The sequence below is a fragment of the Pseudopipra pipra genome, chromosome 5, assembly GCF_036250125.1.
Source record: "Pseudopipra pipra isolate bDixPip1 chromosome 5, bDixPip1.hap1, whole genome shotgun sequence".
Classification (NCBI taxonomy): domain Eukaryota; kingdom Metazoa; phylum Chordata; class Aves; order Passeriformes; family Pipridae; genus Pseudopipra; species Pseudopipra pipra.
Window position 1 is genome coordinate 3,370,048 of NC_087553.1, and position 135,981 is coordinate 3,506,028.

At 42.4% G+C, this 135,981-nt stretch overlaps 2 long non-coding RNA genes across 3 annotated transcripts; both read right to left on the bottom strand.

Annotated features, from left to right (window-relative positions):
• Positions 1–29,225: 29,225 nt before the first annotated feature.
• LOC135413980 (uncharacterized) lies at positions 29,226–120,581 on the bottom strand. Of its 2 annotated transcripts, none has more exons than XR_010430524.1 (3): positions 120,395–120,581; positions 38,802–38,996; positions 29,226–35,653 (listed from the first exon to the last, which is right to left on the bottom strand). It is a non-coding gene; the product is annotated as an uncharacterized LOC135413980 (long non-coding RNA). The 2 variants fall into 2 exon arrangements; XR_010430525.1 differs by having other exon boundaries at positions 120,482–120,577.
• Positions 99,359–99,904, bottom strand: LOC135415261 (uncharacterized). Its single transcript, XR_010431030.1, has 2 exons — positions 99,724–99,904; positions 99,359–99,442 (listed from the first exon to the last, which is right to left on the bottom strand). It is a non-coding gene; the product is annotated as an uncharacterized LOC135415261 (long non-coding RNA).
• Positions 120,582–135,981: the final 15,400 nt, after the last annotated feature.

Here is a 135,981-nt window from a genome sequence, read left to right on the forward strand (position 1 = left end):
TTCAGTCAGTAAAGAAAGGCTGGAGCAGTTCTGGCCGTGTCCTCACCCTCTCACTGAAAGGCTGATGTTTCTTCAAGGAGCAGAGGTCCAGTTTGGTATTTTGATACCATCTTTGGGATGAGCTGATGATCAAGCAAAAGGCAAAGACACTGAGTTGTGCAATATTAAAAGAAAGATAAATTATGAGAAACGAATCTCTGTTTTTCTTTTTTCTTTTTTTTTTGGTAACAAAACCGGAATATTTAATTTCCTCTTTGCCTCTAATTGCTAAGTGATGCTTAGGAAAAGCTTCCCTCAAAGCATTAAATCTATCTCTATGAAATGCAGCACAGCTGGCAATCTGAGTATTTCTTACTGACATGTAGATTTATTATCTCATTGGAATTACCTTGGGTAACAAAAAAACAATAAATCATGCCATCAGTACTGTAATTGTCATCCTGCAACTTCAGTGCTGCGAGTGGATTCTGACTATATCAAGGCTCTCTTTCAGTTATGAAATGAAAATGATAACAACATCTAATCCCCTTTTTCTCCCCTCATTTTCAGATATCAGCAAGAAGGACTAGGCAAGACTCCCCATTCTGGCAAAGGTAGGGAGAACCAGAGAGAGGGAACATGCCCAGTGAACCCATCTTTCACCCAGAAAACTTCCCTCATCTCTTCCATCAAAGTCTTCCCAGCAAACTGAATCCTTTCCACCGACTGTTTCTGAGACTTTACCTTTGAGATTCCCTTCAGCATTTTGTGTTGCCTATTGTATGAGACTCACTCCACCAGGAGATCGATCTCTAACCACATGTGCTGGGGCAGCCTAAATTTTTTTGGAGGGAAATGCATCCCTCAGCTCATCTTAGCTCTGAAATGACTGGAGCACACATCAGCTTCGCTTGGATGAGTGTCTGGGTCAGGCAGCATCACTGCAATGCAGATTAGCCTCACCAGCTCTCTGGAAGTGTTGTTTACAGTGCTACTTTTTTTCCATATGAGTTTTTTAATTACAAACCCAGGGTGTTAAAAATTCTGTAGTGCCCCCTCCCTGCGTATTTCATCACGGCACAGCATCACTCTTCCAGAGTCATTTGTAACCCATTCCCAGGGAAGCACTGCTGGGACAGTGGTACTGGTTCACCCGCCTGAGTTAAACCACCAGTTTATTAACACGGGAGTATTAACACAGGGATAACCAAGATGTGAAACTCCACAGCACAAGAGGCCTAAAGAGAAAGCTGCAGCTGGAGTGCAGCTTAACGGAGTGTGACTGAGGATGAACCAAACTAGGAAACATTAAACAATGACATTTGGGGTTTTGGTAGCAGAGAAACAGCACAAGGGGCAATAAGCTCCCTAAGCCAGGAACTAGAAAGGCTGGGCTTTGTTTTTCTGGGCTGGAGCCTTTGCTAGATCAAACACTGGGAGCGGCAGCCGAACTGGCAGCCGTGGGGTGAACAGACTGTGTTGAAGCCGCTTTTCACTGATGTGTCAACAAGCCAGTCTGTTCCCGAGCTCAGACCCGTTGTTGCTTTTGCTGTTGCTAGGCATCCTTAAAAGGGGCTTTAGGGGAGCCTCTAAGAGGGGCCCTGACGCTGTTGAAATTCCATGGGATCAAATGACTATGTTCCTTTTGGAAGCTACTCTCTAAACTGTGATCCACAAGCACTCAGCAGGGAAAAAAGCTGTAGGGGAAGCCTCCAGGAGAGCATCTCTTGGGCAAAGTCTTCTCTCCTGTGACACCCTGAACTCTGGGAAATCCCATCTTGTCACTAAGCTGCTTTGAGTAGTTCACCCTGGGGCACCAGCCCTGTAGGATCTCCCTTTTATTTTTGTGCCATTTTACTGTGTCATGTCACAGCAAGGGACATCTATCTAGACTCCAAAAATTCATAGTGGAGTACTTAGGAAGTTCTCCTGAGAGAGAGGAGGCTCTGAGTTCAAACATACCATATCCAAATCAAGGCATTGATTTTGGTCACACTTTTCTTCTTAGAGGGTTGGATTTGCTTCCAGGCAATGGTGTGGAGGGGACAAAAGGTCTGTCAACAAGTCCTGCTGTCTAACATGGTTCGTTGCTCACTGACACACATATGGGAATAGGAGGGGAGGACTTGAGGCTGGTGGGGAGCTCATGCTCCAAGGGTGGAAGAGCAGAGTCCCACTGCAACCCCATATCGTGTGTACAAACATGCCCAAATTTGTTTGAAGTAGATCATTAACTAAAGACACCACTGGGAGGACACACAGACAAGTGTGAGCACACACACACTCAGGGGGAGGTCACATCAATCCCTTTTCCCTGGAAGACCAGGTCATTAATGCCCCATCCCTGGAAGTATCCAAGGCCAGGTTGGATGGGGCTCTGAGCAACCTGGTCTAAGGAAAGGTGTCCCTCCCCATGGCAGGGAGTTGGAATGAGATGGGCTTTAAGGCCCAACCCAAACCATTCTGTGACTTCAAACAACTTCTTTTTCCCTTCAGACAACTGTTTGTGGCAGGAGGACACACACTCCTTTTGGACAGCAGACAGGTTGGGGTCTTTCATTGATTTCTAATACCTGGGGTGAAATCCATCGTAATTCATCAATACTTTGAAGATGATTAGCATTGCACATTTGGAAAAGGAACATCCACCCCTCCTAATCTTGGGTCAGACAAGTCCTGCTGGAATAAGCTGCAGCTGCTCCCTCCCAAGCCCTTCATTACAGTGCTGCACCAAAGCCCAGTGTTTTGATTTGGTTCAGTAGGCAGGAACAAAACATTTGAACTGAAGAATGTCCAAGCATTTTGTTTAGGTCAAATGAAACACCTTGACCTTTTCAAACACTCTGCTCCCAGAGCAGCTGAATTAATGAAGCCTGGTTTCTAATGACTTTTTCCCCTTCATTCTGCTTCCCCATTGCTCTGCCCTGGCATCATTTGGGTTCTCTGATGGCTAATAAATGGGAAGGAGGGAAGGACATATCAACCTTTGCTTCAAAAGGAGCACTAACATCATCTCTCATACCTGACTGCCAAATTTCAGAAAATCTATAGGACCTCATCCCTGAGGACACTATCTGATGATAACCTGGGATGGAAGAAACAGGTACATGTATTCCAGAGCTATTAAGGTTAGGAAAATGGGTGTATATGCACACAGACCAGTAGCTACATATCACAAGAATAAAAAAAATCCAATTCTTTTTTTTTGTTTGTTTCTCCCAAATCCCCAAATGGATAGTCACTCTTCAGCTTATTCTGTGCCAGTCATGGCCCTCAGAACACGTACACACATCTTCCCACAAACCTCCTCCAGGTGTCTGTGCACTGCTTGGAGAACAGTTGCAGATTTTCCTGCATGGGAAAGCTAAGCCTACTATAACACAAGGCAGGAAAATAAAAGGTTCTTTTTACATATGGAGTCCTCATTGTGAAATACAAGGAAATAACAACCCTTAGTCCAGGGGACACAGGCATATTGTCTATCACAAGGCCTCACCTGCCACTGTCACGTTTGGGGACATGATCAGTCCCAACCAGAGAGTGGGATGTAAAATGGGATGTGGGCTGCTCCATTCCAACAGCTGAAATAGAACCAAATCCTCCTCTCAAGCTACAGGGTTATATTTTCATATTGTGTGCTCATGGACAAACAAAGGGCTGTGTTTTCCTGTCCTCAATGCAAAGATCTCTAGTCTCCTGAGGCTTAACTGTGGCTCTCCTCTGCAAAGCCTGAGTTAGGCTAAGAGATTGTGGCAGACTGGACACCTTGTGGTTCCCATGACAGAGGCAGGATGAGATAATCCCGCAAAGGACATGCCGGAAGAATACACTGATCCATATGCTGTGGAGCTTGGAGAGAGGGAGCCTGTGACCAATAGCTCAGAAGACTGATGGAAGGATGTCTGTGATTCTGTGTCAGCTCTGTAATGTATGAAAAAATGACCCTTCAATAATTCACCAGAAAACAATCTTTAAAACCGGATCAAAGCATACACTGGTTTCTTTGTCTACCAAATAAGTGAAAGCAGGATCTTATATGGGGACAAGTCATATCACTGTTAACCTGGAGAATAATATCACAATCCATTCCTCCTTTTGAAGTGGACACAGCCCCAGCTAAGTGACATTGAGTCACAACAGAGCCAACAAACCTACCCCCAGCTCTGAACAATATGCTTGTACCATCTAATATCTCTGCATGCTGTGCTATTTGTCACATCCTGCCACCTGAGAAGGTCCATATCTGTGATAAAATCCTGTAGGCTGCCTAGGCTGACAGGTTGTGGTGGCTTTTGGCTGGAGTCTGTAACTCTAACTCTCTTCTGCATGTCACCATAGACTAAAATCAAGCCTGTTCCCTGTAGTGCCTGTTCTCTGGACCAGATGAACCTAAGCTAGTTCCCATCTGGAAGCCACCTTGCCAAGTGAGCACAGTACCGTGTCCTAACTAACGTGCTCACTTATCACAGCAGAGCTGGATTATATCCATCCTGCTGGGAGCACAGAGGGATTTGTGTTTGCCTGCACTTAAAAAAAAAACAAACAACAAAACAAAACAAAAAACCCAACCTAGACATGCTCCTAGGTGCCAGCTGTGTGGACTGTTCCCTTAGAAGGATGACCAGGCAGAGATTTGAGAGGTTCCTGATAATTTGCCAGCACAGTTACTCCACAGGGCAACAGAGTTTGCAAACATCCTCCCCCACAATCTTACAGGAATTGCTGAGTTCTTCATATTAAGTTCTTCAGAGGAAAGTCTTTGTCCTTGTCTTGAAGTTAAATAATTATGTGGTCCATTTTCTGTCGTTCAGGGGACCTTGCAGAATTCCTTATTGTGACACTGCAGTGTCCTTATTGTGCTGCCGCAGAGTCAGGACAGCAAGAGAGGTTCAAGGAAGGGAGGAGATGAAATTTCCTGGTGTCACTCACCCAGCTTTGCTTCTTGAAACAGGATGTGGAGACATCACCTAAAATGGTGTCTGACAAGAGTTACTGTTCTACCCATGAAAAATGTTCTAGGCATTGAAAAGGTGAAGGCATTTTTTACCTCTCTGAGACAAATAAGTTAACTAATGCACTTTTTTAAGGAATGTGTGTGATTCCACACAATGTGCCTGTAAATGCAAAGGCATCCCCTGTGCACACCGAGCGACCAGCACTCCCAGGACTTCCCTGGATCCACACTAGGAAACAGGACAGTAGGAAAATGTGCCACAGTTCATATTACACCGACATGTGTAGGACTTTTTCTAATTAGAAAGCTCAAAGCCTGGCAGCATCTGCTGAAAACCTCAAAGAAAGAAAAAGCATGTGTGTATTCATCCTTGTAAATATTCCCAAGACCACTATTTTTGGTCATGGCCACACAGCTGAGGCTGACCATATAAAAGCTGGCTGCTTTTGGGCTACATTGGCAGGAAAAGAGTTTCCTTCCCAAACGTCTGGCTTTCATCTGGGTGGATACACTTGGCCAGGCTGTTTATTTTATGAACTCCACCTGCACATATGTACCTATGTCTCTGTCTGTGTGGGCTGAGTGTTTGCTGTACATTAAAGAATTTAAAAATTAATTTAATTACCTCCTGCTTCCAGCTACAGCGGTACAAGTGCGCAGCGATTCCAATAACTTCAGTGAAATTACTTGTGGGTTTATACAGGTGTTAGTGAGAGCACAGCTGAGCCCAGAGCATAGAGAATATTCACAGAGACTGGCAACCTGATTCTAGTAACCAGCAAAACCCCTGCTTGTGCAGCGGATGTCATCCACAAGTGCTGCGTTAAAATATACATTACAAAATCCAAAATACAGATAAATTTGTTGTGTTCTTCATGCTGGATAGAACAAGAGGATGTTCAGATTTCCACCCCACTCTGCTATCACTTAGAGTTGAAGGCTCAGTGCCTGCACTATGTGTTGTGATTAAACAGAGAGGTGGACCACAGTCTCTCCTGGAAGGGGTAGGTAATGACAGCAGCAGTACTGGGGATGACACATCCCATCCAATAACCACTGAAGTTTGTTTTCCACATAAATCTCTGCAGTTCCCAATCAGAAAGGCAAAAGATGAGCCTGCGTTAATGAAAAGGACCAGGGAGCTCTTTAGTTTACCAACTAGCAAATGGCTCCAGCAGGGAGAAAAGCACAAGCTATATGGCTTGCTTTATATAATACATAAATTATGTTATTATGTTATGATGTTATGCTATGCTACATTAAATTTTATTATCTATTTTATTTTTTTATTATATACAAGTACACATACAGATACGTACATAGATATATGTCTGTGAACAAATGAGTAGTCAGCAAGATTCACCAAGCCATTCCCTCCTGCATTAAATCAACAAGCTATGTCAGTGTAAAACACACTATTTGTGCCAGGGAGATCAGGTCATGAAGCAGGTATTATATTTGAAAATCTGCTCTTTGCTCCTCTAGACCTTCTAATCAGAAGAGGTCAGATGGTTCTTCCTCTGCCTTTTCCAGGCACAGTCCTTCCAGCAGGTGCTTGTGGCTTCTTGCTTTACTCTAAGAGATGGAAGCAGTTGCCTTTAATGTGGTATGAGCAGGGAACAAAATAAGGTGATACAGACCTGGGTTTGGAGGCTGGGGATGAGTTTCAGAAGTTCCAGTGATATTTTCTGCTCTCAGAGTCTACTTGGAGAGGGTAAAGGGCTCCTTGAGTTCAGTCAGGAGTAGCTCAGAGACAGATGGGGCGAGATTGGGTTGGCAAGTCTACACAGGCCCCTTTGCCTTGGGTGAGTCCCTGTGCCTCCAAACAAAGGATGTCCTGTAATTCAGCCTGCAGGGGGCTGGAAGTAGGCTTGGAAGAGTACAAGGAAGAAGCTAAGGGAGCTGGCTGGGGCCTTTCTGGGATTTACCAAACTGCTTCCCCCAGAGGGAACAGCTATTAACAAAGGTTCTGGGAAGGAAAAATGTTTAACTGATTGGAAAAGGGGAACAGAGCATGGCAAAGAGTAAGAGTGAGAATACACATAGTAATGGAATCAAAACTGTTGGACTTGGGCAAGTTAGAAGCCTGAGAAAGCTGGGGATCCTACCATTATGGATATCTCTGAAATAAACACTGGCATAAGTGCCAAGAGCATGTGAACCCCATGCCCTGCTCTAGAAGATTAGATGGAGTAATACCAGGGTTGTCCAGAAAGGAAAAACTGGTAGGAACTCAGGAGAAAAAATTGTATCTAGCATGGCATTACAACAACACAACCAAAATATTTTATGTCATACTCCTACAGTGACTGCCTGATATGAGTTTTTCCTCAGGTAAAGGACTAATTAGCTGTGAGGGTGGTGACACAGACCTTCCTGTGCCTATTCTAAAACTCAAAAAATCTAAGATACCACTACCCAAATACAATTTTAAAAGGGATGCACAGCAAAACAGAAACTAAGGTAAACAGTGAGTGATTTGATCAGATAACTCTCCCACCTGTTCCTCCTCCAGGCACATCTCTGGGTGACCTGACTTCACTTTCCAGGAAGAAGTAATTCTCCTGAACCTCCTTCAGGCTTTCTTTCTTGGCAAGAACACCTTGTGCCTCCTAATCATGGAATCATCTGAAATCAAAGGGAAAATGATTTTGAAGCCATCATCACACCATCTAACCTAACATAGGCTTTGGATATGAAAACCAAAAATTTCATTCATATTTTGATCACTGTGCCAAAGAAACTTCAAATGTGTTATAAGTTTGGCTACCTATAATATTGATTTTATAAGCCAAACAGGATGGTGTCCCTGTGAATTGCAATCTGTCAAACATGGCCTGACATTCATTAAATCTTAAAATTCAGCCATTTGCCATTGGTTTCTCCGGCCAGTGTGTGTCTGTATTTGTCATTTAAGTAATAGCAAAATCCTTTGTAATCAATAGTCACTGTAGTTAAACAGTACAAAGAGGATAAATAGAGACAGCATTTTGGATCTAACTTGATTGCATAGAGTTGGAATTTCATATGTGCACACACACGAAAAGAAGCTCCTTAAATAACCAAATAGTGGTGTGCACTTTAAAGACAAAACAGAAAAGCAGCAACCCCAAATCCCACCAATACAACGGTGTCAATCTAAAAATACACCACAGAGCTTTGCTGTGGACAGGATTCTGGAAACCACAACTACCATTACACCCCAGAGCATCATTTGACATGCAGGAACAACTTGCTCACTGAGTGTTTTGACCTTCATCAGTCTGCAAGCAGAAGGCAATATCCCTGTAATCTGCAAGTGAATTCAGCTACTTATTAGCTCAAGTATGAGAGGTCAGAGCCCCGTTGCTGAGCATCACACTTCCAGTGCCATAATTTTTCTTTTACCGTGACAAAAACATCCAGAATTTGATTACAGTGGCATCCCAGATGATTTGTGCAATCAGTAACATAAACTATGGTTTCAAAGATTAAGAGATGCCATATAAATTATGTACACTCAGTACACGGCGGTTGGAACATTTGCAGAAAACAAATCTTAAATCAGAACTTGTTTGTGTAGCCCCTGGAGATCTCGTCCTTCTCCAGAATAAATGACTAGATCTGAAGACATCTATGTGGTTTGATTGCTGCCAAGTCAGTACATGTGAGAACTGAGCTTGTGACTACCACAGCACACTAGATTTGGGAGCACGAGCTTTGCAATATAAATATTTTGAAAAAAAGAACAACCATCTCAATGCTAAAATAGTGTAACTTTCGTCTGGGTTGAGGAAATTTTGCAACATAAAATCTGACAATGCCATGTTACATTTATAAACAGAACTAGTCCAGGCTAAAAGACACATCCCAAACACTAAACAAATCCTTCTTCACATATAAACAGGGACAATAAATGTAAGGAGTCACGATTTCCGCTTCGAGGAAAGATGATCCAGCCAGCTAATGTAAAGAAAGCGTTGCCTTTGCTCGAATTGGCACAGTGCCACTCATGACCTCATTTAAATTAAAAAAGTATTGTGCGTACATTTCCGAGCATCGGAGATAAACCAAACGAAGCAGTGGCTTGTAGAAGAGCCAACCTGAGCACACAGCTCCAGTTTTTCCTTCCCCAGAGTTTTCCCTGATGCTCCTTCTGCAGACTAATGACAGCACGTCTGGGAAGGCCCAGCCGGACGCTGCTGCTTCCCAGCCAAGCTCCCGTCCCTGCGGGAGGAGCGGCTCGGGGCCGGAGCTGGCTCAGACAAGCCAGGCCTGTTGACAGCTGTCTCTGCTGCAGGGATCTGGAGGAGTTTCCAGCCTGTCTGCCAGGCTTCTCCTCTCACGTGCTTGCTCATTTGTGCCTGACCAGTGAGGCACGTTTCCGTCTGGGTTGAGAAGTGCTGTGCAGAGGAAGTGAGGGAATTTCATTGGGAGAGCGTGTCCTGCTCCGTCTGTGTGGCTGCCGCACGTTTTGTGGGAACAATGGCAGAAGTGGAAACGTGGGTGCCCCACCAACCACCGCCAGCAGACCTTGAGGGGTGGGAGGAAACTCTCAGTTCAGGGAAATTGGTATTCCTGTCACCTGGTCACAGAGGAGAACCAGAACACGGAGGTGACTCCAAACTGGTGTCACAGCGAATTCCAGTTCAGCCCGTGTCTACATCACTGAGCCAAAGCTGCAGCCCCTTGAGCCACTCCAGTCACACACAACACCCAGAAAAATACTGAAGGCACCAAAGCAACCATTCCTACTCAGAGGGGAAAGTGACCTTTGGCTGCTGCATCACGCCAGTGCCACCACCCTGCAAGGACTGTCCCCAGGCAGCAGGGCAGGCGTGTCACCAACAGCAGGGAAGACTTAAGCCCACCTATCCTTCCCATCCTCCTTCAGATCTAGACTGGAGACTCCGCAGAAATATTCATGGGTCAAGGAAGTTTTCCTGTTAATAAAAGGTGCCCTCAAAATCAAACCAGAAGCTTTTGATTTCTTCATTCTACATTGCAAACTAACAAAGGGGACAATAATAATTAACCCTGCACTCCCAGTGTTAATTACAAAGGCATAGGTCTGATAGTAAAAAGTTAATTTGTGGTGAACTTTAATTAACCTCAAAGCCTAGTCTTACTCTACTTTAAGACTTATTGCTAGACAAGAAAAATTTCTGATATTTGTATTTGAAAAGCAAATGTAATCTAAGGATAGATGAGTTGTAAGATAAAAGGGTCATCAGTTTGATCCTAAAATATTTTGCTTCGACAGACAGTTATCTCACTTTTACTTAGTATCTTTGAGTTATTTTTTACTGATTTTGCTAATACTTTATCACATATAGGACAGCTCTTGAGAGTGTCACACATGATGAGACTATCACATATATATGTATATTCAAATCCTATGTGTATGACTTCACCTAGAGGGGCAGCTCGGGTTAATCAAATGCTGATTGAGTGTTCAGTTTGGCTGAATGCTCCAGACAGATCTACATTCATCACTTCCAGGGTGAAGATTCATCTCATTCTCACTAGTTGTTTCCTAATCAGCTGACTGCTCAATTCACTTGATTGCTCCCTCTGACCACACTATGCCTGGCTGCTTCCCTTGCCTTCCTAATCACACTAATTGACCTCATAGTCAAAAATATTCCAGGTTTCAGTGCTCACTCTGCTCATGGGTAATTGCACCCTAATGGATAATTTTGACTGAGCATTCAATGTGTATTTCCAGTATAGGCACTGAAAACACTGTCTCAGGAGACACTTGAATTAGAGCATTAGTGGAAATAATCTGCATGCAGGCACCACTTGTGGTTACATGATCCCACACTAGCTAGGACACAGACGTGGCAGTTAATTTAGGGTCCGTCCAAGAGTTTGGGCAGACAGTGGAGTTTGATCCATAATCACAGTAGTTCAAATAAAACCTTATCAGTCCAGTTCTGTGCTGTCCCATGCCAAACCAGCATCCATCCACAGAAACCTGTTGGTCTCTTGAATCACCTCTCCCAGTTACCAAAATTAGGTTGTGTTAGAACTCCACCATGTTCCTGTGCTCTTCACTTGCTGTCTAAAATGAGAGTTATTAGGAGCCAGTGAGATCTGGATTAGGCTATAATTTAAAAGCAGGGTGTTGGTGCTGTCATTAAACATTAAAATAATACTCTGTGTACAATTTGCACAAACAGTGGAGAGCAAGTTGAATAGTGTTCAGAAACTTATCTTTGTCAAGAAAACTGTGTATTGTCAGAAGATGGGAATTAAGTTGGAAAAGTGCATTCTAGTCAACAGTTTGTTTCCATTAGGTGCTGCTAGAGCAAATTAAACACCATACAAAACCCCGAGATTATTAAAGGTTTGCTTGCTACCAAGAAATTAGTTTCTTAAGACTAACCATCTCTGACAAATCAAGGAAATTCAGCATGTAGAAACAGCAAGCAAATACTGAAAAAGTGTATTGTCCTCAATATTTAGAAATTTATCTATGTTTTTGTTATAGATCTATTTTTAGAGGCATAGAGTTTCTCAGATACTATTTTATTCCAGATGACTCTCCAGAGCTATGAAGTACCTCAGACTGTGTGCTTTGAAAGCATGGACACTCAGAATCTGAAAAGCAGTATTTCTGCAGAGCTTTACCAAGACAGTGCCTTGTACTGTCCTGCACCTGGTACAAACCCAGAGGCTCCATAAGATGTAAAGAGGGTTCTGTACTCCCTGACAAATGGGACTCCAAATTCACAGCAAGGATCCTTTTTTTCCATAGCTTTTCCATGAAATGTGATGGTAATTTTGCAGGGGCTTGAGTTACATTTAAAAAATTATGCTTTTTGTCAATTCTTGTATTAGGGCAGAGACAGAGCTTGGTGGGGCTACCAGTCTGATTCACAGAATCATTTAGGATGGAAAAGTCCTCCAACACCATCGAGTCCACCCTGTGCCCGATCCCCACCTTGTCGTCCAGCCCAGAGCACTGAGCCATGTCCAGCCCAGAGCCGTGTCCAGGCATTCCTTGGACATCTCCAGGCATGGGAACAAGTCCATCACCTCCATGGGCAGCCCTTTCCAGTGTCTGAAAACCTTTTCAGTGAAGAAATTCTTCCTGACATCCAACCTGACCCTCCCCTGGCTTAGTCTGAGGGCATTTTCTCTTGTCCCATCACTTGTTGCCTGGGAGAAGAGGCCAATCCTTTTGGGAAACATCTGCAGGGGGCCTTCATTCTGACTCACCTGTTTGACTTTATAGCAGTGAGCTTTCAGTGACACTCCCTGACATCCAGCAATCAAAGTTCAGATAAAAAACGAACTTACTTCTAAAAATTAGTAATATTTTGGTGCAGAATATTTCTTCTTTTCTTGGTTTTCATAGTCATTAAATTAATATCAGTAACAATAATAGATCTTCACACAATTTGAAGGGACAGTAGAGGGCATATGTGGTCTTGCTACCAAGAAATACTTATTTGATAGAACAAGTTTTCAGAAGTATAAGTTTCAGCATCCTCTGTGATAGCAAGTATTGGGAGAAAAGAGCTATTCTCATCTGATAATTATGACCTGGTAATAATAACACCTGTCAAGGTGCTATTAGAAACTGCACAGACAAACCAGCTTTATGAATTCGACAGGAGATCAAAACCAATATATTAATTTGAATTCTCATCATTATGAGATAATTTAAAACCCAGCTAACAACCCTCAGTGACACCTCATCTCAGCTAACACATGTCCCATGCTCAGGCAGGGCTTTGCCTCAGGACCCAGCTGGAGGAGAAGGATGAGAGCCCCAGCACCCACTGGTGATGAGCCCTGTTTATGGCTGCTGAAGCCTTAGGCTCCTGGGGCAGAATTTTGGTCAAGAATCATGGATGTTTAAAGCTTGCCAGTGGTGCTGGAATCTTCTGAGAGCCTGTAGCATCCCAGTATTTTGGGCATGCCTTGTCCCATTTCCAGATTGCCATCATTTAGACCTGTGAAATGCTTCCAACTCAGATGCTTTACTAAGTTGAGGACTTAAAGCACAAAGGAGAGCAGGCTTGAGTGGGAAAAGGTATTTAGGACTGAAATAATACCTTAACGTACCAATTTTGGGTTTTTTTCTACCAATTCTAACGGCTTTCCTCATCAGGAAACTGCTGCAGGAGTGTCTTCAGGATCCAGTGTATGAATGGAAGTAGTGGCAGCTTCGAGAGCAGGTTTGTCATGCAGTCCCTGTTTTTATCCAGCTCTCTGGGTAAATGTGGATGTGGACCTGGATGTGCAGGTCCTGTTGAGCACCACGTTGCTATGGCTACTCCTGTAGCACTACCTGAGCCCTCTGTGAGCCAAAGACAGCCCAGGAGACATCTGTGAGAACTGCAGCCAGCACAATTAATGCAAGGCAGACCCGCTCTGAGTCACGATCAACTGCAAACGCACTCTGGGAAGGTGATGAACTGGGACATGCAGTCCTGTAAGCACCTCTTGGGAGAAAAAAAGCTGCAAGATTTGATTCACTTTCAATTTCAGGCAGTACAAAGTGCCAACTCTGGGCTGAATGCAGCGTGCCATGCCGGGGGAGACAGCAATGATGTACCAGGAGGATCATTAACAACACTTGTCAGCTGCACACCTGCATAAGCATTCTCTACTACTAACTGTCTTTTTTTAACTTCTGTGTTTTAGAGTTCCTTACTATCACCATGCACTGCCCAACACATTTTGCTATTAGCTGTTTGTGGTGGGGAAAAAAAGGTGGTTTTCCCCCTGGAGTTAAAAATGGTAACCCCCGAGAGGGTGGTGTCTCTCTTGATGTTGACCCAATCAGTGCTCCTGCAAAATTTAAACATATCACAACAGACCAGAAAAGAAAGAGGATGAGGTTGTTGGAGGAGAAGTGGCCATGTTCTGAAGTCACGAGGAGAAGGGGCAGGACCCCGTTGGGGGCTAGGCCCCCCCCGGCCCCCATCAAGGGGGCTACAAGAACTTGGAACAGTGTTAAACTGGGCTGAGTTCTGTAGCTGAGAGCTGGAGGAGTTTCTCCACTGTGGGCAGCAGCAGGAGATACTGAAAAGTGGCAGCAGAAACAGTGGCAGAGAGCCAGAAAGAGATAAGGAGAAGCAGCAAAGGCAGCATGCAGCAATGCAGAGAGATATCCTGCAAGGAGAGAGAGACAGAGCAGGACTAAGCTCTACACAGAGTTTTGGGGTAAGAACTGAACCAGGCCTCCCCAAAACCCTTTTGAGACCCCTCCTAAGTGGAGGGGGTGGACTCCTACTGGATGGAAGTCCTAAAATGCAGCATGCAGCAGAGAGAGAGGAGCTAAGAAGCTCAGAGACGTCCTGAAGCTGGACCAGGACGGCCAGAAGGAATGCGGGGGAAGTGGCCTGTCCCCCCACTGCTGCTGCCGAGCTGGCAGCTTGAGACAGAGCACAGGAGCTCTGATAGAATGGTTGAGGCAGAGGCTTTCAACTGAAAGCTGCCCGAGTCATTCTGACTTAGGGGTAAACCCCCTGAGGAAAGGGACCGTCACGAAGACCCCTGCGCTTTGTGATGTGACGTGGGGACGCGAGCCTTTGTCCCGGCTAAGTTCCAGTCCACGAGAGAGAGAAACCTTCTCTTGGAGTCAAAGGGCCAAGAGGGGTGAAAGGAGACCCCCTTGTGTGTAATGGGAAGAGATCCAGCTACAATAATCCAGCTACAGCTGCGGCATGGAAGAAGAGAAGCACTGCTGCCCTAGGCGTGGATAGGATCTTTTCGTTCTTCCCTTCTGAACTTTTATTGGAGGGAGAAGAGATTTGATCCAATGTAAATACTGATTTATCATAGGAGAGATAGTTAAGATTATGTATATGATGTATTATAATATTTATTTGTGTAGTGATTGTAATATAATTCCCTTTCCCTCCATATTGAGTCTTGTGTTTTGTCTGGAAAACCCCTCTCACACTGGGGTGAGTTGTGGGAGGGGGGGCTTGAACTCGGGAATTGGATTTTGGGGGTCTCAAACCACCACACTATTCCACAGGCATTCAAAAATTAAAGCAATAGTTATAGAGCTGAAACTTATAATTCTGGAATTCAGATTGAAAACACTGTTTTTGGGATGCGAAAGTGCCAATTTCGATACTGGCATGACTTCGGTGGACAAACACACATATAGAATCATAGAATGGTCTGTGTCGGAAAGGATCTTAAAGACCATCTCTTTCCAACCCCTTGCCATGGGCAGGGACACCTTTCACTATCCCATGTTGCTCAGAGCCCCATCCAACCTGGCCTGGAACACTTCCAGGGATGGGGCAGCCACAGCTTCCCTGGGTAACCTGTGCCAGGGCCTCCCCACCCTCACAGGGAAGAATTTCTTCAAAATATCCAATCTAAACCTACCCTTTTTCAATTTGAAATAATAAAAAGCCAACGCATTCAAACCATACTCATATCTGAGTAGGAGCAAGAGTAAAACTACTCCAAGATATTTGGTTTTCTGACTACGTATTCCAGAGCACAAAGCTAATGCTTCAAACTCAGCAGGCCAGTAGTTTAAACTACATATTACACTTCCCTGTAAATTTGAGAGATTTGAACAGACCTTGACAGTCAGTGCAGGAGATTTCCATCCTGGAAAATCAGGCTGCAAAAACTTGCTGCTCTTTGACTCTTTCCCTTCATGGTTGTGTCACTACAGCAGCTCCCTGCTTTTTGGGGCCAGAAAGGATAGAACAGGTCACAAACAAAACACATGAGAAGACAAAATTTCTTGTGTGCTGCAGGAGGTTATTTATCCTCTTCAGCAATCAGCAAAGTGCCTCTCCAGCTTTGTTTCTTTCCCAGGGTACCAGCTGGATCCCACCTCTCCAAGGAATGCTGTTAATCTGACCATACATTTCCATGTGCCCATCATTTAACAGCCAGTAAAGAAAAAAAAAAAAAGTTCAAAAGTATTTATTAAAATTACTTGTACATTTTATAAAATATCTGTTATCAATTAATTGCTAATAAGTAGTTCAAAGCTGACTCAGAACTGAATTAATAATTTAATACTCCTAACTTATTCAATTAGTTTGGCCTCTTTGCCTTTTTCTGGAATGACTTCTCAAGAGTTATCCCTCTTCTTGTGTCCAGACAAGGGTCTTCAAGACTGTCTTTCAAATTGCTTAAAATATTTCCATCTCTTGAAATGTTATTACTTCACAAGATTGATCTTATACAATTTATCGCAAATATTTCATACTGAAAATTCAAGTACTGCTGAGAATTATGATGAGAGAAATCTATGTGGTTCTTTTTCCTGCTCCCTCATTGATGGTCATTCTTTTCATTCTAAGGAATGTTTTAAAAAACCCCTCTCAAACTCTGCATTTTCGAGGGACAGACAGCAGGGAGGGCAGAGGGAGCAGTTTATTATACTGACTATTGGAATTTGGGAATGTATCAGCTTTTCCTCTCTGGCACAAAGAATTGACTGAGGCAGCATCACATCAAAAAACAGGGTACTGTGAGATTACTGCATTTGCAAAAAGATACACACAGCATTTTAGATACCATGGTGATTTGTTTTCCCCTTCCCACTGCAGGAAAATAATGGCACAATCAAAAATACACTGAAATCACTGAAAGCCTTTGAGTCTTTCAGTTGAATTCAGAGGGCTATTTATGCCTTCTGAGAAGCCAATACATAGAATTGCTTGGTAAACATTGACATTTTAAGGACAGATACTGTATAAATGTTGAGCGCCCTGTGTGCACCCAGCTTTACATCCAAGAATTAAAAATGTTTTTCTTTCTTTAGCTGGTCCTCAGTAATGCACAAGTAGAGAGAGAATGAGTTGGAAAATTAAGAGAAAGAAGGGGAAAAGCAACCAGAATGGTGACCTTTATGTAATGCACCCAAAGGACACCATGACAGAAGATTCACAGCCTTTCAGATGAGGAACCTGTGACCTATGTGGCTACAACCCAGGCTGAAGCATCACTGTTCACAAATAAAGCTGTAAGCTACAGACACAACACTTGCTTCCAAATGAGAAGAAAAATACAGGTAAATAGCAGCCATCATTCCTGGTTCTTGACGCCTGCCTTGTATTAATTTCTCCCCAGTATAGAGGTGGTTTTCTAGAGGTTTAGGTTTTGTATAATATCAGTAGCTTGGGAAGATACTGTGTTTGATGCTCTCTCTAATAATTATTTCTATGCAATTTGAATTAACTGTTTGCTCATTAAATATTTCTAGACATGAGCTTGAGCCACGGCCTTTGGAGGTAGTTTTCCACACGTTGCATCCAAGGTTTTAATGCCACTAGCCAGGATAGAGGACTGAAAATCAAATCGTACAGTGACTGAAGGACAACTAGGAAAATAACTTCATCTTTAAGAACATGTGTTCGCCCATTTGAAACTAAAACTAATGACAGCAGTGCCTTCCTTTGTGATGCAATTTGTTAACTCGAGTTTGGAACCTGGAAATCATGAAGTGCTGTTCCTAGATCCACTGTGAGAGTGCCCCTGTCTGGCATTTTGGGTTTGGTCCATTTGGAATTGTTTCATTTTCAGAGATTTACTCACTTACAGTAAATATTCAGCTGTTCAGGCGATCAGGGTGCTGACCAACGCAGTCGCATTTACTGACACAAAAATTATAAACTTCACAGCATATAGATAACTTACACTAGTTAAAAAATAAATATGCAATTCACAAGCAATGGCACAAAGCATAAAGGATATTATCTGCCTTGCCTGAGTGTATTTTAGCTGTAATAAGGAGTAATAGAAAAAACAAAGAAAAAGAGTAATTGTTCAAAAATCTGGTAGGCTGGCACTTACCACTCTAGCTGCTTACTAGAGCAGGAAAGAATTCCCTTCAGCCTTGCAGGGAGCAGGAGTTACTGGTTAGCTGCATTGCAGCTCTAGTCCTCAAGTACTGCACAGTCCCTGAAAGTCAGCACAAAAAACACAGACCAGGAAAGAAACTGGACTCAGAGCCAGTCAGATTTACCTGGGCACGTGGGGAGAAATAAAACACCTTTTTAGAGCTGTGACAACTCCTTTCATTTGTCCTTCTACCTGACATGAAAACATAACAAAGCAGCACTCATGAGGATCTGAGCAGGTCTTGCTCACTGTTTGGAGTTCTCCCAGCAGCACTGCTTCCCCCTGAAGGACCAGTCAAGCCCAGAACCACTAAGAGAACATGACTGGATTATGCTATAGAATGATTTATGTTTATACACGTATGGTAGGCGGGTATATTCACATTAAAATCTGTTTGAATAATAAAATGTGCCTGTGATCGGTTGTAAAACATAGAGCTGATTGCAGCAACTCCAAAATGAAACTTTTCAGCACTTTAAAATTAACTGAAGTCCCACTGCAGCAAAGTGGCTAATTATTTCTACGTCATTAAGCAGGGGTTTTATCAGCATGTAGAGACCTGAGTTCCCCAGTAACCACAGACTGATTTCAGTGCAAGTTGGGCACTGCAATCTCTCTGATGTACCAGAGAACCTGAAGCTGTTTACAATCTGCACAGACAGCACACTGAGAAAGGGAGGAGACTGCGAGCGTCATTATATCTTAATTCATTAATAAAAGCCTTTAACAACCCCCTGGAAGGCAAAGTGGAGCTTGGGTTTGTAAGTGTCTGTCTGGAACACTCTGCAGTACCTGCAAGGCAGAAAGGGAATTATACTTAATAGGTTAAGAAGCAAAAAGGGGCTCAGAGGTGAGGCAAGACTTTAACTCCAGAGGAAAGCAGTGGCAAATCAGTGGTGAAAGTGGTCTGGAGGTGTGATACAAAGAGCCCTGGACCACTGGGCACACTGGGGCTGGGACAGCTTTGACTAATGCCGTGGCAATGCCATCTCTCTGATGGACAGGAACTAGTCTTGGCAGGAGGGCTTAAACAACAGAAACTGTGGAAATGCTGCCATGGTTGGATCTTTTTGTGGGGGGGGAGAAAAGACAAAGCAGTTGTCTCTTTATTCCCTGGTGCATGAAGAGTTAAAAAAATAAAAAGAAGGGAGATGAACTTATTGGAAACTCTAGTGGTTTGGATTCTGTTCAAGGCTTGGATCAACCCATCCCAACTTGAAAAAATAGGACAATAGTGTCCACTTGGCTCAGCTGCAGACTCTATGGATTTTTTATTACCAATGGCTGGAGTTCAAGATGAGTGAATTGTAAATAAGGAGAAATGAAACACAATAAAATTGTCTCCAGAGACCTACCTAGAAAACATCTGGAGTTTTGGCACTAACATATAGAAATCTATACCAGTGGGAACACAACATATATACTGTGAAGTGCAGTAAGAAATAGCACAGATAAATGAGAAGTTAAGGCCTCATATATATCACAATAAGATATTTCAGCTCCTTTTGGTTGTATGAGTTTCCAATACTCTGAAGTTCTGCCAAATATTTCATTGTTACCTTATTAGATGTTCTTGGTTTACTACCTTTTGCTTTGTAAAGCGCTGATTTAGTGTCACTCAATTTAACTTTTGAAAATATAACCAGATGTCGTGTTCATTTTGCATATGAGAGAACCATATCAGAAACATGTGTTTTTATGCAGAGATCCTAAGATTTCTTTCTCTTGCTAAAACAGCCTTGCTTCTGAAATGAGTTCCCCTTTTATCTCGGACATCAGATGCCACATTGGCACACAATGATATTTTGGTCTTTGTAAGCTTCTCTTAATGCTTGTATTTAGCCAAGAGATCCTTAATTTGGGGTTCATCTCCTGGATTCCCACAGAGCTTTTCTCTTTGACAATAGTGACATCATTGTTTGTATTCTAGACTGACCTGGACCGTTCCATTTAATGGGAGGCGGCGGCAGGGAAAGCTCTTGAAGGAAGGGGCCCTCACAGAGCTGGAGGTAACCAAGCGTGATGGTGTGTTCCAAGATCTACCCACATTGTTTAGGTAAAAGAGTTTAAACGCTGTCAGCACAATGACCTCAGGAGCAAAGGTGAAGGAACCTCCCAAAATTCAGTCTGGGTGGTGTTCAGCTCAGCAGGGACACGCGTCTCCTCCCAGTCAGTGTTTAACTGGCTCAATTCTCTTGTTGCCAGGGGGGGTGCAACATCATCCTGTTTGAATTTAAGAGTGGAAAACGAGCCACTCGGCACCCAACACAGAGAAAGCGTAAATAAAATTATCTCCACACTACTGCAACTTCAGAAATCTGTTCCTTCCCGATGTATTTTTCAAAGACTAACACACATCTGTGATTAGCAGCTCTTCTGGAACGGGGGTAAGTTTGTAGAGTTACTCTAAGTTGAAAGTTGCTTTTGTTTGTGGTTGTGATCTTTCCTTGGCCAGCTGGGGGATTATTTAGATGGTTTGCAGCCCTGCAGTTTTGTTGCTTTCCAAAATAATAATTCTGTGTTTGGCTAAACCTGCAAATTTTCTTTTTAAATAATTCGGCCAAGGACAACTAAGCCTCAATAGCACCTATTGTGTCAACACCACAGGCACAGATGAGCCTTCCTGTGGATGTTTACAGTCACCAGAACCAAGCCTGGGTACACAAAAACACCAAGGTGGTGGACAGAGTCTCACCCTGCCTGATGGTAGCACTGAGGCATCTTCATATTCCTCTCTTATTCTGGAACAGTCTGTTTCTACTACAGTCAGAAACAACACTTCAGCCCAGCTCTCCAGAAGATCCTCCCCAGGCTGAGGAGGAACCCAGCACCCTTTATGCCCAGTGTCCAAACGCTGACTGTTTACTCAGCACAGGTGCAATAATTTCTGGGAAACATGCCATGACTGAGAACCTAAATGCTCCTCCAAAATCTGGTTTTAATGACTACAAACCCAAAATTCTATCTGAATCAATAGCCCAGATCTTCCCAGGTACAGGACTTGGAAATTTGGCTCGACATTCATACCAATCCTCTGCTGGCCAGACCCTGCCCTCACAAAGGTAAACTCAGCCTAATCTCACACATTGTTGAGCAAATCTAGAGGAGCTTCTCTGTGTCACTGTGCAGCCCCGGAGCTCTCTGTAGCTTTAATTTTCTCACACAAAGTTCATCACAATTTTCCTCTTCCACCATAACACTTCTAACAGCACAGGACAAGGGGAATGGTTTCAAACTAAAAAAGAGTGGGTTTGGATCATATACATGGAAAATATTCTTCCCTGTGAGGGTGGTGAGGTGCTGGCCCATGTTGCCCACAGAAGTTGTGGATGCTTCATCCCTGGAAGTGTTCAAGGCCAGGTTGGATGGGGCCCTAGAGAGGGACAAATATCTGGCTGAAAAGGTCTGGCTCAAAGTTCTGGCTGAACCTGAACAGACATACAGGTTCACTATTACCTGCAATTCTGAAGGCACAAAGTAGGACTAAAATTGTGGGGGCCAGGTGCAGTATTTGTGACATTAGTCATCTTACTCTCTTAGCAGGCACAGTGGCAGGTTAAAACAATTTCTGCCCCATCAAGGCCTAACAAGCTTGGTAAGACCACACACCTTTGCCACCGCTCTGTCCCAGTTGTCTTCTTCAGCCAAATGCAGAGACAGAAACCTGAACCTCACGTTCAGCCAGTTAAAACAATCTTAGACTCTTTTATTCTGTAATTACTGGACAAAGCCATCACTTTCTTCCCATTTTCCGACCACCAATTAACCAGGGACTCTCACATGCATCATAACAAAACCCCCTTGCTCCTACTGATCATGCAAAAATGAGAATATAGACAATGTAATCATGTTACAAATGGTGTTCAATTAATAGTTAGCTAAAAATTATTCAAATGGTGATTCACAGGCTGAATAACAAATGGGAAATGGACCAATTAAGCAAATGGACAGGCTAATGGCTGCAATGTAACAAAGTGAGCCCAATGACAATTGGGTAAATTAACAGAAAGCTCCTAGGTGGGCTGACACATAGGGAGTAGGGGAAATAGGGAGGTATGGATAATTGACATTCTGCAATCAGAATACAGCTCTGTCATGAGACAAAAGAAGGACTTTAAGCAAGCAGAGCCTATGGAAATCAGCCTTTAACACATTTCACAGGGCTCTATAGTAATAATTCAATCATACTGCTGACCATGGCATCAAGTAGATACTTGCTATAAACATATGCAGGATGTTTTTGCTATGAAAAAAGACACATACAAAATCTGAATTAGAATAAAAGCTGGCTAGAGGAACTGACTGGAATTAAGACAGTTTAAAAAACTATTTAGACTCTGTGTGAAGGGGTCATTTTGCTTTAAAATGAGCAACACAGGCTAGCAGGGAATTAGCTGCATCACTGAAACAACTTTTGTTGTAGTCTCAGCAGCCCTGTAATACATGCTTAGTGCAAAAATACATGAAAGACATTGCGTCCATGAGTTAATTGCCAAATTACTGACAATAATTTAATTGCCAGTACACTCTAACATGTCAGCCTAAGTCAGTCTTGGAAAGGTACATACAGAATTTCCACAGGCTACCATTTCTTATGTCTTCCCATTAAGAACCTCATTTTGGTGTTTGATCCCAGCCAGATTTTCTCTGTCACCTCTTAAGGAAACAATCTGAGGTTTCACCCGCAGGCCAAAGTTACAAGCATCTGGAAGTGATTGAATGACAATATTCATTCTGCCTGAAAAACACCTTTGCTAAGTGAAGCCTTGATCTGCAATAGAAACATATAAGTATAAAGGGAAAACAACAGGGCCTGTGCCATCACCCCTTTTTCCCTGGAGGTTAGAAATCCCCATTTCTCTGTCCTTTGGTTTTTCAAGTTTTTTGTCTCCACTGGAACTGCAGCTACTTTAACACAATCATGCACCTAAACTCCCCCCCTTTCAAAAGCATTACATGAAATAATAACTCCAAATACATCTTTTTTTACAGCAGTAAGGTGCCCTGAGCTGCTGGGGCACTATTGCAAGGAACTATAATGTTCCTCTTGTTCAGAGAGAGGCAGGGGAGGGAAAGGAGCTGCTCCAAGTGACAGCAGCAGAAAGTTAAGAGATGGCAGCACAGAACTTCCAAACCAGCAAAAAACCCCTGCAAAACCAGCAAAACAAGAAAGTCAGTTCCTCTCCTATCGTGGTTTCCTCAGCCTGCGTATTACCCCTGAATAACAGAGGTATTCATTATGCTGGAGCAAAACAGTCTTTGCACTAAGTGGTCCTTGCAGTAACATAGAGCAGCGCATCATTTTGTGGCTTAGAAAACTGGTTCATTTACTTGTAAGATGCTTGTAGATTCATGAACCCTCATCAGGAATTATCCTGAAATTGCAGCGTGTTTTCCAGGGTCATCATGTTACATGAAATGTTCAGCCTTGCCTGAGGCAGGATAATATGTAAGAAACACAGATATCCCTCAAAGCAAAGCAATAAAAGGAGGTTTTTTGTTTGCTGCCATGATTCTTGATGTCATTGGCTTTTACCTTCTTAATCCCTCATTTTATTTCTAAGGATATTTTGAAAGGAGTTTGAACACTTTCCAGAGGCCATTTCTTGCTCTTATTTTTAAGTCATTTGTTACATTTAAGATTCAATTCCACTAAAACATGAGCATTATTTTTGAACTTTCGGAATAATGTCCCAGTGACACACGTGGAGATTCGTTTGGGGCCAGTTAAGGGTTACATCTAGGAGTCCACAGAAGTATTTCAGTGCTGAGCCACACGACATTCACTGTCTGCCTCAGGCTTTCCAGAAACCTAAAGTTTTCAGAAAGAACCTCTTGCCCAGCAACTTTCCCAGGCGCAAAGAGTAGATCAGACCTTCGTGGGTGCTGCTCTGCTGCAGAATTTTCTACTTCAGCACTGCAGTGCCAAAATCATAAACTTTGCTTTCACTTCCTGCCATTTGCTCAATAATATATGTAATTTAAGGTTACATCATCACAATTGTTTTTAAAGTTAAACAGATTTTCCAGGGGGCTTAAAGTTGTGATCTAAGAGTTGGAAATTCCAGCTGAGGCAGACTAGCATAATCCTGGGTTTGTTACCAGCATAAAATTTTGTCCTCTTCTAAGCAAGTCTCTGAGCACTCATACGTGAACCAGGGCCTGGCATAAACAATGAGAAAATATTAAAATTCAGCCTGTGATTGTGGCAGATCAGAGGAATTCACAAGGCTCAAAACCACAGTTATAAACCAGCCTCCTCTTCTAGTCCTAAAAATCTGTGTAGCCACTTCAAAAAGAGCTCTTCTCACAGTAGCTCAGCACCTCTGAACTCTGTGCACACCTCAAATAAGTGATGCAAAAAACCCCAGACAGTGGAAAATGGCTTAACTGTGCAGGTTCTATTCAATAATTTCAATTGATTACACAAAACATTTCTGCAGAGCATCCTCACATTTCAAACCAAAGGAATCCAACTGCAACCCATTGCTGAATATGTGCTCTGACAACAATTTAGTTTGCAATGAAATCAAAAATATCACGTACCCACATAACAGAGTCATAAATGTTTTTACTGCCCAGTCAGTTTAAATCTGCAAGATGCACAGGCACATACACACATACAAGCACCAATCCTCAGGAAACAGCTCAGAGCTTTAGTTTGTTTTCATTTGGAGACAAGGATCAGATAAAAAAACCTGTTTTCCGTCTGAAGCATGATGTACTTCCCAAATTGACTGGTTTTACCCTTCATCTTCCAAATTTGGCCCACAGCAATCACGTCGATACAACTCGTCTCTTGCACATCTCTGGTAAGAACATCCTGTCAGTTTTTGTGAGCCCAAGACTAATTAGTCTATTTTTGTGTGCAAGACCAGTGATGGGATCTTGTTTTTCAGGTATTACACACATTCTGACCTCGTTTTACCAAATCTTTTTTAGCTGATACCCTGCACACTAATGATCCCTTCCAGGGCAGCAGCACATGCTGGTAGTCTCTACCTGGGCCCTTCTCTTTCCTAAGAGTGGCACACACTGTGATAATCTCAGCTGGTTTTAGTCCTCTCCCCTGTACAACCCCATAACCCAAAGCATTTTTGCTGCTTTTTAGCTCTTTCTCAGTAACAGCTACTTCAAATTCTTGTCCGTAAAACATATCTTTGGCTCTATACACTTATATCAGACATAAAGCATTGCAGTCGTGACCTTGGGCCGCGTTTATGCCACAGTGGGTGTGGTTCAGGTCTGTAATGAACCCACCTTTCTGGGCTGACAAACCTGCCCCTACACACAGAGAGGTGAGCACAAAGCACTGGATGTCAAATCCAGCAAGAACAGAACTGAGGCTATGACAGATGCAACCAAACTCAGAAATCTTCCCATAAATGTTCTTCCCACAGAAGAATGAAATGTTCTGCTACTCCTCTACCACCAGGGAACACGTGAAGCACAAGCAAACTGAAACTGGCCCTCTAAAACCAGCGATAGATTTGTTGCTGGCCATGGCCTCCCGTAATAAGGTTTTGTATGGATGGTCTCGGAGAGTCTGGTTGTCACCCCTGTAGAACTTAAGAAAATAAAATTCTGGCAGTGGGAAATGTATCTCAAGGAGATATTATTAGAAAATGAGTGGGAATACCTGGGAGCTATAGTCAATTTGTACTTGCCGAAGATCCGAAACAGACCCCAAATCTTTATTACATACGACTGTTTTATTTCACTTCATCTCCACAACCTGCTATATAAAAATATGCTTATGGTGTGCAAGGCACTGTATGCTCCAAAACATCTCCTTCCTTTTCCCAAACTGTATAGACATACCTTTTTTTGTCTCTCTATTTACATTTTATTTCTGAGTAAGCAGATGTGCTCAGACAGTATCCATCTGAGCAGAAAATTACCTAAACCTTTCCAAAAAAGATTTCTAAATTTTGCCATGTGAAACTCAATCTATTTAAAGCCTTTGCTTTAAGACTGGTATTCCTCCTCTGCGGATCTGGATTTCTTTGTGTCATAATTTCACTGTGGAGCAGAGTATTTTACCAGCAATACCCGACTGGTGTGAAAGCAGATAGATGAACTGGAATATATTCAGGAAGAGAATGCAGATTTTCTCTTCTCACGTCTGTACTTCATTTAGGGCATTTTTTTTCTCTCTTATCCTTTTCCTACCATCACAAACACTGTGAAGATTATGTGCTTAACATCTTGTGCATGATCTGATCTTGAGTTGATATGCTGGAAGCAGCAGTGGATCTGTTGCTCTCCCCAAACTTCCATTTAGCTTAATTTCCTGGAATCACACATTTGGGAGCAGAGATCATGGCCAAACACTTGGAAACACCCAGCATACCACGAGGGAAAATTATTAGTTCAAGAATTACATTTTTAAAAAGTGCTGGATGCACATTTTTGCCCAATATTTTTTGCTGTATCTGCTTCAGGGAGCAGTTCTGGGAACACCTTTCCTCGGGAGCTGCAGAGTCACAGTTCCACCACAGGCTTTGCAAAACTGCAGCAGCTGCAGTGCACCACTGACAAGAGTGTCACACACGTGCAGCAGGAAAGAACAGGAGCCCAACCCTCCTGCTCCTCCTTTAGGCTCCTGTCCCTCCGGGTTCTCCTTGCACGGAGCTGCTGGAGCAGCATCAGTGGGGTCTGACAGTGCCAATGCCTGCTTGGCATCTCCCACCCCATCTCCCAAGCTGGGGTTCAAACCCAGGTGTTCCAGCAGCCCTGCAACATTAATTAGCATTTAGGGGAGCCTGTTGCCAGCAGGTTCTCTGCAGCTACAGGCTGTTTTCCACAGGAATATATACGTGGGTTGTAAAGTGGCTTGTTGGTCTGATGAGAGCCCTGGAGTTCAGCTCTCTAAGTATTTAATTACTCTCAATGGTTTTACGACCTGGAGCAGGCTTGTGGCTAGCTAGAGTGGTGTGGGAGACCCTGGAAAACCATGGGATACTGCATTAAAATGGAAGGAGTCCTTCCCACGTTTTTAAAATAAGTACATCTAACAAAGCTTTTCAGGCCAAAGCTTTTTCATACCTATCCAAAACTGCAAACACACCCACACTCACTGGATGTTCACAAGGGGGCTTTATCAGGACAAACCTGAAGTAAATAATCTTTTGTTAAATTAGTAGCCACACAGTAGCAGCAAAAAAGCTCTTAATCATTTCCCATAGCCATTAACACATATATTACACACATACACAGATATATACATGCATAAACACCTATGCATACAGATTTCACTTTACTGTTGCCTAAACTCTTACTTAAATCTAGGAATTAACTTCACTGACAGTTTCTCGGGAACTTTAGGAATTCTATTCCCCGATTCTTCTCTACAGGGACACTTTGCAAAGCCTAAAAAAAGCAAAGAAACAGAAGAGAGGGTCTTGGCCAGGCAGGCAACTCCCTTTGCCAGACTGCAGCCGTTCTGCTTAACCATTTCCCTTCATCCATCAGGATTGTCCCTTTCTTTCTTTAGGATCATTGCAACAGAAACTATTTCAAGTACACCCACTCGAGTGGTTTGTGAAGTCCCCATGGATGTCTGTGAAGGTGGTAATGCTGAAGGCAAATAGGTTTGTTTTTTTCCTCATTGAACTGGGCTGGAATTGCTCAAAGAGTCACTTAATCTGTCTTAACCTGTAAAACAAATGGAAGCAGAATGCAAGAGGAGTGGGCAGAGGAAAGGGAAAAAAGAAGAGAGGCCACTTTTTGGTTTTTTGTATCTAATCTTTGGACCAGGCAATCAGGGTGAACACAGGACTGCACTTCCTCTGTGAGAGCTCTGCTTTGACACTGGACATGCAGAAGCATAAAGCAGACTTCATTTTACAAACATAACTTCTTATTTGGGGGGGTTGTTTGAGAGGTTTTTCCCCCCTCAGATTCTTTCCAAGAATGCTGTATGCACATGAACTGACTTTTCAATCACTTTTTTGTGCTCTCCTCATTGAGGAAAAGGCTTGTGGAAAAGGCTGCTGACAACTGTTATATTGTTGAGCCAAACCTATTTATGCCAAGTTAGATTTGTTCATTTCTTCTCTCCCTCCTCCTTCTCCCAATATTTTCCTCTCTCAGACTTTTAATAAGGCAGTAAGGCAGAAAAGCAGTGATGCAAACAGAGTCTCAGTGTGACCATATGCACATCACCCCCAATTGCTGGATCCTGTAGCGCAGCAGTTAATTCTGTGTGTCATATTTTATGTCACACTTATTAGCCTGAAGTGCAGTAATGCACGTTTCCATTCACAAGAGAACCTCTCCTGAATAACAAGGCCATGAATGGGTACTAATAAAAGTATATTCCATGTGTCAGGGACCATGCTAATTAGCAGACTTGAAAATCTCTGTCAAACACTATAAAATGTTACAGTGTTTGTATAAATGTTTAATAATGAAAATGATAACAAACTGAGCAGGGACGGCTTGGGGAAAACAGTTATTTGAGCAGTTTTCTGAGGGTGAGGGATGAAGCAGCCTGTGGTTTCGGAAAAAGAAGCTTTTAAGCAAAGGTTTTACCTGGCTGACACATCTGACTAAAGGCTTGTCCCAGTCTGCAGCCCAGCACAGTCTGAACGGGTACAGCAGAAATACTGTGAGCTGGGTCTCTCTCTTTTGGGATCATTGGCCCAGCATGGCCAATATAAAAACCCCTTTCCCAGCATGGCAGAAGGATCAGCAGCCAGTCTGATGCAGCTGGGGGGTTGGCCCCTCTTTCCATTCTTCCCTGGACAACCGAAGCAAGGTGTTCATTCCTCTTCCATGAAGCTGTGAGCTGCCAGCTTTAGGATACCTCGGTGGGATTCAGCCACAGGACAACAATCTGCATCTTGCACACTGGAAGATTCAGAGCTATGGCTCGGAGCTAGGAAAAATTCAGTCACTCCCTGTGCCAAAGAGTCCTCCCTCATGTGCAGACCCAGGAAACAGCAAGTTCCCAAAAGTGCCTTTTCAGCCTCGGTGCTCCTGAAGGACACAGGACACATCCCATCTCCCCAGGCACTGCTCTGAAACAAGATCAGCAACTAGGGGAATTAAAAGGAACAGGTTAAATGCCTATTTTGATGAATGAAAACAGGAATGAATGCAAATATTTTGACAAATTAAATCTGAGTGGATTTCATTCCAAATAAACTAACTTCAGAGCTCACAAATGAGGCTAAATCAATGATAAGGTGACAGGAACCTCTTGCTCCCCAACTCCAAAGACACTTTTCAAGAACACAAGATTACTTCATCTTTTTCAAGTGGCACATCTGGGATGACCTCAGTAGCAGAGCTCCACTGACTGCAGCTCTGCTGAGCATCAGGTAGAAGTAATCTTGCCCCAGGCAGGGCTTTTTCATTATTGAACAATTTTTAGACTATAATATTTAACATTTAAAACTTCTTTAGAGAAACTCCAAAGTCAAAAAAATAGTTTTGTACTAAACCAAAGGCAATTACTTAGTTCTGATGTATAATTACATTCTTATTATCACATACAATAAATTCATAGCTCCCTGGGCTAAGGGAAGGTATGAGTTCTAAAGATAAATGAAAGACATCAGGCTTCTTTTTTTCTTGTTCCATTTCCACTTGTAAAGACCAAAATAATGCTACAACCATGAGCCTGGCAGAAAGAAAAGCATTGTTTTGATACCAAAAGGCTCCCTGACTACCAGCAGGCTGTGCCAGTGTTCCTCACCTCCAGAGATGCAGAGCTGCCCCAGCAGTGAGTTTTACCCTGGCTATTCCATACCTACAAGTCTCTTTTTAGAGCCAAATCCCTTCCTCACAGGCCACTTTAGAGAAGCTTTCCCATGAATCAGGGGTATTCTTGTTAACATTTAGAGGCAGACCCTTGCCCCCCACCCTGGGTACAGGAGAGGGGCATTAAATACTAGCACAGCTTCCAGAATAACAGACTATGCTCCTATAGGCTGCCTTTTTTAAACACTGACAGTGTGCCTCAGATACAAAATACAGCTGGATCTGTCCTCAGGAAAGAGAGCAGAGATCCTGCCCCATCACCTCCCAGCCCAGGGAACAGATCCCAGCACTGGGAACAGCGCAGGGGCTTGGAAAGCAGTAAGGAAATGAGTAACAGCAGCAAAGACCCACTGCATCCCAAACCCTGCTCATCACCAAGATCTGTGTTAAGGAAGAGAGCTAGCTCCATCCTTTCCCTGTGGCTCAGAAATCCGACTTTCTTGAGAGATGTGAGAAAATTAAGCTGGAGAAGTAGGAATCCCTTTTAATCCCTTTTCCTTTGTTTTTCCAAAGCCAAATCCTGCCCAGGTGTTACTGAACCCTGGTATAAGGCTCACGAACCACAACCCATGCGGGAGGTGATGGGACCTGTTCACACCCTCGTCTTCTGTCATAAACAGAAACAAATATATAAAAACAAGTATTTAAAGGACAGACTCCAGAGACTCCCCCAGGGCTGGAAACTCACATTCAGCTCTCCTGGAGTGCATGCACATAGGGCTGCTGGGACCAGCTGAATCTCAGGACTGCTGATGGATTGTGTCTATGTTTTCCTGCAAAGCAAGCTGCACTTGGAAAATGGAAATCTGAGGCTTGACCATCTTGCTGAAGTCAGCAAAGTGAGCTCTGGCCCAGAACTGACAGGAAATGGGGTATTAGCTGGTGGAAAATAAATGAAAGGAATGTTCTTCAGCTTGGACCCTTTCACCAGAACTGTAGTTTGTTTCCCTTTGGTCCTTAGGTGAGCTCTAAGCCTCCTGTTTGTGGCTTCTTATCGAGGCTCAGCATCTCTGAGCTGCTGCAAAGCCAAAGGGCCCTGAATGTTGGTTTTTTTCCTTGCAATGCACCACCGTGTCCATGGCTCTGGCTCAATAGCTGATTCCAGCTAATTTGCATCTTTTGTTCAAACACTTACTGTGACTAATTTTGGGAACGTTTTATTTTTGTCTCTTCCAACATTAAGTCATCAAATAAAAATAAACAAATATTGCCACACAGCTAGAATATTTTTCCTTCATCATGTAGTTGCTTCTTTGGTCCATTATAATGTAAGTTCTATTAATTCCATATAATTTTTTTCCCCTCTATTTTGCTGGGTTTATTTCACAGTACCTTGAGAAAGATACTAACATAATGATTTTCATCCTTCACTGCCTACCTCAAGCACAAAATTGCTGCATATAGATTTCTCAGCACTTCAAAAGACTGTGTTCTCTTCCTAACTCCTGGTCCACCACCAAAGGTCCACATCTTCCTTTATTTTTATCAGTGACAACGGTTTATTATTTCTGCTACCTCTGATCCCACTGTACAGAGACCAGAAAGGACACACGGGTTCTGGCAATAAAAGGGACTCTTTAAGTGATCCCATAGCATAATAATACACTGGTTTGTTTAGTACAATCTTTTTAAAGCCAGACCTAAACTTTAACTCATAACTCATCTGTCAACCTCTTTAAAACGTCCCAAGGATAAAGAGAACAGCTTTGGCTTAGAGTAGAATAGGCTTCAGGAGTCTGGATCTGTAAATCTGAAAAAGGAAAAGAGAAGGAAAGAAAAGTATCCAAACCCTGTATTGCATGGGGACGTATAAAATTTGAAGCATACAATTAATAATACTTTTCAAAGACATACCAAGATACACTTAATGACCATTTTTAAAGTACTCTGAAATATTCAGAATGCAAATGAACTTGAATGCAAGACAGCAAATGAAGCACAGCAAACTGCTCCTAAAGTCCAACCACGCATCCTGATGACAGGAACAAAAGAGTCTGAGCCACAAAAACACCGAGGAGATTATTACAAAAAACCAAAGATGGATAACTCTTTAGTCCAGACATTATAACTTGCACTGTCCAGATTTATTAGATCATGAAACCTCTTAAGAGAGTCTATTTTTACTTTGCTTCTCGCTCCTTTCCCCCACATCTTAAGAACATGCCAACAAACATAGCTGTGTATTCTGTTGTCAGATCTCCCCTATTAGCAATTAAATCAGCTTACACACCCTTCATGAGGGAAATCACTTGCAGGGGTGCAAGTGTGTGCTGGCAGCAAGAAGCAGCAGAGCTGAAAGTACAGTTGGATCCTTGTCACCTCCACGTATTCACTGAATGTGACAGAGCGAAAACTGCCAGCTCTAGACTGGTCCCAAAGGAGGACAGGGCCTCCTGATGGTACCACAGCACAAATAATTAAGAGACAACAATACCAAAGGCCACTGTTTTTTCCCCCCCTCCCAAAAGGCCAAGACCTGCTTCATGATGGGCTCAGTCTGTTGCCTTTTCTGTTAAAGGAACAGCCTGGCTGGGCACTGGAATAACCTTGGGGTCCTCTTGCTTTCCCACACCCCATCAGGATATTTTTTAGGTTTTCCTGTTACTCCTACAGCCCCTGTTGTGCTGTGGGACAATGGAACTTTGAGGGAGCAGCACAGTCTTGGGCAAAGCTGGGGACTCCACGTGGTGCAGCCTCAGGCTCACAACATCGTTCTGGGACAAGGGCAGGACAAGAAACGACACAGACAAAAAACTGCTTCTAAAAACTGCTCCCTTTCTCCCCCTAAGGGGAAGAAGTGCCTTGTGTTGACAACAGGCCCGAAGCTTTCATCATGGAGAAGCACTAAATAAGAGGTTTTCTAACACCAAGCTGTTTGCAGAAGTGAGCACAAGCCACAGAGCTGGAAGCCAAAATGTGAAACCCAGATGTCTCCTGAGTCTGAGAGTGCCTGAACCTCAGTGTTTGCTCACTCCTGTGTCTATTTAAATGTTACAACAGCAGCTTCCTTCTGTATCTCCCCTTTCTTTTGCTGTGAGCTGCAAACAGAATAGGCTCGAAAAACGTTCATGGAGGCTCAGGGTAAAACCCAACAAGATGTCTGAGTAATCCAGAGCTGTCACAAGAGAAGATTCCTACCTTGTTTATAGAGCAGGTGTGTTGTGACTACAAAAGGCCATACCCTTCTAAAAAGTGGCTGTAATTAGCTCAAAAGCTGACAAGTACCAGAGATAAGTGTGAAAAGAAAGCATTTTTTTACTGAGAAAGGCAAGAGTCATAACACACACTGTGCAGGTAGTTGGGTCCTTGGCCAGAACTCAGCCCATGAAATCCACTTACTGCCAATCTCAATTGTGTTGCTGCCCCTCAAGAAGTGCCAGCTGGAAGCTGAGACAGAGTTTTGCTGATAACATCATCTGGTTGCTACCGAACTCCAGTTGCTGTTCTATATATTTACTCACTTAATTCAAGGTTAAACCAGCTAATTCCAGGACAAAAAAAACAAAAAAGCAACAACTCTGTACCAATTGCTTGCCACATGTGAGACTGACAGCAGCTAATTGCATGGATGGAAACAATCAGTCTTAATTTGAACACCACACTAGTAGGTGACAGCCACAGCTGTTCTGGGCAAGACAGACTGTACAACACATATAATGCAGCCCAGTGCAGGGAGAGAGACCTGAATGGGAGCACCAAAGAATCTGTTTTCTTCTCCTTTCCCTTCTTGAGGATGGGAGATCTTCAGCGAAAACTCAGATCTGCACCTGAGCTCTAGAACAGGTTTAGTGAGATGCAGATTGATTTTTTAAAATCTTATTTTAAGTGTGCAAAGGGCAGGTAGAATGTCACAAGATCAGTTTGCCTCAGTACTTTTTTTTCCAAATTTAGCTGACCACATGAGTCCAAGTATATGAAGGTTCAGCAATATCAAAACTTAAACCTAGCTGCACATTGCAACTGAATTTAACATTATCTCCCAGTCTGAACTCACTGTCCAAAACCCTATCCTTGAAAGCTTTGCTTTTTTTCTGAAGGCTACTCCTACCCACTTAACTTGGGGAAACGGGGAAAAAATCTAAACTTTTCATGTCTGTCAATGAGTTGATTTCAGTCTAGTTTTTACTATGGAAAATCTGGAGTAACTGCATTTAAATCAAAGGAGGAGTATCAGGACAAGCAGTAAAAAGGATCTATCAGATAGAAGACAAATTCAAGTTCCCTTAATTCAATGTCATATTTATTTTTTCTTTTAAGAAAAACTCTGGCTATTGAAACTTCATTTATTTCTTACTTCATTACTTAGATATTGGGATAGGAAGAAAGCCTCAAGTGTCTTAATGTGGCATTACTGATGCACACAGAAACACCAATTCTGATCTCTTTTAGCAGATGTGATCTAGTATAAAATGCTCTTCTGACTGAACTCTCCCCACTGAAAATTCTCTGGCCAGAACATCAGCAATCAGAAAGGCTTAGGAAGTACCTACTTGGAATGACTAGGATTACTTTAAGGGAGCTCTCCAGAGAATACAGAGAGCAGCTTTGTTTCCAGTGTGGTAGTGGTCTCTGAAATTCCTTCACATAACCCCTCCTTCCTTTAGGACGTGCAAAAATTCATTGGTGGAAACACCAGAAATGTGATGCACTATTGCCCGTGGACTTACTTCAAGAGACAGCACATCCTTCTTGCTACATTCAGAAAAGACTAAGGTTTTGATTCATTTTCAATCATAAATTGGGTTATTTAATTGGTAATATCTTTTTTTTTTTTCCAATCAGACGTCACAAATAAAAAGGGGATACAGTGAGGTCAGACCAGTTGATTAAGAAGGGAAGCCTTTCAGGGTGGGATTTCGGGCTGTGAGGCAACTAAGCTATGCCTCAGCCATCCTGGATTTACAGGGCACCAATGCTGAAGAACAAATATGCACTATTTTTTTGCTTTAATGTGCAGCTCTCAAAGCAAGTATGCTCAAGAGAGGAGATTTAGGCTAGAAGAGAACAAAGGCTACTATTTGTGAGTAAGAAAAAGTAAAAAGTGAAAAGAGGCAAGACCAGACTCAAGCTAAATTTTTAATAAGGAGCATTTAGAAGCATCTTCTGCAAAGCCAGTGAATCTTTAATGCAAAAATTGCTTCGAAAAGGCAATTATCCCAAAAAGAAATTACTCTCCTCTGCAGCGGGACAAAATTTAATAATTAAAGTGCACACTGAGAGATTTTACTGCTATTTTAAGTACTTTCCCAGTTCAGCCCCAACTATGAAGATTCAATTGTTGCCTCCCTTACATAAGACCAGCAAACAGTTCAAGCTAAAACCTCCTGTAAACCAGGCTGCTCTAGAAATGTGACTGCCTTCAGCAGTCACAGACAAAAGCAGATTCTCTGGGAAGACCAGGGGTGTCGTTCTAGGGAGAATAATGCAAAGAAAGAACTTCAAAAAATAAGATACCCCAGGTGATCTACAGGATGAAGACATTAGTGTGATGTAAAGCCCTGTTGTCCCCTATTTCCTGATCTCAGGGCTTGACTTTTCATCTTTCCAGGGGCAAAGGGCCGGGCTATTAACACATTTGTCTCTGTTGGTGGTACCTGGGAAGGGACAGGGGTTACTTAATTTGCGATCTCCAAGAAGCAGCAATAAAGAAGCAAGATTCCAAAGCAGTGACATCCTCCATAGCAGTTTCTCTTAGCCCTTTCATATGGCTCTCCTGAAAGGGTTAATAAACATGTCCCTTTTGTATCCTCCTCTTCTCCTTTAAGTTACCCCAGGTAGGATGCCATGGTAACATGCTAGGAAAGGAGCTGACATTCATGCACGACAGAAGGACCCAGAGTAGGTCTCCCTCACTCACCCGGGAGCAGCTTCACACAGGCAGGAGGTGCAAAACGAGCACCTACCAAACAAATCCATGTCAAATATCACAGAGCTTTCCTGACACATCCACATCTCTCTTTGTTCCCTCCTTGGAAGGCAGCAGGTGAAGTGCTGCTCCAGCTCCCCGTGCTCTGCCTCACCTCTGAGGGAGGGAAATCCAAAACCAAAGCACAGCAGAGGTCTGTGACTGGTGTGGAAGGCACTGGATGTATCTCTCAAATGGGATGTTTTTAACACAGCACGTGTCTGAAGCAAGAAAAATGAGGGTTAGAGAGGCAACCCGGAGTATTAACTACAGCAACAGCGTCCAGGCAACACTGGGTAGTGTCTGGCCCCTCAGAATACAGGTGGAGGAGTCTGAATCTATATATCTGCCCATGCAGACAAGACTCCACAGCTGAGGACCTGCCAGATCCTCTAAGGGTACATGAGCTGAAAAAAGACTAATAGACCATGAAGACACAAAATAACTGAACTCACTTTTCCATCTCTGATTTGTACAGGATATATAATTCTTGCAAAATTGCCGTAGAAATAATTTCAGTTATATGCCTCAAGCCTTTTTTAAAGGTAAAAAGGGAGGCAATGTGATCTTGCAAATACATACATGTTTGATCAAACTGAAAAATACTGCTCACACATCCAGGGTTATTTCCTTTCCCTTCTCCATCTATTTCCCCTTTGAATATTTTCCTGGTCTGTCTCTTAACTAATATGACCTACACAAATATCCATTCACAACTACACTGAAAAGCAGGGGGATTTTTCAATTATTCAGGAAAGAGAACGCAAGGGGTTCGTTGTTGTGTTTTGAGAGTATCTTTTTTTCTTTTTGTGGTGATCTATTTTACCTTTTACGGGTTTTTTTTCCCATAGCTGTTCAGGAAGATGTTCCTGAGTATGACCACGGCTGTCCATTCGAAGACTGGTGTCCATGCTCAAGAAAGATTTAACCAGCACCAATAAACTCTTAGATTATTTTTCTGAGAACTTTGTAAGATCATTCAGAGCTCCCAGGATCCACCAGAGTTCTGCTGTCCTCTCTAAACCTGCTTATGAAACTTTACAATCATACATTTACTTGAAATAGAGCTCAGTGCTTTTGGAAACCAAGGTAACTTTTCCTGTTCTGTAATCTTCTCAGCACAGGTTGAGTGGAAAAGGCTGAGCAGGAGGAAAATATGTTTATTTTTAGCTGCATGTGACTGAGGTGGTACTGCAGGAGAATCAGAAAAACACAGCAAGCAGAGAAACGTGTCAGAGAGTCTTGTGTCTTCAATTTAGTGGTTAAGTCCAAGCAAGGAGACTTTTTGTCCACAAAACGAGGTGTGGAAGAAGAGGAGGATCAAGAAAAAAATGGAAGATTGGCTGGGACCACAGGTTTCTGCTCACTGAGGAAGAGGAGGGATCTATCTGGCTTAGGGTGGCTCCAGAGGAGGGTCACTGGTGATGTAGTGGCTGTCAATGCAAGAGTGAAAGGAGAGGATGCTGCCAAGACACACTGCAGTTGCCACATCCAAGGCATCTGGTTACCCTGACATCTGATTCTCAAATGGAAAGCACGTGCTCTTCCATCAAAATATTTGAAACAAATGCAGAATAGATAGAGAACTAAAAGCAAACACTGAAAAAAAGCTTTAGGTAGAAGAAGAAAAAATGCTGAGGAGCGTAAGAGTTCAACAATATTAACAAAAGGCAGAGGCTGTTTGCACAGCAATCACATAGTTCCACACCACTTTCTCACACAGGATTATTTTGGTTAAATTGCCTTTGGTTTTCCTTTGTTCTGTGCTTTGGATTTATTCCAATCCTGCAAAATATTTTCATCTTACTTATTGAAAAAACCCACGGCCCCCAACAGGGGGGGAAACTAAGCACACGGGTTATTAAAACGAAAGGTGTGTGCTCGGGGCTAGAAAGTGCCTGGAGGCACAACGCTAAGCAGAGGGTAGTTTTCAGGTAGCAGGAAGCCACACAACTGACTCACTGTGCCTCCCTTGCTTCCTATTCTCCAGAAAAAAGGGCTGGGAGCAGAGCTTTTGTTGCAGTCTGTGTTTCTGCCACTAGGAAATTGCTGTCCAAGGGGCGAGATGGGGCAGGGGAGCGAGAGCTTGTCCCGTGTCTCTGCTTTCCTGGGACTCCCATGGTGCAGAGGAAGGTAATAACTGTACTTCCACATGGCTGAGCACCAAGAGCCAGATTACTGCATCAGGCATGTTGTTCCATAGCCTTGCTAGCACAGAAGTGGGGGTTGAGTGACAGTTCAGCCCTAAACTGCCCACAGTTCATACAAAATGAAAAATCTCTTGGCCGAGGTTTAAGTTGGTGCAGTCACGGTCAGCTGAGGAGTGGATTTAGAGTGAAGCTGTCTACACAAAGTAAGCCAGAGGTGAGCTGATGTTGTTTGGGACAACAGGCATAACCCCAGCTGCTTTGAAGTGAAGAGTTCAACAGAGTCAGGATTTCATAACTTTTTAAATCAAGTCCTGAGTGTTTTTTCTACATATTGGCATGGTGCTTCTTTCCCCTTAAGGGTAGGCCATCACAGGTGCTAACCTTCATTTCAGGTCAATATACAACAGACCAACCCTCTGAAAGCAATGATATTAAGGTCAAGAAAGAGAGACGAAGTCACTGACAGTAAGGGGGAAAGGTCTAGGAGACTTACAGCCACGGCAACAACTTCTCCCTGCTGACTGCCCTGAGCTGCAGCTGGGTTTGTAGAAACCCCTGGCTGAACTGACCAAAAAGGGCACCCAGCACCTAGACTGGGGTGCTTTCTCTGTCCCTACCCCATCTGAAAGCCAGATCAACCACTGTACTGCCAGAGGTGGAGTTAAACATGAGCCACAGCCAGTTAAAAGAGCTGACAGGCTTTGAGTGCTTCCTCAGGGAAGAGAGATGGCCAGGGGTGTCCTTCAGCCACAGTAGATCTCTCTGCCCCTTGCAGTCAGAAGAGAGCATCAAGGCTTGCTACTGTTCCTCCTTCCATCCAGCACCTCAAAGCACCTCTGGAGCGGGAAGTCCCAGTGCTCACACTCAAAGCACATCTGTGCAACAGCACTGATGGTGCAGGAAGGCTTATGGGGCTGGCTCAGATGCCTGTCACCCAACAGCTCCTGCTGATCACTGGGGTGGGGGGGGGGATATTCCCATTCTCCCAGGGACAAGCCCACAGAGCACTCCAATTAAACCTAAGATGTTAAATTAATCCCAGAGCTGGGCCTGCAGTTTTTTTCCCCAGCTCTCTGGGCGTTGTTCAGCAGCCATCAGATAATTGAGCACAAAGGCTAAGATAACAATTTGAATAACAGCTAATGAAAAGCTCTGCAATTATTTCTGGATGTGTTATCTGCCTTCCCTCTCCCACGTGGTAACTGTGATTGCCTCTTACAGAAATCTCCACGAAGGTGAGGATACACCAGAAGTGCACACCCTTCATTTCCATCTCTCCTTTTCTCACTTGAGGAGCTCTTAATCCACCTTCTTTTCCCTGTATTGGAGCTGATCTCCAGCTGTGTCTCTGCACAGCAGCCCATTTGCCACTCTCCCACCTTCATTCAGGGCTGGTACAATTTTGTGCAGATCCCTGCAAGAAAGGGAAAGGAAAAAGATTAGGGAAGGGGAGCTGCCACACTCACCTCATAATCTATAGACACACAGGAGGAGAGAAGCTGAGTTATGGGAGAATAGGAAGCAACACAATTTGCTGCCTTAAGGATGAGGATGTTCACAGGAGCTCCTGGTCTCACACCTTTATTCCCAGCCTTTCCCTCTGAGGCAGCAGCAGCTCCACAAATACTCTGAGTAAAATTACACCCTTTGCTGAAGCACCTGCATGCAGGTGCAAAGACAGCAGCTCCTATTCTGAGAAGAAGCTGTGATTCATAGCTGCACTCTTGAATCTTTCATGGAATTTAATTTGAGCTCAGTGTGATGAAATCCTTGCCCACAGAGACTTCTCAAAACCAGACAATAACATAGCTGACAAAACATAACTCAGGTATTTATTTATAACAGCTTCAAAAAATGTTTCAGACCTGCAGCTTCATGGGTTGTCTGGCAAAATGAGGGTTTGACCAGCTAGAAAAAGAATTATTGTGAAGCTCAGTATGAAACCTCCTTCCTGGTTTTAGATGATCTGTATAAGGTAGTCAAAGCAATTATTGATAGGAGTGAAGTTTGAACAGGCAATATGGGAACTACCAGCACAAGAAACTAATTTCCAACCTGTCTGGAGGCTAAGCCAGGAGAGAGTGATTTCCAGTGCCAGCTCTACAAAAATGCTGCCTGCCTTAAAAAAAAGGTAGGAACAGCTCTGCAGGCAGGACTGAGGAAGGCTGTGCTGAGCACTTCCAAAAAGCTGGAGGTGTTGCAGGTACAATCGCAGCAAAGGAAAGGAGTAAATCAGGATGACATGATTTTAGCAGTGCCTTTAACTTAGTTCTGTTGGGGTTTTTTTGTTCTTTGGTTGTGCCTTTTTTTTTTTTTCCCCCAGAACTTACTACTCTCTAGAAGGCAAAAGAAGTGGGAAGTGTTGTATGAGTACTGGGGAAATGACACAAGGCAGACAATTCTGACACAAATGTCTGCTATCATCTCCAGAAACACAGAAAACACTGACTGGAAAAGTGGCTGAATTTAGATGAGAGAATGCCTTTTAAAATGATGGCTCAAAAACAATGTAGGAAGCATATCTTGGAACTCCATATGAAGCAGTAGGATTTGATTCTTACTGGCTTCTACTGGATCTCAAATTCCAACATGACCTACAGCTTATGTGGACCTTTTAGATCCATTTTTATAGAGAGTTACCACCTGGTCTCTAGTAAATTGCCCATAATAAATTAAAATATTGACAAAGACTTCACTAGCCCTAATTTCCCAGTACTCGATAACCTGAAGATGTCAAGAAGGCATTTCTATTCCTCTAAAGTGAATTTAAAGCTACTTAGATAATAAAGCTTATATGTGAGCAAAGGGTCCTCACTGGCTGGAAGAGGATCCCATTGAATTTCACAGCAAACACAATCAAAACAATGGGATTGCATCCCAGTAATATGAATTAAAATAGGCCCCACATTGTCTATGGCATTTCACTACAAGACCCTGAGAAAAGGTCATGGACAGATTCACAAACCCCTTAAAACCAGCTCAAAGCTCCCCTCCAAAACCATTCATTGAAGTGGAGAGAAAGTTGTGACTGGAGATTATAACCACAGTTTATATTTTAAACAAGTACTGCAAAATCAACACATCCCAACAACTGCCACATGTGGAAAATGACATATCTGTAAGTTTAATGGAGCAGTGGGACACTTTCCCTGAGGAAAGGTAGTTAACTTGGGTCATTATCAGTCAGTTGAAAGAGGAAACAAATTAGCTTAGAGAGTTATCAACAAGTAAAACCTTCTGGTAAATTTGCAGGAAGGAGTAGCTTATTACACAATAATAAACCATGTCTTCTAGAGGCAGGTATTGAGTGTGATAAATGCCCTCAAGATCTCTACAAAATCTGAACATCTTGGTCTTGCTGAACAGTGCTGGAAAAATCAGTGAAACCACATAATTGTTCCAGGCTGACTCGTTGCCCCTGGAACACATTTGAAAAACAATTGCCATTCATATAAAATCAACATATCTTAATGCTTACTTTTCAATGCAAAGCAAAAAGAAAATAAAAATGCTGAGTTCCAAGTTTAGGATAGTTCAAGGTGTCACAAAAAAGCAACCTTCCTAAGCCACCACACCAGCATTATCCACCAATCTTCCTGGACCTCCAGGCACCAGGATTCCAGAGGCAAGTCCTGGTCACACCTGGGATGCAGCACTCCAAGGATATACATTTGGAAGGTTCACAGGAAAATGAAAGAGCTCCTAATATGAAATAGAAAACCTAAAAGGAACGGATAATGGATAATATGTGCATAAAAAGCTGATGACGAGATAATTGCTTTCATTAAAAGACAAATGTCCTTCTCTCTTTAGGACATGACTGTTGATATTACTCCAGCTTACAACAACCCCTTTATGTGACTGCAGTCACATCCTGCTTTCCAAAAGACCCTCTGCTTTATACCTGCCGAGGAGAAAGATCAAAGGATTTTGTTTGTGAACTGAGCATTTCAGCCAATACATTCCACCATGGTCTCTAAGCGACAGGCAGCTACATCTCATCAGGAGGAACTAGAAAAATAAATTGCATCAGAAAGAATAAGCATTCAAAAAACAGGTAGGCACGTAGAACAACAGAGAAAGAAAAAGTAATAGGATATTTATCCCCACACATAACAGCACTAGGCAGGAAAAATAGTTGAAAGCCATTCCTTTATTTTATTTCCTTACTTCACAAGTGATGTGAAAAAACACTCCACTGCAGAAAAGAGTCCAAGATACACAGGGCAATGGAATATTTTGAGAGAAGAACCCAATTGGACTAATAGGTAATTTTAAAGTCATAGAGGAATACTTGCGATATCATGAATATATCAAATCTTTAAATACTGGAAAAATGTTAACTCTATTTTCATGAGATGTATTTTCTCTGCTGTTACAAAGGGAGGATTACACAGTTGTAATATCATATTCCCTTTATAACCATGATTAATACTCCTTTTATCGTAAGTGAAAAATTATCTGCAATAAAAACACACACAATTTGCCCCTTGTGCATTAAAAAAGCCTGTTCATAATCACAATTTGAATCATAATTTGAACTGCACTCCTCCAGAAGATGGTTTTGTTAGGGGAGGTTAGGCAATCTCAGGCAGGGAGCAGAACATGCTGCTCTCCAAGCACACAACACGCCCCAGAACAGTTACATCCAAATTCCCCTGGACTCAAAACCCTGCAAGAAAAACAAGGCAGCACTCGCAGGCAGCGCTCTGTTCCCAGGGTGATTGACAGTCACAAGACCTTGTTATGATCTGAGCTGACTATCCCAATTGAAAATTCCCAACAAGCTCTCCCTATGCCCTGGATTGACAGCTGTTCAGCTGATGGGCAGGAAAGCAGTTAGTCTCCATTTCCAGTGCTGAAAAACTGGGTACCTGCCTTTGCAGCTTTGGATGTACAAGAGCCCACAACTTCAGGTATTCCCCGTAAAAATAGTCTAAACCTCCTCCTCTGACCAATACAGACATTTCCTCTGCTTTCATACGGTATCAACAGGACTAAAATATGAACTCAAACTATATTTTGTAGGGGTTTGCCTGCTTTTCTCTTGTTTTTTTTTTCATTTTTTTCCCTACAAGCCTCCCAGTCTTATTCAGCCCTCATGCTTGCTGTCCCAAATTCATGCTTGACATGTTTCGAGATGAAGACATTAGTGCAATGAGAATGTAATGAGTGTGGCCACATTACCACCATGTAATAACTTGATCAACACACGAGATAATCTAAAACCTAACTCAGCTCCAGGCACAGAGGCTTTTGCTGTATATTCTGGGTAAACATTCCAGTGCCTCTCCAGCTGCTGAAGGATTAAACAAGCGCCAGCTATGGCACATTTGCAAAAAACTGATTTCAGAAGCATCCCATAGCTTCTAGTTCTTGCAGAACTTTGCTGTAAGTGGACCAGAGATCTGGTGTTTACTAAGCTTGGATGTTTTTGAAGAGATCTGGATGTTCTGAGATCCCCACCCAGGCAGCCCCATGGGTCATTCCCAGCCACTGCATAATTAAAGCAATCCACCTGCTCCAAAGCCATTTCCTCAGCTATGGAGCAGCACAGACACAGATGTGGTGCTTTCCTATTATAGCACCCCTGTTTGGGGATGGTGTGAGGGCTGTCACACTCACTGCTGTTATTTTACCCATGAAGTTCAGCAAAAAAACATTAGGCACCAAAAAAATTCCAACAACTCCTTCCCTCCAGTTACAATAAACTTGTTTCCATTTTGGTTTTTGTCCATCCATTGCTAATTTTTTTATCATTTCACAAATGGTAATGAGACACATGCTTGTCACATGACCTCCCCCTTCCCTCTGGGGCTTAATGAATATATATCATGCATAATTAAAGGTAGTTTGGTTTTGGATACAAGTTCATTAGTGTTTTAATACAAAAAGGCACAAAAGGGGAATTAATGTTTCATGACAACTAAAATAACCTTTTCTGCTAAAAATGCAACCACGCTGAAACCATTTATTTATGGTTTTTTTTCTGTTTTCTAATGAAGTCAGCATTTAAAGATCTCCAGATCACATCACTTAAAACTAGCTGAGTGTTTAGAAAGTGACAGTGTACCATTTTTGGCAGATTTCATCCAGATCTCATAATGTTTCTGAAGCTCTGGCATGACTGACACGAGTTTCTCCCCCTCCAACAGTTCACTATCAATATTTGAAATGGAAGCTGTAGCTCCAGCTTCAATGCCACATCAAACAAGCTGAAAAGGGTTGTCATTTTTTATTTTTAAGCTATAATTCAAGCGCAGACTTGTATGACTGTAGCAAGAATTTCTTTCCCACAGCATCTAAGAAATCAGCTGTCAATTTGGGCTTCTAGCTATTTTTATATTTTCACAGAAACACAGGATCAATCAGACTGAAAGGCACCTGAAGACCAGCTTCCTGCCCAAGGCTCAGAATTGAAGCAAGACCAGGGTGCTCTGGGTCTTTCAGTCAAGTTTGGGAGACCTCCAAAGACAGAGAGGTCCACAGATTCTTTGGAAAACCTATCCTTGTCTTCACAGTGACTTTCTTCCTCAAGTCACAGAATCATTTAGGTTGGAAAAGACCTCCAAAATCAGCAAGTGCAGCCTGTGACCAATCACCACCTCGTCAACAAGAGCCATGTCCAAGAGCCATGAGTGTCCAGCGATTCCTCGGACACCTCCAGGGATGGTGACTCCACCACCTCCCTGGGCAGCCCCTTCCAATGCTTAACAATCTTTTCCATGAAGAAATTCTTCCCGATGTCCAGCCTGAACCTCCCTGGCTCAGCTTGGGGCTATATCTTCTCATTCTGTTGCTTGATTCCTGGGAAATGAGGCCAAATCCCACCTTGCTACAACCTTCTTCAGGGAGTTGCAGAGAGCAAGAAGGTCCCCCTAAACCTTCTTTTCTCCAGGCTGAGCACCCCCAGGGATTGCTGCTCCCGTTGTTCTCCTCAGGAAGGCACAGTGCAGGAGCCAGGGAAAGCTCCACATTCCCAGCCAGAAGCACAGGATTTTGGGACAACACAAGGCCCAAGCTGGCTGAGCTGGTATAAAACTGCCTGTAGTGAGTCCATGTATTCCTAGCCCTTGCCAGTCACCCAAAAGTGCTGAAGCACCATAGAGCTCCAGAACATGATTTTTGAAAGCATGAGCAGTAACAAGTTTTTTAATACAGGTTTATGAAGACATACACTGCTTGTCTGTTTTAAAAGAGCTCTCAAAACTGCTTTGCACAAAATTCAAGTGCCTTCATACTCTGCAGCGAGAAGATTAAATTTAAAAGGCTGGGTTCAGGTGTGCAAGACACATCCCATAAAAAATATTACCTGGTTCTGGCCTCACTCAGCACTTTCAGTTGAAGCCTCACTCAGCACTTTCAGGTCAGTAGCTGGGTTTTCTGTGTTCTCCCTGTACACTGAGTGTCCCTGGTTTGCTCTCCTATGCCCAACTTACCTCCTGGGGCATTGGAATTGCTGGAAGATCATCCCACTTGTACAGGAGTGCCACTTGTGCAGCACAGAAGTTAGGAGAAGTGGGTTTCCAGGGATGGACAAAAGGTAAAATCTTGGATGAAAAGAGTGGCGATGGAGGAAGTATTTTAGGACAGAGCTGAGAAAGGCTGTGACTTCCTCAGATGGAGATATCAGACCTTTGGGCATGAGGGCTGGAAATGGGATCAAACCATAGTAGGGGAAGCTGAATCACCTCTTTTTGTTGTGGAGGAAGGAGTAAGAACGGGTGAAGTCAAACACTAAATCATCTAAGTAAGATCAACACACCTCTATCTCCCGTTAGGAGAATTCCAGTAGAAGCATCCAGCTTCTGTAAACTTCTTATATCTAAGCCAAAAATTCTGTAAGTAACTATGTTATAGTCAGAGCACATAGCACCTCCTGGCTTTGGCCAACTATCCCAAAAGAACTTATTCAGTTTCCCTTTCATGGACAATAGCAAAAAATCTTGCCTGATCCTAATCCCGATTCTTCCTTTTAAAAAAGGAAAAAAAATAGGGAAATTTCTGATTAATCAATCACTAAATTGTCCCATTCACTGTAAAGAAAAAGAGGATGAATAACTAAAATGCTAGTCTAGATTAGGTCAGAAATGTTTTACCACTAACCTCTGTGGAGCCACTATATGCTTTCACTTCCTTTGTTTTACTCTCTGGTTTCCCATCAAGATCACAACATGAAGCTTGAAAATATGTTTTTAAATGATGACAGGACTTATTTAAACTCACACATTCACCAGGGATTCATAAGGTAAACTGTGAGCAGGTAAAAATAAATGAATCCTGTTGGACATACTGAGGAAAACTAAAATTAAGTTGAAACAGCAAGAAAAAGCAGTTCATGCACAGGCATCAAAATGTTCAGAGAAAAATTCTGCCACTTAAAAGTAACAGATAATATATGATAATATTCTTTCATTCAATTACATAGCAGTTGTATGGTACAGAGGGGCTGTGAAAATCACGGTGCTATTGGGATGTGCATAATAAATAAATAGAAAAATGAAAACTTTTGAAAAAGAGACACCAACCACTCTAGGAAGCAAATTCAATAAGTGGAAAAAGAATTGTTAGAAGCCTTTACTGGAATCTTTTACCCTCCATAAGTCCTTGGATATAACCTTGGCCTCTCTATAGGTGCAAGGGGGACAAAAAGAACAAGACAGAATAAACTAATCAGGTGTCCAGAGAAGAACAACTTCTAGACTTTTGCAATTCTAATAATGGAAGGAAAAACCAGCTAAACCCAAATGGGGTTTGGGTCATGGAGGATGCAAATTCAGCAACAGAAAAATTTGTTCTCATGAGGACATTGTGTTGAACCTATAAATGAAGCAGCTGTCAATGAGCCTGGGCTAATGTTCATATCTGCCATGGAAAGCCCCAAATGCCGGAACGAGACCAGGGACCCTTAACAGAAGACAAATTCAAGGTCATCCAAGTGGCAAAGCAGAAATAGAGAAGCTAAAATCCCTCATCTATTGACAAGCTCATCCATAGGGTTTATTTAACTGATCAACACTTAAAAAACTCTGACATACACTTTAATGCACTGGCTTGTGAGTTAATGAACCAGCTCATTCCTCCAGATAGAATCAGAACAACTTGGCTGAGATTCCTAAGTCACAATGGTTTTTTATGATTCATGTGCCAGATGCCTGTACTTTCTGGCCAGGTATTCTTGCTGTTTCTCTGAACTTTTAAAATCCTCATGTCTTTTTTTGCAGAGTGACAATTTGTAATTTCCAAGAATCAACACTTTTCTTTCTAATTCTGTATATTTGTTTAGCTCTGTTTTGCCTCACTACCTCATGGCCTTGCTCTGCTCAGGTTTTTTCTATCAAATAAAATTGCACACATTTTAAATAATGCAGATTTTTATGCAGTTAGGGAGAGTGATGTTACAGTGCAGTTTGTTTATGCTGCAGTTGGTCTTTCAGACTCCAGTATGTTGTTTTTACATGTTTCTCTAAGACTTATCCCATACAGATTTTAATTCAGCAAAGTTTTTCTGCTCGGGGTGACTTGACTGAAGAATCACCTTTTGGTGCTCAAACAGCACTCAGAAGCAGAGCTCATCCTGTGGGCCTTGGACCATAAAAACACAGCCTTTTGTTGTCCAGCCTGTATCCTGCTCCTGGTGGCATTTTCCACAGGACAAGTCTTGAGAACCATAAATACTGGGTAGATCATCACGGCAGTATCAGCAACCTATCATTGCTCCCAGGGTGGTTTGGCTTCCTTTCCAGTTTCTTCAAGGTGCCCTGGTTTTAAATGGGAACACACAGCCAAGCCCACAGTGCTCCAAAGAGGCAAGGAACAGAAAAAGTTCCAGGCTGCACCTCCCAGTCACAAATAACAGAATGGTTTGGTTTGGAAGAGACATTAAAGACCATCCAGTTCCAATCCCCCTGCCATGGGCAGGGACACCTCCCACTAGCCCAGGTTGCTCAGAGCCCCATCCAACCTGGCCTTGGACACTTCCAGGGGTGAGGCAGCCACAGCTTCTCTGGGCAACCTGTGCCAGGGCCTCACCACCCTCAAAGGGGAGAATTTCTTCCATATATCTAAGCTAAATTTCCCCTGTTTCCTTTTGAACCCATTACTCCTTGTCCTACCACTACAGTTCCTGATGAACAGTCCCTCTCCAGCTTCCATGCAGCCCCTTCAGATACTGGAAGGTGCCGCGAGGTCTCCACAAAACCTTCTCCAGGCTGAACAGCCCCAACTTTCCCAGCCTGTCTCCATAGGGGAGGTGCTTCAGTGTCCTTATCAACTTCGTGGCCTCCTCTGGACTTGCTCCAACAGTTCCACATCCTTCTTATGGTGGGGGCACCAGAACTGTACACAGTACTCCAGCTGGGGTCTCATGAGAGCAGAGTAGAGGGGCAGAATCACCTCCTATAACCTTAGAGATGTTACCTCCATTCCAACTTCAGCACTCATGCAGGAGCACCAGACTGCCAGCCTCCTCCTGTGCCAGATGTAGGAAGTCTCTCAGGCATTCTCCGCAACTTATGAGAGTGCTGGCACCAGCCAGGAGACACTGTCAGATACACAAAGTTTTAAGGCAAACTAATGGTCTTGGATACTCTCCTGCTCTAATTTCAATTTAAATTAGTAACTAGAGGCAACACACCGGGAGCTTTTCTAGTCTACTTCCTCAAGAAGTAAAATCAAATCTCAAATAAAATATTCAACATTTGGAAGCAGAGTGCTGCAAGTCTGAGCACAGTCCTCAGTGTGCACTGAGGAAGCACTTTTCCTAAGATACTAGAAGTGCTGGCAGCTCAGTTTGATAGCACGTCCAGTTTTATTTGTTTTAGAATACACACCATCCCCTGGAGGCATGCAAAGTGATCCAGGGTGCTGTGGGGAATTCCACCGCTGCCTCTCTTCACCCTTGCACTTCTTTTTGATCTATTGCTAGCCACTGCCTAGGCCTGACTTCATGTGCTGTGCAAGCCTCTGTCTGACCCATTCTCTCCCACCCTGTTGGCCACAGCCAGTCCTTCCCACTACACCCAAACTGTGACAGGTCCTAAGTCAACACTTCCTAAGCCAAAAGTTTTTATCAGCAGGAGATAGGAAGCCCAGCAATGGCAGCAGTAACAGCCCTGTCAGTGACAACAAAGATGTTTTTAGGATGATATTCTTGGCACCTTGCAGCACCTTCAACAAAGCTGGCAGTGACAGCTGAAAGCCTGCCAGGCAGATTTGCCCAGAAGAAGGAAATGGGAGGTGGTAGGGTGTGGTGGTGAAGAGGATATTTCAGAGCATATTCTCATTTTCTCACACGTATTTCTCACCCCTTAACCCTTGGGAAGGGAGAGGTTACTTGGAGGGGCATGGCCCATCCAAACAGTGGTAACAGAACAAAGAGATCCATCAGAGCCTTGGAAACACCACCTCTTTTCCAAGTCTGACTTGACAAATCACTGCAATACTTGGGGGGCACAAGCCTTGCCTAAATACCCTACTAAGCTTATAGCAAGGACAAAATAAGTTGTGTATAAATAAGGGTTCAGACAGAAGACCTGGGTTTAGTATCAAGATCTGCTCACAAGCTGCATAGCTCCAGATACATATTTGTAATGTTCCATGCAAGTGCTGCCAGAACACATACCTACAAGATTAAAGTTCTATCATACTTGAAAACCACATGCTTAGCTCCAGTGAAGACCAAAACCAAAAAAGTAAAGTCTAAAGACTCTCACACCACAGCTACTTACTGAAACTCAGTGATGCTCACATAAAAATACATTAGTCTTAAGGGGACATGTTCATATAATCATTAATTTCAGCTCCTACGCTCTTAAAATGCTGAGAACAATTGCTTTCTCTCCTGGATACTGTGAAATACAGTGTTTTAACATTTGTCAAGTACTTTGTGTCCTCATGCAGCAAGAAGTGCTGCTCTGGGTACTTGTCTATTCTACCAGTCAAAATAGTTGGTTCTCTCTGCCAGAGTGGTTAAATTTCTCTGGGGGTGAAAGCAGTCATGTAAATTAAAATGAAAAACCAAACTAGAGACTTACTTCAAATGGGAAAAGAAATAAAACTTTATGAAAAAAGATCAAAACCATATTTGTTTAAAAAAAAAAAAAAGAAAAAATAGCAAGCAACAGTCAAAAAACCCACACCCTCCTGATGCTGTAACATTCCCCTGAATTCCCCAATTCCAGCTGGTAGATTTACAGAAATACTTGTTAAAACAGCTATGCTTTTGGTGTTATTGACTGGGCAAGACAAAAGAAGTAGGGGCTGAACCACAAAACCAGCCCGTTTTGATGTACTCTCCATACCAAGATGACAGTCAAAGAAGTTTTCATCAAGACCATCCAAGTTTTTATAATCATATTTACCACCACTGGGAAACTGGAACTGAATCCAGAGATTGCCTTAGCTAGAGAATGAAATTCTGTAAATCCCATGAAGTCTGTAGAGCCTGGCACACCAAACACACTTCCCCCAGTCCTTCCATGTCTAGCTCCATGCTGGAAAACCAGCTGTGCCCAGGGAACTAGTTACAATAAGGTCCTCCCTGACATTGGCTCAGCAGAACTTTGCTCTGTAAAGTAAAGGAAATCTAATTGTTTTATGGCTTTGGCTCTGGAAAATCCTGCCTCATGTACCACTCCCTTCTTAAGCCAAGGGCAATAGCATGAATTGCAGGGGTGGTCAGACCACGGCTGTGTCTGTTCTGCAAAGCACACCTGGTTTCTCTGGCAGCTGGGACCAGGTCCAAAGGACACAGCTTTTTACAGAATATCACCTGCAGCTTCTGGTAGGCACAGTCACACTGGAGAGCTGTCCAGCACTGCCTGACTTCTTGCCCAAGGTTTGGACCCGATTAGCACAGCATGTGCAAGGATCATCATGCCAGTCATCCTTCTACTGTGGCAATCATGCACAAAAACAGAGTTTGATTGATTTCAGAGAGGGTATCAACAGTGTTATCTGGGACCGCTACACCCCTGTGCCTGACTTACCCCTAATGTACATCCCACAAAAATTAGGGTTTCACAAAGCCCTTCCGCAGTGATGACCAGGCCAAACAGCTGCATTTATATGTAAGCCAACCGAACAGTTTTAGTTATTTACTCCTGGGAATAAACTCATTGGAAGTGCTCATCTCTGTCCAGACCGTGCAGAGTCTGGGGGGAGAATCTACACGAAGGTGAGTAACCTCTGGCCTGGCTGTCACCTTTGTCACCTCACAGAGAGCATGTGGTCACCAGACTCTGTCAAGAGGAGGTGAGCAAGGAAAAAAATCAACTCTGTGAGAGAGAGAGGGAAAATACCCAACAAAAGAGGATGAAATGGAGTAATTAGCTTCTTCCTGTGCAATCTCCAGCACACTGCCAACACAACAGGCAGACAAAAGCCTTTTTCAGCTCTAACACCTTACAGAGCCCTGGCCAAGGACAGCAGGTCTCTCCTATTGCCTTTTAGGGACTTTCATGCATGTGCTGCTCAGTTTGCAGGCCAAGGGAGAAGTGGCCTTAGCACTTATCAGATGTACAGATACAAAATGCCTTTTGCACTACTGCTGGCACTCAGTGTATGGTTACCCTGATTTACTTCTGCTCAAACAAAAGCCAGTGTTTCTTCATGCCAATGGTAGAAATACAGGGCAATCTGTGTCCTGGAGAGCTTAATTCAGTGCTAAGGAGGTGACATTTTGTCCTTACCCTTTTCCATCATTTCTGGATATGGGCACTTGAGTAAAAGGAAGCTAAAGCACTGATATTACACCTCACATACTTCATTTCCTAGGAACCAAGTGGTGAGTGTTACTTATGCATGCTTAAAATGAAAGCATGTTACAGGAACAGACTGTTCTTTTTTGTGTTTATACTGCTCAGGGAAAGCCATTTAGAAGGACTCACCCAGCAGCAAGATGTTTTTCCCTCAGGACTGCTGGAACATTAGTTTCTTTTCTGTCCCTGTGCGTGCCTGCATTTCTCACAGACGCTCATGGGAGCTATAGTTTTCAACACCGTGCATGGGCAGCAAGGGCAAATTAACATAAAATTAACATGCCATGCTTCTGATTGTAATCCATGAGGAGAATGATAAACCCTGACTAGATCCCCATGCCTGGGGATTGTTTAACAACAAGCAGGAACAGCATGGGAGAAGCAAGGCTGTGACCAGAACCAGCGGATAGGGCTCAATCATCAGGGCTGGTCCTGCCCTGCTAGACCAGGCCGAGTCAGAAAGAGGGAAAGCCAAAGATTGCTATGATGGCATCATTAGATGATGGGAACAAGGCTCCCAAGACAACACACATCTTAGAGCTTTGTCCTCTTGGACACCAGCTACAACAAATCCACTGCCTCAGCTCTGGCCCTCCTGCCCGTCTGGTATTGAACAGCTTCCCCCTGTGTTACAGCCAAATATCACTTGATAAATAATAAAGGCTGTTATTTGAAGCAGCATTTTCCCAAATGATAATCCCTTCTCTGTGTGCTCCTGCAGTTTAAACCACCCTGCTGCCTGTCCAGAAGGGTTATCATGCAATGAGGTAAACTGTGCTGCACCACATCCTGCACCACCAGTGATAAACTCTTCCCAATATATACAATGTTTGAATGCCTGAGATCAACTGGGATATCAAACATTACAGAAATAGAGGTTATTACCGGGAAGATATAAAAAAATTCAGTGACTTATTATCAGGATGTACCTCCAAATACCAGTCAAGTTTTAAAATTTAGACACAGTTACATGCTAGCTGAATATGCTTGCCTTGTTTTCACCATGCTCTATATTAAACTTTCCTTTTCATGTTTGCATAATAAATCTGAATGGAGCTTTTTATTGCATTCACACTTGGATGATTGCTTTTGGTTATTTTATAGCACATGGTTTGTATAGGGGGAGGGAGTAAAATTAGGTTTTTATTGCAAAACTCTAAACCAAAATTAAATGCGGATGTTTGCCTGCTGTAGAAAGGTGATTAATACACTTCATGTTAACTTACAGGTGCCACTTTCTATCACTGATGTGCAACTGCTGATGATATTATTGTTATTCTTTTGGGGTATGTTTTAGTACCAAAATATGGTACTAAATACAATATACAGTTCCACAGTTTCATTCCCCATGACTTTTCCACGCAATTCGTTAAAGGAGATACCATGGATGAAACCCTCCCAGTGGCAGAAGGCCAACACAGAGCCTGAGCAGCACATGTCAGCCTCTCACCAGTTTTATAAAACCTGAGTGGGTCTTACACAACTCAGTTGTGCTGGTGGCTCTCAGGAGGAGTAAATTCCCACCTTCTAATTTCTGTTTCCAAATTTTACAACTTAGAGATACAATTCCCAGTACTGTTGACTCAGCTGCGAAATGCCACCCAAACACAGTGAATGAGAAAAGAAAAATCTTCTTTTTTTCCACTCTTGCAACACAGGGGTGAAGAACCAGCCCTTTTACAAATGTCAAACAGATCTTTCAAATCATTTTGGCAAAGTGTATATCAACACACCCCAAATATACTGCACTCAGGATAAAAGAAACCAACCGACAACATTAAAGCAACTCCATCCCACCTGCTCCCCAGAGAGAAGCTGTCCCAGTAAACTGCAGAATAAAGTAAGTATCAGAAGTAAAACATTACACTTGAAAAGACAGAAGTCTTGCACAAACAAGAAAACTGAAGAAAGTCATTCACAGTGATAATAAGGTTGGGGGAAAACAGAATTTTAATGATATAAAAGCTTATATAGACATAATGGTGTGAAGCATAAGCAGAAGGAATGTGAAAGACAATCTAGAGAACCACTAGTGGATCAAGAAATGCAGACAAATATGAAACTGGTGACTTAGATCCATCCAGACGAGGGTCCTGTCTCTGGCAGTGATCAGTACCTGGTAATGTGGAAAACAGGTTAAAAGAAGGGCCAGTGTATCTCTTCTCACCTTCTGGCAATCTGCTAGTTAGAGACTCTCTAAAACAAAGCTTGCATCTGCATCTCCTCGCTTTTATACATCTTTATCATATGTCCCAGTCACCTTTTTCCCCCGAAGTGAAAGGATCAAGGATGAGGAAAAATACGAAGAGTGTGTGGATGAAGTAACAGGAATTCTTCACGTAACAACAAATCAGCCTGTGGGCTGCTGGCAGAGATGTCTGTAGCATCTCAGGTAGGGTAGAGGTAAACACAGGGTGATTAGTCAGTCTTTCTTAGAATACAAGAAATAAGGAGCATTTAAAAAAAAACAGTGCCTATGTGCTTTAGCATCAAGGAAAGGCAGTGAATTTTTAAGCCATGCACACATTGGGAAACTCACTGCCACAGGACGTGCAGATATACAGGTATAAACATGTTCCAAAAAGACAGGCTCACAAGAGAAAAGTCTTTCAATGACTAATGGTTATCAAATGCTCTGTTTCTTCAGAAAGTACCCAGAGCCAGCAAGGTAAAAAACAAGGAAGTTGTGTCCAGGGAGGTATGCCTTTATATGCCCTGAGTTTACATTGTATGCCTAAGCAACATCCATGGCCTTTCCCAACACCTCCAGATTCATGTGGCAGTAAGACTGTCCCACTAAAACACACATTAATGAAATATCACAAAGCTGGCATTCTGAAGTGAGCCTGTGGATCATAGCTAGAACTCAAGCTCCACTGTCCATATTCCAACTTTCATGCACCTATAAATATTAAAACACCAAACAACACACTCGATTTTGGAAAATGTAGGCTCATCACCATTCAAATACCATGTTTGCTGACAAAAGTCATTTATTTGCTCATCAGCCCATCATGTTTTATGCAGATCCAGTAAAAGCTATCATTCCATTGTTCCAACCAAGCCTTAATCTCAGTATGCAGTTCTTGGTTTTATGCACATGCTAATTATTATAACTGCAGGGCAAATCAGCACAATATGACCAAATACATAAATTTTGCTGAATACATGAAAGAAAAACCCCCACAACCTGTACTTGTTGGTTCTCCAGAATCACGGTTGTACAATGTTAATACCGTACTCATGATCTTAATAGAAAATAATCCCTTGAAAATTAATTGCCACTAGACATTAATAAGCACTTTGTTAATTAAGCCAGTAAGCCAATTAGGCCCAAGGTGAACTCGAGGGCAATCAGCTCTATAAACAGTGAGGCTAAGTCTTAGAAGTGCACTCTAATTCTTAAAAAGCTTGGCTTGGAAGGCTGGATAGCTTGTGGGATTGCTCATTACAGAACAAAGCAACTGCCCAAATTCAACCCAGGTCAGGAGCAGCCAAGAGCCATCACCACACAGCAGCTTATCTGTATCGAAGCAGCTGCTCTAGACCTCATTTGAGACCTTACCAACTTGTAATTAATAGCTCCTCTAAGCAAACCAAATCAAAAAGCCAGCAAAAAAAGCAATTCCAAACTGCCTCCCAGGAAAGAGCCTTCTTAAAAACCAGGGCATGGAGTAGAGAGAGCAATTTACAGCTGACTCCCTTTGACTCCGGGTAAGGATCAGGCAAGCTGGCTCTGCTCCTTCTGCTGGGCTTTTACAGGCCGTGGGGCATTCACAAAACCTTCAGGAGTGAAGAGAAATGGCTCAAGCCTGTCTGCAAATAGCAGCTCTTGCATCTCCAAAAGTCCATATTGCGTGGCCTTCTTATTCACTAGCCACGAGCAGAGACAGCACAAGCAGAAGTGCAGATACCTCAGAAACTACCATTTCTGCCTTTCCCTTACAGCTGAGAGGAACAAAACTGTTCCTGTCTTTCCACCCCTGACAAGAAACCTGTGTTTCTCAACACCCTGCCAACAGAAAAGCTGTTATGGAGCACCTTGCTAAAACTGCCCCTCTTTGGGCATGGCTGAAGATCTCCCCAGGCAAGTGGTCACGGCCCCAAGTCTGCCAGAGTTCAGGAAGTGTTTGGGCAATGCACTCGGGCACATGGTGGGATTCCTGGGACTGTCCTGTGCAGAGCCAGGAGCTAGACTCGATATTCCCTGGGGATCCCTTCCAACTCAGGATACTCTATCATATTCTCTCCATCAGACTCCTCCTGTTGTGGTTTATCCCGTGTCTCTTCACAGGACTCAGCAAGCTCAAAGACTTCAAGCCAAAGACATCGAGCTTTCCTCTCTTCTTCATTTAAATGAAAGGAGTTTGTCCATACAGTTAATTTGGCACAGCACTGGAGAAAACTCATTTGTTTCTCTAACTGATTCCACATGTAAAAAGATGCCGTTAATACCTGAGCATTTCTTGAGACTGATAAATGTGCCCTATGTTTTGAGCATTTATCTTAAGGCCTTGCAGGCTGGAATTCAGCTCTGCCATCACGTGCCTTCTTGTTTCTTTTTTTAGCAGCGCATTTCTGAATTTTAATTATTGCAGCATTTCTGGAGGCAATGGACTGGGCTCGGATCCATTGTACGTTCAAATCCAAAGAGGATGAGGTGTTTTACACCTGGACACTTCCAGAGAGCTGGGTGTAGGATTTGGGAAAAACACTGAACCCATGGAACTGGAGAGATGGTGCCATGCCTCACACTTTTTCCAGAGCTAACTAACCACTCCTTGTTACTTCACCTTTCCCATCAGAAGCATGGACTGCAAAGCAAAGTATATGAGAAAGTAATACAGGCATAGCCTTAAAATTCACAGGATGCAAATGAGCAGACAATTATTCTGTGCATAATGATGAGCTGCTGAGTTGGAACATGTTCAGATATGTGCGTAAAGTCTCTGTAATCATTTTTATTAATTTTTAAGAATGCTGGATCATCTCATCTGAAGCCAAAAACATTAATAATTGCATTAATTAGGGCTCATAATACAGTATATATTTTCAGTTCTACTGCAGTCATTTGAATCTCTCCTTACAGTGACTTTCTAAAAAAGATCACCTTGATGAACAGAGTCATGGGATTTTTTCAACCTAGTGAAAAATATTTTCCTAGAATAGTAGCCTGGTTTCTGATTTCGTTTTTCTTGTCTTTCTTTTCTAAGTGTTAGTTGGTTTGGTTTGGTTGTGTTTTTTTCTTTTTGGTCTCTTCCTGCCTTAGTAGAATATGATGTAGGCTTGACTATGCATATAAATAGAATAATTTGCAATAATGCTCTAAAGTGCCACCGGGATGGAATTCAAAGGGATGCTTGCAAAAACAATTCCCTTTTTTAAAAATTAATTTCTGAAAAGTAAATGCAGAAAGTGGCGAGACGGCTCAGGGGATTGAAAATGGCATAGAGAGACTTTCATCTCCCGGTCACTGCTTCAAATCCTACTTAGGCTGAAGAACAACTGGAAGCTACTACGGGGAGAAAAATATTTTGGGTCCCTGCAAATTTTAACATAACAATTCTGTGCAGAGGTTACAAGTGAGATTGAAGTTCACTGAAATGAATAGTGAAGCATCCATTTTACTATATATATTGGAGAGGTTTGGTTTTCTTAAAAAAGTCATCCTGCTGATAGCGTATAAATCTATCATTGTTTTCAAGTAGCAATCGTGTAATCACAAATACTGAAGCAAAACAGAATTCATATCCTTAGCCATAATTATAACTGGTTGCCTTTCTCAGATTTATATGCATTTTTTCCAGTGTTATCAATGCTGATGATGTATTTTCATGAAAGTAATCATATGTGTCATGTTGGTTTTCTAGCAGGAGTAGACAAAAATATTTAAGCCACTTAGACTGGAAGAAAAAGAAACAAGTTTTCAGGATGGAGTCGTGCTTCAACGATATTAAGAATTTCAGGCAGTTTAAAATAAATGCACAGTCACTTTAGACTCTTCATGTATTTGTAAAAAGACAGTCCATTAACAATCTATTTTCCTACATAAAACTGTAATATATGGATACATGCTTCTGTCTGCTGATTTCTGGTCAGGACCGGAACTAACATTAGAGACTTTAAAATTATTCACCTGGCTTTATAAATGATCGGTCTTGATCAGGCATCAGGTCCATCCCTTCCACAGAGAGAATCAGATCCTCCCTCAAAAGCAGAAATGCCTGGGAATGGGAGGACAGCTAAGCCACTTTCATGGACAGGAGTGGCAAACCATCACCATGTGGTTTTCCATATGCTCTGCCCAAATTTCTCCACTAAACCTGCCGCTGATTTCCAAAGTAAGTAGAGTGAAAACATCTCCAGGAGCATGCACTTCAACACTCCCGAAGGTGTGCAGCAAACAGCTTAAGAACATGGTTATTTCTGGTAATAGCTACAATATATTAAGACATTTCCAAACATAAAAGGAGGAACCGACTGTGACCTGAACAACAAATATCGAAGATTTAAAGCTGAGTGCTGAAAAGCTGCCAGTAGCAGCTTTCTAGTAATGCAGATGTGGTGAGTGGCTACTCTAACATCAACACAGAAAAGGGTTATGGAGCTTATTTGATTTTAAGCTTGAATAAACCTGATCCAAATCATTCACATAACTGAACATCTAGCTGCCTATTTCCTACACAGATGACCCTGCAGAGTTGCATCTTCAGGATTTCAGGGTGGTAGCAGCAGGATCAGTTAAAAAGGGAGCAGGAACCTGAACACGTGAAAACATGGCAAACAGATTGGCCTTCCAGAAAGAGCTGGGATTATTGGGTTGACCTTGAATTAAATGAGATTCAGCTCTTAGCAGAGCCAGCATAATCCCAAGCATTGCCCTGCAGATGCTCTCTCTGGGGAGGGGGTGTCCATGTCCATCCAGTGCCTCACACCAGCAAAGAGGAGAGAAGAAATGGGGAAATGATCCAAACAAACGTGGTGGCTTTATAGAGAGGATATTTGCCTCGCTGTGGGAGAGAGGATTTTTATAGGATAAGATTTTTTATAGGATACAATTTTTACACCAACTTCATAAGGAAACTTGGAAAGCAAGCTCCAGAGCCACAGCTTCGGGATGCTGAGGACAACACTGTCACTGGAGCTGATCTTTCTGCTGTGGGAACAGCAACAGGACATGACCTGTGTGTGCATGGCTGTGACCACCCTCTGACCTCCCCAGACAGAGCAATGCTCTGCTACAGGGACCTTAAAACAGAGAGAAACAGCCCTGCTCAGAGGCAGCTTGGAGAGAAGAGCTCAGTTAGCTTTCCTGAATGCCCTTCACCATTAGGCAGTGAAACACTGAATGTTTAATCATGGTGAAGGATAATAGAGATCAGAGAACCAGGGAGGCTGCTCAACTAACTCCAGGCATGCTCTGTTAAATGCTATATGATATAAAAATGGTTTATAGCCCATGCAGCATACTTCCCTTGGATAAGGACCATCGCACATTGAAATTAAAAGTAATTAGTGTCCCTTAAGCGTTTAAAGAGAATTGTTTTTATAAAGCATTTCCTTCAATCTTTAGGGAAAAAAAGAATATAAGGGAAAGGCATTTTTATGCAGAGTAGCATTTGTTTACATCTAACACCCTAAGAGATTAGAGTTGACTTTCAGGCCAGTTATTACAGCTACAAAAAAGTTGCTGGTAAACTCCCATCAAGGCTCACTGACAGGTCCACGATGTGTGAATGCAAAACACATCATGGTCTGCTGGTCCCAGAGGGATTTCAGAGTGAGCCCAGAGCCTGGGGCTCATGCTGGAGACTCCCACCCCTGCATCACCCTCACCTTGACAGCCCAGCTCTGCTCACTCAGGGGAGGTGGCACAAGTGGGTCACAGCTAGTCCAGGCTACAAAGAGGGAAGAACAGTGCCTATTCTTGTAGCTACTGATGGCTGGAAAAGCAGTTTCAGATAAATGGACAATCACTTCACACTCTTCGTCTATTTGTAAAAAGGCAACCCATCAATAATCCATTTTCCTACATAAAATAGCAATATATGGATGCATATTTTTGTCTGCTGATTCTTTTTTCTACAAGCAAAGCCTTCACTCCACAGTGCAAGTTTCCTGCCCATAGGAGATGTGAGCCTTGGAGCAGGAAGGGGATACCCAGAGGGATGTACCTGTGGGGTGGATGGTGGTCCTTCACCTGATAACCCTCATTCCATGGTGTCTGTACCAGAGGCTGGCACCCATTAAGCACTTCCCATAAGAGCTGGTGGAAGCACAGAGGCATCACAACACATTTCTCAAGGTCACCCCAAGACAGAAAGAAAAAGGCCAATATTAAAAATACCACCAACAACCTGAAGTGTGCTAAATCCTGGAGTTTCAGAACACTACATGTCCACATGTGCAGCATGGCACTTTCTTTAAAACACCAGAGTGCCCAGGAATTACATGTTGACTACTAACAAACTCTTTCCCCCCCTCATCAAAGACTTTGATTCAGCCAAACCCCAGTATTTCATCCTCTGCTTTATTTGGTGATTAATCCGAGGAACTGATTTCCATACTAACATTTAAACTAGCAGCTTGATGCCAAGAACACAATGGCCTACATTCTGCAACTCAAAGAGTGGTTGTTGTGCTTTATTTATGAGCTATTAGCTTAGCAACTTATAAAAATATCCATCGAGAGCCTCAGACATTAAACAAAATTAAGAAATTAAATACAACTTCAGAAAAAAAAAAGCATTGATAGATTCCTGCTCATCATTAAACCTCACATCACCCCTGTAAAACCATGTCCTCAAAGATGAAATCTTGGAAAAAGTACTGAAGCTTCTTTCCCCTCTTTTTAATGCTTTATTAGTTTAGATTCTATTGCAAATGGCAAGATTTATGACCAAATGCTTCAGTGGTGTATAACAAGATGTTTTCTACTGTTCCACTCTCACAGAAACAATTCCTAATTGCTATGCTGTATATGTATTGCCAAACAGCTACAAAGAATGGAGCTGGACCTCATCTTGCAAGGATTTCCTACAATTACAGTAATATTTACTGATTTTTAAAATTATTCAACCAACAGTATCTTCCCCAAGGTTAAACACTAATGGAAGTGTTTCTATAAATGGCATTAGGTTTGCCAGCATGGGAAATTGTACTTAATTACAAAATATCTCAAGGGCAACAGTAATGATGTTTACTTTATGGTAAATAAACGTGCTTCAGCTTCATCCGATAGTTCGGCTTGTTTGATCTCTGAGCCTGCTATTGAGGAAGGAAATACAGCTGCCAAATTTGATGAGGCTTTTGAAGAAACAGAAATGCAGCCATAAGGCAAGACAGGAGCATGAGAGTTTAGATCTCCCACTGTTCCCCTCCAAGTCACATTCAGCTGTGTCCAAGCTGTTCTCTAGGTGTGGTCACACCACTCCTTAAAAAGCAAAAGTGACAGAGACTGTGCAATTTCCCCTTGCTCATCTGTTTAGCAATGTATAACTATCATTACCTTTTCAAAGCTGTCCATCCAACATCTAACTTTCATCTCCCTGCCTACAATTTTAGTCTATTACCTCTTGTCCTACCGACAGTAACACCTGAAAAAACCCCCACACATGCACATGTGTTTCTTTAGAATTGTCTTTGGACAGAAATATTCATCTCAGGGTTTTGAGACTACAATATTCTTTAATCTTCTAAACACTCTCTTACTTCCCTCACATTGTTGTGATTGAAGAGAACCCATTAGCCGACTGCACACGCTCATGCACACAAGAAGAAAGAACGAATTACAATATTAAGCAGCATATGGTAAACCCATTTATGTCTTTCTATGGCAGGTCAGGCACTGAATGGGAGTCATTTCTTGGAGTCATTGTTGCCAGTGTGGAGACTACATAGAAGGGGTAATGGCTGGAATACTGAGTACTCTGTGACTAATTGCATATTTGATATTCATGAGATAAATTAATTAGCTGCTTATTCCCAGTGAATGGCCTGGATTCAAATAAAGCTGTCAGATGTGAGGTGTGGTAGACGCACATGTGTTAAAAATATGTCTTAAGGTGTGTGTTTATATACACACACACACATATATATATATATCAGTCTACTACTACAATAATTTAATTTAGCTTTGCCCTCAGCCAGGAGTTGCCTGGAGACTGACAAATAACAAAAGCACCCAAGATACCTTTTCTTTTCCTTTTGTGTTGCCTTTTCTTTTTGAATAGATGTGTTTTACACCTTCAAGCCTTGATACAAAATAGGTATAAAAAGCTGTTCAACATAAGCATTCATATATGCAAAACCTAATCTAAATAATGGATGGGATAAAAAAAAAAAAAAAAAGAAGCTGTGACTTTTACCCAGCTAAGACAAGAACTGATTCCTGTTTAAGTCCCATTGGGGTTATTTAGCTGGCTAAGGACAGCCCATTCTAAACTGGACTGGCTCCGAGGTTTTTTCCTTTTAAACTGGGAACAGTTCAGTACTGCTGAAGTGGGATTTGGTTCTCAGAGGCTCCAGAAATCCAGGTGGCTGTCCTAAACCTGCAAAACACCTCTCCCTCTTCTGCTGCACACTTTAGGGCTGTGGTTAAAGGCACAGCTTCAGTGACAGAAGGATGAGCTGCTACACCACGTCACCCCAGGCACAGGGAGATCACGACTGTAATTTGTTTGCTGTGTTTCTTCTGCCAGCCTGAAGTCCCTACAGGAACAAGTTTGGCACAATTGTTCCCTCTGTCTCCACGAATTTCGGCTTGTAGCCCTTGCCCAGTAACTGAAGCTTTTGCTCAGAAACAGTGCAGTCTGAAAAGGCATCACTAGTCCCAAAAGTGAACTAAGATCTTACAACTTTTCCCCAAACTAATGAGCAGGTAAAGGATGGAGATTTTATTAATATTCTCCATGTAAAGAACACAACTGCACTATCTTGCTCCTTTGTAAATACTGGTAAATACACATGAAAGACAGGCTGGACAACCCCTGCCAACCCAGAAGAGACAATCACAAAAGTTTGACCTTCTCACGTACAAAACCAACTGTGATAAGACATAAAAGCTGAAATGTAACTAAGTTTTATCAGTGCTGGGGTTTGTGTGATTCCTCAAGTGTTCTTGCTGATGAAAGTCCACCATTGTCACCCATATTTGTTTTGGAGTACCCAGAGTTCACACCCTGGGGGTATTCACACCTCCAGGTTTGAGATTAGAGGTGTGAAAAGGCTGGGAATTCGACCCATTAAAAAAACAAACAAACAAACAAAACCCACTAAATACCAGAAACTGTTTCAATTGAAAAGTGTGAAAAGTGGTCCTCTGAGTAACTTTTCTTGATTCTGTGGATTGAAGCTTGCAGATGACAGAAAGTACTAGCAAAAACACTTTTTCTCAAAAGAGGAATATTTCATCCTGAAAATGTGTCAGTATAATACAACAACACAGGATGAGTACAGGATTCTCCTGCTATCACTGATTTTCTGCACCACTGACACAATATCACAAAAGCATTTCAAGTTCAGCTATAATGCTTTTTCCGACTAAAACTGTTCCTGGGACAGTCTTGCCTGCATAACTGACCGGCTCTGTCCTGCCTGCTGCGACTTTCCTTGGCTCCCACCAGGCAGGACAGTACTGAATGGGAAGGCAACACCTGGACACTTTAGATGTGCTGCTCTTTCAGATCCTCACATATATCCTGCACAACAGCTGGAAGTGTTTGCAGTGCTTAAAAATACCTCAGAATCCCAGTGAAATGGAGGCAGGAGAATGAATTATAATGAATTAAAGCATCAGGGGATATTATCTTGGCTACATGCCATTGCATTGTTTAAGGATTATGGTAAACATAACTAAATGAAATAAAGATAATTACCCCCATAACAAAAAGAAATGGTGAGATCCATGTTCTGCCTCACAGGTAACCTCCAGGATGCCAGGAAAATATTGCATTGCCTCACATCAAAGCAAAACCAATCTTGTAGCTATTCATCTCTTGAGAATGATCAAAACACGAGAGGAAGAAGGGAAAGGGATGTCATTTAAAACTACACTGACCTGAAGCATTCAAATACGAGAAAAGAACTAAAACAGCCCAGGATTTGAGTTCGTACTTTTCTGGTAGACAAATTTAAAAAACAGAACAAACAAACAAACCTCCCCACAACAACAAAAAGCACTCCAAACACATTCATGGCCTTAACCAAATCCTAAATTAAATAAACACTTTCTTGAAATTATAAACAAAAACATTTTTGATTACAGTTTCATCTGGCTAAAACTGCATCAATTATATACCTTTAGCTTCAGATAATAGTTCCCTTTAAGCTGATTATATCTAAACGATTTTGTCTGAAATTCATAGCTGTAAATATATTCATCTGCAGCATTGTCCATGTGCAGCTAAAGAAAGAAGTTATTGGCTTCTCCCTTCAGTAGCAGTTTTATATTATATGGAAACAAAAGTCAACTTAGTTTTCAAAGAATAAACCTAACCCAAACCCTAACCCAAATTGTCTAATCCACAGGTTGCTAAAAGTCAAAATGCTCTTCTATAGTCATTGTTTGATAAATACCTTCAGATTCTTATTTTCTGATTTTTTTTTTTAAATAGAGGATTCATATGCACAATCTTTGTATATCCAGTGCATTTATAAAACAATAATAAAGCCACAAAGGCTTCCTCAGAACAGTAGATTGCATGACTAAGCACAGCAATATCCAGAAGCACTAAAGTTCAGGCTCTGCTCATGTTTTCACTGTGCCTTCCCCTCTCTTTAGGAAGAGCTACAGGATAAGGTTACAGTCCGATTTGGCACATAGGGACTGCTCAGTGCCCAACATTACGAGTATTTTACAAATTGTATTTAAACTCTAATCTAGGATATGTAATATGGAAGTTTTATTTCTTATAGTCCTGAACTTCACTAACACAAATTGCCCACTATTCTTTGAAGTAAAGGTTCTTAATTCTTTAATCAGGGGAGTGAATTGAGGTCATTCTAGTTTATGTTTTCATAAGATTGTCAAACAAAGTCCCTTCTGGTCACCCTCTCTTCTCCTAGCACAGGACCTGCACAGGTAACAGTTGTTCTATATGTGGGGAGCACTCCAACAGTGAAATAAGAACTGATCAGGACAGGAATCAAACAACTGACAGACCTCCACAGGGATGCCTGGGCTAGGAAGTCACACCAAATTCTCTGTTTTATGGGCATCAAACATAGAAAGAACAAAAGTGAAACCAACTCTTCTCTGGGGACCTGAATCATCTGTGGAAGGAGTGTTTGACTGGGAGCTTCGCGGTTCCTTGAAAGTTAATAATTATATTAGAAAGTTCTAAGAAGTATTTTGGGAGGGTGTTTGTTGTTGTTGTTTTTTAAAAACAAACTTCCTCTTTGTCCAAGTATAGTACACTATTCCCATGGTACACAAAACAGGATCTAAGTATCTTTTATAAGACTCTCTCTGCTAACAGCGTGTTCTGTTTTCGATATTTTCCCTGATGCTTTCTGCGAATCAAAACCACGTGAAACTGCTTCACTTGGCAGAATCACTACAACAGACCCGACATTTTTCTCTCTGCAGCTACATTTTGGGCAGTGAGGTCTGTAAGTCAGGATGAGGCTTTGGCAAGAGACATTGGATTATCGTGTTGTTCTCTAGTGCCACCACATTTTCTGTACAGTCCCATTTGTACTGTCACATACTGTCCTCATCTGTATGAATAAACCTGCTCTGTTACTCTATGGCTCATGTACAAAGTTTCATGAATGACATCAGCAGGTTACCCAGAAATAATGAGTCATTCTCTCTGGGAGCAGAGAATCACAAAACTCTGTTGCAAGTAATGGCCAACATCTTCCTTTTTTTAATCATCATTTTCCCCCTAATATTCTTTTCTTAATTAAATACACTGGCAAATATATTGCTCTTGGCAAATATATGTTGCTTTTATTATGCCAAGCAAAGAGCTCAGCCCTTTTTATTTTTCCATTTAACATCTTCATCTCATAATTAATGCACAAATCAGGGACAAAGACTGGTGAGGTCAGTAAGATAACCAAGAAATGGTTAACACCTTCAAACATCTGACAAAAAGGGGACGTGACACTTTGCTCTACTTACACCTGGCTTTGCTACTTTGCAGGTGCTAAAAGTAAATGCCACAGAGTTCTGTTTAATCACCTAAACCTCCCATTATCAGTGTTAGCCTTTCAGCAATTATCTCTCATTTATCCCTGGAAAGCTGTGGGACTGCTGCTCTCCAGAGGCAGGTTATAGGGGAATGGTGAGCTCTAACAGAGACCAACACAAGACTTGGACAAACAGGGGCCTGGATTAGAGTATTTTTTCTCCCACAAGGTTTTTCTGAAATGGCTCTGCTGAAGGCACACATCTCGTTATTTGCTGGCTGCAGCAGAACTAAATTCAGAGATAGCATCAGTGGTTCTGAGAGCTATGGGATTTATTCAAGTTGAATATGGGAAATTGGATTTATTTTTTTTTTGCAGTGCTGCTCTCCTTTCATTGCACCAAACTAAGTTATTTTCCACTGTATTTACATATATCATGCCATACTATAATTTGAACTACAGCTAAAATGAGGAGATCCTTGAGGCACAGACCAGACTTCAGTGTTATTCAGCTTCATATTTTGGCTACTGACCCAGATATTCTGGCAATGCAAGCCTATAAATCAGAGTATTTTCTCTTTTTTTTCCCCCCCTTCCCTTTTCTCCAAGCAGCCAAAATCATTCTTCCACCAGATGTAGAAACACAGAAAGAAGGACAACTGGCGGCCCAAGGAATGAGCAGTTTAATTACAGGAGACTCAGTGCTCAGCTAATTCTCATGGATGATGTGAACACAAGGATGCTTCCCCTCAGGGGTATGCAGGCATTTCACACATATTGTATATTTATAGACTCGCATATGTGCACAAATTAAGCCTCACAGATGAAGGCTTATTTGTCATATCACCTGTTGGATGTGACACAAGCTGGCAATTCCACAGACCTTTTGCTTCCCCTCTGAATAAGCAGGAATGCCCAGGGTGCTCCTGCAGGTAGATCTAATGCGCCGTGCAATGACAAAGCTGTCCCTCTCACTGATGGGACCACGAGGCAAAACTCTAACCCAAGTATGAAAAATATGGGTCCAAGCCAAAATACACTGCTCAATGCAACCTACACTGAACTCTGTGACACTAAGTATTTCGGTGTTTTTCTCTGCCTGTATTGATTGTTTTCCTCCATAGTTTCATCAATACTTAAAATTGCTGATTCAATGAAACCTGTTCCAGCTCAAATACATCTTTCAAAAACAGGGTTTCCTCATAAACCCCTCCTAAAATGTCCTGAGATGAGGCACAGGAGATGATCTAGTGATACAGATGAGACATTCCTACCTCCCTAGGAATGTCTGCATGAAAGCCTGAAGAAACTTTCCTAGGAAGATGTGGGATATGTTACAGGGTACAAGAGTTTTCTTAGCCTAAAGAAACTCACAGCACTAAAAATATTGCAGGTGAGTTCATCCTGCTTTCATAGCCTCAGTGGGACCTACTCGACTGAGCATGAGTCACTGTGATTTCCAGAAGTGCTTCAACAGTGTATCAACATGAGCAGGCTTAGAAAACTGAGTCACAGCTGACTAGCACCTCATAACAGGTCAGTGGAGTGGCAGGACACGGGGAGGAACCTTTCCAGAAAGGAATTAGTAGCCAACAGTTACTCACACTTGTTGTCCGAGTGATTAGGTCAGAAAAAAAAAAGGGGGGGGGGGGGTGTTTAGTTTGTTGTTCTTTTTGTGCACAGAGTTAAAGGGGCACATAAGGGGACACTGATAGGTGTTGATTCCCACACGCTGCCCAGGCTTTGTCCCTCTGATGGTTTCATGAGGAACAACCTGTGGTACTTGGACTATCAGCCGTGTTTTACACCCCCAATCAACCCATGTTAACTTAACACACTCATTGTGGTGGTTAACAGTCAAAAACAGGATTTATTATCCAGGTGCATTTTTATAATCTTGCCTGTGATTAATGTTTCAAATACCAGCACATGAATCCACACCACCAAATCGAAACCTAACAGTCAAGTACAAACGTGTGGCCAGGGAGCCTGAGAAAACCATGTTTTGCTGCTGAAATTGCTCCTTAGTAATGCTTACTATTTGAGAAGACAGCTTTCCTCTTCCACCTGCTCTCACAGAGCAGCATCCTGGACATCTCAGCTGCTTTTCCTGCCACTCACCACAGGGAATCAACTGAGGAACTCTTGGCAAGCATCAGTGAGAATGGTAACTACTGTGTGTTCTTACATATCCCTTTTACTTACACATTTGTTGATGAAAGCATCTATAAATTAAACATGAATATTGCATGAGTAAGGCAGTATTTCAGAATCAGACCAACTGGTCCATGCAAACCTATTTGTCTTTGGCTTATGTGTGCCATTAACTATTAATAATCAAGCATACACCATGGAAAAAGTCTAATAAAATAAAATCACTTGTTAAATCCACTCATTCAGGGCATCAATCAACCCACACTAGTCCACTTATTTTCAGATTTTTTGTAATTATGCACTTTTTTTTTTAGTTTTAGGTCTATAAAAAGACTTTTTCCCTCAGTAACTGAAAATGTTCGTCTAGTTGGAAGAAAAATTGGGGGTATTTTTTTTCCCAGGAGCTTGGCTCTGATAGAGTGCTTTGTGCAACAAGCAGTGTGTGTTAAAATGTTAGCCTTTATTTGTTTTATTTGAGTACTTTTTTTTTAATAGTCTTTTGCCCTTCATGATTTTCTTGTCCTATATAAGTGGGATCTGTGTAAGGTTTTAAAACTTTAAGCTAACCATGCAAAATAGAGAGAAGAGTACAATGTAGAGCAGTATGTGAAAATATCTGTCCTTGGGGTATTGTCCTACTGTCTCTTGGGGTAAAAAAAAACAATAGCAGCAGAAAGTATCTCCTCTCAAAACTTATAGGAAAACAAATAATTGTGTGTATATACTTATATATCTATATAAAATCTCATACAGGCACACACCTTCACATGGCTTTTCTAATCATTACTGTCCTTTAGAGTGAGATACAAATGAATGCAAACTGCTGTTATCTAAGAACAGTAAAATAAACAGAACAAATCACATAGCCTGTAAATGTTGCCTGAACAATAAGAAATATACATTTGTCAATAAATGTGGGGGTTTTTTTCTTTTTAACTACACACTGACCACAACCAAAGATTTTGATGTATCTATTTGAAATTATTTATCCATTTTTCTCAACTCAGACAGATCTTGGGATGTAGATACTTGTGAACTGGATGCTGTGAGAGTTTGATTTGCAGAACCAGGATGGTCCCATTTGGGTTGCAGTTGCTTGAGCTGCCACTGGGTGAGTTGTGTTCCTTGTCGGGAGAACATCGAAACAGTTGGGAAGTGGGAAAGGTGGTGATCAAACGTATAAGCAGACTGGGAATTCATTTTTGCCAGCACATGTGGAAACTGTACAAATCCTGCTCTGAAATTTGCTTTAAGTGATCTCCCACACTGGCTGAATTTGACTGCTGAACTAAATAGTAAAGGGTCAGAGAGGAGGAAAGCATAGACCTGTCAGCAGTGTTTGCTGCTGGGAGTCTGAGTTCAGCACCACTGGAGCCTGGATCAGACTTTTTGAAATGCACAGAGACCCCTCCATCAACTTCAGCATGTTTGAGGTCAGATCTTTCTGGAATACAGAGTCAGAGATCAGCCAATTAAACACAAATAATCTTCCTTCAGGCAACTCCACAAATCTGCTATTTACATAATGTGGCAAAGGCTGAGCTAATTTTGCTTATCTGTATCAACACATTGTCCCTTTCTCCTCATGGAAAGGCTGGCCGACACAAGCCAGTGTTAAATAAATGCCAGTTAAACCCAATTATGTGTTCAAGAAGATAAATGGGACAGTGAAGCTGAGGAAACACTACTCCAAACCCGAGAATTCCTTGGGAAGGTAATTTGTACTCATGAGAAGCCTGGTAAACCCAAACACACACCAACTTTTGCAGACTCAAGAGTTCTGGTGGTATTTGCCTCTATCACGACTAGGAATTGAAATGTGCAAATTTCCTCTATTACCTCATATGGAATATAGCAGATGAGATCCATAAATTTTTATCACAGATCAAGTGCTGAGAATAGGAAGAGAAAAAGTGCTACCTTAATGAAAGTATGTTGTTCGAGGACATCAAGTTCTCTATCTAGACACCATCAGTTAAAGTGATCTCGAGTCAGCTCAAAAGCCACAGCAGAAGGTAGTTTGGTGACCTATTTTTATAGTACAGATGCCAACATCAAAGGTTCTTCAGTTCCACAAATAGCTAAACTGGGTCTCCCTGCCAGCACAGAGGGTAAAGTATTTACATAAACCTAGAAACTCTTGGGTGTATTCTTTCCACACCAAAAATGAGATCCATTTGCATCACAGAGTAGAATGAATTTGTTTTACAGCACCAGGTCTACAGAGTAGGTAAAAAAATCAGTCCTGAAGCCCCAGGCATCCCTTCCCAGGGTGTGAGACAAAGAGAGGATTTAGACAAACACACTGACAAAACTGTTTTATTTCTAATACACACACGTGCTGTAGCTGCAACCCAAGTGTACCTAAGGTGAAACAGAACCGGTGATTCCAGGCTCTTGCCTTAGCTGTTGCAACAGCATTTAGGAACCTTTCAGGAAGACCCAGTACAGAGAGCTGTCCATGAAAGGGGCTGAGATACTGGGAGACACCCTGGATATGCTATTAAACCTCCTGCTTACACATTCAAGAATTTAGCCTGGCTCTGCAAGTGCTTATACTCTTTGAAGGAGGTTTCCAAGAGCAAGTGCAAGCTTATCTTTCATGCATTCACACTGCTCAGACCTAACGTGGTTCTGTATGGACATTTTACTTCCTCCTTAAGGGACTCAGTTACCAGTGGGTAACTGGTCCCATCCTAGGGAGCACAGGTTACCCTCTACATAACCATCTCCCAAAACTCACTGTGCATTCACAACCAGCTGTCTAAAAAGCTTGAGCTGGAATAACATATTTTGTGGAACAGCAGGAAGGCTGGAGGCCAGATCACACACTGGACACTGTTCATTTGCCACTGCAGCAACAGCACAGATGTCATCATGCTGGGGGTTGGCTTTCCATGGCATCTAGAAGGAAAAGGGTGTGGATTCCCACTTCTCTTTGAATCTCAATGTCCCTTGAGCTGAGATATTGCTGCTCTAGCAGCATTTGGAAGTGCATGCATGGCTGGGAGCAGAAAAGCCTGAGGCTGAATAGAAGACTTACACTTCCATAGTTGCTGGGCTGATCTGGGAAACCACACACTGCAGTAACCTACTCACAAATCTTTGGGAAACCGGTTTTTATTGGGATTTTGAGAACATTTGACGATGCCTTTTAAATGCAATACCTTGGCCATTCCTTCTTTCTGAGTGACTTGCACACTAAACATGCATCAAAACCAAAGCAATTCATTAGCAAATTAAGTAGTATCTAGAATAGCACTTTAGAAGCACAGTAGGGACTCTGGTTGACAGCAAACAAACAATGTGGTATTTTTAAACACAACTACACACAAAAGCTCTCAATGGGGTAAAGGGAAAGCAGGCAAATCAGCCCAACCACAGAGTTGGTTGTCAAATCACACCCACTCGTTTTTCCACAAGAAGACATGTAGTTGAGTAGAGGCAGCATGAATTTATCTATTCCACTTCAGGAGGTGTTTTGCAGTCCAGTCAGTCACTGAATCAGAGGTCTGCAGGACACAACAATGCCACCAAGTATTTCACAGGACAGTCTGTGGATGTTGGCTTTGATGCTGAGAGCAGAAACTCCTGCCTGGCTGACCACAGAAATGGGTTGTCTTCATGTCTCCATCCTGGTCTCCCAGTCCCTCAGAGGTTATCCTTGTTGTACCACCCACCATATTTTCCCTGCTTCCCAGGTTGTTCTCTCCCTTTACTTCTCCCTTGGGTCTCATCTGCACAGGCCATCATTGGGCATTCCACAGTCTCTTCGCACCCAGGACCACATTCCCTTTCTAGGGTGACTCCCACAGCACTCCTCTTGCTCTTCCATTTTTGCCTTAGAAACGAGACCACCTTTGCTTGACATCCTGCCTTACCGGACTGTGGCTTCTGTTCTCAGGGCAGTGGGGAAGATTCAGTCAGATTTCTGCATTTACCACTTTTTCTGGGGCTGAGGGATGCTCTGCAGGTTTTTAAGCCCTATGCCTTAGCCAGATTTTTCTTTTATTTCCTCCTGTCAGCTTTCTTAAAACAGATCTTACGAAGGCAAATTAGAGCCACCTCTACTCTTGTGGTTTTTTTATTGTAAATACACCAAAAGATCACTAGATTACTGGTGAGACTCCCTGGTTAACTAACTCCCTGTGGCACTGCATTTTCTAACCTTGTTTTGATGGTGTGAATCAAATATTGATTAAAGGGGACATCCATCTGAAATAGAAACACACAGGTATGTAAATATGCACACACACCCCAATAAACATGCACTGGAAAATCAGTAGGTTTGATGTCAAGAAGGTGACTGAGTACACAGTGGTGGTGCTGTATAGGCTGGATCATACAGAGGCTATGCAAGAACCCACGGGATTCATCCAACCTGGATTCCATTATTTATTGACATTAAGGATGCTCCTATAAAAGCACCTAGGCCAGAACAAAATAAAGTCTTTGTACAAAATAAGCCTATGAATTAACTTGCAACCCCTCCCATGTTGACAAGCAAAGGTCATAAAATTCATAGGCTTTGTCTAAAGGGATTGAATTTTGGGCTAAAACGAAAGTACAAAGACCACAAATACGAACATAAGCCAGGGTGAAACCAGCCAAAAGGCACCTGTAGGGGCTGAAGGCTACCAAAATTCTCTCATCTCAGGTTGCATCCATCCTCAGACATGGATTTATTCTGCCAGCAGATTTTAAAATATTCACAAGTGTTTGTAGGATTAGGGCCTACACAAGATAAGGGACTGATCTAATTCATAATGCAGTGCCACTGAGGACCACAGTGCCATCAGCCATCAGGTCAGTGCCTTGTGCTCAGCATATGATTCATTTAACAATAACCCAACTTCACATGTAATCATATTTGATCACAGTGAGCCAGCTAAGGCTGAAATTAATAATTAAGTCTTCTGCTATCAACCATCAACTCATAAATTACCACAATTATTGGATTAACTTTGCTCTGAGCCCTGAGAAATATTTTTTCCCCCCCACTTCCTACTATATGGGGGAGGGGATGAATGAGTGTGAAAGAAGGGGGGAAAAGAGTTATTAAGCTGTGCTGCAGACATAGATTACTGACTACAAGCAGATCTCTGGATGGGGTTTGATTTGCTCTCTGAAAAGAGAAGTGAAGCCTGGAAAGGTCGGGATGCACAGGCAGCTCCTGCTCTGCCATTTCCTACTTTTGGAACATTAATGTGGGGACCTTTAACATAGAGTTCCTTGAGATATAGTAGGTATTTCTTAAAATAGAAATGAAAAATACAGGATTAAGTGAGGCCCTCAAAGCCTACAGCAGTATGATAATATTATTGATGCTTACTGACTACTAATATAGTGTACATCACACACTGATGACCAAAACTAGGCAAAGAAGTGCTTGTTGAGGGTAGAGAATGGTTTGGCAGGGAATGCTCAGCTCTGCAACACCTGAGCACATGTATGGCCTCAGCACACAGCCAACTGTGATACTTAATAGGGATCTTTTCCTACACTTTTTCCTGCACTTCACCTGCCTGTTACATCACTTCACAGCAAGGAAATGCACACAGAGGAGACAAATCAGAAAATAATTACATGTAGTGAAAAGGCTTTAAAGGATCCTTGCACAATCCAGTAATTACAGAGGCCATCTCAACACAGGTGCAAAAGCAGCTGAATTAACCATAAATATGACACTTCCTGCATTTTTAATGCCTAGTTTAGATGTTCTTTTAGCAATCTAGATATAGCACACAGCATTTTGATTGCTAAATAATAGAGGTAAGGTTACACACAATTCAGGAGGGCTACCTTTCTTGAAAAAAATGCAAAGGTGTAGTTTGAGCATGTATTTTTGGGAAAGAAAGAACTGTGCCACCATATTGTCAAACCTCTCTTTAGGAAAGCCATATCAAGAAGCGTCGTGGTTTGGACCTTGTTTTCCCCCAGAGGCTGAGAAAAGTGGTAGACCCCAAGGGGTGGAAACCCCTAGAAGTTTTGAAATTTTGTCCAATGGGCGCTCCTGCAGAAATGTCAACATCTCACAACCAGACCGGAAGAGAAGAGTTGTAGTTTTGGTTGTTGTAGGAGAGGTGGCCATGTTGTGAGCCACGAGGAGGGGGCTCTGTGCCCCTTGGGGCCTCTGGCCCCCTCCCAGCCCCTGGCTGGGGGGCTGCAGGGACCTGGAACAGCATAAAGCTGGGCTAGGTGCCTGTAGTTATGCCGGGAGATGTTCTCTCCATGGGCGCAAAGCAGCAGCCGACACTGGCCGGAGAAGGTGGCAGAGAGCCAGGAGATAAGACCAAGAAGCAACAGAGACATGCAGCACCGGAGAGAAGACTCCTGGAAGACAGAGCCGGGAGAAAGAGAGCCAGCAGCAGAGAGACAGAGTTTGGGGTAAGGCTGTACCAGATTCCCCAAAACTCCCTTGAGACCCCTCTTGGAGAAGAGGGACATGGACTCCTATTTTAGAGGAGCCTTGGAGTACAGCAGCACCGGAGAGAGAGAGGAGCTGAGAAGCTCAGAGCGTCCCGGGAGCTGGACCGGGACGGCCAGATGGAATGCGGGGGGAGTTGACCTTGGTTCTCCCCCCCTTGCACTGCTGCCGCGGTGGCAGCCTGAGAGGCAGGGCACAGAGGCCCTGCAAGCAAGGAGCTGAGTCTCCTGGAGATACCAGACAGTCACGAAGACCCCCCTGTGTCTTCGTGATATGACGTGGTGATACGACCTTGTCTGGGGTTACGAAGCCCACGGAAGACCCCTCGGTTGGAGGCAATGGGGCCGAGAGAGAGGCTTGGATACCTCCCTTGTGGGTGCTGGCAGAAAGCCAGCTATCAGCTGCTGCATGTGGAGAAGACAGACAGGACCTGCTGCCTTAGAAGATGCTGCTGCATAGAGACTGGAAGGGATCTGTCCTTCTTTCCCTCCTGGACTTTTATTGGAGGGGAGAAGAGATCTGGTCCATTGTAAATACTATATGTCATGGTAGAGATAGTTGTGATCGTGTGTATAATGTGATATGGTATTTATTTGTACAGTCATTGTAATATATTCCCTTTCCCCCACTTTGAGTCTGGTGTGTTTTGTCTGGAAAAACCCATCTCACATTAGGTTGAGATGTGGGAGGGGGGATGGAGCTAGGGAATTGGATTTTTGGGGCTATCTCAAACCATGACAAGAAGCAATACTGAATTCATTTTGCTTGGCACATAGGGCAAAGCTCAGCTAGGAATCCAGTCAAGGATCCCTCTACTCCTATTTCAACAGCTTGATCCCCCTTGATATTTCAAATAGCTTTTTAAAGAAGTTAATCACTCTTAGTTTCCAGTAAAATGTGTCATATTAGAGACTCTGATATATCCCAGAATCAGGCCCAGTAGAACTGATATCACTCAAAAAAAAAAAAAAAAGCTTATTTTAATGTAAGCCTAGACAAAGATATGCGGGCAATTGCTGTGTTTGTGCAAAGAAAATAAAAGGGAGAATTTCCTGGCAGTAGAAACTATGATAGCTTAACTAGCACAGGAACAGAGAAAATCAGGAACTGTTTATAATGCATGCTTTGCATGCCTGCTCATACCCCTGGTACATGAGCATATATCTGCACATATTAAAGACTCGAACAGGATGCAGGAGGGGGGCCAAAAGCTGAGGGAGGTTGTTAAAAGGCACTGTTGCAGACATGTCTGGCACACGGTATTTTCTTGTTCTTGCCAAATCAAAATTCTCAAAAGGACAAATGGTGGAGCCTGGATGGTACAAATCAACAGGTAATTGGGATATTCTCATGGACTCACAGCAGAAACCATAGCTGCAAAAAAACATTGAATTCCAAGTCAGGCCATGGCACTGACTTCACAAAGCTTTACATTTCACAAGGTGCAGAATGAGAGAAAATTAGTCCACCAGAGATTTCATATGCCAAGTACACAGACTTATTAGCAAAACAAAGATTTATAGCTCTTTGAAAACAAACCCAACCAAGAAAGCACCACCAGAATGCCTCCAAGCTGCAGGATATCTGCCAGACTTCCATGAGCGTGGAGAGTTCTTACAGACTCTCACTGTGAGCCAGGTAATAAGAGAAAGCATTGCCCAGCTCTGAGCTCTGGGGTGTGCTGGCCCAGGTGAGAGGCAGCTGCACACTCTGGCACGTTCAAAGCACGAGGCTGGACTCAGAGGAAGAAATCCACGCCAGAACAGGCTGCTCTTAGACATACATTTGTACATCTTATGTACATTTTGGTTAGTTCTGACTGAGGAGCAGCTTGAGGGACAAAGCTGCACTAGCTGTGTGATGCCCAGGGCCAGGAAAGCGAGGGTGTGCAAAGCCAGCAGAAGGTGGGCACAGAACACCACCCATGTACAACACCACCAGCAAAGCACAGACACTGCACCCTTTTGCTTTCTTCACAGCACAAACTCAAATGAGGGTTAGTGGGGGTGAAGACCCACTCCCATCAGGTAGCCCCTCCAGGGCTTAGCTGGGCAGCAGGGATCTGGCATGGATTGCAAGCCAAGATTTGTTGCTTGTCAACAGTTCTGACATTATCCAGTACTTGCTTTGGAAATCCAAACCTGTCTCTGCAGAAACAAACAGTCTCGTTTGCTTCAGTGAAAGACAGCTTATGGGTTTTTATCTACCTTTGTTTATTTACAAAGGAGATCCTGACCATCAACTTCTCTTCATAATGGAGAAAAACAACAAGACTTTGACTAACAGAACAGGCTGTTGTTCTGTTAGTCAAAGAGTGGTAATGGTATTCATTGACAACAGAAATGGATTAAGCTGCATTTTAAAGGGTAGTTGTGCAGTCTCCTGTCACACCAGAGTGCTAGTGTTTTGCAGTTCTGAGAGAATAGAGACTTACAAATTAAGAAAAACAAAATCAAAGTGTCTTTCCATACATTATCAGACAGAGTAAACATATTAGTGCTGCTAATTATAATTGCAAATAAAACAAACATCCCCAGGGAAAGTCCATTACTGTCACTTTTTCTCTAACTGCACAGAAAAAGATAAGTTTTGAGGCTGAAGGAAAGGGAAATACAACTTTTTCTCCTTGGGCTGGACAGCACAGGACTCCACAGGGAGCTGCTGCCTCCCACTAACCTGCCAAGCAGACACACCTGGATAGAAATGGAGGAAAAGACCACAGGACAGGGCTGGAAAACAGAAGTTAGACCAATTTCCCAAACGTCGTTAAGATTTACTGCAATACAACATGGAAGTACACCAATCTTGCTCCTCACTATCCCCTCCTTCCCTTCAGGAAAGGGAAAAAAGGACAAGATTTCTCTGTATCAGCTTTAGGAGAGAAAAAGAAATTATTCCCTACTTAATTCCTCCTTCAAGAGTGGGGGAAATCAAGTGCAAAACCTGTATACTTATCAGTCAAGGTCTTCACTCATTACTTGCTTGGGAGATAAAGCATAGGAAAGTGTTTCAGGACAGAGGACAAACATGCAATCACCTCTGCCTTAAAACAAGCAGAAAGGAATGTAAGGGAAAGATTCAACAACTAATGCAACAGCAAGAGAAACAGCAGCAAATTAATGTTTGAACTGCAGCAGAGTCCACCACCACCATGTTGTATCAAAATACTCGAGCTCCACGTGCATGTCAGGATTGTGCCTCTGCAGAGGTGGTGGAGAATCTGATGTGGGAGAGCAGGAGGTGCAGAGAGATGCAGGGGCTCTGGGGTCCCGGGGAGGCTGCCAAGAGCAGCCTGGGATGCTCATGCATGTGCTGAACCAGTTCTGCTCTCAGGCTGCACTGCCTGCCAGGCTTGGCTGTTTGGGTGCACTAAAGTTTTAAATAGAACATGACTTGCCAGAGGCAGATTATAGTTAAATATTCTTTTCTTCCTCCCCTCTTCTTGCATAAAAACCTTCCCCCCCCTTTGACTGGGGGTGGGAAAGAGAACTTTCAGCTGGAGCAACCACACTGTGGAGTTGACGGTTTTACATGGAACAGGCTTGCTAAAAAGGGAATCTGTAACATCCATGCTTGTTCTCCTCTCCAGTAATGTCTAAACAACAGCCTGATGCAGCTCAGAAGAGCAGAGAACGGGCCATCCATGCCTCAGAGCAATTTGGGGAACATTTGCTTTGCTTTGTCATGACAGTACAGGGATAAGGTGTGCTCACACTGTCTCCTAAATCTGCCTTTCTCCCAGCTAATTCTGCACAGGTACAAATAGCCTATGGAAGTTTGAGGGGAGTGCAATGTCACATTTGTTACAGTACAATGTCTTCCTGATTGCAATTTATGGGTAAGGATGGTAACAGTTTAAAAACAAGATAACCACAGTTGCCAGTCAAAGGCCCCTTTAACAGTCTTAGTCCAAATCACTTTAACCTCTTTTCACCTCTGACCTCTCTTAAATAAAGTAATGTGGGCCCTCTCTTTACAGCCTTTGCAAATTCAACACAGCAAGTGCTATAAGGAATAAGAATCATTATTATGATTTTGTTCCCGTGTTAATGTCCAGAATACAAGTGTATACACTGAGGCTGGATAATGCACAAGTCAGTTACTTGAAAAATGAGACATTGCAGAGGCATTATGATTTACATCTACTTGGCAAAGACAACATAGGTTTAGGATTATATAGTTTACCCTCAGCTCCAATTGCCCACCTGAGAGAGAGGAGAACAGGAGCAATTGGCACAGCACTTCAGGGCCCTCCTGGAAAATACACCAGGTAAGTTCTCTACCCACACACCCTCCCTTCCCATTTAGCCCACTCCAACTCTCCCAGCTTGGGTTTATGTCATGGTTTGAGATAGTCCCCAAAATCCAATTCCCTAGCTCCATCCCCCCTCCCACATCTCAACCTAATGTGAGATGGGCTTTTCCAGACAAAACACACCAGACTCAAAGTGGGGGAAAGGGAATATATTACAATGACTGTACAAATAAATACCATATCACATTATACACATGATCACAAACTATCTCTACCATGACATATAGTATTTACAAGGATCAGATCTCTTCTCTCCTCCAAATAAAAGTCCAGGAGGGAAAGAAGGACAGATCCCTTCCAGTTCTTAAGCAGCAGCAGCATCTTCTGAGGCAGCAGGTTTCTTTCTGTCTTCTCCACATGCAGCAGCTGATAGCTGGCTTTCTGCCAGCACTCAACGAGGGAGGTATCAAACTCCCCCGGCCCCATCGCCTCAACCGAGGGGTCTTCCGTGGGCTTCGTAACCCCAGACAAGGTCGTTTCACCACGTCATATCACGAAGACACAGGGGGGTCTTCGTGACTGTCTGGTATCTTCAGGAGACTCAGCTCCTTGCTTGCAGGGCCTCTGTGCCCTGCCTCTCAGGCTGCCACCGTGGCAGCAGTGCAAAGGGGGGAGAACCAAGGTCAACTCCCCCTGCATTCCATCTGGCCGTCCCGGTCCAGCTCCCGGGACGCTCTGAGCTTCTCAGCTCCTCTCTCTCTCCGGTGCTGCATGTCTAAAACTCTTCTCCTAAATAGGAGTCCATGTCCCTCTTCTCCAAGAGGGTCTCCAAGGGAGTTTTGGGGAATCTGGTATCAGTCTTACCCCAAACTCTGTCTCTCAGCTGCTGGCTCTCTTTCTCCTGGCTCTGTCTTCCAGGAGTCTTCTCTGTGGTGCTGCATGTTTCTGTTGCTCCTTCAGTTCAGGTCCTTATCAGTCCTGGCTCTCTGCCACCGTTTTCTCTGGTCAGTCCCGGCTGCTGTCTGTGCCCATGGAGAAAAACATCTCCCAGCATAACTACAGGCACCTAGCCCAGCTATATGCTGTTCCAGGTCCCTGCAGCCCCCAGCCAGGGGCTGGGAGGGGGCCAGAGGCCCCAAGGGGCACAGAGCCCCTACCTCGTGGCTCACAACATGGCCACCTCTTCTCAACCCAAAAACTACAACTCATCTCTTCCGGTCTGGTTGTGATATGTTTACATTTCTGCAGGAGCGCCCATTGGACAGAATCTCAAAACTTCTAGGGGTTTCCACCCCTTGGGGTCTACCACTTTTCTCAGCCTCTGGGGAAAACAAGGTCCAAACCACGACAGTTTATAACTTACATTGCTATGGGTAGGATGAATAAAACTACAGAGTAAAGTGCTACCATTTCCTTTGACAGAGGTACAAATGCCTAAACAGACCCTAAGATAGAAAAAATTTCTCAACTAAAAGAAATGAATATAAAATTAAAGATAAATTTAGGCTGCCTAGTTTTTAAAAAAGTGTAAGTATTATGCAGTTATATTACAGAATAATAGAATGGTTTGGGTTGGAAGAGACCTTAAAGACCATCTCATTCCAACCCCCTGCCATGGGCAGGGACACCTTCCACTAGCCCAGGTTGCTCAGAGCCCCATCCAACCTGGTCTTGGACACTTCCAGGGGTGGGGCAGCCACAGTTTCTCTGGGCAACCTGTGCCAGGGCCTCCCCACCCTCACAGGGACGAATTTCTTCTTAATATCTACTCTAAAGCTGCTGTCTTTCAGTTTGAAGCAGTTGCCCCTTGACCTATCACTATAATTCCTGATGAAGAGTCTCTTCAGCTTCCTTATAGGTCCCTTCAGATACTGGAAGGTGCTGTGAGGTCTCCAAGCAACCATCTTTTCTTCAGACTGATCAGCTCCAATTTTCTCAGCCCATCTTCATAGCCAAGGTGTAGAAATGGCATCATAATCTCAATTTAGGATCTCGTTTTCAATCTTAAAATTTTCAGAGGGCCTTTAAAATCATGTTTACAGTTCTACTATATTTGTAGAGGTACACAATTTCACTAAGCATATGCTTGAAATATCGTAGGTAATTTGTAAACCAAACCCCTCTGTGTGGCACTATGCCCCTGCACATCTACTTCCTGTAGCCTGGGAATTGCCCCTTTTCTGAGGAATCCCCTGAATCTCCTGCCTATTTTGCCTTTGAAGATGAGGAGAAAGCCACAACAGCACAAAAGGGAAGAAAACCAATTTGAAAGTGCAGCTCCCTCCTTTCTGGGACCTGCCTGGCTGTGTGTCTTGTGTAAATGGCTCTGCTCAAACCCCATGATTTCCCTCAAGCTTCCACCTTTGCAGAGTGTGCAGTGCTTTGTCCTCCCAGCTGGGCAGCAGCCTTTCCAAACACAACCCTATTATTTCATGGGGTTAGTGGGATAGCTCATCTCCTTTTCCAACGGGGATGAAAATTAAAGGCTGCTGCTTATGCACCACACTTACCAGACCTTACATAACTGACAAAGACCGTCCTGGCTGCTGCTGAAAGAAGGCCGGGAGAAATCATCTGGATAGCAGGAATTATCTATTATAAATAAATCACATGCGTGCACACAAAGAGCAGTTCTCGCCCAGACTAAACACTCTTCTCCAAGCGAGGTGTCTGCTTTGTGCTCCCTGAACAGGAAAATCACATGTCCCACACTTTAGATAAAAATGCTCTGCAGCAAAGGAGACAGAATAATCACTTGCTCCCAACGACCACAGCCAAAGCCTTGCAAACTAGCCCAGTGGCTGAATTCATCTGTGCTTCTGCCCACGCACTTTGACAGAAACTGAACAGGATTTTGTAAAGCACCTTTTACACTGTCTGTGCTTAATTTTAAAGGGCTCATTCACTTCAGATTATGTCACCACCATTCTGGAAGTTGCTGCATGTTGGTTTCTGGAGTCATCACTTCTCTCTCCCTTGCAGTACACGAGGATCCCATCCCTCCACATCTCTGGAGCAGAAGTGCTCCTCTCTGGATAGTGTTGGTGCTTCTCAGCAGTGTGATCCCCCACACTTGGGCTGCATACGAGCTGTATGAGGGATTAAACTCCACTCAGTTTAGCCTCAGTGATTTTACTGAAGCAGCACCATTTCGACAGAGTCCCCAGGAAGGAAATCCAACCAGCGACACCAGCTCGCTACTCAGCCACGCCACAGCTCTGTGTCACCATGTTTCAGCAGCTTACTGCAAGAGCTTCCCTCAAGATTCAGCTCTTGATGTTAGCACAACATTTAATAATCCTCCCACCAGAGAGAAAACTGCTTTTCTGAGAGCAGTTCAGAGGTAACAGCGTTATTCCCAATTCCCCAGCCCAATTCGCTTCCTCTACACTGGCTCTCCTTGTGACCTTGGGCACGTCACTTTGGCTGCATCCAAGTAGCAGAATGACAGTGTAGGTCGTTGCCTGCTTACTCACAGTCCCCTGTGTAACTGCAGCAGTGATGGCAGCTGGCACAGGCTGTCCCACACAGCTGGCACAGCCTGTAGCACATACACCTTCCACCCAGGGCCCACAGAGGGTCTGTGCTCTCTGCTTGCCAGCACAGCCTATTCCTACCCTCAGGAGCCTGGTACAATTCACACCACAGCACATCACATCTCCATTCTGCAGCATAGCCAGTTCTCAGCCTCATCCATAAAAGAGCAGTGACTGTTCTTCCCAGCCCAGAGGGATACGGTGAGGTTATATTTATCCAGGGTTCAGGGGATGTGGTAACTGGGGCCATGGGACTGCCTGCAAAAGACAGATGCTCCTGGATACGGCCAACTTCACAGGTGCAGAGAGCAGATATAAGACAGCCCAGAAACACTCCTACTTAAAATAGGTGTTATTCAAGGAAATACAGCCTTCATTGGGATCCACAAGACTGCTTCAAATGCACAGCTTTCAGCAGTTCATCAGTCTATCTCTTGTGTATCACAGTTTTTACAACTCAAGGAATCAACTTCTCGGAGACAAGTGTTTTAAATAGGAGTCCAAAGGAAAATGCTCTGTGTGAGGAAGAGGCATTTCCAATATACAAATGTGGAAACAGCCCATCTCCTCCCCTAGATAAAAGCCTGAAACAAGGAGCTGAAAACTGACTCTAACTTCTCCTTGTGACCACATCATCCCAGAAAAAAAGAACAAAGAGCTTCTCTGGAGACAGCAGTGTATATACAAACAGCTTTCAGAAGCCAGTCACAAAGGCAACAGCAGTGATACGGGATCCATAAGGCCAAGCCTGTGCTGAGCAGCACTGAATTCAAGATCAGGTCTTCTGGTTTGCCAGGGGTTCTCTGTGGAGATGCCTTTATATAGCAAAGCCCCAAGGCAGGCAAAGGGACAACTCACCAAACAGGCACTCAAACAACTCAGGCACACTTTTACTGTGTCTTAGTTTACTGAGACATAATATTCAATTTTGCCATGATTGTTATTGCTCCAGCTTTGCTAGCAACAAAATACACATTACACTATTATCCAGACCGTAACAGTGTTTATCACTAATTTTATCTCTGAATTTCCAGAAAGAAAAAAAAGCAGAAAAAAAAATTCTAAAACATGCCCACCAAACCCACAAAAAAAACCCAAACACCACGACCCCAAAAAGTAGCTCAAACTCCACCACCACTCCCATAAATCTCCTGACAAAACAAACCCCAAAAAAATCACAAAACCCTCAAAACAATACCCACAACCACCCAAGGAGGAAAGGGAAAGAGACATACAAGGATATCAGCTTTAAAACAAATGGCTTTACACATGCCATAAAAAAAAAAAAAAGAAATGCAGAAGCTTGACCAAGTGCATGTCAGGGCTCATCTATGCTCAGAACTGTTTGTTTTCTACTCCTGTGTTCCTCTCCTCCAGTGGAGGAGGTTTGCATTTCTGGATATCAGTGTCTGATGCAGCCTCATTTCTAGACCACAGAGACACTTGGAATGGTTTCATGTTTATTGGATCCTTACCCAAAAATTAACTATTTGAAGCTGTTGGTTTCCCCTCCTGGTGATAACACAGCAGCAAAAATTCTACTTCCTAAAATTCTGCCTAATTCTACTTCCTTAAACCAATTTTTACTTGATTTAAATTAACTCCAATTGTCATCACAATTACCTTGTTCAATGAAGGTCATGCTAATTATCATTACACTTACTATCAACTTGAATTTCTTTCATTTCCAACAGTGGAGTGATGCCCTCATCTCTTTAAACACACTCTGGGATTTTGCCATCACCTCCTTTAGAACATAATTTTACTGTCATCTCCAACATATTGGTCAGCTCAGGGAGCAGAAGAAAGACAGGTTATTCTACATGGAAGTAGTTAAAATGAAAAACTGGCTGAAGCTGCTCTGCCAGGAGATGAATCAGAGACACTACTGCTCACAGAGAAAATGTTATGGGCATTCTCTTCCCTGTAAATCAGGTGAAACGGTAGCCTCCAAAAATGCTAGATTAAAGGATTTGATTATATCACAAAGTCCGTTTTCCAACCCAAGCATCCTAGGCCTCTGACAAACAGGAAAAGATCAAAGGAAAGTCTTCAGTAAGACTGGATGGAGGAAAGTTTATTGGGGGAAAGAAAAACAAACAAAGAAGCAGCAACTGGAGGGGTACATTGTGACTTTTCTTCTGTGCTTTCTGCTTGCTGGGAGATTCCTCCCCTTTAGCATCCTCCAGCATGGAAGGAAGCTTTTGGTCTCCAGCACCTTTTGCCCTGCTGCTGCTCCCACATCCCATTGAGTTATCCACTGTGCAGCAGATGCCAGTCAGGTAGAAATGGGAGAGGCTTTATCACACCCCTTGAAACCCTGCCTTTTGGGAGGTGGTAAGGAGAAAGCAGCTTCTCTCTCAAAAGAACATTTCAGTACAGGATTTGTCTCTCTCTTTTTACCACACCTGCAGAAAATGTTGTTCTTTTGTGACCATTATGGTATTATTATACAAGACAAGCAGCCTAGATGGATATTCAACACAGTTGCATGGACCTGATTCGCTCCAATGAACTGGTTGTTTCACATGGTCCAAATGGTGTAAAACAGATGGAAACACATGAAAGATTATTTCTCGATGTTCAGTGCAACTCAAAGTCATCTTTATCACCTCTTTGTATTGAGGGAGAAGCAAAATTCAGCTTGGAATAGAGATATGCAAAGGAAAAGATAGGGGAAAAGAGTGATTCAGTTGCAGAATCAGTAAGATAGAGCAGGGTCTTCATTGTTGACTAAAATAATTTGTTCAGTCTGAAACTAGAAGTTGCATTTCATTTTCATGGACTTCAAAACTTTTTGCCTAATTTCAATTAAAAAAACCCAAAATATTTTTGTGTGAAAACACCTTTAAAAATCCTTCCAAGTGAAACAGTTTTGCATTTTAAACAATTCATCCATCCCAGCCTAAAAAACCCTCATTGCTGAGCTGGAGCCACAGGCAGAAGTATTTTTAACAATTCTGAAATGTGTAGCCTGGATTCACTAGAAAGTGTAGCTTGCTCAACCAAGATAGAGATTATAAAAGAAGTGTCTCAGGATAAGTCTGAAATACAAGAACTATCATTGCCACAGAAGAACTATTGAGCTTATGGGGATGGAATAAACTATTAAGTGAAACAGAAACTCAATTTTTCATTAGACTGATTATTAACAGCATTTCTTTGGGCCCAGTGAGATTCAGGACATACCATCAGTGAGGGAAATGTTCATGTCTTCTTAAGGCAGAACATACACAAAAAATACCCCAGCAGTACTGGCAGCAACAACAGCTATTTGTTTTGCAATATTTTACAAGAAGAAGGTCCAAGTAACCAGAAGCAGATGACAAGATGAAGATGTGAGAGGTTGGAAAGAGCAAGCATCAGGAAATTGGTAACCACAGCATCTGAGACAGCAGCCTCATTTCCCAACACTTTAAATAGGATGTAGTGGCAGTATTTATGGAGTTATAATGCAGCAACTCATTGGAAACACTTAACTCTTCCAGAGCAATCTCCACATAAATGGTGTCAACCATGGACCTGATTTTTAAGAGGACTAGATGATCACAGACCATGTTTGCATTATTCGAAAGACTTGTCCCCTGAAAGAAAAGTGCTGGGACCAACAAAGTCAAAAAGCAAACATGTCCCTCCCTTCCCTGAGGCTACCTCAGAACTGTATAAGCAATAAAGCTGCTGCTGCAACCTTAACAGAATTTTCTACCTATTATACTCTACTCACAGCTTTACATTCAAGCTGCTCACGTGGTACGAGTGAAGTGCTATTTTATTGCCTCATGGCTGCATGGATTGAAAGAACTCAAGAGGATTGTGAGAATGGCTGGGCTGCACAGAAAGAGGAAATGGAGACTATTTCCAAAGGCCTAGAGTGACTGGACAAGGGGGGGATGGCTTCAAACTGACAGAGAGCAAGTTTAGACTGGATATTGGGAAGAAATTCCTCCCTGGGAGGGTGGTGAGGCCCTGGCACAGATTGCCCAGAGAAGCTGTGGCTGCCCCATCCCTGGAAGTGTCCAAGGCCAGGTTGGATGGGGCTCTGAGCAACCTGGGACAGTGGAAGGTCCCTGCCCATGACAGGGGGATTGGAACTAGACGGTTTTTAAGGTCCCTTCCAACCCAACCCATGCCATGATCCTGTAATTAGGTCAGACAGCACCACTCAACCAGCACCACAACACCCCTGTTGTGGTTTTAATGAGCTGGGCACTGCTTGCACAGTCCCCTATGGGCAAACCTTATGTAAAACCACCACTGTCCATTTTTACCCACACAGAGGTTGGCCATATATTTGATCAGTGCACGAAGAACACCCCAGGGTTTAACTAAGTGCACACAACTCAGCTGGTTCAGCAGCTAAACTGAGACCCATGAGCAGATCAGGGGGGTATCAGCTGTGCTGGCCCCCAGAGACACAGCACTCCCCCAGCCACCAGAGCAGGGATCAGAAGCCACCAGTAAGGAAACAAGATTCATCAGTAATTGAATTAAATGCAAATTGTGTGATAGATCAGATAATTCCTTGGCTGCTATTTCTTAATGCCAACATTACTTTATTCATTTGCATTTTCAAAGCAACATGGTCCTATTTTACAAATTGCCAGATAGTTTCCCATCAAACTGTGTGAAGAAATTACAGTAGAGTTTTTTTTTTTCATTTTATCTGGTTGGCAATATCAGAGGAGATAATGCAATGCCCCTGGCACTATAAAATATTCAGCTTTGTGAATAAAGATCTTGATAAAAGAGCACCAGAAAGCAGCACTTTATTAAAGCCCAGTGCTTTAACAAAGCATGCTTTTAAAAGATTTAATTTAAAAATTAAATTGCATTTGGATCATTTGATTACTGTTTAATAACAATGCATAATTTATATCAAAGTGACTTGACTGCTTAAAAAAAATAATCAGATCCCGTTCTCTATGCCTATAACAAAAAAGGATTAGTAATTAGAAGTTTTCCCCTCTAATCAGCCAATTCTAATATTGCACATTCATCCTGGAGAGTTCCTGTATTGAGTTGGATCACATATCAAGGTCAGGTTGGATGGGGCTCTGAGCAACTTGGTCCACTTGAAGGTGTCCCAAATTATGGTTCTGTGATGATTCTAAGACACTTCTAGGGGAAATTGCTCCAGTTTCCAACAAGGACTAAGTCAGCCCTGAGCAACCAGATAGAATTAGAAAAATAAAAGGATGCTTTAAAACTGCACTTTATTTCCCTCCCTCTCATTTTTTACACCAAGTTCACCTGACAGTGACAAATGTGACATTTTAACCTATATTGAAATTAATTCTTTTTTTTTTTTTTTGGTCACAAGAAAGATGAATGGGCAGCGGAAAAGAGAAAGATGTGGAGCTCAAGAAAGTAGGCAAAGACTTTCACCAGTTGGTATCTACTTCTCAAAAGTAAGGAACTGTCAGACACTGAGATTCCTGTTAAAACCCTTCAAAGAAAAATTTGTACTCATAGATAATATTTAAAGCCAATCCAAAGCAAAGTACTGTGTGAAGGCTTTCTTTGATAAAATTTCATGTAAAGTTTTGAAGCACTTCTGCCTAAAAACAGGAAATAAAACCTGGGTTTGCTCTTTTACCTCTACCTAGATCCTGGCTGTTTTCCTTCATTTCAAAAACCAATGAAACAAAACAATCGAGTGGTGAAAAAAGGAAAAGAAAAACATGACTAAAATAAAAAACTTAGTGTGAGCGGAGGAAGAAAAAATTTTTGAACGGTCCAGCTTGCTTCAAATGAGAAAAAGTATTAAAAAATACTGTTAATATTTTTGTTGGGAGGGATGATGACACCCCCCCCCCATTAAATCCTAGAAAACAAAAGCTATCCCATTGTTATCTGGGCTAAGTTAGACCATTTACTTTCTGACAACGTCTTAATCTTAAAACCTGTAAGCTTGAATAATAGTTCATCTTTTAGAGGTAACCTGGCACAGAATTTCATGGTTCCCAGCAAAGGGAACAGCTCAAGTCACATAATGCAGAAGCAACTATGCCTTCAAACACTGAATAATAAGTATTATTAAATATTAGCCAGCCAATGTTACGTAAATCTTCACAAATTCTTTACCCCCTAAGCCATGTCTGATTCTACAACTAAAAGTACAACTTGCTTCTCTTTCAGATGAACTAAAAGGATTGGTCTATAATCAATTAAATCTCTGTCCAAAAAAAGTATAGAAACCTGTGGGGGAAAGAGCTGTCCCACAAAATAAAAGCACAGGCAAAGAGCATACTCAGCAGACTGTCAGATACAACCAATACTTGGGAAGGGTTTTAGTTTAATGTGCTTCTTGTAAATACACAGGCAACAAAAACATTGCAAACTCAAAGTATGAAATTTAAAGCAAATCTTTGACTGAAGGAGCTTCTGGCCATCGAGAATATTTGAAGACTAAGGTCATCCATTCTCTTCAGCTTTTAGAGTTGGTTGATCTACATTTTTTAGTTTAGATATTTTAGTCGCATTTTTCTAAAAACTTAAACACCAAATGGGGATACAGATATACATTATAGATTTTTTTTGTTGTTTCCCCTTCCACATTGAAAACAGCTTCTAGACTTAATAGACATAGGCTAATTTATGCCAGTCAGGGTTCAGCCTTTTCATATTTCTCTACCCCAGATACAGTTGTACGGTTATAACACTGCACAAAGCCTCTAAGTTCTTTAATTTTGGACGTTTCTGATGTGTTTTCTTTATGCCCTCCACTTAAGAGCATTTTTATGAAGAAAACATCATTTTACCTGGCTCCATATGACTTCTAATTCTACTTCTCAAATGTCTGGTAATCTCATAAAGGCACACTGTGCCTAAGTGTTCCCTCCTCTCGCTTAATTAATTTTTAATGCTCAAAAAAATTGCAGCTTCCAGAGAAGCCAATTAAAATGATTCATCCAAAAAAATCCCCAGCAATGCCCTTCCAGGATGACTCAACTGCTTGTATTTATTGTATGAGCTCAAGTCAGTGAGGGGAAACTATTTTTGAAGCTGGAAGACAAAATTATGAAACAGAAAGAGAATCCATATCAAAACAGCCACGTTGCTCAGCATTTTTATATCCAGGAGAAAGGGGCTGAGGTGTGCCATTCAAATTACAAAGAAAGCTAAGGGATTACTAAGAAGGCAATAAATAAAGACATGGATGTATGGGAGCCACAGTGGGAATGAGGCAGAGGGAAAGGGATACACCAGTATTTTGATACTTCGTCAAGCAAGCTGAAACCAAGAAGATTTCCTCAACCATCCATCCACATTACCCCTCTCCATAGGCTCCCTGGACACTAATGAGGCTGCTCCTGGAGTTGCAGCACCTCTCTGTGAAGGATGCTCACACCAACTCCTCCTCTGCCCCAGGCACTGCAAAGTTGAGTCCCCCTTGGGTCTGAATCCTTGTTTTTCCTTCAAGGACAAAAATGCACTGTGGGGGAAAATGCCTGTTTTAGGGAGTTTGGGGGTTTGGTTATACCTTTCTTCTCCTTGCCCTTCTTTTCGTCTCTCCTCTCTCTCCTTATCCAGTTTTTAAAATGGGTCTGCTCACTGGTACAGTTCCACAGTTAAGTGGAGCTAATAAAGGGTGTGATATGGATGGACTTGATGAAGGGGTTCCTTGAAGGTCAGCTAAAGATGGTCCATATAAAAGAATTCCATACCCATCTGAATCTCTATAAAGTTAATCCAAGCAATCAGAAATAATTTCAAAGAGCCAGACCTTGGCCAAAATATGACATCATGTTGTTGCACTGATTCAGAGCCAGCTTCGGGCAAAGCTTCCACCTCCTGGATGATCAAAACCAATTCTGGCATTTTCACCATGTCTCTATCACTGTCCCCCTTAGTCTTCAAGGGGATGCCCAGAATAGAAAACTCAAAACAATCCCAAATATTACCATACATCCACCCTACATATAGTCACTTGCATCCTTATATTTAATAGAAGATAAGTTCATTTTTACAGGCTCTTTTGGAGCAAGTATGTTATCAAAAATCACTGGTCAAGTCCTTTATCTGTGGTGGACTTGTGATTTCAGAATAAAATTATGGAATCTTACAAAAAAATTACATAACTGCTTCTTCATTAAAAAAAGAAGTCCTAATACCAGATTTACTTAGAAGAGCAACTTACTAATCTATTTAGTTATATCAAAGAGAACATGCAGCTAAAAAGATTCCATTTAGTACATGTTAAAAAGAAAACCTCCATTGTACAATGTCCAAAGCATCCAAAGCTTTCCGATTTGTAAAAAAAAAAAAAAAAACAAACACCAGTGCTAAATTATTCTAGAACAACATGCAGCAGATCCAGCTCCAAAGCCTTAATGAAGATAACTGCTCACCTCGTCCATCATTTCCTTTTGTTTTAAGTTAGAATATAAAGTCAGCAGAGGCTGGAAGAATTTGCTTAGTTGCTATACACAACCATGGCCAAGCCTCTTAAAATTCGATATAAGATTCACAAACTTTTTGACCCTTAATTTACTTGTTTATAATTTTTAGGAAAATAAAATAGACACTTAGCACATATTCAGGTCCAGAGCTCAGGCCTAGGCCTATACCAATGAGATGCACACAAATCTTACTTTGCACTGCATGGTTACAAAAAAAATGTTGTTAGTAAGCATTAAATTATCCTCTTAATTAAGCAATTATTTTAATTGCGGTACAGATGTCAGATCTTGGTGCTTGTTAATTTTCTACTCTTTAAATAAGCAACACTGCAAGGAAAGTAGTGTTCAATGGCATGCTGGAGTAATCAGAAGAATTTTCTAAATATAGGTGTAACTGCCACCTAAGTGGCCAAATTCCTACATCAGTTTCAGCAGCATGATCCAAAATAGATCTGTAAGCTAAATATAGAAGCAGGGGAAAGAAAGGATAGGAATGAGGAGGCTGAAGTTTAAGTGGAAAGGGAAAGCAACATAACTGTCTTCAAAATGTCCAGCTCTCCTGTAGTTTACTGAAATCAATATACCAGGGAAGAGAACAGACATTCAGGGCAGTTTTATAAGTCATATATCCTCAAGGAAACCAAGTTATTATAATGCATATATATGTGTGTGTGTGTGTACCAGTACAAAGGGAATATCATCAGGAGTTGGACTTTAATGACCCTTATAGGTCTCTTCCAACTCAGGATATCCTATGATCACTTCATTTTCAGTTCCTCTTCAAGCTAAAGAATTACACATGAAACACTTAGAAGCGACAAAACACAGTTTTTCTGAAGTTTTGTAAAACTGTAAGAATTAAAGCAGAGATTCTTTTCCACTGTAGTGTTGGCAATACTCCCAGGCAGGGAGCAGCATCACCTACACGGTAGCTGCAGTTGTTCAATGCAGTGGAACAAGGGGTTTAAGTGACAACTGGGGTAGGAGGAGCTATAGGAAGACTAGAAGGGTGATATATCACCATCATCCTCTCCTGCCTATCCCCAATTGCCAGAGACTGTTTCCTCCCCCCATCCCAAGCTACCTGCTATGATGGAGTTGCATTAAGACAAATGCAGAAGGATTTTAAAAGCCTGCAGATCAAGTCTTAACAGATAAAGAAATGAGGCCCTATAAGTCTGATCATCTACCCATCATATTATCACAGCACCTCACATGCTCTTGTGAGTATCCCTTCCCACAACTTGGCAGAAGTGGCCCAAAACCTTTGGCAATGTGAAAATTCCTCCTTGGAGCAAGAGTCAAGATCAAAAGTTAAGCTGAAACCTTGAAAGGCTTAGGATTATTTAACTAATACAGGGACTGAATTTCAAAGTTAAATCCAAACCTGAACTCTCTTGCTCTACCTCCACTAAGAATGATTGGATTTGATGTTTGAGCTCAGGGCCAAGTCTGAATAGAAAAAGTGTTTATGGTCTCACAAAATACCTGTCACTCTGAGCTTGTACCTTTGTGGTACCTAACAAGAGGAGGGGAAAAAAGGAATATGATATAAAGGGAAGACACCTGCTGGCACTTATCCACCAAAATGTAGGAGCTGGTCTCCATACACTTTCTGCTCATTTATCCAATGAATAGAGAACAGTCTTAACTAAAAGTTGACTATATCCCTGCAGATATCAGCACAGAGTCCCTTATTTCAAGGAAGCTCAAGTAGTCAACCATGCTCCATCCATTCCTGGGTCCCTACTCTGTCCTGGCAGTGGCAGGAGGGGATGGTTTGTTGACTGATCAGCTTCAAGTTCAGATCTATGTATGTTACAGGCAAGTGAAAATGCAGTCACATGTTATTTGAAGTTACTTCAATTTAAAAAAGTGACCTTTGTTTTTTAAGAATTATTAAAAATTATTTCTTCTCTAACTTCTAAAATACTTCTGAAGCCTCTCTTCTCCCAGTGTGCAGCATCCTAGATGACAAAATGGGTGTACAGGCAACAGGAAAGTGTCAACATACCAGGTTTAAAAGGAAGAAAAGAGAGGCTCTCAGACCTTCTAAGCCTGACCCAATGTGCCTGATACTACTGGTTAAGACAAAGATCAAGCCAAGCCACTGCACAGGATGTGGCTTACACAGGGAAGACAGCTCCACAAATGTCCTGGCACAGGTCCACCTGTAAAGGAGCACCAGGTGAGAACCAACTAGATGGGTCTGCTTCCATAACTTTCCAAAGCACCAGGGTTTTACAGTTCAGCTGAAACTACTCATTTAAGTTTCCTCATCAGGAACCGTAGGACGAGGCAGAAGGGTTTCAAACTGACAGAGAGTAAGTTCAGATTATACATGCAGGAGAAATTCCTCCCTGTGAGGGTGGTGAGGCCCTGGCACAGGTTGCCCAGAGAAGCTGTGGCTGCCCCATCCCTGGAAGGCCAGGTTGGATGGGGCTCTGAGCAACCTGGGATTGTGGAAGGTCCCACGGCAGGGACTTGGAATGAGATGATCTTTAAGGTCCCTTCCAACCCAAACCATTCCATGATTATATAACTCTAAGTGCAGTTGTATTTTATGGTGTCCTGATGAGTTTCTGCAGCAGTGGTAAAGAAACTGATTGAGAGCTTGAAGCAATCTCCATAAAATAATCTATGGAAAACTCCCCATGACATTGGAGCCCCTGAACTGCTCTGGGCTTAGCCCTTATCCAAACCATCCCCATGGTGCTATACAAACAGCACACAACTGTCTGGAAAGTAGCCTAGTTACCAACAGAAAGCAGTACTGGTAGCAGGAGCATAAAGAAATATCACTGGGATTAATATAACATAGCACAGCATAAAAGCAAGCTTTGTTTCCTCCCAACAAACTATTGATGCTATTTTGGATAACCTCTCCGACAGTAACTCTCAATTTCACAAACCCACAGCAGATGACCTCTTTCAGGATAATGCTGATTTACTTCCTTCACAGACCAGCATCTGGCCACAACAGGAAAAACCCCAGCATGACCAGACGTGTAAATCGGCTTTGGCAACACAGCACATTTTATGACCTGTCCTAGTGCACACTGTCCAGTCAGACTCACTTAATCAGCTCTGCAGGCTCAAAGGGAAACCCTCCAAAATGCTCATTATCCCTTTCTGTCACTCTGCAGTGCAGTATCTTTCATCTGCCTTTGAGCCAAGGTGTCAGTCACCACAGGGACAGTTAATACCAGCTCTGTCCAGGCGCTTCCTATCCCTCAATTAAGGGCATACCTGTAATGCCAAACATGCTCCCAGCTGTCAGCATGTCTGGAGAAAGAGGGCTTTGTGTTAGTGGTTCAGGTGGCACGTGCCCAAATCTCCAGCAACATCCAACAACACCATTTTCCTGTTATGAAGCACTTGTTATCTGTAGAACCCAAAGTGCACGAAAGGGAGACCCTTCCCTGTTTCATAAACTACCCCAGATACAGTTACCAAGGCACAGGCTTGGGAATAACTGAGATTATCCCTCAGATATCCCATCACTCCTCCAACAACCAGGAATCATTATCCTCTTCACCTCTCATTTACCAAAAACAAGCTCAGAAATATAAGTTAGTGTGTATAGAGGCTCTGCCACAGACCAAAAAAAAAAATGACACTTCTCTTGGTTCTATATTTTGCCTAAATGTGGCCTTCTTACCTCTGATCTACAGATGCTCAGGAAAGACAAGCTAAATGGAGGAACTGCCTTCAAATTAAACCTTAACTATCAAGATCATGACGCAGAAAGACTTGCAAGCTCTAAAAGAAGCTCTCTGTGCTGATAAAGTAGGGCTCTGCCCATAGCGGAGGGAAAGTTGTCTGCATTATAGTTACAGCTCTACAGGGCAGGAAGAGAAATTTGTTTAGTGCTAAAATCCTCAAGAAGACGAAAATCTGTGCCATTGGTTTCTGTAACACTGGCTTTCATTTTCCCTTTTAGCTCAAGTGTTTTAAGGCACCTTATTTAAATACATTACAGTAGCAAAGCAAAAAGTGAAGAAAAATCGAACACACAAAGGACACATTCACTGGAATCCCTCCTGCAGGAACTGCAATTTCTTTCTGTAGGAGAGAAAAACTGCACACAAGTGTTTCTGCAGGAGGTATGCCAGTTCTCCCAGTTTACACCAGAAGTGCCATGGCCTGTTGGTACCTGCCAGAACAACTTACAGATGCTGCTAGCACTGAAGTGCCGAAGCAATCATTTACTAAGTGTATCACACACACGCATAGATTTATATTTGTGTTTCCTGACCCTACAAGCAACAGGAAAAAAAAAAAGGCAGCTCAGATTTTTCTTGGGAACAAGGAAAGGTCAGTTGTCTCATCAAATTTCATTCATTAATGGTAAGCCTGTTCCCTCAAGGAAATTTATAATTGTTCCTCAATAATTTTAATCTTTGGTTTCAGCAACATGACTGAGATGTTATGCTATAGATTTTAGGAGCTTCCTCAGGGAAGAGTCCCTAGTTTACTCTGAACAAATTCAGAGTAACCCATACACAAAGAAACACTTATCATGCACCATTTGCCACTGAAATACATGACAAACACATAAGTCACAGACTGTGAAGACAACATATGTAAAATGACATGCTGCTGTCACAAGCAGTGTTTCTCTCCCAGCACAGGGAAAGGTAGAGATTATATATTAGTTAATAAAATGTGTAATTTCCATAGAAAAGTTTGATATCAAACTGTCAATTTCATTTATTGGGCCTCTGGTTCTGTAAGTTGATTTCCTCCCTTACACATCAGCACCTGCATTCATCCATTCTATGGAGTCTGGCTCCACAGCCGAGGGCAAAAGAGAAAACACATTTACTCATGATCTAAGCAACCACAAGCCAGCACACTCCTCATAATCTCCTCTTTCCTTCTCTCTAGAGAGGGAGAACTTAGAGTTACTGCATATCTCTGCTAGGGGAGCGGCAAAGCCCTATCTCAGGAAAGAGCCCAGAACTCACAATGAAAAGTACTCACCTGGTTCCACAAACAGCCACTCACTCAATTTTCCATTTCAGTGCAACGCCACGAGTTGGGTTAACTAAAAATGTAAAGTAAAAGTAAAATGACCCAAGTGTGAAAGTGACCTACATAGCTGTGTACAAGACATTACTTGGTCACCTACGAGATGTCTATAAGATATCATGGCAAGTCATATCTGGTATTTCACAGGCACTGTATTGCAGAAACCTCTCTTTACCATTAAATCCAAAACCATAAGTGGAAGAAAATACCTTTCTTTCATTTTTATCACAGTAAGACTCCTGTAGTTGCCTTCACAAAGTGTTCAACAGAAGGATGCATAGTCTGCAAAATGGTTGATTAATTTTACCCAGCACTTAACTTGAATTACAGGACAGCCTTAAGGCCAATAACAGAATCACTGTAGTAGACCCTGGATAATCATGTGATATGTTGTGGTGGTTCTACCTCTCTAGCAGTGGGGACATGAGGCTGTTTTGGAGGCCTCTTTATATACCTATTTCACCACCACAGCTAAGAGAGCTAAGAATACAACTGCTGTATGGAGGACAAGGTGCATGGCTGTGGAATTCCATGCATTTCTCTACCAAACCAAAGGCAGCAGGCTGGGCAGAGCTGCCTCATGACTCCCCTTCTGCACTTACACAACCACAGAGTTGCTCGCTGGAAGAGTTCATGAGGCTGAGCAGATATAACCAGGAAGGAGCTGTGCAGGAAGAGACTAAGCAGTGCCCCCAAATCCAGGGCTGTGAACACAGCCCACGTTTGCTGCCAGCCCTCACCCCAGTGCCCACACTGCTGCCTCAAGAAATTGCATCCTTTCAATTGAATGATTTGACATTTGTGCTAAACATGTACTTGCCTTACCTATAGGCATTTGCTACTGCATGAAAAGTTTTGGAAAACACTGGCTGGCCTTGTTTCACTTCAGCATCCTCTCGTCCTCAGCCCTTTTGCTGCAAGAGCCCCCTGTATCTGTACATAGTACATACGTCAGAAGGACTCTAAATGTCAGTGCACATCTTTTGTAAGGGTTTTCAGGCAAATCTATGATTAAAAGTAGATATTCAAGCAGAAGATGAATATATTATGTCCTCAGGCTCCCTAAGTCATGATCCATATTTATAATGCAAGACTAAGGCTTCTATTGAATAATTACATCTTCTGCCTGCCCATTCTTCCTTCCCACCCCCACATGTATACACACCACAAATGCACATATAGCATTTAAAGTGAGCAATTATTCACTCCAAAGGCAGAATATCCTTGAGTACGTGCATGCTAGAGAGAGTTTAATTCTGTAATTATCATGCAAGATTTGCAGCAGCAAGTCTTGTTCAGATTGAGACACCTTCCCCTCACTCGGGGTGAATAAAGGTGGGAACAGCATGTTCCAGAGGGGCTAGAGCACTCCATAGCCAACAAAGCCAAGGACTGGAGTAGTCACACTCATTCCAGCTCCAGGTAAATATTCTCCTTTCAAGCAGAAGTCTCTGATTTGAAGTTCCTGAGATCCTACTTGGTCAGTGCTTCAAAGTGAAAGGTGCTTCTTTATGAAAGAGTGAAAGCCACTTTAAAATGTTTGGCAATCACTGAATTCAGAAACTGTATAAAAAAATACAACACGATCACAAACATTATTTTCCAGCTAATGCTGATCTCTCCTGATCACCATTCACATCAACAAGCAGTGCTACCAGACAACTCAAAGTCAGATTGCAAGATTCAGCTTGTCATTAAAGTCAGAAACTTGATTAGAAGGAACATTTTAACCAATATCCTAGAGACTTAAGCCTGTATTTCTTCACTCATCCTTCTCAGGGCTACAGATTTCTCTATAGAAGAGAGAGAGTACTGGTATCACTAAGAAGAATTTCACACAACAAAACAAACAAGCACAGCTTTCATTACAACTAGCTGGGAAATACAATTTTCATGTGCATGTACATGCATGCACACTCTTCAGGTGAATCAGAAAACTAGAATATTTTTCAGTAAATTCAACACACTCTTTAATCCAGTTCTGGAAGTGGAAGTGGCCATCAACAAAATCAAAATAATGTGCTGCAAACAAAAGTGTTTCTTGACAGAATCTTGTGTTTTGCCAAAAACTTTATTAAAAGATTCCTAGCAGATCTCATCACTCTTTTTACCTCTCCTAAAATTTGCCTTCAGATATGCAAAGTGAGTAGAAAGCACTGGGAGGCTGCATACAACATTCTCTCACCCAAGTGCAACTTCTATGGCAAATTTATCCACTAAAAGAAATAAAAGTCACAGTTGCAACATTCTGGATGACAAGAACACCACCCATGGAGCAGTCTGCTTGAAAATTAAGCACCTCAGCACTGAGCAGGTCCTCAAGACATCACTCAAAGTAGAAGTATGGGAAATATGATATTACATTGCAATTCAGCATGGATGGAACAGTGATGGGCACAGTATCATGAAAGAAGCTCTCAGCTTCCTGCTGTATTCATGTCATTGCTCAAAAAGAGAAATGAAAAAACTCCTGCCTTGTCCTCACTGCCTTGCTTGTGGCTTAGAGATGTGACAGTGATTTGTCTTTCCCTTTTCTCCCACCCACCTCCAAAAGAGATAAAAACTGTTACTTCTCTTCATTAGACCAGAATTTTACCATATGCCCCAACCGAGAAGTGGGGTGTAACCAAACTCCCCCTGAGCTGTCCTCCCACCCCTCTTGTCAGCAAAGAGAAGAGCAGAAACAAAGAGACTCATTGGTCTTGACCCGCAACAAATCAGCTCAGCACTGTAGCAGATAAAGGAAGTCAAGGCTATACCTACAAAAGCAGAAGAAAAAAAAAAAAAAAAAGAAAGAATATTCCTGGTACAGCAGTCTAATTTTGCCCTGAAAGATTTTTTTGTTAATTCAGAAAGGTTCCAATTTTTCATCCAAGCATTTGTGTCTGCCAGTAGGGCATACAAGCCACAAAGAGAGGCTGAGCTGTTGGATTTTCACAGGGTGAAGTCAGGCCCCAAAATATTTAGTTCCTCACCAACAGAATTCATGTAAACACAGATGGATGGTAACATCCAAAGATGGATGTATTGTCTTTCACTGCAATCCAAACACTACTGTGAGGTCTATCCTGCATCACTTGGCATCCTGCAGTATTTCAGACCAGGGGTAGCTTGTTTCTACCACTCACTGCAATTGCAGCCAAAGAATTCAGTTTCTAAGCACAATTTGGAAGAAAATAAGACTTTTTGTAACTCAGGCTAAATTCCTGGGTCATTTTAATACGTTTTGCCGCTGGCAGGAGGGGGGAATCAACAACAAAATGCAGTCATTGCATTTCTCTGACACATGTTCTCTAATTTAGTCCTGAAGAGGATTGTATTTATCATCTCATGACACACAGAACACATGCTGTGCACTTCACTCATTCTGCCAGCTACTTACAGTTTTATGTTACAGGTTTCCTTACCGCTGTGCCTGGTTCTCAGAGCATCATTTAAGGCTAGTCTTAATTTGGTGTGGCAGGTACAGGAAGCAGTCTCTTTAAGATACAGGAGAGCATCTGCATCTAAGACTTGCTTCTGCTTTGTCATTATGAATATATAATACCACAGCCCTGGGAAGGGGGAAAGCAGTAACATATCCTTGCAAGTGTGTTTGAAGAGGCAGGTTGGTTATAACAATAATTAAGGAGCTGATGTACATATGGTGCACTAGTACTAATTTTTAGAAACTGTTTAGTGTTCATGAAAAATCAGATAATGTGGAGTAGAAGCTCACTTTGAAGAGCCAAGGGCTGCAAAGAGGTCTGTTCACTGCTGGCTGGCTCAGTGCTGGACTCAGGACTGGTGATATCCTCTCCTCTTCTCTGTTCCATCTTTTATTTTATTCTTATTATCAGAAGATGGGGCAAAACATATACCAATTTCCATGTCTGGTGTGTAGTTTGCCAATAAACCTTGTGAGTTTTTCTTTTTGGAACCCTTTTGGCTTTTGCCATTCTTTTTCAATAATGGACATCTACAAATCTTGGGTGGTCCCTTTCGTGTAGGATTGGGATGTAACAGCAATATATGCCACAAAAGAGTAAAAGGAAAGAGAAAACAGACAATTCACAGAACAGTTACCAAAGGGTCACATCAAACATCAACTCTTTATGTACATGAAGCTGTCGGACCATGAGGTGCCTGACTCTCTCTCTGCCAGCTAGGACCAAATCTAGGGCAGGGAAAGAACCAGAGAAGCATGAATGTCTCACACACACCAAGTTCACCAGAGGAGTGCAGATAAAGTCTATTAAGTGTCCCTATCCCAAAGGAAAGTTTATGATGATTGCATGGACTGGTCGACTTCAGACTCCAAAAATAAAAATTTAAGTGCAAGAAACTTTGAAATGCCACAAATACACCTGGATAAGTTTTAGCAGCACCTGTATTAGGTCAGAATTTAGCAAAGGCAAATTAGCTAAGTTACAGTGGGGGGGGGAAGGCAAAACCAACCTGGGATTCAAGTCTTGTAACCCACTTTTACTCATGAAATGGCCAGTCCTCTTCTGGCTGATCAGAGTAACAGGATACCCTGGGAAAGACTGCTTATGTATTTCCCAGAGTTCACCAAATCGAAGTTGTATCAGAAGTTCTACAGAGATTTCACACTCGTTCCTTAAATAAGGAGATGAAACTCCACTTAAAAAAAAAAATCCTACAGCTACAAACACAAGTTATTATTTCAATATTTATAATAAACCCTACAAACTGTATTCAGGACTGCACAAAGTCTACTTTTTACCATATTACCTTCTCCAGAGGGAGCATCTAGAGGAAGGGAGAAATCCATTCTGAAGAGCTGATGGGTTTTCTTACCATATATCAAGATATATGCAATAAGTGACTTCCTGTGACTCCTACAACCATGTTTTTAGCAGAAAACTGACCCAAGTGTGATAGCATATCATGACATCATGCTCTGACATAATATGGTAAAAAGCAAATTTTATACAGTCCTGACAGAAAACAAAAAGCAGAATACAGTTTGTATGGTTTTAAGATAAATATTAATACCTTTGCCAACATAGGTTATTTTAGCACACACTGTACAATGTCCTGACCTAGCACTTAGTCCTTTACCTATGAGAATAGTCTTTATTCCAAATCAAAAAATAAACTAACTTTTGATATATTGCCTCAAAACATTCTTCCATTTGATTTTTAAGTCATTACTAGATTGTTTGGGCAGTTCTGCTCTAAATACCACTTCATAAAATTATTTTCCCTGATTCAATTACGTATTGAATAAACCAAACTGAAATACATTTTAGATGCAATTATTTTAGTAATCTATGGCTTTCTCAGTACCTACTTGCTTGCCTTGCTGCTGGATCCCCCTGGGAGCAGGGATTTGCAGATTTGCATAGCAAGGATGACATTCCCTGTAATCTCTTCTCCAGATAAGGAGATAATAACAGTGCCATTGTCTTTTACTATAAACTCTCAGTCTGAGGGGTGTTTTCAAGCCTGGTACCATGTTTGCCAGGGAAATATTTTTAAGGGTCTGAGTTTGAAGATCTTTCAAATGGAGATTTCGCTGTCCTTCTACATGAAGCTGCTTCTACATTTGTTCTTCATAGACAAAAAAGGAGTGGCTTCAGGGTGACCTAACTGTGGCCTTCCTGTACCTGAAGGGAGCCCATAAGAAAGATGGAGAGACACTATTCAGAAGGGACAGGACAAGGGGGAATGGCTTCAAACTGAAAGAGAGTAGGCTTAGATTAGATATTAGGAAGAAAATCTGTGAGGGTGGTGAGGCCCTGGAAGCTAAGAAGAGAAACTTCCAGAGAAGTTGTGGCTGCCCCATCCCTGGAAGTGTCCAAGGCCAGGTTGGATGGGGCTCTGAGCAACCTGGGCTAGTGGAAGGTGTCCCTGCCCATGGCAGGGGGTGGGATGAGATGGTCTTTAAGGTCCCTTCCAACCCAAACCATTCTATGATCAAACACCAGCCAGCTCTAAGTCAAACTACTGCTCTGCCTGCAGGAGAACAAAAGATTCCCAAGCAAAGGAAAACAGAGCCACCTCTGAAGGCACCACACACACACATTTGCAAAGGCTCCTGGCATCACAATTCCATTAATATTCATTCCTTTAGTTGAAGACCCTACACAGAAAACTAGTGGAAAAATCAGTCCTTTGCTCTGAGTTTTTCCCAACAGCCTCTGCATTAGCCTTTGATTGGCATACCAATCTTTTTTTGAAGTTACTACACCATCCAAGATGAGCAGTCCAGATATCTGCCTTTTATTTCTTGCTAACACCAGTATAAATCCAGGAAAGCAGCCCTAAGTCAGCAACATCCTTGGGATGGAGGGAGATCAGATTGTTCTTCTGCACTCTAGCTGGAACACTTCAGTATTTATCAGTAAAAAACCAAGCATAATACTAGGTTTCATTTCCTAGCTATGCAACAAGGACAGCAACATCAGATTTGATGGGCACCCAGGTTCCACCTGTGCCACCCTGGAGACACAGTAACTTGTAAACAGGGGCAGTCAAAAGCCCCTGGTTTTGTAGACATCATAGTTATACTTCTATTATTTATATTTCTAAAAAAATACACAAAAACATTTTTTAGGTGCTGGGAGTACTGCAGACTTCCTTTTTAATGAAGGACGATTTTTTATTATTTAACAAACAGATGCAGCAAGCTTGTACTAAGTTTGAAAAAACTGTTACAGTCTTTTTGCCATTTCCCTGACTACATTTTTCTGGGTTGCCAAACATATCTTGGTTTAAAATAAAGATGTTTAAAAATCAACCTCTATTTCTACCCTACTCTACAAGAATCCAGTATATGCAGCACAACAGTATTCATAAGGGATTCAATACCCTGAGTAGAAAACAGGCTCAAAAACTGGTTTTCAGTTGCATTATTGCTTCCAAAGAGACAAAGAGCACATCATTTGTTTCACAATGTAATTTTGAGATGTCTTTGATCTTGTTCAGACCAAGATAAAAGTTATCCCTTAAATTATATCCATTAAAGTTTTAACCTACTTTTAAACAAAAGGCAGGCTTTGGACAAGCTAAGTTTAAGAATCTAAGATACATATCTGAATTAAGAGGACAACATCCTTAGCTATCTCCTCCAGAAGCAATCCTCACTGGAAAAGGGAGACCATAGACAAGCACCTCCTTACTTAACTTGAACCCTCTGGTCATTGAAGCACCTCCTACAGACAAAGGAAAAGCCCTCACAGAGAATGATTCCTCTTATTTTACAACAGCTATCTGTGAAATGACTCACCACATTTATCCTTCCAATGACTAAGGAGAGGACAGAAAGCTCCAGAAGTTAGAAGAGGTTATTTCCACTGCATTGGTTACAGGAGGAGAGAAGATATCCACCTAAGAACACTTAGTTCTTAACTTTTTTTTTTTACTAGTAAATTTAAGGGGGAATTAAGCCAGTCCTGGCCCTTTTAATACAGCCAATTCCACATTTGACCAAAGGTGACTCCCCTCCTGCTGCCACTGCTTGGTCTACACACATCTCAGGAGTTAAACATTAAGTTATGCCTTAGATAAGTGTGGAGATGGGAGAAATAAGAGCAGGTCCCAGCACTCCAGTTCCCAGTTCAGGAGCTCAGCTTTGGAAGAGAGACTCTGTGTAACCAAGGGCTGCACTTGACCACATGCAGCCAGGATTTCCCACCAGCACCTCTACCCTCCATTGCAAGGGGCACGTGTTGCTTTTCAAACAAAAACATCTTGAAAATAGTCCTTTGTTTTGGAGTCTCCAACAAGGATGTTTGACACAAGCCAAACAAGCTGCAGGAGTATCAAGGGTTGAGATTGTTGAATGGATGAAGAACAGCCTTTGGCTTTTCTGTGCTACTCTGAAAATCTCAATATTAAGCACTTAACACTAACTGCCTGTAGACTTCTCTGTCTCCAGAGGCAGACAGAATCCACAGCCTCTTCTTACATATCCTCACCCAGAATCAGGGCATTGACAGCATAAGTGAAAAGCACATAGAGACGCTCATCCCTAAATTCCCAACAGCAGCCTGGCAGTTAGAAAACTCAGGGATGAGGGATGGGGTCCAAATCCACCTCACCAAGATTTATGGAATTTCATGCACCCACATTACATGCTGGGTGAAGCTGCAACTGTAGATCTCATAGATGATAGGGAACAGCATTGCTTCCTTCTCCTCCCCTCTGTGTTTCATCAACCAGCTCTACAAAACTACCTGAAAGGAGCTTATAAAGGGAGTAAGGATCAGTCTCTTCTCAGTAATAAGCAACAGGATAAGAGGAAAGAGCAGCAAGTTGCACCAAGGAAGATTAAGGTTGCATATTAGGGAAAATTTCTTCACCAAAATGGTTGTCATGTCCCTGGCACAGGGAAGTGTTGAGTCTCCATTCCTGGAGGTATTTAAAAGATGATCAGATGTGGCACTCAGGGTCATGGTTTAGTGGTGGACTTGTCAGTGCGACGAAACCGCTGGACTAAAGGTTCTCTTCCAACCTAAATAATTCTGTGATTCTAACTAAAACATCCCCAAATTATCAACACTGTTTCCAGCACAAATCCAAAACACAGCCCTGTACTAGCTACTATGAAGAAAGTTAACTCTGCTCCAACCAAAACCAGCACACAGTGGCAAAAAAAAGAATGAAGCACATGTAAACTCAGCAGTATTTCATTCTTATTGACCATTCTATTGAGAAAGGAATCCACACACAGCACAACCTGAGCATGCACTAATCTGAGTGAAAACAGGTTTTTTGGGGGTAGGGTGCACAATTACTGATGCTTAACACAACACAACCAGGTTTCATTTTGTAGCTCATCTGTGTCAAGAGGTATTAAAAAAAAAAAAAACCAACTATAAGCATCCATACACAGCTACCGAAAATTTAGGCACACAGTTTGCATAGATTTATATTGTACCAAAAAATGCATTACACTACCCATGTGTAAAATGTACCAGAAGGAAATTTATTGAAGCAGTAGCCATAAAGTGCAGAGTATCTCTTATTGCCTTCAACAAAAGCCTTTCCCCTTCTACAGACACGAAAAGGCTGAGCACTTCCCACACTTTAACTGCTCAGTAGTCTCCCTTTAAAGAATGAAACTGCATCAGACTTCAATTCCTTTTAAAAGAAAAAAAGAAAAAACCTACAGTAAGTTTCCCAGCTCCCCTCTGGATTATTCTAGGTACAGCAATGTTGCATTTGGAAGCTTTCCAAAAACACGTGTGGCTGAGAACACCAGGTTGTCTTTTCATAATGTGTTCAAGTAAATAGCATTGGAATGTTAGTCACACAATGAATTATGTTCTGAAACACGCACGAGAGAACGTGCCCATGCAAAACCTCAACTGTACAAAAATCAAAAAGTGGTTTAATCTGCTTCCAAGGCTCAAACATTCCAACAGCCTCTATTGTTCCTGTATCGATCTCCCTGTTTTCTGCAGAGCCATAAACTCAGCTGACAGACTGGCAACTTGCTGATTCAAGCACTGGTTCTCCCCTTGTACTTGTTTCAGCACGACTTGGTCAACGTGTAGCCTCATTTGTAGCTCGTGAAACTGCGGTAACTAAACAAACATCCATACACGAGGGACTTGTCAAACAAAGCAAGCTGTAAGATTATCGGAGTGGAAATCCAACGTCAACATTTATTGTGTGATGAGCCACACCTCAGCTGGCAGGCTGCAGACACACAGCACGATAAGAGGGAAGAAGTGGCTCCAAATTTCTCTGTGTTAGCAGTGACTGGGGGAGACAAAAGCCTCATTAAAAACAAGCCCGGGAAGCATTTAAGGAGTAACACGTGTGCACAGATTTGTTTGGACTTCCCTTAACACTACAGTGCATTATATCAGAAATATTTTCTTTCAGCAATTGATTTCTCCTAATATAGCTTCTAATTAAGCAGTATTACTACTATTCATTTCCATTAAAATGCATGAAACTTTTACACATGTAACATTTATTTCACTTTTATTTCTTCTTCCAAAATATTTTCCCACCAACACAAGATTTGAGCAGATTAGTGAGCTGTACTGTTAGCAAAACACACTGGGTATTAATTATGACAGGTTACAACATTTTCATCAGTATAAAAAGAGCAACTACAAATGCCAGCCTTGAGGTTTTATTCTAGGTTAAAGACAACGCCAAAGGAAATAAAGGCCAAGAAGGCAAGTAAGATATTCTTCATATCTGCCAAGGAATTTGTTCCATAGGTACAACAGCCACCCAGGGATAGGATGCAAAGATAGACTGAAAACAAGCGCCAGGCAAGGGAGGAACAGTCCCAAGGAAATCCTTGGGAGGTAAATGGGAACCTAAGGATGCAATTTTCAGTTCCAGCCAGCAGTACTGCTGCTGGAGGTGTTGCCTGGGGTGTTTGCCTGATGCAAGCATTTGAGATGGTAATTATTAGTTTTAAGGCTTTTTTTACCCAATTCTAAGTGTGTGGATACATAGATAAACCGGAAAATTACTTTTATTAGGACTAACCAAAGCCATAATATTCAGCCCATGTACCATTCAATACATTAAAAAGGCTCAAGCCAGTACTGCTGGATTTTAATGCACATATACAAGTAAATAATCTTAAGATAGTAGTCAACAAAATTTAATTTGTTATTCAAACTGTACAAAGATGAAATAAGCTTTGGGCTTAGGAACAGTTTTTTAAGGGGACACAGTGAGCCAGCCTTTAACTATCCCTCCTAATTTGTTAGAGATTACACCTCAGAAATCTGTAGGTCACAGCACACCTCTTACAGTCTGAATAGAATCACTTAGGTTGAAAAAGACCTCTAAGATCATCAAGGCCAACCTTAACTAAGCTCATGCTGCCAAGACTACCATTAAATTGTGTCCCTTAAGTGCCACATTCACACTTTTTTAAATACCTCCATCACACAACCTGACAAGTGCCTCATTTCTTGGATAATCAGTCTGAGGTGACACGACTCAACATGCTGAGAAGTCTTCAAACCCCACCTGGAAGCAAGCAGGATCTGCAAACCATTCCTCTCTGTGACATGCAGACTACTACCCTCTGGACACCCAAAAACAGAGACTCAAAGTGTCCACATGAAATCAGAGAACGCATTCAAAGAGTGTCTGAACACTTCCATCTGCCCCATAATCAAGTTTTTTCCACAGTAAAAACTTTCCCTTGCAACACAAGATAAGCCACTAGCTGCCCTAACCTTCTTCGGGTAGTTTTCCCCAGTTTTGTTAGGTCTTCAAATAATTTCAGCAGTAAGAGATGAATTCTAGACCATTAACTAATTTTCAATTAACATATCTGTCTCGTTATATCAGTCAGTTTTGTCCCCATGCTATTTACTGTAATTGGATGATGTCCCAAATAATAACAGAGAATCTGGAAAACTGCAACTGTTGGCTTTGTCTGCATATAAAAACTCAACCTCAAAAATCAGAGCATCAGCTGACAAACCCAGGTGGAAATAATGTTGTTTTTGAAAGGTTAGAAATATTTTGGCTAGTAGTTCTACTGTTCTGGGGCCTATCTTAACACCAAGGTAAGATAAAATAAGAACTACAGATATTAAAAGCAACAAAATATTGAGATCTTTTTTCCTGCGGTCTTGAACAGAAAAAAAAAAAAAAAAATCAGGCATAAAAAAGACTTCAAACCAAGTGTAATGTGTTTGAGGAAAGGTAAGTTGTTTGGGGGTTAGAGCAGCAAGCAACCAACCCACCCAAAGCCCTCACAGCTGATCCTGGTGGGTGAAGCCATTCCTGGCTGCGTATCCCAGTAGTGACACGTGATCACTGCAGAACATGCCACAGGCTGTACCTTAAATCAAGGATTTGAGCAACAAGACCACACACTGTGACCTCTCCTGGAGGAGCTGGCTGTGATGGCCATGGTGCTTACACACCACATTCACCCTTTCACTTAAAAAACACAGGGAAAGCAAAAAGGTATGATTATTCTTCACTGTCATATCCAATAAATATTGCAGAGCTCAAAATTAAAGCACGAAGAAAAGCATCTACAGAACAATTTTCTCTCCATTAAAAATAAAGCATTGCTGCTTCTCCCAGATTTTAATTTACTAAGCCTTTTCCAGTCATGCATCCTGGTCAAAATTTAGGATATTTTCTGTCTGAAAAGAGTCATTTACTGAACTTTATGAGCAGAAGAATGCTGTTACTGACTGATTCTAGAAACTAATAAACAGTATTCTAAGTGATAGTGTTCTGGATTTATTGGGGGTGGAGATGTGGGCAGTTTGCAGTCCAGGAAAGAAGTGCTGTAATAGGGACCAAGTAGCTTATACTGCTGCTTAAAAGAAAAAAAAATTTCTCCCACAGTGGATCTTTTGCTACCTGCAAGATGCACAATGCCATTAAGACCCTTTATTCTTCTTTATTATAGTGGTCTTGGCCATACCATAACCTGTTGGATGTTAACTTTAATTGTTTTGTATGATGTAAACCCATTGTGTACAAGGAATGCTACTCACATTAACTAGACAGTGTATTTAAAAATTCATAGTTAAAAGCAGTGATGTTGTTAAAAAAAGACTGAAATGAAGAGGAACACCTGGGTTCTGTTTCCATGACTGAGCTCAAGCCTGCAAATCAAATTTAATCCTTCTCACCAGAATTGCTCTCAGACTCAGTACAGTCATTATGAAAATTAATACTTCTCTGTATGAAAATAAACACACACACGCTTTGAGAAGTGAAAATATATATACAACTAAATTGCTTTCAAATCCAGAGTGATAATTTAGTTTTAATGATCATCTATTGCAATTTAAAATGGAAACCTGTACGTTACATTTGAAACAGGTTGGCCCAATGCTCTGATGCATCCAAGGAGCATTCCACACTAAAAAATAAACAATCATTGATGTCTAAACAAGATTTTTGATTGCAGTGTCTAGCTGAGCTCTGTATCTGTCTCTACGAAAAGCCAGGGCAACTGCCAGGCCCAGAACCACCTGAAAATCCCAAGGAGGTGGTGATCCTAGGAAACTGATGCTGGATCTTTCACTGGGTGTATCCCTGATGCTGAGAGCCTAGAAAGGGAATGACATTGGAGCTGCCATGACAACCTTACCAGGCATAAGGTCCTCCAACACCAGGAGATACTCTCCAGTGATTACTTGATCTACTATAAGGCTATTTTGTGCTTTCAGAGAGCTAAAGAACAGCTTTAATATACCGGTGAATCAGACCGAGAAGCCATTTAGCTGCAGAGAGTACTGGAAAGCACATATAAATTATCTTTTCCCAGGGAAACATGCTCTCAGATTCTCTATTTTCCCCCTACACAGAGGGATGTTTTCAATACTCTCTTGGTGGTTATTATACAAAGAGCTCCTGAGCACTGCTACTGTTTGAAACAAACATAAAGGGCATAAAATATGGACAACTCTAAGAGGCTGCTAATCTGTACATCAATAAGGTTTGGAGATAAGCTCCAAGCCAGCCAGGCCCACGCTGCTAAGGTTCAATTCAGTCCCCAGTACAGCAGGGGAGCTGGGAGAGGGATGGCAGAGCTGCTGACCCTTCCTTCAGCTGGGGACACCACACAGCAGTTTCTGCATCTGGTTGTTCCTAAAGTTAGGTCAGTCTGGTGTTGATAACATCCCTGGTTGCTACGGAAGCAACACAACTTCGCAGCTGATGGTGAGCAGCAAGCATCAAGCACTTCCCAGAGACCCCCATTAAGGGTTTATGGACTGAAGCAATCACACCTCTTGGGGCCTTTTCTATCCTAAAGAAAATTAAAAAAAAAAAAAAAAAAAAAAGGAGGAGGGATAGGGGGAGAAAGTAAACTCAAGCATGTCTGACTCTTCAGATCACTCATTGCAATTCCCAGAGACTTTGAATTGCTACCAGGAGTACTCAGTCCCAGGCTAAGAATTGGCATAGAGTCCTTCAACTCCAAAACTCCCTCCTGGGTAAATCCCTGTTTTACTGAACATGAGCAAATCAAGCTGAAAAGGGAGAGGGGAGAGACACTGCCCTCCCTACTTTCTTGCCCATCATCATCATCATCACTGACACCCTCCTCCAAGCAGTCATGTCAACCTCCACCCTGTAGGAAGAGGTGGCTGCAAACCCCTTTTGCCCTTGTCACATGTGTGCTGGGGGAAGATTGTGGGGAGCCAGGCTTCAGAGGCATTCATGGCATGCCCGAAAGTAACATTTGTCCTGGGGGTTTGCATCTTCAACAAGACCCTAAATCAAAAGGAAAACAGCTTGACTTTCAACACCCAGGGAGAATCTATGGAGTCAGCAGTTAGGGGAAAACATCTCTGCAGGTATGTGGAATGATTTTTGTTCTGAGAGTCCGCAAAAGTCAATAAACACGGCGCCCTGGGACACTGTTTTCTAAAGAGCTTCTCTTCAGGGAAGAGGGGAAGTGACTCACAAGCTCTGAAGGAAGGGCCAGGAACAGAGGGAGGCTTCAGAGAGCAGGCACCAGCAGTTAACCATCTTGCTGCTCATGTGTTCCTCATCAGGAGCACGGATTTTAACAGCCAGCACCTCTCAGTGCTGTGCCTGTCTTATTGCAGTATTTTAGTGGCAGCACTCATGCTGACAGCGTGTTGGTTATGCTGCAGGACTCTGAATTGCTGTACTTTTTGCTTAACAGTTACTTTATCTCCTTTGCATTATGTCTGTTCCACATAAAGCTCCACATTTAGGTCTTCTTAGGTCCAGAGCTAGCAGGGAAACGCTCAAAGTAGGGAATTAAATGAAATTATCAGAAGTATATGTCGGTGCAGGGAAAGCCACGACAGAAGTACGGCAAGTTTTCCTTAAAGAAATAAATGATATATTTTTGAAGCCAACAAGGCACTGTTTTACATACACACACAAGCATCCCTTTTCTTCCTTGCTCTAAGAGATCCACAAATATATGGATGGTTCTGCTTACACAGCGTTTTTGACCCTTTGCCAGCACACAGGAGATAAGAAAACCTATTCCAGAAGATAAGAAAACATATTCCCCATGAAAACCAGTTCCCTACAGGCACAGGTACACTGTCTAATGCAGCAGTAGGCAGAGGGCCCGGAGGCACTCCATGAGATCTGGTCCATCTTACTGCTCCAGGCAGAACATCACATTTAAATCCTGGAAGCGGGTCTGGCAGGGGGATAAAACCACACCACAGATTAAACTGGCACTGCCAGGGCATCCAGTGCCACAGTTTGCCTGCTCCTGCTGTCTAAGCTGGGCCACTCAGCCCTAACTCAAATGGCCTCTGCCCAGCTCTGTACCACGGAATGCAAACTACCCCCAGGCCAGGAGACAAGGTACCCCTAAATTTAGAGGGTTATTTTAAAGACCACGATCAGGAATTTTAAACAAGTTCCCTAAATATTAAAAAAACTACAAAAAAAAAAGTGAAAAAACACCACCACAAAACCTTCAAGTGCAGAGGCAGAGGAGCAGTTTTTAAATAAGGAAAAAAACTCCTCTATTCTTTTTAGCACAGACCTGAGGCAAGAACTCCTCAGCATGAGGAGCTGACACTCTTTTCCTGTCATGAACTGCAAACAGTGATGTAGAGAGAGAAACACACAGTATCTAAAGTGATGAGATTGCTCAGACATAGGTGGTTCCCAGTAACTTATTAACTACATACAAGTAATATATATATACAGAGCCAACCTGCTTAAGGCCTAAGGAGCCACCACAGAAAATGGAAAAAGCTTGGAGAAGTGTTGGCCTACCCAAAGATGTGCCTTGTGATGGCTGCATTTTACTGTGAGATGTTTTCTCTTTTGCCTGCACGAAAGGGTGGTACAAAGAGCAGTTGTATGATGCCAACTGGACTCAAACTGAAAAGCAATAAAAGTTGGGAGAATAACAGAAAAGTGGAATAAGAGGAGGAAGCTCGATGGGACCAGGCTCTGAAAACCTACAGGAGACCTACTGGTGCCTAGTCAGATGGTTACTTTCAGCTTGCAAAGATATAAATATTTTATGGGTTTGGGATAACTAAGGAATTTTTTCCAGAAATAGGAACACAGATCTCTCCAATAAGCATAATGCAAAGCCCCAGATTTGTTCATTTCCCAAGAAGGAGCTCCAGAGCAAGCACAGCCTTTCCCCCCACCCCAACTTCAGATTCTCATCTTCAGTTTGAGAATGTTTAATGACCTACAGGATATGTTGCAAGCTCTCCCCCTTTTTAGGAAATCACCTCATACATACACCACTAAGAAAAAGAAGATGAAATAATGGCTTACTGTGGTCTGGACAGTCACCATCAACTGGATTTACATCCTCCATTAATGCACTTAAAAACACTTGGAAACTAGCTTAGTACCTAAATCTTTACAACAGAGACACTCAAGATGCTTGGGAAGTACTGCCAGTATTGTAAAGTCAAAGGCTAAGTTGCAAAGGAAGGTATTGACACGGCAGGAGAATGGAAAACTCATTTAAAAACAATGATTTAAAAGAGCTGTCTGCTTTTGTTGCCTTTTTTTTTTAAAGAAAAGAGCATCAAGTAGTGAATGAGGCCGTCAGGTGAGACGGGAAAAGGTAGACTACTTAAAAATCTGTTGCATCGTTAACCTGTAGAGCCCACCACCATAGGCGACAATTAAGGTAAAGCAACAGCCAACAGCCGTGAAGACAACAACACTGAAACAAAATAAACACCCTGTTAAGTAGAGAAGAGGTGGATCCTCACACAATCTCCAGCTCTCAGAGAGCAGAGAAGAGCTTTCCCGAGGACTTTCATGAGATGCTGTAGTGGAAGGTAGTGAGGGGGAAAAAAAGGGAATTACTGACTTGCAATAACAAACCCATTGGAGTGCAAAACAGCCTCCCAGAGGAAGCCAAAAACTCTAGTAGTAGATAAGAGGCAGGAATAAATCACTTGTCTTTATACATTATCATCTCTGAAGGAATAATTGGACAAAATTAAGGGAAAAGCAAGACCATAATCCTCTGGAATAATACTGGTAAAGAAATACATCGAATTACATTGTCTCCTGGATAGCAGAGCTACGAGTCACTACTACAAGATAGTGGGTTTAAGTATTTAGCACAAGAAAGAACCTGAGTCTTACCCAGACTTCTTATGCCATATTTGGGAATGCAGAAGTGTAAATACAAAGCATTAAGTGTTTTTCTTAGAGATCCCTGTTGGTACTGTTTGGGGTAACGTTGCTATAAACATGTCCTTCATTCATCTCTAGCAGGGCTGATAAAAAACAGACAGTGCTTCTGACTCAGATTGTTTAGTTATCTATCAAATATTGAGCATGCCAGTAACTTTTGTTAAAGTCAGCTGGGATTACCCCCTAGCTCTAAGTAACACTGGGCTTCAACACATCACCAAACCAAGATTATTATTTCTATAGTATCACAAACAGAAAATACATACAAGATATTCCCTGTATCAGAGTTTTAAGGAACACTTGAGAACGATTCAGTCCATCAGTGACTTTTAAACAGTGACCCAGAAGAAACATTTGCCTCAGGAAGGCCCAGGGGAGAAAGAAGGGAGGTATTCAAGAGAAAGGCTGTCATGCCCTCTTGCTTTAGCCTTTGCTGAGCATCTGCTACTCAGCAACACCAGGAGAGAGTCCCGACATTTAATTTCATCTGAATAATTAAGCATTTCTGTAGCATCTCTGGGGAAATTCATGGTCCATGTACTCTCTTCTCCCCATCTCTCCATGATCAGAAATTCTTACAAAACCAAAGAATTTGTGTTTCAGCAAACAGGTATTTTCCAGCAAGGTGGTCTGCTGAACATGTGCTGACTTGATGTGGCAGCAGAAACACAAAGTTGCAGGTCCTCTTACCTCAGTCACCCCTGTACCAAATACTAGCAGGTGCCTCATCACAAATATAATAACCAGCAGGTGATTTTTTTTTTCCTTAATGTTTATATGTTGATTCATAGCTCTAACAAATTTGTCTCTCTCTTGGCTACAGGGAAAAAAAAAAAAAAAAAGAACCACACACTTGTTATTCCTCAGGGGAGTGCTTTTCAATTATTTCTGCATTTCTTTCTTTACTTGACCTCTGTTGAGTGAGGTGGTTGCAAAGAAAGACTATTGTTGGAGTAAATTGACTATAGAAAAAAAGAAGTTGAATGTTAAAGCCTTTTCATCTTGTTCTTATGTCGTCCATACAGTAACATCATGAAAGTAATAGTGAAGTGCAAGTTTAATTTTCTTCCCCCTTAAAAGCTCCAATTAGGTATCTTTATTCCAAGTTTCTCTCCTTTCCCTCAATCTCCCATGGGCATTTCCTCTTCAGACTACAGGAAATCTAGTTTACCCCCATTATACCAAAGTACAGTGCAAGTTTAAAAGCAGCAACTATATTCTGAGGGGAAAAAATCCCCATATTTTTATATTTAAAACAGGTTTGGTGTGTTTACAGACACTAGCACAGAATAAGAAACCCATGGGCTTCAGGAGCTGCATCACCTTTGGAAATAGCCCTGTGCATTTTTCCTCACTGCCAGGAACACTACTAGGACACAAAAAAATCAATCCAACTGGAAAGCTACTTGGGGAAATCCCAAGAGAATATTGCTGCTTGTCTCACGGGTATTTCACATCCCTTGAATCAAAGACAAAGGGCTCTTGGAGCCACAGTTTTAAGGGTGGAGCTTTTAGCCTTAATTTGTTTCACACATTTTCTTAGTCTCCCATTCTCAGCCCTCTACTTCAAATGCTTTCCAGACACTTGGCTGAGACACTATAAATATATATATATACACACACACGCCTCCAAAAAACCCTCTTCTGGTGCTACTGTCCCCAGCACAGAGCATCTTTCTTCTGAGGTGTGAGACAGCCTCAAAGTAATCTCAGCAGAAAGACAGGCAGCAGCAGAGCTTCTGTTTGTCTCTGGGCAAATCTCTTTGGAGAGATGCCTCTTACAGATTTTTTTATTTATTTATTTTTTTAGTTCTGTTGTTGTGGTCCAGAGGAGTCTGGATGTTCAGGGATTTGCTCTGGCAGCTTCCACACAGAAGCACAGGCACAAACACAGCTCAGCTCGGCAGTGACAGCAAGTCCTCGCCCTCAGCAGCTGTGCTGGAGCTGCTGTGGGGCAGCTGCTGGTCAGGCTTGTTGATACATGTCCCAGGAAGCCTTTACAAGTGGTACCCATTACTGTTTTTGCTGGTGGCCCCAGCAAGGCCAAGGATTAAGCAGGAATTGGCAGCTCTCTGGTCCCATGGGAGGCCACCCCGCAGGGCAGGACTGAGCTGGTGCTCACACCTGGCTGTAGATTTAACACGTGTCTTCAGAGCTGTCAGCAAACCACCTTTCACCAGGGCTAAACCCACAGATATGCTGGGTTAGTGCAGCAACTGAGAGCACATCATGGGAAGGTGAATAAGGACTCTGGGGAATCCCCAACCGACAGGATTTTCTAGGGTGGGCTGAAAACTGATCCAAGAACCCTTGTCACAAGGAACAGCAGCCTCAGTGCTGCTCTAAATTGCAGAAGCTATCACATCTGCAAACAGTGCAAGTGTGTTCTTGTTTGAGTTCACGTCCTCTCACAGTTCCTTTTACTCAGACCCATTTTGGGAGACTCTCACAGAAGTGAATTAAAATGCAGGAGTGGAAGGAGGTTCAACTCAAGCCTTGGCGGTTGCACAGTATTTATCATTTGATTGCAGACAAGTCTCAATTTGCCAGCCTGTAGCTTCCAAAATACACTACAAGGGTGCCAGAAAAGAGAGACAAAGCATCTCTTATTGCTTAGATAGCTCTCCCTTCACTGTAATGAAAGGTGAGTTATGGGCTGCACCTTCATGCCACCCATGACAGAACTGCCTTTGCCATAAATATCACTCTTTACTATAAATATAGTACCCACAGAGACACTACAGACCTAAACCTACTGCCTGAGTCCCTTCACATTAACAAATGAGGAGTAATTTCATTTGTGATGAGGACTAACTCCACTACAAAGTGATTGCAGACAGGAGCAGCATATTTTTTCTTTCAACCTATACTATTAGGTTTAGAAATAACATACTTTTTAGTGTCTTACTTATTCTTAACCACTAACTGATTTACAGAACTATTAATGAGTATTTATTAGAAAGTCTAATGGGTCAGTAGTTAAACTAATCAATTAGGAAAAGCTTTATAAAAAAATCTCTGAATCACATAATCATCTTTTAATTTAAAGACCTTAACGCACAGCATTTCTCTACTAGTTTATAGATGTAATTACTGCATCACATTACCAAATTCTTAGAAATAACCCTGTTTTCTCTCTTGAGGCAGAATTAATCATCCTGTGATTTCCTTTCACTCAACTGCACAAGTGTCCTGGGAAGCATTTTTATCTTCTTCCACTCCTGATGTGATTCACCATTTCCCATTTTATCTAGCTAAATGATCTTTCCATTGAGTATGAGTTTCTCATCAGGGCTGTTTCTAAAAACCCAACGATCTGTTCCTACCTGTGATGTCAGATGAACAAGTAAGGTTGACCATCATTTCTCAGACTTTCAGACACCTCTGGCTTAGCTACCTTCACACAACCTGGGCAGCAGTCTGGCTCTGGCTGGGACAGGAGAAAGAAAAACCAGCTGCAAACACCAAATACAAGAGCTGCCCCTCTCCCAACCCCTAGGTGCTGAGCTCCTACCATCCATTAAATGCACTTAGCAATTCTAACACTAGTTTAAACACTTGTAGCCAGTAATTACAGCCTGTTCTCATCCCTTTTACCCTGAAAGAAATCAACTGCTGCAGAAGTCTAGAAAAAGAGACACATGATTCAGTGGCACAGAGACAGCTAAGTTGTTCATGCTTTTTCCTTTCTCCCTCTCCACAAACTCCAGACAAATAACCCAGGCCAAAGATAAGCCCCAAACTCCTCAAACATCTCTTTTACATTATATTATCAAACTGTCGCGCTATAAAAAAAAAAAACAAACTCAATAGCTCAGTGACACCACATTAGACCAGGAACACCATGGACTCACTGCAGGTAGTGCTGTACCTGCACCCAAAAAACCTGGGACCTCTGTGAACCGCTTCAGAGCCCACCAGAGCTCAGGACCCACCATTTGGGACACACCAGCTCAGGTGTAACAGTACTGTCAGGGCCATTCTCCTTCCTGCCATCCCCCTTAAAGCATCTGAGGTCCTGACCAAGTTTATGGCAGACCTCTAAACATCTGCTTGAGGGATCATAACCCACCACTTTTGCTACACACCAGGATCAAACCAAACAGTGCATGGCAGTGCTCTGGGATGCTCAGAGCAGCACTGAATGCTAGTGCATTCCCAGGACACACATGCACACATCTACTATTCTCCTGCTCACCATTTCCCCACTATTTAGGCAGCAAAGATCCATTTGACCACTTGTCATCTCTGCACGACACACAGTAAGAGCACACACTTCTGTTCCTGTACCAATATAAGGATTTACTGCCAGCCTGGAATTTGGGTAAACACCATTTGCTTATAACTAATCCCTCCTGCAGCATGAAAACAGGTGAACACTGCTGGGGGGGGGGGGGGGGGGGAACTGATGTTTACTTGGGAGCCTAATTCACACCATGTTGAGGAGAACAGAGAAGCTTCTCTCAGTTAAAGTGGGCTTTGGATCAGGCCTCTCATTCCCTCCTGCAAGTGCACTGTCATTTCCACAGCAAGCCCTTGTTGCTACCACAGAGAAATCAGTGATATTAACTGGAATCAGGAATCAAACTGCATCTTTTCTACTGAACTTCATAGCCATGAAGTCTAAATCCAGAGATGCAGGAATTCAGCTTTCACAGAACTAGCAGTCAACAGCCCCAGCAGAGTTCCTATGGCAAATCCCTTACACTGTCACAGAGAAGACAAGAAGAGTGATACACAAGAAGAGGTGTTCCCATTTTCCCCTCCCAGGTGGATAAGCAGGCTGACTGCTACAGGAAGCACTGAGGGGGTCTCTCCTCTTGGTGTTCCACAGGCAGAAGATGGGACACTCAAGAGACAAAACCCCTGACCCTCCTTGCAAGCTCCCACTAGCCCCCACGTTTCTTTTAGGTCTTCAGGCTCCAGTCATGCTTAGAACAGAGCATTACAAGCCTGGGCCTTCTCCAGATCCCAGAAAAGCAGAAACACTTTCCCCTTTTGAGGAGGAATTGGGGGTGGAGGATGACGACACACATTCAAACACATCCATCACGGTTGATCTGTGTTTTAGGAAAGCAATGTAACATCATAAAAGTATCTGTAAATGTTTTAATAAGGCCTCTTTTGCACTGAAAAAATATTACTACTTTTTTTTTTCGAATACAGAGCAATGTTTTAAGTGTTCTGAACTTACCAGGGAAACTGTTGACTTTGGGAGTTAACAGCTAATATAATATTAAGTACACATTTGCAGCTCATCAGGAGCAGCACACCCGCTGATCACAAACCCGATGCAAAAGAAGAGTTGTTGATGAACTGTGGTCATTTACCTCCTCAAATTTCCCCACTGACGCACATCATCAGAGCCCCTGCAAAGAGAGCCGAGGCAGTTTCCCCCGAATCAAATAGCAAGGGAGATTTTATTTGGGAACGTTGACCAACTTGGGAGCATATGCCTTGCAGACTGTCCCCGGAATGGAATAGATTTTATCCATGCCAGAGCTTTGCACCCTGGGATCCCCTTCATGGTCGAGGCAGGGAATTAAGCTATCATTCCATCAGTTACACGTTACTAAGAATCAGAAACACTGACATTCCTCTTGCAAAAAAAAAAAAAAAAAAAAAAAAAAGAGAGAGCCAACTAGTAAATATTAAAGTATAAGTAGTTTAGCAGAAGATTTTATAAGTGAGTCAAATATGGTTTTCATCTATATATACAGTCATATGTGAAAAAAACCCACCAAGTTCTTTAAAATTATCCCAGTTTTGTGGATGTGTTGATAAAACACACCTATGAGGTGTTGCCAGACTTAATGCCGGATGATGGTAAGTTTGGGTGTTAAAAGCAGAGTCTGTAAGGAGAATGGATAATTATGATTGTTGCAGTTCTCAGTCTTGCACACAAAGCAAGTAACTTCAGATAACACATAGTTAAAATAACCCTAAACCCAACTGGATGAATGCTTTGAGCAAACACACAAATCATAACCTGACATGGCAAATAATAGTTTCAGAGCTATTATCAGAAGACAGTTCTGATCTATTCCCTGCCATCCATCCATCCTGTAATAAGCCGTCCTTCAAATCACAAGGATTCTGTGATCTGTGAAAAGGTCACATAGCATTATGCATTTATGACATGTAGATTGTTAATATATTGCAGTCACCATTAACTACTTAACTTATCCAATATCTGTTTCTACAGCTGTTCCATTAAAAAAAAATAATCTTTAGTCTGATTTTCTTGGGTTGTTAGCTTTGTGTCTTAAGGAAATGAAGCTTAAGCAGCTTATTAACACATCCACACATGTGGATGGGCATGTACACACACAGGGTCCCTCTCACCTCCAACAGCTTTTGAACTTACTGGCTAATTTCAAGCAGGTTTTATAGAGCAGCTGAAATTAAGCTCAGTGCCCAGGCAGAGAGAAAAAATGCAAAATTAGTGACTTAGGGAAAAACTACCATTATTAGTAGGCAGCAAACAAGCTCAGGGATACATAACAAGAAACAAAACTCCAAGTTCTGTCTTCATATGTAAGTTATGACTGAGGATAAACTTGTAACATGATGAGTTCCTTGTAGACAGAGATATTCAAAGCACTCATTCAAGACTTAGTTTTTACATTTTTGCATCTTTGCACTTTTTCCAGCAGAAGTGCTAGTCTGTTTAGGGCACCTAAGCATGATGATAATTATCTTCTATGGCCTCTCAGAAAAGGGTTCATGGATCCCCCAAGAATGATGTACCACAAGTTGTAAAATAACTCATCTCATGCAGATTTTTTTGCATCTGCAGTTTGGGGCTGGAAGGTTCAGGAACACCCAAGGAGATTTGCAGGATTTCCTAACTCTAGTTGAACTGGAAATACAGCTGAGAAACCTCTTTAATAGTGTTTTAGCATCTCTGATCATGACTGAAACAATAAAACTGACAGCAAGAAGTAACCTTAGCTCACATTTTTCAAAGATTTTTCAAAGAGTCAAGGCCACTTTTTCCACAGATATTTTTAATGAAAGCCTTTCCTATATCTTGACCAGATATTTCTAGTGCTCTGTTGTGGGACAGCTTAAAGTAAGGACTTAGATCTTTGCCACTTCTTCCCCTTCTCCCTATCCCAAAATGGTCTAGAAAGACTGAGATAAAGTGTGCATATTGTGGCCCAACTCCATACAGCAGCACACTTCATCCACAGGCAGCCCTGATGGGATTTGCTCTTTAAAATGGTGAAAAAATTATTTTGATTCCTCACATTTTTGCTAAGCTAAGACCAGAACAAAACACAGATTCCTTTGGGCAGCATTTCAAAGATTTGACATTGCTATTCCTGTGTCAGAAACTGTCACTTAGATTTTCTTAATAAGGTTCTTTTGAAGAGAAATAACACTTCAAATGAAGATGTGTCTATTAACATTCAGAGGCATTACTTATTTGATAGCAGAATTGATGCTTCACTAATCAACTGTTCACTGAGGGATCTGAAGAGAAATCCATGAGAACATGACAAGAATAAGACAAGGGACACACGGCTTAGAATGACAGAATACCCTGTTGGACCTTCTCAGACTTTTCCAAATTTGTGTATTTTGGAAAAAATGGTTTTCAGTCATCCTACAAAAAGATCAACCACTTATTCCTGTTATTCTTCTGTTTCATTTCTCATACACACACACACACACTTAATTGGCATATTACTTTCACTGGTTTCTGACCAATACATTTTGGTGTCCTTTTTCAGAAAGCAGGTTGTTGATTAGGGAGAAAATTGTAATTACACTTTACCTTGTAAAAGGAAACTGCAAACTATGCTTCATGACACTATGTTGACTAGTTACTGCTTTTTCATAAAAACAAAAAGCCCACCAATTCTGAGCTCTATTAGCAGGTTCTGGCCCTTAGAGACCTCAGCCCTAGGGCTTCTGCTCCATCTTAGCTCACTAATTGGGCTCCCCAGAAAGCCCCAGACCTATGCTTCCAATATTTATCCAGTATAAAAAGTAAGAAATAAAGTTCTTTTACCAACACTGGGTAGCTCCATCTCCAGTCCAGTCTCCTGGACTCCATTCCTGACTGGAATCTCCTAGACATATCCCAGATCTGACTCACCATCTCCCCTTGCTTAGGTCTGTCAGAGGAGCTTGCTATAGTCACAGGATCACTAAGGTGATCCCCCAAGATCATCAAGTCCAACCTTTGACCAAACATCACCTTGTCAACTAAACCAAGTGCCACATCCAGTCGTTTCTGGAACACTCCACTTACAGTGATGTCACCACCTCCCTGGGCAACCCATTCCAGTTTGGCCTGACAACCCTTTCCAGGTAGAAATCCTTCCCAATGTCCAACCTGAACCTCTCCCCTGGTGCAGTTTGAGGCCATTACCTCTTGTCCTGTCCCTGGTTGCCTGGGAGAAGAGGCAAATCAGTCACCAGCTACTGCAACCATGGGCTCTGTGGAAAGAGGGTCTTGCATGGCCTGTGTTGGCATCACCCTTGATCACAGCCCATCACCCCCATGCCCAGCCCCTGTTGGGCTGCTTCATTTCATTGGGTTGAGACAAAAACACAAGAATTTGTGTTGTGACTCGAATAACAAGGTAATGTAGAACATCCAAAAACATCTTTCCCCTTGACCTACTTGCACGCTATGTATGGACACACATCCTGCCTGGCTGTAGCATGGAAAACACTACTCACTCCAAACATACAAGAGAAGAGGTCAAAGACCCGCTTCAAAACACTGAGCTGCTGCTTTCAGAGGCCTACAGTCAGGAACCAGGAAATACTACATGCAGGGAGGCAGGTAGGACACAAGCTATGGAAGTTCAGGCCAGAATTTCACTCACTGACTACTGTCACTACTTATGGATAAAAGACTTGGACAACCCAGAAAGCCCACTGGAAAGTACCAACATACGTGGAATAAGGGAATAGAAAGGTTTTTTAGAGTGGAGGGGAAAAGAGGAGTTGATGTCTCAAAATACCTGGAGATAGTCAATTATTCAGATGTGCTAATGGAAAGGGAAAACAGCAACATTTCCAGTTCGACATCAGTACCTACTTAAGGCACTGTGGAAAACCACCAGAGGCGTGAAACATCTGTCAGTCATATTGTGAAAGGTCAAGATTAAACACCAGTAGTCTTAGTCTAAGGACAGCAATCGTGAATCAGTCACTCAAGCCCACAGAAGGCTTATTCCAGGAAACTGTCTTTAAAAAGGGCCAGGATGGCTTGGAAATACATACAAGACAAAACCACATGAGTAATCTAACAAAAAAAAAATATTAATAATCTACAGACTATACATCCAACAGCCAGACTGCCCCAAGCCACACTGGGTGTGGGGCTGGGAGCACATCCTCCCATTCTGTCTCCTCCAAAGGAGCAAATCCCACTAACATAGGAAATGGAGAGGAAGGAAACGTCCTCATACCTCCTCACAAAGGACAAGTCCAAGAAAAGTAGGGGTTTATTTACAGTCTTCTGAAGTCCCTGCCTGCCAGATGGTCCTTTAGAGCTCCTTGGAGGGGCACAGCTTAGAGCTGTGTTAAGACTCCCCAGAGCTGGGATAAGCCTACAGCAGGAAGGAGCCAGGGAATTGTGCCAAGTGCCAATAAGACAAGACCACACTGCATCAGGTGCAGGTGACCTAATTTTCTGGAGGATTTGGCATTAGAAGAGAACTGTGTGTTTTCAGGTGTGAGGTAAGGAATAAGAAGGCTATTTCTTATGGAAATAAAACAAAAAAAAAACACCAAACAAAAGAATCCTGGGAAGTACCCCTAGAAGGTTCTGCTAGATAGGAGGTTAGCTAACCACCCTTTATGCTTCTGGAAATACCTTCCTCTGCCCATAGCAACTGAACCAGTACCCCATATTACCATTTTGAGTTAAACATGGGCCCTTATTGACTCTCATCAGACCAGGGTTTAAACCTCTTTGTTTTCGTAAAGCAAAACATACATGCTTGCAGAAATCACTCTCTTCTGATTCATTTCCTCTGGCATTGTGTTGTTAAGTTGCTTAAACAAAATATTCAGTTTTCTCCTCTTCCTCTCCTTCAGAGCCACTTTTTCCCCCAGCTGGGAGAAAGTCTAACTTCCTAAGTAAGCCATTGCTGGAGCTAATAGCCTAGAGGGAAAAAAAAAGCCCCCTTGTGAACCCTGAAAACACTGTGTATTGGCTCTTGTAAAGCAGACAAATGAAAGCAGGAACACATGTTATACATTAGAGGCTCAGATTTTGATGGTAGGCTGCTGCAGCCTAATCTTCAATTAATTTCTCCCCTGTTTCATTGGCTTCTTAAGTTTTCTGAACTTCAGTTGTTAAATCTGAGTTTGTATCACTCAGGTTCTGAAGGTTCTGATGGAAAGAGCTTCTGACCTCACAAGCCTCACTCTTGTGATGGAATCTATATTATTTTAGGAGATTAACTGACACAGTCTTAGGGACAGGCTATAAAGAACTAGTTGAACATAACCACATAGCATTTATTACCACAAAAAAACCCAAAACCACTCAGGTTCTGTAGCCTTGCATTTGCTGAAGGAAACCAATTATCTGATTGCTAGGTCCAGTTTTAAGAGAGGAACCTCTAATATGCCTAAGTTCCCTGCTAGACTCAATTACAAATTGCTGTGGGCAAAAGGGTAGAAAGTAGGAGGAAAAAAAAATCTAGCAGGAAATATAGGATTGACTGTACTTCTGAAGTCAAGAGAAGAAAAAGTTTCACTCGTAACCTACAGCTTCCCAAGGACTAAAGAGATAGATTGCTTTTAACATAAAGCTGTTCAGATCATACGTTTCAATTAAGCACCTATAAAAGTGAGCAGCAGACTGTCACCCCAAGTAATGAACACAGCTCTTAAAAATGTTTTTATTGCTCATAGCCCTGTCCTGTGCAGTACCTCCTGCTTTTCAGAGCACAGGATGGCTTGTCACCACACATGTGCCAGGCCACAGCAGCCTTAATAACTTGGTGCTTTCAAAACCAATGGAATATTATCTCATATACAATATTACATATATATAATATAATCCCCCATCATCTCTGTGCAGAGCTGCAAGCTACGCACAAGCCCATGGTCTTCTTTCCACAACACATTATTGTAACACATGAGGAGAAAACAAACAAACAAAAAACCCCAAACAAAACAAAACCCTAAAAATTTTCCAGGATAGAATTTAAAAGCAAAAAAGTGGAGGAAAAAAAAATTTGAGTTTTCAGATAAAGATACTTTTACATGGTTGAAAGGTTGTTTATACAACAATACTAGATATTAATACTCCAAGAATTGTCTTTTAGTAACAGGCTCCAGCTATTTCTTTTACATAGAAAAAAAAATTCTATGTAATACTTATTTTTGCTGAAGATTTGAAATTCCACTGCACTGAAAAGCAATTGTGTCCATTATTATGACACACAAATGCATATGATATGAATTGTATCAAATAGCTGGGTGAGGTGAATAGCTGCTCTTTGTAGTTGTCTCAGAGGTTTAGTTGGGGCTTAAACTGCAGGTACTAGTTTATGCTTCAGATGGAAACACTGTTCTGAAGTGAGAGGAAGCACTAGCAGAGACTCAGAGACAGTCTGAGTGCTCTGTGCACAGTGTCAGAAGTTAAGCCCATCTCTGCAAGGAAGGGCTAAGGGAAAAATAGCAGTCAGCACTGGAGAGGGCACACTCAGACTTTCTGGCTGATGAGATTCACAGAGTTCTGTAACATGTGTTGGGCAGTTACATCATACACGTGGTTCTGGTTCCAACACAGTCTGCTTAATGCATCAAGAGCTGCTGTGGGGGAAAGGAGGCAGAAGAGCAGCAAACTCCTCATCAGAGTGACCTCAGTTAATGCTGCAGCCAAGTCTGTGAGGTTTGGATCCAGAACACCTCCCAGCAGCCAGATCTAGACCGTTAGTTACTGCCATTACAGAATGAGGGGCCAAGAGAGGCAATAAATACGTAAAAATCAAGCTTCAGCTCTGACCACGTCCCTCACGCACAAAACCCAATGTGCTTTGATGTGTGTCCATCTCTCCTTGGTACAAGAACAGTCCTGCCAGCAGCAGAGGACTTCAAGGAAGATTGGCAGAGAAACACTTCTTGCCTTTGGCATTTTCGGCCCACACATTAATTCACCTCACTTCATGTTTGAAAACACAAAGAAAAGGAAAAAAAAATAATCATTCAATAACAGCAACATCAACTCACCAGAGGAAACAACAAAGGCAAGGGAACACAGGGAGGAAATGTTTACATATGCACAGGAACAGCCAAGAGAACCAACTAATGAAAAAACAGAAAATAAGCAAATCCCACCCTGTCCTGCTCACCCCTCACCTCCAGCTGCAAACCAGCCAGGACTTGGTGTCAACCTGATGCAGGTGCCAAAACATTATGCTGTCAGCCATCCAGGGGTTTTTGCTGCCCCAAGACAGAGGGAAAGCAGGGCAGCAGAACAGCAGGGATGGTTAGAATAGCTGTGCCCTGCTATTTTTATTCCTAGTGGTCCATTGGGCTCACTGCTTATTGCCACAGAGCAAACGGCCCCAGTGCACCAGGCTGCTCTTCCTGGGCTGGGACAAGCAGGAGGCAGGACAGGCAGTGGAAAAGGAAAGGATGTAGTTGCCAGCCAGCACACTGTCCTTCCACCCCAGCTGCAGGAAGAGGTCTGACAGCAAGCTCCAACCTCTCTCACACTTGCAGGCACACGAACCATCCCAGTGCTGCCCTAATCCTCATGGAAGGGGCAGCCCACTCACAGCATGTCCCTAAGTATGTTCCTCTAAAGTAATTTTGTTTCTGTAACAGAGAACCTTTCATTTCTCATTGCTCCTCTCAAAGGGCTTCATCACGCTCAGTGTGGAGGAATCACCTTGGATTTGGAGTGCCTCCCTCTAGGCAATCCTGACACAAGGCATGGTGTGTCCTTGTCAACATCCATTCAAAGGTGGTGGCAACAAACTTCCAACAAAAGCAGCAAGTAGCCCATAGCTGGTGACTGCTTTACAAATAGACCCAGAAAATAATTCAGATCGAGCTAAAGCAAAATTGGGCTGACAACCACTGCCAAAAGCACCTCATATCCATCTGGGCTTTGTGATCCCCAGCCTCACTGCTCTGAATGCTTCCACTGGGAAGGGATAAAACACCTGAACAGGTCATAAGCAGCAGATTGTCAGTTCATAATTATACTTTTGCCTCTACAGAGAGTGATAGAGGGACATGGGGGACAAAAGCATGCTTCTGCTTTTGGGTTGTATTATACCCATGCCAACAGAGATGGAGAGGTGGAACACCTTATGGAAACAGGCCTGTACCAGGGATGCAGGAAATATTCTGCCTGTGCCATATCCAGCTCTTACCCAGCCCCACAAAAAAAGGGGGAGGTGGGGGCAGGTAAAAAAAACAAACAAACAAGAAAAGGCCCACTGAACACAAAAAAGCCCCATGTTTTGGTGTTCCACTTTGCTCTGGAAGCAGCCAGCCATACACAATGCATTGCAAAGGACCAGTCACATTTTATCTATCAGCTTGCAACATTAGAGTGTTAAGAGTCAGCTCTTTGTTTCAGACATGCTTCTTTTTCACTCTGCACACAAGCTGAAATCATGTTCTTCTTGTTTCCACTCTTGAATGTACCTGGAGACAAACCAGCTACTGATGAGGGCTGAGTTTTACCACAGAAGACATGAAAGAGCAGCAAGAAGGTGTGTTCAGACCAGCAGTGATTTCCCAGAAGCTTTGCAGGGCTATTCAAAGTTACATACAAGACAACACTGAGGAACAGAACAGACTCATCTTGCTTCCTCTGTCTGAAGGAAAACTCCAGGAGTCTTCTGTTGGCTTCTTCATTCTATGTACCTTTAATATCACTGTGTTTGTGCAAGTTATTAAACTCAGCAAATGCTGATTATTGCCTTTGCTGTTCCCACTCAGATCATTAACTTAAAGTCAATGATACTGCTTTTGGCACCAGCACGGGCTCTGTGCCTCTGAGGGAAGGCTGAAGCCTCCTTACTGTGCACTAGCTCCTTTGCAATGTGCATACAGAAACAGGATTCCTTTCTGGCCACTTCTAGGAAACCAGTTCCCTAATCAACAAGTTGAGATCTCATCTCACCTTGTGCAATTTTAAGTGTTCTCCCACACAAAACAAACCACACACACACGAAAAAGAAATAATCCCTAAGCAGTTACTAACGTGACTCCTGCACTGTTCCCATAGAGAGTCTCTTAAAGTGAATGGCTATAAAAATGAAAATAAATAAAAAACAATAGCACATAGACTACAGAGTAAGCTTAAAAGGCAAGTGAACTTATTTTAAAATTAAAAAGTCTCCCCCGATTCAAGAATATTCTTATGTTTTCTTCCCAGCAACCTCTTGTCCATCTACACAAGGAACCAAAGTGACAACCATTATCAGAGCATTCAACCACCACATCATTTTAGCCAGCAACCATTTAATGCAGGGAGCATCTCACTTTCAGGTAGAACACGCAGAGGTATCCTAAATACAGGACACAAGTATTCACAACCTACCTGTCCTCTGCCTGAGTCAGGCTAAACATCCAGGCTAAAGGGGAGAGCAGAGCCATAGTTTAATAGCTGTTCCAGCAATGCCACCAGAGTTTAAAAACAGCTTACAAAGGGCTTGTGTGAGGACTCAGCAAACGCCGCTCTCCACGACCTTCATTTCTTGCAGAAGCCATCAATATCCACCTACTAATGAGAACCCATTGCCTTGCAAGTGGCTCTTCCTTACCCAGCTGTGCTCTAGAGCTGTGCCTGCTTGCCCAGGGATAAAGAAATGGAAAGAAATACTCGGGTCTCTAGAGTACAAAGCCAGAGACCTAAAGATAGAACCACTTCTTTTCCTTTGTTGGGCTTCTATTGTCAGCACCAAGAGCGTTGTTATGGATCAGCAAGGTGACTACCAAACACACACAGGGCTTGTTGTCTTTTGACTTTGACAGCCATTCTCTCAAGAGTCTCTCTAATACAAATGCTAATTTATGCTTTGCTTGTTCTTTTTAAATCCACGCATAGGAAAGATTTCTGTTGCCAAGTTGTCATTTCAGTGGTTTCATCAGGAAAACAAAAGCAGACTAAAGGGAAAAGTTGACCCTGAGGTTTCAGGAAGAAGCCTGGAAAACCCAAACCTGGCAATACTGATTCCAGCTAATGGAGTCCCAGGGACACTATTTTTGGCACAGTATCTGCAGCTTGACTTAGTGACATTTCAAGGACCTTTCTTTCACTTCCCTTTAACCTCAGGTTTTCATTCTTGGGTGTATTTTCTTACAAAAAGAACCCAAATAAAAGAAACAACAACTGATCCTACATTATCTCAATTCTCTTCTCCATCCCCTTCCATTATCCCTCCACCACCAGCTCCTGTGTCTCAGCTGTAGTGAGTTAACTGCCCACAACCAAAACTATTCTCTCAGGAGAGAAGAGGTTCTGCTCATTTCCAAGTTTGACAGAGGCAGTTCCAGGACTAAGAAGAACTTAAATATCCCTCAGTCCTAGTGGGGTTGGAAGTCATCAGTCCAGGGGGAAGTGTTCCCATAATACTCACCAGGAACAAGATTTAATATTAAAACACATTTTAACAATCTAAGTGCTGACAGAGCCTTTAATACAACAGCTCTAGCACTTAGTTTATAGTAAGTTAAATAATAATCCAGCCCTGAAAGCTTTCAGCATAAGACCATTAGTTAGGTCTTCAAGGTAACTTCTTCACAGAATTTAAAAACACTTAGCAAACACTAATTAATCAAGCATCACATCACTTCCCAAACCAAGTGACCGAGTTCACCATGATAACACATTAGATTTTCCTGCTGGCACTTCGTGCAATTCAAACAATTTGCTTTCTCATTCTCCTCAGGAAAAACAGCCACTCTTCCCTTAGCAAACAAAACAGCCCAACCCGGTGCAGACGTAGGGCCACACAGACATTTTGAATCAACAAGTGGGAAAAGGGATTTTTTCACCTTTTACAAGCTCAGTCGTTTCAAAGTCCAGCATTATTTTCCCTGCCATCAGCAGGTGGGCTCCAGGGAAGTAATACTGCATGCTGGCCATAAAGGTCACTCTATATTAGGTGTTCGAACAGAAGCTCCCCATCAGCCTACTCACTGTGCATGAGTTGATAACACAGAGGGGCTGAGAGCCCACAGAGAAGATTTCTTTCAAGGGAAGCTAAACAGAATAGTCAGCTCCATTTGCTAATGGACACTTAGGCTGCTGGATGAAGGTAAGAGTAGCCCAAAATACACATACGACAGATATCAGGCCCTAAGCAACAGCTCTTTTGTGCTACAAGTCAGTTCCTATTGGGTTGCTCGATTTATTAAAAGAAATAAAGCCACAAACAACCTGCTCCTAAGAAGAAGCAAGGGCTGAGGCTCTTTAAATTCACATTTTAGCAGGGAAGGAACATCAGAATGGAAGTTTCAGTTTCTTCCTTTCAGACAGCAATTTGTAGAGATAGAAAAGTTCGTTTAAATTCACACAGAGCTGGACCCCTAGGGCAGCCAGCAGAGCCATAGCTTCCTTAGCACTTTGAGAACTCCACAAACTCATCTATAGAAAAGACCTTGGATGAAAGGAATTAGATCTATAGAATAGCCCTTTCCCCAGCTATTCCTCCTTCCTGCAGTATGAGCACTTGCACCCCAAGCAAAGCTTAATACTACATGCTACTTCCTAAGTCATCTTAAACTATGTCTATTCCAAAAGTATTTATTCCTCTTGTAGAGGACCTGTGACAAGTCACCCACGAACAAAATTAAAAAGAGAAATGAAGCAGAGTTGGCACATGCAATATGACATAAGTCATAGACTCGTTGGACAGATACACCTCCACAAGTAACTCCATAAAGCACAAAGTAAGAGAAACTTCACAGTCAGGCAAAATCACTCAGTATCTTATATCACAAGTATTAATAAAGCATGATATACTCACAGAGAAAACCTCAAAGAACCAGCTTCATAGCACACATAGCCTTCAGGACCAGACAAAGGATCTCAACCTTCTCACGAGACCCAAATAGCAACTCTACCTGGCCAAATAAAAGGGAAGGGGGGGAGGAAACCTTTACTGGGAAGCATCAACAGGTGTGACTGATTAACAATTAGGCACAATGGCTTAACTGGGGCCACTGAGCATCAAATGTGGCTTAATGAGTCCCAGTATCGCAGAGATCCAGTTGACAAAAATGAAAGAAACCTAGAGCTCCCGAAAAATTGTGCCCTGTGAGGAGTGTGTTGTACCTTAGCTTTTAAGAGTGTGGCCATTGAAATGCTCTCTAGCACCACTGCAGCAGTGCAGTTGAATTAGTCTGTGCTCATCTGCTTTAGAAGGAAAGTCAGCTCTGTGGCAACAACAGCACAATCAAGAGGCACTGAAGATGTCTCTTTTAAGGCCAAGGTTACTTTTTGCACCTGTAAGCAATTGTGTCTTTGAACTTCCGCTTGGTGCTGGAACTGCAGTACCTGGTAATTTCAGACCTTGAAAAACCCTTTCATGTGCCTGATGTTTGGGGGTTGGAAAGGAGAAATAAACAGATGTTTGTTTTGTTTGTGATTTAGTTTTTGTGTTGCTTTGTTTTTGGTTTGCTTTGGTCTGTTTGGCTGGTTTTTTTCTCAAGGAATCAATTCCAGTGAAAAACGTGAAAGCCCAGCTCCCCGGCATTGGGAAACAGGGGTGGAGAGGGCATAGGAATTTCATGTGACCAGTGTTGCTTTGTCTCTCAGATACCCTAATTTGGGTCTGTGGAGTGGCAAAGGGCAGATTTAACAGGACAAAGATATTCTCTATCACCTTCCTATATCCCTGCTTCTCCTTTTGCATCCTATGGTGATAATCTTGGTGTCAAGATTAAAAATTCAAGATGTCACTCAACAAGGCTTTACAGAGTGAACTATTATGAGGTCAACAGAGCCAGTGCAGGTCTGTTGGCCTGCAGATTACTTTTGATAATTTATAAAAGAGATGTGACACAAAAGCAGCAGGTTTTGCTGTTGTTTTTTTTTAAAACACATCAATTTGACCCTGCAAAAAGACAAAGAGAAACCAAGTGGGTGCACACAGATTTAGATCCTCCTTTGTTTCTTAACAAGTCTGGTGGAAGAGCTCATCTGGCCGAGAGGAAAATTGTTATTTGCATTAGGACCCTTTTGGTCTCCACTCCTTTGCTCTGAATAGATCATGAGCCACTGTTGTCCTCCTCTCTTTAAAACTGGTGCTGGAGGCCTGTTTTCCTCAAGTGACTCTGGGGGAAGCTTTTGACTTCCTGGCTCAGTTTTTGGCTAGCAAACTACTTGCTCCGGGGTGGTAGCCCAGGGTAGATACCAATCTAAAATTTCTGAAGGTAAGAAATGTTGTTGCATTGAACCCTAATTCAGCAAGGACTGATCCTCCCGTGCCAGACTCAAGCTCTTCTTTCTGGGAGTAGTAGGGAGACTGTCACTGTGTAAACAAGTCACACATTGTCACTGAAGATTAAAAACTGCTGCTGGTTTAATTTTAATTTTAATGAGTGGAAACTTCGGGGGGGGGGGAAGTGATGTAAAACATTAGCCTGAGGATCACAGAATTTGGCCCAAGATCTTTCCCAATTTCACTGGCATGGTTGAATACACACTGCAAAAAGACAACTGTGCCATATAATGCAGCCCATTGCTATACAGAATAACTAACCAAAGGAATTATTTGGATGCTGAAGGCACCACAGAAGCAAATAAAATTCACTAGCTAGGGCTTGCTTGAATCCCAATTATACTTCTTTTTCTGAAGGGGTAAAAAGTGTTTTCAAATAAGGAAAGATTCTTTTCAGAAGCCATCTGGTTTCTTCAAACACTTCTGGAAAAAGAAAATCTCTGCTTTGTTATACATAATCATAATTTTTCTTCCACTGAGCTTCATTGTAGGAGAACTTGTTTCTAGCCTTGTTCTTGAATTGAATTTCTATTATTCAAAACAATTTCTGTGTACCAAACTAAATTCTTCATTTTCTTGGTACCTCACTCCCAAGGTCTCTTGGTAGGAGTATCACTGCTTATCCACTAGTTGGCTAGTCACAAAGCTTAAATATGTTTGAAACTCTTTCAAGGTTTCTAGATGAAATGAAACATTGCCATTGTGAAAATAACGTTTTCAAAACGCTGCAGAATGCCATCACACAGTCCAATTGCTGTTATTGCACACAAACACCAGGGTGTACTCACATTTGATGCCCTACAGAGAGTTCAGGATGTGTAGAAATGCCCAGGGTTATGCTGACCCTGGACACTTCCACACCCTGCTCAACGTTCTTGAAGTCCCAGGACACTCAGCAAACCTGGAGGTAACTCTACATGACCTCTTGGCAATGAGAAGGCTTGTGAGCTTCAAGAGGCTTTCGCTCTTTCTTTTTGTTTTTATTTTTTAGTAAGTACGCATGGGAAGAAAAGCCAAAGTGAGAGAATTTCATATTTATCTAGAAAAGCACAACAACTACAGGGCAACTTCTAGACAAAACTGCTCAAGTGATGGCTGGAGTCTCAAATGAGTGACTTTTTCTACCACACCAGTGCTGTTGACTCAACAGGACCTGAGCTGAATCCTACATGTGTCACTCAGACTTAAGTGCCCCCTGACTCCAGAGCAAAACCTGCCTGATCAATGCCTGGAGGATTGTAACAGGCAGATAACATACATATGCCAAAAATTATGTTTCGACATTGTTTCTGCCTGTCAAAAACTTCCTACCAAAACTTCTGTGTCAGTTTTCCACCAGAAGTTCTCACCAGAGTTTCCCACTGGAGTTTTCCTGCCAAAAAGTCCTGGTATTGTTCACAGTTATCATATCTCTGCGAACATCTGAACAGGGCTGCGTGCCAAGAAACCACACACAACCTCCTTTGAATACTATAAAAGATGAACAGAAATTTGGAAGAGCAGGGAACGAGGAATGGAAGAGAGAGTTGGCTATAACCACTAACTCGCCCTCCGCCTCACCCTCACCTTTCCTTCTGCCGCCTGGAAGCTGCCTGTCCGAGGCTGGACCCCTGTTGTCTTGGAGTGGACCGGGACCCACCGTGCTTCCTGCGTGAGTTTTTCCACCCTAACCCTATTTCTGAGAGGCACAGCGGGACCGAGGCCTCTGCACAAGCCCGAGACAGGCCCGGTGTGAGCGGTGTGAGCTGCGGAGAAGCCAACATCCCGGCTGCATTCCAGACCCCCTGCAGCTAAAGAGATAACATCACATCCAAAGCGGCAGAGACTACAGAAAAAAAAAAGGCGAAAACTGCTTCTTTCTTTCTCTCTCCCCCCCACTCCACAGATTAGCTCGGAGGAAAAGGTAGTTTGTTTGGTGGTAATCTTTTTTCTCTGCTTTTTAAAAGTAATCTTAACATTTTCTAACCTTTTCTTATTTTTTCCTCTTTCTCTTCGCATCTCTTAGGAATTAATAAAAACAGTTTGGGCATCAACAGATAACTTGTATGAGTTTTAATTTTGCTCAAGGGAACGTTCGAATATAAAAATTCTTTCTGCAATATTTTAGCAGATTGTAACAAGGATGCAGCCCTGGAGTGTGTGGTTCACTGCTTCTGCCAATTAATTGAGAATACCACCTCCATCACTGACTGGGGCCTGTTTCCACTATATCCTTATTAACCTTTACAGGTTCTGCCAGTGCCCAGAAGGCTCAGCTGAGTTTGGAGAGGCAATGTGTAGGTCTCAGTAGAGAGATAGCATCTGTCTCCAGGAGTCAAAAGGCAATACCTCCAGGAACAGGACAAAAAATAACATGCAAGTCCTGTCACTCTGCCCTGGGCCCTCTCCATCAGAATGTGTTATCTTGCCTTGAACTCAAAAAACCAAAAGTGACCAGATTTACATCCCCCTGTTTCACATGGAAACTGCTAAGGTCATCGAAGGCCAGCTGGCTACAATCACAAAGACACTTTTTAGTCATGCCTACAATATATGCAAAAGGTAAAAATGCTTCTTGGCATTCCAGCTGAGAAAATACAACAAAAAAAAAAAAACCAAAAAACAAACCCACAAATAGAAGGGGAAATAGGGTGTAGTAAATTGCTACATTTCTAAAACCTAATTTTTAAGATTTTGCTTCCAGCACTGGAGAACTGCCAGGTTGGCTTTACAATGCAGTGTTTTCCTTGGTGTTTTGCTTTCCTATTACCAGGTGCTAAACTGGCCAGGCTTCACGCCTGCCTCTCACACAGCAATCTTGGATCTTTGAAGCAATAATACATGTTCTCAGATGTCGCACAAATAACCATGTCGTGTTTGCCAATTATACTCTGCTCGTCTGTTGTTAACAAACCATGCAATTTCTAGTTTCCTGTAATAAATTTGGGCACAATTATCTTGTAATCTTACAGGTATAAATGTAATTAAACCAGGGAAACATAGTAATAATTACCAGGTAGGTACCAAAGACACTGTGTTGATCCCAAATTCTTCTGTATGATGCCAATCATGTCACATGGCATTTGTATTTCTTTGATACTTTCCCTAATATCTCTGAGAACAGCCATGTGAAACTGATTATCTTGTACATTATTAACTGGGGCCTTCAATTTAAATTGACTTTCCAGCTTGCAAGGCAATCACAAATCTTACATGGGACAGAGATGTGACAATTTCATTCGTAGATAACAATGCAAATGTGAGACCAAGCTATGAATAACAATTGTAGTCGATCACACCAAAGTAGTTTCATGTTAAATTGCTTTACTTGGTGATTTTTTTTTTGAGATAACAGAGATTCCTCTGCCCTGCATCAGCTTCCTGTCAGGAAACATCATCTGCCAAACTTCCTGCTTGCCACAGTGGGGAAGAAGAAGACAATATAACATTTTCTTTACCAGGATCATTGCATGGCATAGGACATCTGTGGGAAACTGCTTCCAGCTGGGCAGGAAAAACAGCAAAGTAACAGCAAAAAGGGTTGAGAAGAGACAAGTAGAGTGAAGAGGACAAGTTCAAAACACAGAGGACCTCTGAAAAAAATACACCTGGACACCCTTTGATTTTCTAACACAGTATGAAGCTGAGACCAGCATAATTTTGTGGGTGCTCCTGTACCTTCTGAAGACATAGAACAGTGCAACAAATAATTTGCTTTTTAAAGCCCACAGAAGTACTGATGTTTTACATGATAAAAAAATAAGGAGTTCTCAAACTTATCCTGAGGTACAGTAGTAAAATCTTCCTAGTAGGCAAAGCCAAAAGTCAGAGTTGTCAGGTGACATACACCTCTCTGTGGAGGAAGGACAGAAGGTGAAGGCCCAGTGCATCAAAAAGCTATTGCTCATGCAAATGCACACATGAAGGCAGCAGTTTTGCCTAATTGTTAACAGAAGTTCTGCTGGTTTTTCATCTCCCTGGGGCTCATTCCCACTTCATCTGCTAATATAGCAAGTTATATTGAATTGATTGTCGTCAAAGTTTGCTGATCAGGACCCAGTCTTTCAAGCTGGCAGCGAGCCTGGAGTATGGATTTGTCACAATAATGAGCAAGGCTGGGATATTTTGAATAAACATGGGCTCCCCTGGTGCAGGGCCAATTTGTCATCTGAGTATGAGAAGTGTAGCTACAGGTATTAAATGCCAGAACACTAAAAGCTTGGAGACTCTTGAGAACCCTACCATGAGCCAGCTCCCCTATCCTGTATGCCTAAGCAAAACATGAGAGATAAAAAACCCTGGGTGGCATTTGTATTTCCAAAGCATTTACATTCAATTTAATAATATTTGTAATGCGTTCAGTGAATAAGCTGTGGCGAATTTCAACAAGCTCCTTTACACCTCAGCAAACCTGAGCTCCCAAAGGGGCTGCCTGCTGGAATTAAAGTCTGGAGCGAAGCAGAGGTTCACATGAGGCAGCATTGTTGGGGGCAGTGGCACAGTCCTACTGTCTGCAATGCCAGGCTGCTGCTGCCCACCAGGAAAGAGGTGTACAGGGCAGCTGTAACTGGGGCTCTTCAGCTGCCCAGTGTTTCTTCTTCTGTTTCTGCACCGACAAGCTTTGTTTCTTACCTTCTTCAAGGCATCACTATGTCCCTATCTTGATGCCTAAGCTCTTTTCCTGGCAAGACCCAGCTGCAGGAAGGTTCCCCTTCAAGCCCTCAGGCTCCACAGCTTTCCCTCCTGCTGCCCTGAGAGTGGTTGCCAGAGCTCCAGTGCTGAACTCCTCCGCCCCATATATGCACAAAATCCAGCTTTACCTAGTAATGGGCTGGGATTTCTCTCTTGTGCAGGCCCCAGGTCCAACTGCAGTCATGTTACAGTCACATTTAGCACCCCAGTGTGCTCCTTCACCTTTCTTGTCCTGGCATAGTTCAGGGATGACCTGCCCTCATCATTGCTCTGCTTAGCTGAGAAGAGACTTCTCCTTAGGGAGAGGAAAGAAATGACCTTCTGTAGGATAAAGTGGTTTTTCCTCTGTAAAAGGCAACAGAGAACAAACCTGGTTTGGTATGTGATTTGCTCTGGGGTTTTATTGTTGCCGTTCTTCACTTTTCTCTGCTTGCCACCGGGAACTGTTCTGTGTCAGGACCAAAAAACACCTCATTTCCTAGAT